This window comes from Phyllobates terribilis, unplaced genomic scaffold (genome assembly GCF_046119375.1).
Source record: "Phyllobates terribilis strain yellow unplaced genomic scaffold, ASM4611937v1 Scaffold_2__4_contigs__length_985480577, whole genome shotgun sequence".
Classification (NCBI taxonomy): Eukaryota; Metazoa; Chordata; class Amphibia; order Anura; family Dendrobatidae; genus Phyllobates; species Phyllobates terribilis.
Window position 1 is genome coordinate 12071888 of NW_027362762.1, and position 144179 is coordinate 12216066.

Sequence of the window (144179 nt, forward strand, 5' to 3'; positions counted from 1 at the left end):
CGATGCAGAAATGAAGCAGAAAATTTCTGCAGCATTTCTGCATCTCTCTGGCAGATTGTACATGCGTTTTTCCTGCAGAATACATGCGGATCCACATGCGGATTCACATGCGTTTCCGCTTGCAGATTGACAAGCGCTTTCCAGGCGATAGCATCACTTGGAAAGTGCTTGACAACTAGGTCACACTGTATAAATCCATGCAAACAGCATATATAGTGTGACCGTAAAAATTAAAACAAATAAAGCTATACTCACCCCCGAGGCCCCGGCGTGGCTGCAGCGCTGCTTCCTGTCTGGTTCCCGGCTGCCGGCATATCGCGAGACAGAGCGGTGAAGGGCCTGCGGTCACATGACTGTGACTTCACCGAAGGTCCTTCAGCGATGTCGGCATGCAGAGAAAAGCCGCCGGACAGGTGAATATAACTTTATTTGTTATTTTATTCTTTTTTTACAGGTACAATGGTACCCAGGTCTGGATGAGAGTCTCCTCTCCTCCAGAACTGGGTACCATCCGCACATAGAGACGCATAGAAGCCGCTTGTACAAATGTACAGTCGCGGTTTCTATGCGTTTCAATGCAAGTCAATGGCGGGAGTTCCGCTGCGCTACCGCAAAATTAAATGACATGCTGCGGATTTTTGTACGCAGCATAAACGCTGCTGAAAAATCCGCAGCATGTGAATAGAACATGGGGAATCCCCTTGGGGACCATGGGGTGCGGATTACCTAGCGTTTCACAAGCGTTTCCAGCATAAACGCTTGAAAAACGCTACGTGGGCACACAGCCTTAGAGTGGCCTCACATAAAAAAACACAGAAACCCAAACAACCCCACCCTGAGAGAAGCCTACCCCACCATACAACGAAATTACAAATCCATCCTCAGAAAGAAAAAGAAAAACCACATTTCCACCAAACTCCAAGATGACCTTGAAGACAACAGCTTTTGAGAACTATGGAACCACCTACGATCCAACCGGAAAAGCAACAACCTCCACATCCAGAGCGGCAACATCTGGCTCCAGTACTTCAAGGACCTTTACAAAGACTTCCCAAGTGAAGACCTGAACCCGGCGCAAATAGTGATTGTGAACAAACTGAAGGATATGGAGGAAAAATTCAAAGGCGTCCAAAACCCTCTAAACACACTAATTACATTGCCAGAAATAACAGAAAGGATCACACTGATAAAAGGTAAAAAAGCCAGCGGCCCAGATGGGATCCTCCCCGACATGCTGAAATACAGCCCGCCAGACATTCAGGCTGCGATAACAAAACTATTCAATATTGTACTGCAGGCTGGCTATTTCCCCAAAAACTGGAACCAAGGACTCTTAACCCGGAGACACAAGAACGGGGACAAGTACAACCCAGCAAACTACCGGGGAATGTGTGTCAGCAGAAACCTGGGGAAACTCTTCAACGGCGTCCTGAACAAGAGGATCCTCACCTAACACAACGTCCTCAGCAAAAGCCAAGCAGCCTTCATCCCAAACCACCGCACCACTGACCACATCTACAGCCTCATCAAGAAGCACGTCCACCACACAAAGCATGGGAGGATCTATGTCTGCTTTGTGGACTTCAAGAAGGCATTCGACTCAGTGTGGCACCCAGGACTATTCCGAAAACTGCTGGTGAGCAGAATAGGAGGCAAAACATATGATGTCATTCGAAGCTCCTACACTTAGGACAGCTGCAGCGTGAGGGTAAATGGAAGGACGATGGCCTATTTCCAACGGAGCCGAGGAGTGCGACAGGGCTGCAGCCTCAGTCCAACGCTCTTCAACATTTACATCAACCAGCTGGCGGTGGCTCTGGAGTCTTCCTCAGCACTAGGGCTCACCCTCCATGACACAGAGGTGACATTTCCACTCTATGCTGATGACCTCGTGCTGTTATCACCAACTTAAAAAGGCCTCCAAGATAATCTGAAAATCCTAGAGACCTTCAGCACCACATGGGCACTGCCAATCAACCGGAAGAAAACTAATATCATGGTATTCCAAAAAAGAAAGCAGAAACCAGCAGGCCATCCCCCCTTCATAATAGACAACTGTCCACTTACAGAAACCAACAAGGTTACCTACCTGGGCCTAGAATTCAGCCAATCAGGGAGCTTTAAGCAAGTCATACAGTTGCTGAAAGACAAGGCGTGCAAAGCCTTCTATGCCGTCAGAAGACGTCTGCACCATCTCAAGGCTCCTGTAACCGTGTGGCTAACAATCTTTGATACCATCATTGCCCCAATCCTCCTGTACAGCAGCGAAGAATGGGGTCCAGTCTAATACCTAAACTGGTCAAAGTGGGACGCTGGACCAACAGAAATATTCTACCTAGAGTTCTGCAAACACCTCCTCCAAGTCCATCGGAGCACATCAAACAGCGCCTGCCGAGCAGAGCTGGGCAGATTCCCGCTAAACCTTGTGATCCAGAAGACGCTATCATTCAAGGCTCATCTACAAAGTAGTAGTCTCAGCTCCTACCATCACAAAGCCTTCCTACACCAGGAAGCCCCAGGAGAACGAATCCCCCCAACACAAATCACTCCCAACAAGCCTGCCAAGCCACCAACCTACATGGCCTTACAAAAGGCGAGATCCGGAAGATGGCACACAAAGGCAAAGAGGAATATCTCAGCGTCTGGAGGAACGACATTAACAAATCACAGAAACTGACGATATACCAGAACCTACACAGGGAATACAAACTGGCCCCATATCTAGAGAAACTCACAAACCCCAAAGAGCGACAGATCCTGAGCCGGTACAGACTGAGCGCCCCACGGCCTACTCATCGAATCCGGGCAGCACCGCAGAACTACATGCCCTGAGAGCGCAGACTCTGCCAGCAGCAGAGGCCCACTTCTTGCTGAGGTGTCCCAAATACTCCACAGTGAGGGACACTCACTTCATGAGACTGTCAGATCTCCTCCCAAACTTCACCTCCATGGAGGAGGAAGAGAAACTGCCTATACTACTGGGGGAAGAGGAAAGTGCAGCGGCCATAGCAGCGCAATATGTCAGTGCCTGCCACAGACTAAGAGGAGCCTGATATGTCATGGACTCAGAGCTAGAGAGAGAGAAAAGAGAAGAGCGAGAGAGAGAGAAAAGAGAAGAGCGAGAGAGAGAGAAAAGAGAAGAGCGAGAGAAGAGCGAGAGAAGAGCGAGAGAAGAGCGAGAGAAGAGCGAGAGAAGAGCGAGAGAAGAGCGAGAGAAGAGCGAGAGAAGAGCGAGAGAAGAGCGAGAGAAGAGCGAGAGAAGAGCGAGAGAAGAGCGAGAGAAGAGCGAGAGAAGAGCGAGAGAAGAGCGAGAGAAGAGCGAGAGAAGAGCGAGAAGAGCTAGAGAGAAGCGAGAGAAGCGCTAGAGAGAAGCGAGAGAGAGAGAGAAGCGAGAGAGAGAGAGAAGAGAGAGAGAGAGAGAAGAGCGAGAGAGAGAGAAGAGCGAGAGAGAGAGAGAAGAGCGAGAGAGAGAGAGAAGAGCGAGAGAGAGAGAGAAGAGCGAGAGAGAGAGAGAAGAGCGAGAGAGAGAGAGAAGAGCGAGAGAGAGAGAGAAGAGCGAGAGAGAGAGAGAAGAGCGAGAGAGAGAGAGAAGAGCGAGAGAGAAGAGCGAGAGAGAAGAGCGAGAGAGAGAGAGAAGAGCGAGAGAGAGAGAGAAGAGCGAGAGAGAAGAGCGAGAGAGAGAGAGAAGAGCGAGAGAGAGAGAGAAGAGCGAGAGAGAGAGAGAAGAGCGAGAGAGAGAGAGAAGAGCGAGAGAGAGAGAGAAGAGCGAGAGAGAGAGAAGAGCGAGAGAGAGAGAGAGAAGAGCGAGAGAGAGAGAGAGAAGAGCGAGAGAGAGAGAGAGAAGAGCGAGATAGAGAGAGAGAAGAGCGAGAGAGAGAGAGAAGAGCGAGAGAGAGAGAGAAGAGCGAGAGAGAGAGAGAAGAGCGAGAGAGAGAAGAGCGAGAGAGAGAAGAGCGAGAGAGAGAAGAGCGAGAGAGAGAAGAGCGAGAGAGAGAGCGAGAGAGAGAAGAGCGAGAGAGAGAAGAGCGAGAGAGAGAAGAGCGAGAGAGAGAAGAGCGAGAGAGAGAAGAGCGAGAGAGAGAAGAGCGAGAGAGAGAAGAGCGAGAGAGAGAAGAGCGAGAGAGAGAAGAGCGAGAGAGAGAAGAGCGAGAGAGAGAAGAGCGAGAGAGAAGAGCGAGAGAGAAGAGCGAGAGAGAAGAGCGAGAGAGAAGAGCGAGAGAGAAGAGCGAGAGAGAAGAGCGAGAGAGAAGAGCGAGAGAGAAGAGAGAGAAGAGCGAGAAGAGAGAGAAGAGCGAGAGAGAGAGAGAAGAGCGAGAGAGAGAGAGAAGAGCGAGAGAGAGAGAGAAGAGCGAGAGAGAGAGAGAAGAGCGAGAGAGAGAGAAGAGCGAGAGAGAGAGAGAAGAGCGAGAGAGAGAGAGAAGAGCGAGAGAGAGAGAGAAGAGCGAGAGAGAGAGAGAAGAGCGAGAGAGAGAGAAGAGCGAGAGAGAGAGAGAGAAGAGCGAGAGAGAGAGAGAGAAGAGCGAGAGAGAGAGAAGAGCGAGAGAGAGAGAGAGAAGAGCGAGAGAGAGAGAGAGAGAGAGAAGAGCGAGAGAGAGAGAGAAGAGCGAGAGAGAGAGAGAAGAGCGAGAGAGAGAGAGAAGAGCGAGAGAGAGAGAGAGAAGAGCGAGAGAGAGAGAGAAGAGCGAGAGAGAGAGAAGAGCGAGAGAGAGAGAAGAGCGAGAGAGAGAGAGAAGAGAGCGAGAGAGAGAGAGAAGAGCGAGAGAGAGAAGAGCGAGAGAGAGAAGAGCGAGAGAGAGAAGAGCGAGAGAGAGAAGAGCGAGAGAGAGAAGAGCGAGAGCGAGAGAGAAGAGCGAGAGCGAGAGAGAAGAGCGAGAGCGAGAGAGAAGAGCGAGAGCGAGAGAGAAGAGCGAGAGCGAGAGAGAAAAGCGAGAGCGAGAGAGAAGAGCGAGAGCGAGAGAGAAGAGCGAGAGCGAGAGAGAAGAGCGAGAGCGAGAGAGAAGAGCGAGAGAGAAGAGAGAAGAGCGAGAGCGAGAGAGAAGAGCGAGAGAGAAGAGAGAAGAGCGAGAGAGAGAGAGAAGAGCGAGAGAGAGAGAGAAGAGCGAGAGAGAGAGAGAAGAGCGAGAGAGAGAGAGAAGAGCGAGAGAGAGAGAGAAGAGCGAGAGAGAGAGAGAAGAGCGAGAGAGAGAGAGAAGAGCGAGAGAGAGAAAAGAGAAGAGCGAGAGAGAAAAGAGAAGAGCGAGAGAGAAAAGAGAAGAGCGAGAGAGAAAAGAGAAGAGCGAGAGAGAAAAGAGAAGAGCGAGAGAGAAAAGAGAAGAGCGAGAGAGAAAAGAGAAGAGCGAGAGAGAAAAGAGAAGAGCGAGAGAGAAAAGAGAAGAGCGAGAGAGAAAAGAGAAGAGCGAGAGAGAAAAGAGAAGAGCGAGAGAGAAAAGAGAAGAGCGAGAGAGAAAAGAGAAGAGCGAGAGAGAAAAGAGAAGAGCGAGAGAGAAAAGAGAAGAGCGAGAGAGAAAAGAGAAGAGCGAGAGAGAAAAGAGAAGAGCGAGAGAGAAAAGAGAAGAGCGAGAGAGAAAAGAGAAGAGCGAGAGAGAAAAGAGAAGAGCGAGAGAGAAAAGAGAAGAGCGAGAGAGAAAAGAGAAGAGCGAGAGAGAAAAGAGAAGAGCGAGAGAGAAAAGAGAAGAGCGAGAGAGAAAAGAGAAGAGCGAGAGAGAAAAGAGAAGAGCGAGAGAGAAAAGAGAAGAGCGAGAGAGAAAAGAGAAGAGCGAGAGAGAAAAGAGAAGAGCGAGAGAGAAAAGAGAAGAGCGAGAGAGAAAAGAGAAGAGCGAGAGAGAAAAGAGAAGAGCGAGAGAGAAAAGAGAAGAGCGAGAGAGAAAAGAGAAGAGCGAGAGAGAAAAGAGAAGAGCGAGAGAGAAAAGAGAAGAGCGAGAGAGAAAAGAGAAGAGCGCGAGAGAAATGAGAAGAGCGCGAGAGAAAAGAGAAGAGCGCGAGAGAAAAGAGAAGAGCGCGAGAGAAAAGAGAAGAGCGCGAGAGAAAAGAGAAGAGCGCGAGAGAAAGAAGAGAAAGAAAGAGAAGAGCGAGAGAGAAAGAGAAGAGCGAGAGAGAAAGAGAAGAGCGAGAGAGAAAGAGAAGAGCGAGAGAGAAAGAGAAGAGCGAGAGAGAAAAGAGAAGAGCGAGAGAGAAAAGAGAAGAGCGAGAGAGAAGAGAAGAGCGAGAGAGAAAAGAGAAGAGCGAGAGAGAAAAAAGAGCGAGAGAGAAAAGAGAAGAGCGAGAGAGAAAAGAGAAGAGCGAGAGAGAAAAGAGAAGAGCGAGAGAGAAAAGAGAAGAGCGAGAGAGAAAAGAGAAGAGCGAGAGAGAAAAGAGAAGAGCGAGAGAGAAAAGAGAAGAGCGAGAGAGAAAAGAGAAGAGCGAGAGAGAAAAGAGAAGAGCGAGAGAGAAAAGAGAAGAGCGAGAGAGAAAAGAGAAGAGCGAGAGAGAAAAGAGAAGAGCGAGAGAGAAAAGAGAAGAGCGAGAGAGAAAAGAGAAGAGCGAGAGAGAAAAGAGAAGAGCGAGAGAGAAATGAGAAGAGCGCGAGAGAAATGAGAAGAGCGCGAGAGAAAAGAGAAGAGCGCGAGAGAAAAGAGAAGAGCGCGAGAGAAAAGAGAAGAGCGCGAGAGAAAGAAGAGAAAGAAAGAGAAGAGCGAGAGAGAAAGAGAAGAGCGAGAGAGAAAGAGAAGAGCGAGAGAGAAAGAGAAGAGCGAGAGAGAAAGAGAAGAGCGAGAGAGAAAGAGAAGAGCGAGAGAGAAAGAGAAGAGCGAGAGAGAAAGAGAAGAGCGAGAGAGAAGGAAGAGCGAGAGGTGCTTGCTCTCTCGTGCGCTCTCTGAGAGAGGCACGCGCGCGCACCCTCTCACGTGCGCCCTCCCACTCGAACGCTCTCTGAGAGAGAGGAACCGGGCGTGGGAAAAAAGGAAGAAGAGTTGAGCGTGGAGAGGACAGGAGTCTGACAGCGGCTGTCTTAGAACTCAGGAATGGTGGCTCAGCCTGTGTATGAGGGACTCGGCTGTTGACCAAAGGATAGTTTGGCTGACAGCGATATAATGTGGGAGGCGTAACAAGACAATTAACCTTGAATGGTCGTCCACTACTAGGACAGCCCCTTCTTAATCTAAATGTTCAGCCCTGATAAAATAAACAAACCTATACTCCCCTCCCGTGCCGGCTCCGTTCCAGCGGTGTCGGCACTCGCAATCCTGGAGCTGTGATGCGGTCGAATGACAAGTGATGTCCAGCGCCCAATCAGCACTGGCATCACTGTACAAACTGAACATCAAGCGGATTTCTGGGCTGCAGCCGATCCCAGATTTCCTCTTCATGTTCATTTCCACAGGAGACAGTGACGCCAGCGCTGATTGGGCACCGGGCATCACGTGTCATTCCACCGCATCACTGCCCTGGGACCGCGAGTGCAGACACCGCTGGAACAGAACCAGCACCAGAGGGGAACACACAAATATAATTGGGTAAATTTAGACACATTAATTTTTGAGCTGCTTCACGCGGAGCCGCTCTCTGTTCACACATATTGGATTTCATGTACATTTTGCAACTAAGTCTTTGTGCAATCTACATCCCCTTCACATACAAATTCCACATGTGTGAACATACACGTTTTGACGGCCTCCTTCACAGGAGGTTTCTGGCCTCCCTGAGCTCGTCTTAAGACACTCGCATTATGCTTGGACAACTATACCACCCCTCTGGTTCACTTTAACAGGCTTATACCTAAATATTAAAGCGCACCTGTCAGCAGGATTGTGCTCAGTAAACCACAGTGTAATGTCGCCCACCTGACGGTGTAAGTAAAATGATACCTTTGTTGAGGAAATCCGTCCAGTGGTTCTTTTTTTTCAGTTCTGCCATAATGATATGCCTGTGCTCTGGGGCGGGACCTTAGGGAGAGGCAGTAGCTGGTGCTCTCATTATGTATTCCTGCCTCTGACAGGTCACTGTGCTTTCAGTCACCTGTCTACTATTTTTAATATTGCCTTTGTAATTTCTCTGCTAAAGTGAAATTTACATCCCCAAAAATGGCCACCGACGCCTGCACATGAGCATCTTTCAGTTGCTGAGAGATGCTACTGCGTACACCATTTTGCTGTTGGAAAAATAATTGCGCCGTGCATGCGCAGTAGCATCTCTCGGCAATCGCCGAGAGATGCTACTGCGCATGCGCGGCGCCATAATGCTGCACCCAAACTCTTTTTCTAAAAGCAAAATGTCGGCAACCGTTTTGGGACATGTAAATTTCACATTGGCAGAGAAATTACAAAGGAAATATTTAAAATAGTAGGCAGGTGACTGAAAGCACAGTAACCTGTGAGAAGCCAGAGATAGGAATACATAAGGAGAGCACCAGTTGCAGCCCCTCCCTAAAGTCCCGCCCCAGAGCACAGGCATATCATTACGGCATAACTGAAAACATAAGACTATAAAAGAACCACTGGACGGATTTCATCAACAAAGGTATCATTTTACTCGGTGTAATGTCGCCCACTTGACAGTGTATGTGGTTTACTAAGCACAATCCTGCTGACAGGTGCGCTTTAATCCATCACTATAAAAGAGGTGATTACCTGATCGCTCACTGCTGGGACCCTACTGATCCAGGGATCAGGGATCTACAGAGTCCAAGAGGCAATGAACAAAGGGAGTTGTGCACATACTGTGTCCAGGGATCGGTTCAGGTCTCTGGTGATCAGCAGAGATGTAAAATACAAAAAACATCTGAATCCAGCCAGAAAATGAATTATTGCATAGCTGTCACAGTGCACGGAGGATACGCCTGGGCAGCACCCTCTCCTGTATTAGGACAACTGCCCTGTTGCTAATACTTCTAGTCATGTACACGACCAGCAATATTGGGCATGTGGAGCCCTCTTGTGGAAATGTAAGGATAAAGCAGAGAACATTACAGCACAGCGGTTGTTATAACTCCACTCTTGTTTCATATACAGGCTCCATTAACTTAAAACTTTACAAGGAATTAAACAAGTAAAATATTTTACAACCGAGGAAGACAGCGCAGACTATAAAATTATAAAAGCGTACAATCCACTACGAGGCAGGTGTAAATGAAATATAAAATGGTGGATGGCAGTATACTGCGGGTATATACAAGGATCTATCCAGATGGTGGCCAGAAGTCGTGTCAGACTTACCAGCACCTGCATAATGATATTACTGGAGCTTATCAACCACCTGGACCTCTAGATTGCCCTTGGCTCTCTTTAAAATGTCATGAGTCATGGCCAACTGGTCCAGAATGAGTTTCTCAATGTCCTCCTTCATCTGATTCTCGGAGAAGACTCTCTTGACCATGCCTGACAACAACTTCTCTTGCTCTACAACCCTCTTGCGAAGTTGGGTGATCTCGAGGTTTGCTTCTTCTTCCTGGTGGATGTTGTATGGGCTGTGAATCTGTAAGGGTAAGGACACTCTCCACAACAGCTTTAGTAAACATCCTGCTTCCTCCAGAGATTGCTTCGTTCTTGTAAGCTTCTCAAAAAATATATTCTCAAAGTGCTCGGTCATATTGACAACTGCAGTCTGGATTCCAAGGTCAACGAAGGTCTCCATCTCCTGTAAGACGTTCCTTGCTTCCAAAATTTGCTTTCGTAAAGCATTGTAGTCTTCGACTAATCCTAGCACGTGACAGCCATGTCTGTCTGCCCACATTCTGTGTCCGGGAACCAAGCGTGATGGGGTATACAGCAAGCTGTCGACAGATTGGTCACTGTAAGCGTCCTCCTCCCCGTAGACGGCATCACTCAGTTTGTACTCCAACTCTTTCAGCCACTCGACAGTCTGAGTAATCTGCTCCTGAAATCCCAGAGTGGCGTTAGAGTCCAAGGTGCTGGCTGGGAATAGGTTCTCAAAGGCTTTCAGAATGTTGTAGAAATTCTTGGAACATATAACACTCAGGTTGTGACTCTCCTTGATTTTCTGCCTCTGAAGAGACAGCTCTCTCGCCTGAGACTGCACTAACAGATCGTACTTTGAAAGTGAAGTGGTCTCTTCAAACGACCTCCTGGAGGAGGACACTTTTGTGAACTTGGAAGATGGGTGCATAGTGGAAGCTCTTGTGGAGTTTAAAGTAGGCAGTGAAATAATTCCTCTGTTGTTGGCACACTCTGTACAGTGACTGTCATGATGGCAGCGCAGTGCAGCTGCATTCTGACTATTTACACTGGGCCTGCAGACTTCATCACCAAAATCTGACGTGGCATCGACTTCGATGACATTGACGGAATTAGTTGCTGTTTTATCTAACAAGGATTGTTCAGAAATATCGTCATCGGCGTCTGAACCGTGAAGCTTCAGAGAGTCGTCGCTGCTGTCCATCGACCTTTTTTCAGCTAGAAGCTTCTCAATCTCTATTTGTGCGGTTTTTAATTGATCTGAAAGCCGGTAATTTTCCGCCTGTAGCTCATCATTCAGAGACTGGTCTGTGGGCTCCACCTGGTCTATGAGGGAATAAGATGAACTAGTAAAGGTGGTATGTCTTCTTGAGTTTGCTGTAAGTATCTCAATCTTCATTTGTGCTTGTCTTAGCTGTTCGGAGAGCAGGAGATTCTCTGCTTGTAGCTCTTTCTGTAAATCTGTCGACTGTATCTGCTCATTCTTGGAGTTACCAACGTGAAGTTCAGAGGCCTTATGCCTTAACAGTTCTTCACCGGCTTTCAGAGTCTCAATCTCCCTTTGGGCTTGTTGTAAGTGTTCAGCTAGCCTGTCATTTTCCAGCTGTAGCTTTTGCTGTAAAGCTCGGTGTGTAGACTCCATATGCACCATACTTGACCATGATGAACCATGTACAGGGTCCGTCTGCTTTACTGTGTCTTTACGACCTTTAAGTGTCTCGATCTCCATTTGTGCTTGTTTTAGCTGTTCAGAGAGAAGGTGATTCTCAGCCTGACGATCCTGCTCTGTACACGCTCTCTGCTCTCTAACAGAACTTGATATATCAGGTGCAGAGTCCTTGTGTTTCATGGAGTCTTCACTTGCTGTAGACGTCTGTGCTGGCTGGAGCTGGTCAGAGAGCCGGTGAGTCTCGGCCTGCAGATCCTGCTCTGTACACGCTCTCTGCGCTCTAACAGAACTTGATATATCAGGTGCAGAGTCCTTGCGTTTCAGTGAGTCTTCACTTGCTGTAGACGTGTGTGCTGGCTGGAGCTGGTCAGAGAGCCGGTGAGTCTCGGCCTGCAGATCCTGCTCTGTACACGCTCTCTGCTCTCTAACAGAACTTGATATATCAGGTGCAGAGTCCTTGTGTTTCATGGAGTCTTCACTTGCTGTAGACGTCTGTGCTGGCTGGAGCTGGTCAGAGAGCCGGTGAGTCTCGGCCTGCAGATCCTGCTCTGTACACGCTCTCTGCGCTCTAACAGAACTTGATATATCAGATGCAGAGTCCTTGCGTTTCAGTGAGTCTTCACTTGCTGTAGACGTGTGTGCTGGGTGGAGCTGGTCAGAGAGCCGGTGAGTCTTGGCCTGCAGATCCTGCTCTGTACACGCTCTCTGCGCTCTAACAGAACTTGATATATCAGGTGCAGAGTCCTTGTGTTTCATGGAGTCTTCACTTGCTGTAGACGTCTGTGCTGTCTGGAGCGGTGCGGACAGCCGTTGTTTTTCTGCCTCTAGCTCTTTCTGTAAGGCTTGTTCTGAGGACTTTCTCTGCTTATCCTTCAAGGTACACAAGTCATGTTGAGAAGCCTTAATTTTCGCAAATTCTTCACCAGCTTTGAATGCCTCGATCTCTATTTGTGCTCGTTTTAGCTGCTCAGAGAGTTGGGAATTCTCTGGCTTTAGCTCTTCTAAGGTTTGTTCTGCAGACTCTGTGTGCTTGGTGTTATTCAGGTCGGAGTCCTTATATTTTATATTTGTAGCCATGATCTCACTTTCTGCTTGTATTAACTCTTCTACAGTCTTGCAATAATCCAGCTCCTTCTGTGCAGTTTGTTCGTTGGGACACCTCTGCTCTTGGTCTGCTTTATTTTGGTCAGGTATGTGGCTCTCAAGCACCAAGTCTCTGTTTTCTTTATGCGAGTCTTCTCCCATCTCAGCACATTTTACCTTCTCGAGGAGCCCATTTTCTATCTGTAGTTCCTTCTCAAAACAACAGTGATTATTTTCTTTGGCAGCATCAGTCCTGAGCTTTGTATTCAGGGAAGACTTTAACAGGACGGGAAGTCTGGACTTCTTGGCATTTCCATGCATTTCATAGGTGTTGTGACTTAGCATCTGGTGAGGCCTCTGTGATGGCACATTATGTTCTTCTAGTGTAAATGACAGCTCTGCTGCAGCATCATGGAGAAGGATGCATCTGTCAGAGAAGGCCTTAGACTCAGTCTGGGTAGCAGCAGAGACGGTATTTTGTATTTTTCTGGTTGGTTTGGCATCGTTCCTAGTGGCTTCTTGTATTGTGACCCTCTCACTGAATGACGGGTCTAAGTTATGGTCTTGCTGAGGTTTCCGATTTCCCCCAGCTGAATCACGAACGTCACTTTGTGTTTGGGTTCCAGCTTCTTCCCTGAACACTTCTTCAGATTCACCGATGTCCACATTTTTAAAGATGGATGCTCGATGAGGGCCACCAGCAAAGAAATACTCATTTTCATCTAGGTGATCAAGGCAAATGCTTAAGTATGAGGTCTGATCTCCAAGAAATGATATGCTGTCATCTCCCTTGTATTTGGCCATGACTTGGGCCTCCATCACCTTGCGGAGTTCCTGGTTCGCCTGAATACTCTCCTCCAGCCACCTACGTAACATAGCAATGGATTCCAGCTCTTTCTGGAGCCCTCCTGACTCTCTCTCGTACTTCAGCACCCGACTATACATGTCTTGCTCAGCATGGAGTGTGAAAATCAGTTTCTTGTAATCGGGATGAATATTTTCTTTGAGACTTTGGAGGTGGGTGGCTTCTTGTGCTTTTGATAACACCACATTCAGGTTTCCAATCTCGCTCTGGAGTTTCTCGTTCTCTTTGGTTTTCCTTTTCAGGGCCAATGTGAGGCCTTGTATAGCTTTATCTCTCTTCAAGGAGTTTTTCTCTTCGGCTTTTTTGGCTTCTAACTTCTGCTGCAGCTCGTTGATCAAATTGTCCATCTCTTTAATCTTTTGCTGCCACACGTTGACGTTCTCATCTGACTTACATACTGGATCAGCAGGTTCTGGTAACGTTTCGGCACGGCTCTCCTGTTGGAGGCGGCTTATGTTCTGTGTTGCATCCTTGGCATCATGCGGTATCAAGGAGGCAATTTGCTTCTCCAGCTGGGCTATGAGGGCATCTTTGGAGTGCACGGTGTCATTTAGGCATTGTATAATCCAGTCTCTCTCCTCCAGGATGGCCACGCTCTTGGTGTACTGCTCATTCACAGCCAGCAGTCGCTCCTCAGCACTGAACCTCTGCATCCGCTCCTGGTCGAGCAGCATGCACATCTTCTCCAGCTCAGCCTTCTCATGTGCCATTTCAGCTTGCAGTAGCTGGACTTTATGGTTGTGGGCGTCTGCCATGTCTTGAAGGTGTTTGAGGTTCTCCTCACGTAAGCGCTGGACGGCCAGGTCGCGCTCCCCGGACAGACTCTCCATGGCTTTGGAGGCACGGACCAGCAGGTTGTGCTTCTCCTGGAAGTCGTGCTTCAGGCTCTCCACCTCCACCTTCAGCTCGATGTTCATGCGGTGGAGCTCGTCGTTGCTGGTATCGCAGCGCCGCTGCACCTGCTCCTCCAGGAAGTAGATCCGCAGCTTCAGGTTGAAGTTATCTTTCTTCAGCTCTGTGATCTGTTTCTCGAAGTCTTTCATGGTGTGAGCCCGGTCCACCGACAGCCGCTCGTAGCCCGAGATCGGGTGGGGGGCAGCCTCATGTATGGGGGGCGTAGCTTGCTCATAACCAGACAAGGCGTGCCAGGCCCTCTCGTATCCGCCCCGGGTGCTCTCCTCCCTGAGGGACATCAGACCATCTCTGTAGGACCCCAGGGCATTCTCTCGCCTGCCCCTCACAGCGACATGTCTCTCTGACAGCTGCCTGTTAGTGCCCGGTTGATGTCTCGACACTTGCTGCCACTTGCTGCCCGGGGGATGTCTCTCCGATAGCTGCCACTCATTGCTCAGGTGATGTATCTCGGACATTTGCCAGTCTCTGCTGTCTCCCCCTGTCTCAGTTATGAGGGGAGCTCTCTTCAGTGATGGAGAGTCTCTTTCGCAGTCTCTCTCTGGTGGCGGACAGTCTCTCTCTTTAGCTCTATCGGGTGGCGGACAGTCTCTCTCTTTAGCTCTATCCGGTGGCGGACAGTCTCTCTCTTTAGCTCTATCAGGTGGCGGACAGTCTCTCTCTTTAGCTCTATCGGGTGGCGGACAGTCTCTCTCTTTAGCTCTATCCGGTGGCGGACAGTCTCTCTCTTTAGCTCTATCAGGTGGCGGACAGTCTCTCTCTTTAGCTCTATCGGGTGGCGGACAGTCTCTCTCTTTAGCTCTATCGGGTGGCGGACAGTCTCTCTCTTTAGCTCTCTCGGGTGGCGGACAGTCTCTCTCTTTAGCTCTCTCTGATGGAGGACTGTCTCTCTCTTTAGCTCTCTCGGCTGGCGGACAGTCTCTCTCGTTACCTCTCTCGGCTGGCGGACAGTCTCTCTCGTTACCTCTCTCGGCTGGCGGACAGTCTCTCTCTTTAGCTCTCTCTGATGGAGGACAGTCTCTCTCTTTAGCTCTCTCTGATGGAGGACTGTCTCTCTCGTTACCTCTCTCGGGTGGCGGACTGTCTCTCTCGTTACCGCTCTCTGGCGGACAGTCTCTCCGGCCGGCTCTCTCGGGTGGCGGACAGTCTCTCTCTTTAGCTTTCTCTGATGGAGGACAGTCTCTTTCTTTAGCTCTCTCGGCTGGCGGAGAGTCTCTCTCGTTACCGCTCTCGGCTGGCGGACAGTCTCTCTGGCCGTCACTCCGGTACTGACGTCTCTCGGTCACGGAGCTGCGGCCACTGCTTTCCGCAGCTTCTCGGGCGGCGGTGACCTCCATTCTGCCCGGCCGGCGCTGTGTGTGACTGGATCTTACTAACGGTCGCAGCGGGAGCGTTTCAAACCGCCGCCATCTTGTGTGACGAGCACGTACTAACTGCCCTAGTAAACGTGCGCATCTCACCAGCTGCTGCGCATGCGCTGACGACTACGAAGGCGCGCACGTGAGTACGGTGTACGGAATGTATATTGTACAGAACAGTCGCTGTGCATTACACGCATGCGCAGTAGAGCACGATAACTGACAGGATCGCGGCGAATAGGACGGAGCTCCAATGCTGAGGAGACCAGAGGGGGGAGAGGCTGAGGAGACCTGAGGGGGGAGGGGCTGAGGAGACCTGAGGGGGGAGGGGCTGAGGAGACCTGAGGGGGGAGGGGCTGAGGAGACCTGAGGGGGGAGGGGCTGAGGAGACCTGAGGGGGGAGGGGCTGAGGAGACCTGAGGAGGGAGGGGCTGAGGAGACCTGAGGGGGGAGAGGCTGAGGAGACCTGAGGGGGGAGAGGCTGAGGAGACCTGAGGGGGGAGAGGCTGAGGAGACCTGAGGGAGGAGAGGCTGAGGAGACCTGAGGGGGGAGGGGCTGAGGAGACCTGAGGGGGAGGGGCTGAGGAGACCTGAGGGGGGAGAGGCTGAGGAGACCTGAGGGAGGAGAGGCTGAGGAGACCTGAGGGGGGAGAGGCTGAGGAGACCTGAGGGGGAGGGGCTGAGGAGACCTGAGGGGGGAGAGGCTGAGGAGACCTGAGGGGGGAGGGGCTGAGGAGACCTGAGGGGGGAGAGGCTGAGGAGACCTGAGGGGGGAGGGGCTGAGGAGACCTGAGGGGGAGGGGCTGAGGAGACCTGAGGGGGGAGAGGCTGAGGAGACCTGAGGGGGGAGGGGCTGAGGAGACCTGAGGGGGGAGAGGCTGAGGAGACCTGAGGAGGGAGAGGCTGAGGAGACCTGAGGGGGGAGGGGCTGAGGAGACCTGAGGGGGGAGAGGCTGAGGAGACCTGAGGGAGGAGAGGCTGAGGAGACCTGAGGGAGGAGAGGCTGAGGAGACCTGAGGGAGGAGGGGCTGAGGGGGGAGAGGCTGAGGAGACCTGAGGGGGGAGAGGCTGAGGAGACCTGAGGGGGGAGAGGCTGAGGAGACCTGAGGAGGGAGAGGCTGAGGAGACCTGAGGGGGGAGGGGCTGAGGAGGGAGAGGCTGAGGAGACCTGAGGGGGGAGAGGCTGAGGAGACCTGAGGGAGGAGAGGCTGAGGAGACCTGAGGGGGGAGAGGCTGAGGAGACCTGAGGAGGGAGAGGCTGAGGAGACCTGAGGGGGGAGGGGCTGAGGAGACCTGAGGGGAGAGAGGCTGAGGAGACCTGAGGGGGAGGGGCTGAGGAGACCTGAGGGGGGAGGGGCTGAGGAGACCTGAGGGGGGAGAGGCTGAGGAGACCTGAGGGTGGAGGGGCTGAGGAGACCTGAGGGGGGAGAGGCTGAGGAGACCTGAGGGGGAAGGGGCTGAGGAGACCTGAGGGAGGAGAAGCTGAGGAGACCTGAGGAGGAGAGGCTGAGGAGACCTGAGGGGGGAGAGGCTGAGGAGACCTGAGGGGGGAGAAGCTGAGGAGACCTGAGGGGGGAGGGGCTGAGGAGACCTGAGTGGGGAGAGGCTGAGGAGACCTGAGGGGGGAGGGGCTGAGGAGACCTGAGGGGGGAGAGGCTGAGGGGGGAGAGGCTGAGGAGACCTGAGGGGGGAGAGGCTGAGGAGACCTGAGGGAGGAGAGGCTGAGGAGACCTGAGGGGGGAGGGGCTGAGGAGACCTGAGGGGGAGGGGCTGAGGAGACCTGAGGGGGGAGAGGCTGAGGAGACCTGAGGGAGGAGAGGCTGAGGAGACCTGAGGGGGGAGAGGCTGAGGAGACCTGAGGGGGAGGGGCTGAGGAGACCTGAGGGGGGAGAGGCTGAGGAGACCTGAGGGGGGAGGGGCTGAGGAGACCTGAGGGGGGAGAGGCTGAGGAGACCTGAGGGGGGAGGGGCTGAGGAGACCTGAGGGGGAGGGGCTGAGGAGACCTGAGGGGGGAGAGGCTGAGGAGACCTGAGGGGGGAGGGGCTGAGGAGACCTGAGGGGGGAGAGGCTGAGGAGACCTGAGGAGGGAGAGGCTGAGGAGACCTGAGGGGGGAGGGGCTGAGGAGACCTGAGGGGGGAGAGGCTGAGGAGACCTGAGGGAGGAGAGGCTGAGGAGACCTGAGGGAGGAGAGGCTGAGGAGACCTGAGGGAGGAGGGGCTGAGGAGACCTGAGGGGGGAGAGGCTGAGGAGACCTGAGGGGGGAGAGGCTGAGGAGACCTGAGGGGGGAGAGGCTGAGGAGACCTGAGGAGGGAGAGGCTGAGGAGACCTGAGGGGGGAGGGGCTGAGGAGGGAGAGGCTGAGGAGACCTGAGGGGGGAGAGGCTGAGGAGACCTGAGGGAGGAGAGGCTGAGGAGACCTGAGGGGGGAGAGGCTGAGGAGACCTGAGGAGGGAGAGGCTGAGGAGACCTGAGGGGGGAGGGGCTGAGGAGACCTGAGGGGAGAGAGGCTGAGGAGACCTGAGGGGGAGGGGCTGAGGAGACCTGAGGGGGGAGGGGCTGAGGAGACCTGAGGGGGGAGAGGCTGAGGAGACCTGAGGGTGGAGGGGCTGAGGAGACCTGAGGGGGGAGAGGCTGAGGAGACCTGAGGGGGAAGGGGCTGAGGAGACCTGAGGGAGGAGAAGCTGAGGAGACCTGAGGAGGAGAGGCTGAGGAGACCTGAGGGGGGAGAGGCTGAGGAGACCTGAGGGGGGAGAAGCTGAGGAGACCTGAGGGGGGAGGGGCTGAGGAGACCTGAGTGGGGAGAGGCTGAGGAGACCTGAGGGGGGAGGGGCTGAGGAGACCTGAGGGGGGAGAGGCTGAGGGGGGAGAGGCTGAGGAGACCTGAGGGGGGAGGGGCTGAGGAGACCTGAGGAGGGAGAGGCTGAGGAGACCTGAGGGGGGAGGGGCTGAGGAGACCTGAGGGGGGAGAGGCTGAGGAGACCTGAGGGGGGAGGGGCTGAGGAGACCAGAGGGGGGAGAGGCTGAGGAGACCTGAGGAGGGAGAGGCTGAGGAGACCTGAGGGGGGAGGGGCTGAGGAGACCTGAGGGGGGAGAGGCTGAGGAGACCTGAGGGGGGAGGGGCTGAGGAGACCTGAGGGGGGAGAGGCTGAGGAGACCTGAGGGGGGAGAGGCTGAGGAGACCTGAGGGGGGAGAGGCTGAGGAGACCTGAGGAGGAGAGGCTGAGGAGACCTGAGGGGGGAGAGGCTGAGGAGACCTGAGGGGGGAGAGGCTGAGGAGACCTGAGGGGGGAGAGGCTGAGGAGACCTGAGGAGGAGAGGCTGAGGAGACCTGAGGGGGGAGAGGCTGAGGAGACCTGAGGAGGAGAGGCTGAGGAGACCTGAGGGGGGAGGGGCTGAGGAGACCTGAGGGGGGAGAGGCTGAGGAGGAGAGGCTGAGGAGACCTGAGGGGGGAGACGCTGAGGAGACCTGAGGAGGAGAGGCTGAGGAGACCTGAGGGGGGAGGGGCTGAGGAGACCTGAGGGGGGAGAGGCTGAGGAGACCTGAGGGGGGAGGGGCTGAGGAGACCTGAGGGGGGAGAGGCTGAGGAGGAGAGGCTGAGGAGACCTGAGGGGGGAGAGGCTGAGGAGACCTGAGGGGGGAGAGGCTGAGGAGACCTGAGGAGGAGAGGCTGAGGAGACCTGAGGGGGGAGAGGCTGAGGAGACCTGAGGGGGGGGAGGGGCTGAGGAGACCTGAGGGGGGAGAGGCTGAGGAGACCTGAGGGGGGAGAGGCTGAGGAGACCTGAGGGGGGAGAGGCTGAGGAGACCTGAGGAGGAGAGGCTGAGGAGACCTGAGGGGGGAGAGGCTGAGGAGACCTGAGGGGGGGAGGGGCTGAGGAGACCTGAGGGAGGAGAAGCTGAGGAGACCTGAGGGAGGAGAGGCTGAGGGGGGAGGGGCTGAGGAGACCTGAGGGGGGAGAGGCTGAGGAGACCTGAGGGGGAAGGGGCTGAGGAGACCTGAGGGAGGAGAAGCTGAGGAGACCTGAGGAGGAGAGGCTGAGGAGACCTGAGGGGGGAGAGGCTGAGGAGACCTGAGGGGGGAGAAGCTGAGGAGACCTGAGGGGGGAGGGGCTGAGGAGACCTGAGTGGGGAGAGGCTGAGGAGACCTGAGGGGGGAGGGGCTGAGGAGACCTGAGGGGGGAGAGGCTGAGGAGACCTGAGGGGGGAGAGGCTGAGGAGACCTGAGGGGGGAGGGGCTGAGGAGACCTGAGGAGGGAGAGGCTGAGGAGACCTGAGGGGGGAGGGGCTGAGGAGACCAGAGGGGGGAGAGGCTGAGGAGACCTGAGGAGGGAGAGGCTGAGGAGACCTGAGGGGGGAGGGGCTGAGGAGACCTGAGGGGGGAGAGGCTGAGGAGACCTGAGGGGGGAGGGGCTGAGGAGACCTGAGGGGGGAGAGGCTGAGGAGACCTGAGGGGGGAGAGGCTGAGGAGACCTGAGGGGGGAGAGGCTGAGGAGACCTGAGGAGGAGAGGCTGAGGAGACCTGAGGGGGGAGAGGCTGAGGAGACCTGAGGGGGGAGAGGCTGAGGAGACCTGAGGGGGGAGAGGCTGAGGAGACCTGAGGAGGAGAGGCTGAGGAGACCTGAGGGGGGAGAGGCTGAGGAGACCTGAGGAGGAGAGGCTGAGGAGACCTGAGGGGGGAGGGGCTGAGGAGACCTGAGGGGGGAGAGGCTGAGGAGGAGAGGCTGAGGAGACCTGAGGGGGGAGACGCTGAGGAGACCTGAGGAGGAGAGGCTGAGGAGACCTGAGGGGGGAGGGGCTGAGGGGGGAGAGGCTGAGGAGACCTGAGGGGGGAGGGGCTGAGGAGACCTGAGGGGGGAGAGGCTGAGGAGGAGAGGCTGAGGAGACCTGAGGGGGGAGAGGCTGAGGAGACCTGAGGGGGGAGAGGCTGAGGAAACCTGAGGAGGAGAGGCTGAGGAGACCTGAGGGGGGAGAGGCTGAGGAGACCTGAGGGGGGGGAGGGGCTGAGGAGACCTGAGGGGGGAGAGGCTGAGGAGACCTGAGGGGGGAGAGGCTGAGGAGACCTGAGGGGGGAGAGGCTGAGGAGACCTGAGGAGGAGAGGCTGAGGAGACCTGAGGGGGGAGAGGCTGAGGAGACCTGAGGGGGGAGGGGCTGAGGAGACCTGAGGGAGGAGAAGCTGAGGAGACCTGAGGGAGGAGAGGCTGAGGGGGGAGGGGCTGAGGAGACCTGAGGGGGGAGAGGCTGAGGAGACCTGAGGGGGAGGGGCTGAGGAGACCTGAGGGGGGAGAGGCTGAGGGGGGAGGGGCTGAGGAGACCTGAGGGGGGAGGGGCTGAGGAGACCTGAGGGAGGAGAAGCTGAGGAGACCTGAGGGGGGAGAGGCTGAGGAGACCTGAGGGGGAGAGGCTGAGGAGACCTGAGGGGGGAGGGGCTGAGGAGACCTGAGGGGGGAGAGGCTGAGGAGACCTGAGGGGGGAGGGGCTGAGGAGACCTGAGGGGGGAGAGGCTGAGGAGACCTGAGGGGGGAGAGGCTGAGGAGACCTGAGGGGGGAGGGGCTGAGGAGACCTGAGGGGGGAGAGGCTGAGGAGACCTCAGGGGGGGGGGGCTGAGGAGACCTGAGGGGGGGGCTGAGGAGACCCGAGGGGGGAGAAGCTGAGGAGACCTGAGGGGGAGGGGCTGAGGAGACCTGAGGGGGGGAGGGGCTGAGGAGACCTGAGGGAGGAGAAGCTGAGGAGACCTGAGGGAGGAGAGGCTGAGGAGACCTGAGGGGGGAGGGGCTGAGGAGACCTGAGGGGGGAGGGGCTGAGGAGACCTGAGGGAGAAGAAGCTGAGGAGACCTGAGGGAGGAGAGGCTGAGGGGGGAGAGGCTGAGGAGACCTGAGGGGGGAGGGGCTGAGGAGACCTGAGGGAGGAGAGGCTGAGGAGACCTGAGGGGGAGAGGCTGAGGAGACCTGAGGGGGGGGGCTGAGGAGACCTGAGGGAGGAGAGGCTGAGGAGACCTGAGGGTGGAGGGGCTGAGGAGACCTGAGGGGGAGGGGCTGAGGAGACCTGAGGGGGGAGAGGCTGAGGAGACCTGAGGGAGGAGAGGCTGAGGAGACCTGAGGGGGAGAGGCTGAGGAGACCTGAGGGGGAGAGGCTGAGGAGACCTGAGGGGGGGGGCTGAGGAGACCTGAGGGAGGAGAAGCTGAGGAGACCTGAGGGGGGAGGGGCTGAGGAGACCTGAGGGGGGAGAGGCTGAGGAGACCTGAGGGGGGAGGGGCTGAGGAGACCTGAGGGAGGAGAGGCTGAGGAGACCTGAGGGGGGAGGGGCTGAGGAGACCTGAGGGGGGAGAGGCTGAGGAGGCCTGAGGGGGGAGAGGCTGAGGAGACCTGAGGGCGGAGAGGCTGAGGAGACCTGAGGGGGGAGAGGCTGAGGAGACCTGAGGGGGGAGAGGCTGAGGAGACCTGAGGGAGGAGAGGCTGAGGAGACCTGAGGGGGAGAGGCTGAGGAGACCTGAGGGGGAGAGGCTGAGGAGACCTGAGGGGGGAGGGGCTGAGGAGACCTGAGGGAGGAGAGGCTGAGGAGACCTGAGGGAGGAGAGGCTGAGGAGACCTGAGGGGGGAGGGGCTGAGGAGACCTGAGGGAGGAGAGGCTGAGGAGACCTGAGGGGGGAGGGGCTGAGGAGACCTGAGGGGGGAGGGGCTGAGGAGACCTGAGGGGGGAGAGGCTGAGGAGACCTGAGGGGGGAGAGGCTGAGGAGACCTGAGGGGGGAGAGGCTGAGGAGGCCTGAGGGGGGAGAGGCTGAGGAGACCTGAGGGCGGAGAGGCTGAGGAGACCTGAGGGGGGAGAGGCTGAGGAGACCTGAGGGGGGAGAGGCTGAGGAGACCTGAGGGAGGAGAGGCTGAGGAGACCTGAGGGGGAGAGGCTGAGGAGACCTGAGGGGGAGAGGCTGAGGAGACCTGAGGGGGGAGGGGCTGAGGAGACCTGAGGGAGGAGAGGCTGAGGAGACCTGAGGGAGGAGAGGCTGAGGAGACCTGAGGGGGGAGGGGCTGAGGAGACCTGAGGGAGGAGAGGCTGAGGAGACCTGAGGGGGGAGGGGCTGAGGAGACCTGAGGGGGGAGGGGCTGAGGAGACCTGAGGGGGGGGAGGCTGAGGAGACCTGAGGGGGGAGAGGCTGAGGAGACCTGAGGGGGGAGAGGCTGAGGAGGCCTGAGGGGGGAGAGGCTGAGGAGACCTGAGGGCGGAGAGGCTGAGGAGACCTGAGGGGGGAGAGGCTGAGGAGACCTGAGGGGGGAGAGGCTGAGGAGACCTGAGGGAGGAGAGGCTGAGGAGACCTGAGGGGGAGAGGCTGAGGAGACCTGAGGGGGAGAGGCTGAGGAGACCTGAGGGGGGAGGGGCTGAGGAGACCTGAGGGGGGAGAGGCTGAGGAGACCTGAGGGAGGAGAGGCTGAGGAGACCTGAGGGGGGAGGGGCTGAGGAGACCTGAGGGAGGAGAGGCTGAGGAGACCTGAGGGGGGGGGAGGGCTGAGGAGACCGGAGGGGGAGAGGCTGAGGAGACCTGAGGGAGGAGAGGCTGAGGAGACCTGAGGGGGGGGGGCTGAGGAGACCTGAGGGGGGAGAGGCTGAGGAGACCTGAGGGGGGAGGGGCTGAGGAGACCTGAGGGGGGAGAGGCTGAGGAGACCTGAGGGGGGAGAGGCTGAGGAGACCTGAGGGGGGAGGGGCTGAGGAGACCTGAGGGGGGAGAGGCTGAGGAGACCTGAGGGGGGAGAGGCTGAGGAGACCTGAGGGGGGAGAGGCTGAGGAGGCCTGAGGGGGGAGAGGCTGAGGAGACCTGAGGGGGGAGAGGCTGAGGAGACCTGAGGGGGGAGAGGCTGAGGAGACCTGAGGGCGGAGAGGCTGAGGAGACCTGAGGGGGGGGGGGGGCTGAGGAGACCGGAGGGGGAGAGGCTGAGGAGACCTGAGGGGGGGGGGGGCTGAGGAGACCGGAGGGGGAGAGGCTGAGGCTGCTTACATGGCGGAGGGAGCTGGCAGAGGGTGTCCAGAAAGCTGTGTCAATACCTGGAGGGCAGGGACAGGAGCTGAATTTTCAGGGAGAAGAATAGTATAAACAATGGCCTGGTAATAAAGAGGCGTCACAGTATTATGTAGGGTGTGGTGCGGTTCCTTGGCCACAGGAGGGAGCTGATCACTCCTCCTGGATATGGCATATTGGCCTGTACTGTTAGACTGCGTGACAATACCGGTGCCAGCTGCGCTGGTATCTCAGGTTGTACAGGGCTTGTGCCACACAGAGCTTCTACTCATGACGTCGCCTTCATCATCAGCTGCCCAAGGAATTCATAGGGCACCACCTGATGACTGAAGTAGAAGGAGACGGTCCATGGGGAGATGTGATGTTATTTGTTACGGATCCGGGTGTTGGAACCTCTGTGCTGCGGTGCTAGGAGGGACCAGAGGGGCGTAACTAGGTATCAACTCGGACTGCCCAAGGCCGTACGGCGGCTCAATCGACTCCGTGACCAGGGAAGGACCGAGCAGAGGGATCAGGTGCTACTCTGGGGACCGACCTTGTATGAGAGCAGGTGACTCCCACGGGTCAGAAGGCTGGGACTGACCGTTACAGCAGATGAGCACGGCAGGCAGGCTGACGGGTGATCCGGGCAGACGGACTGGCAGGCACGGCAGGAAACAAGCAGGAGCCTCCAGGTAGGCGGGCTGGTAGGCACGGCAGGAAACAGGCAGGTGCTTCCAGGTAAGCAAGCGGACAGAGCCCATAGACAGACTGGCGGACTCGACTGTAGACAGACTGTCGGGCTGGAGAGTAGACAAGCAGGCGGGCTGGACTTGTAGTCTGGCTGGCGGGCTGGACTGGTAGTCAGGCTAGCAGCGGGACCTGAGGGCTGAAGCAGAGTATCACACACAAAGCTGCAACCTTTCACGGGCACCTCCATATTGGAGGAGGTGCTTTTTATAGGGGAAGTCCTCCGGCCTTTGGCCGGGGACTTTTTAGGACGACGCACGTGGCCCTTTTAAGAGGGAGGGCGCGCATGCCCTAAGCACAGAGCCGGGGAGGCTGTGTGCACCAGCAGCAGCTGCAGGGAGGCCAGAAGACGCCGGAGCAGGACCGCGGCCGTTAGGGGCACGGCGTCTCTGCCGGGCAGGTTGCAGAGACGCCGATGCTACATTATTATTATTAATTTATATAGCGGCACAGATTCCATGGTGCTGTACATGAGATGGGGTTACATACCAAATACAGATATCACTTAGGCTGTGTGCCCACTATTAGACTGTGTGCCCCCTATTAGGCTGTGTGCCCCCCTATTAGGCTGTGTGCCCCCTATTAGGCTGTTTGCCCCCTATTAGGCTGTGTGCCCCCCTATTAGGCTGTGTGCCCACTATACGTTTTTTAAAAGTCTCCGCAGCAGCAATTCCGCCGCAGAAACGCTGCGGAAATGTCTGCTGCGAATTATCATTGCGGAAAAATCCGCAGCACTATCAATTATTTTGCGGAAACGCAGCGTTTTCGCCGCCATTGACTTTCATTGGAACGCATGGAATCCGCATCACTGCATCTGTACATGGGGATATTAAGCAATTCAATGTGCAGATGGTACCTGGGTCTGGAGGACAAGAGACTCTCCTCCAGACCCAGGTACCATAGTACCTGTAAAAAAAAGAATAAAATAAAAAATATACATTATACTCACCTTCTGATGGCCCCCGGTCTCCATAGCGATGCGTCCTGGTTTTCCGGCAGCTCGCGATGGTCTAAAAGGACCTTCCATGATGTCATTTAGTCATGTGACGGGTTACGTGACCGCTGACATCGGCGGGTCCTTTTACACAACCGCGAGACCCCGGGGAGACCGAACGCATCGTACAGGAGACCAGGGGCCATCGGAAGGTGAGTGTAAAGTTTTGTTTTTGTTTGTTTTTTTACCATTTTTATTCTTTTTTTTAACTAGCTTGGTCACACTATACAGTACAGACCAAAAGTTTGGACACACCTTCTGATTTAAAGATTTTTCTGTATTTTCATGACTATGAAAATTGTACATTCACACTGAAGGCATCAAAACTATGAATTACCACATGTGGAATTATATACTTAACAAAAAAGTGTGAAACAACCAAAAATATGTCTTATATTCTAGGTTCTTCACAGTAGCCACCTTTTGCTTTGATGACTGCTTTGCACACTCTTGGCATTCTCTTGATGAGCTTCAAGAGGTAGTCACCGGAAATGGTCTTCACTTCACAGGTGTGCCCTGTCAGGTTTAATAAGTGGGATTTCTTGCCTTATAAATGGGGTTGGGACCATCAGTTGTGTTGTGCAGAAGTCAGGTGGATACACAGCTGATAGTCCTACTGAATAGACTGTTAGAATTTGTATTATGGCAAGAAAAAAGCAGCTAAGTAAAGAAAAACGAGTGGCCATCATTACTTTAAGACATGAAGGTCAGTCCGAAAAATTGGGAAAACTTTGAAAGTGTCCCCAAGTGCAGTTGCAAAAACCATCAAGCGCTACAAAGAAACTGGCTCACATGAGGACCGCCCCAGGAAAGGAAGACCAAGAGTCACCTCTGCTTCTGAGGATAAGTTTATCCGAGTCACCAGCCTCAGAAATCGCAGGTTAACAGCAGCTCAGATTAGAGACCAGGTCAATGCCACACAGAGTTCTAGCAGCAGACACATCTCTACAACAACTGTTAAGAGGAGACTTTGTGCAGCAGGCCTTCATGGTAAAATAGCTGCTAGGAAACCACTGCTAAGGACAGGCAACAAGCAGAAGAGACTTGTTTGGGCTAAAGAACACAAGGAATGGACATTAGACCAGTGGAAATCTGTGCTTTGGTCTGATGAGTCCAAATTTGAGATCTATGGTTCCAACCACCGTGTCTTTGTGCGACGCAGAAAAGGTGAACGGATGGACTCTACATGCCTGGTTCCCACCGTGAAGCATGGAGGAGGAGGTGTGATGATGTGGGGGGCTTTGCTGGTGACACTGTTGGGGATTTATTCAAAATTGAAGACATACTGAACCAGCATGGCTACCACAGCATCTTGCAGCGGCATGCTATTCCATCCGGCTTGCGTTTAGTTGGACCAGCATTTATTTTTCAATAGGACAATGACCCCAAACACCTCCAGGCTGTGTAAGGGCTATTTGACCAAGAGGGAGAGTGATGGGGGGCTACACCAGATGACCTGGCCTCCACAGTCACCAGACCTGAACCCAGTCGAGATGGTTTGGGGTGAGCTGGACCGCAGAGTGAAGGCAAAAGGGCCAACAAGTGCTAAGCATCTCTGGGAACTCCTTCAAGATTGTTGGAAGACCATTTCCGGTGACTACCTCTTGAAGCTCATCAAGAGAATGCCAAGAGTGTGCAAAGCAGTCATCAAGGCAAAAGGTGGCTACTGTGAAGACCCTAGAATATAAGACATATTTTCAGTTGTTTCACACTTTTTTGTTAAGTATATAATTCCACATGTGTTAATTCATAGTTTTGATGCCTTCAGTGTGAATGTACAATTTTCAGTCATGAAAATACAGAAAAATCTTTAAATGAGAAGGTGTGTCCAAACTTTTGGTCTGTACTGTATATGCCGGTTGCATGGATTTATATAGTGTGACCAAGTTGTCAAGCACTTTCCAAGTGATGCTAAAATCGCTTGTCAACCCGCATGCGGAAATGCATGTGAAGAACGCTTCACTTCTGCTTGTCCCTGGCAGGAAAAACACATGTACAATCCGCATGTACAATCCGCATGTACTGTACAATCCGCATGTGTTTTTTCTGCCAGGGAGATGCAGAAACGCTCAGGAAAAATCCAGAGCATTTCTGCATCGTGGGCACATAGCCTTACAATAAACAAACTAACAATGATAGACTGGTACGGAGGGAAGAGGACCCTGCCCTTGCGGGCTTACATTCTACAGGATGGGGAAGGAGACAGTAGGTGGGGGGTTGCAGCAGCTCTGGTGTTGGTGAGGCGCAGGTCCGGTGGTGTTGAGGAGGCAGTGGGGTCATGGCAGGCTGTAATCTTTCTTGAAGAGATGGGTTTTCATGTTCCGTCTGAAGAATCCAAATGTGGCGGATAATTGGGCGTGTTGAGGCACAGAATTCCAGAAGATGGGGGATATTCTGGAGAGGGAAGGGGTGAGGAGCGAATAAGTGTGGAGGAGAGAAGGTGGTCTTGGGAGGACCGGAGATTACGTGAGTTAATATATCGGGAGATTAGTTCAGAGATGTACGGAGGAGAGAGGTTATGGATGGCTTTGTAGGTCAGTGTTAGTAGTTTGAACTGGATACGCTGGGGGAATGGGAGCCAGTGAAGGGATTTGCAGAGGGGGGTAGTGGAGGAGTTGGAGGAGAGAGATTAATTAGTTGGGCTGCAAAGTTAAGAACGGATTGGAGAGGTGCGAGAGTGTTAGCAGGTAGGCCACAGAGGAGGATGGTGCAGTAGTCTAGGCAGGAGATGATGAGGGCATGCACAAGCATTTGGTAGATGAGGAAAGGACGGATTCTGAAAATATTTTTGAGCTGGAGGCGACAAGATGTGGAAAGAGCATGGATGTGGGGTTTGAAGGACAGAGCAGAGTCGAGGGTTACTCCGAGGCAGCAGATTGCCTTTACAGCGGAAAGTGTGATGTCATTTATTGTGAGAAGGATCAGGTCGGGAAGATATGCGAGATGGGGGAAAGATGATGAGTTCAGTTTTTTCCACATTGAGCTTGAGGAAGCGAGAGGAGAAGGAGGAGGATATGGCTGCTAGACATGCTGGGATTCTGGACAGCAGAGAGGTGACATCTAGGCCAGAGAGGTAGATCTGAGTGTAGGGCAGCACGGTGGCTTAGTGGTTAGCACTGTTGCCTTGCAGCACTTGGGTCCTGGGTTCAAATCCCACCAAGGGCAACTTCTGCAAGGAGTTTGTATACGGAATTTGGATTGTGAGCCCCATTGGGGACAGTGCTGATAATGTGTCAGAATTGTAAAGTGCTGCGGAATATGTTGGCGTTATATAAATAAAAAGATTATTATTCTCAGTTTATAGGTGATACTGGAAGCCATGTGAATTTATGAGTTGTCCCAGGCAAAGGGTATAGATGGAGAAGAGTAGGGATCCTAAGACACAGTTTAGGGACTCCCAACAGAGAGAGGAGGGGATGAGGAGATAGTGTTTGAGTGAGACGCTAAATGTGCGGTTGGAAAGGTATGAGGAGATCCAGGATAGGGCAAGGACTTTGATGCCAAAGGAAGAGAGGATCTGTAGTAGGAGGCATAGAAGGAGTATAGATAATTGTCTGTTAACTTTGGCTGTAAGTAGGTCGTTAGTACTTTTGGTCAGGGCAGTTTCAGTGGAATGATGGGGATGGAAATCAGATTGTAGGTTGTTGAAGAGCAAGTTAGATGAGAGTTGGGAAAAAAGTTTAGCGTGCACATGTTGCTCAAGGAGTTTAGAAGCAAATGGGAGCAGAGATATGGGGCGATAGCTTGACATAGCGGTCAGGTCAAGGGATGTCTTTTGGAGGATGGGCGTGATTGTGGCATGTTTGAAAGCAGAAGGGAAGGTACCAGAGGTTGAAGAGGTGGGTTAGTGCCGGGATAAGTATGGTAGTGAGGTTGGGGAGGAGGTCAACTCTGTCATGCATGAGAGGAGCGACCGCATAAATAGCTGATGTGAGAGTGGCATTGTAGAAAGCAGTGGTGCTGTCTGTGTTGTGGAGTGAAGATATGGATGTCAGTGGTAGAACAGAGTCAGACAGTGTGTGAGTGTCTAGATGTGCGAGGTTTCTACGGGGGTGTGCTAGTTGATGGACGTGGGTGACAGGAGAGGAGGACAGGGATGAGAAAGTGAGTAGATAGTGGTCAGATCAGGGAGGAGGTTGTGAAGTTAGATAGGGAGCAGAGACGGGTGAAGATAAGGTTTAATGTATGTCCGTCTGTGTGGGTGGCTGACGAGGACCACTGAGTAAGTCCAAAAGATGAAGTAAGTGGCAAGAGTTTGAAGGCTGGTGACTGGTGGGTTTCAATGGGGATGTTGAAGTCGCCCATGATGATGGTGGGAATGTCAGCAGAGAGAAAGTAAAGAAGGCAGGAGGACTATTGGTCAATAAATGCAGTGACTGGGCCTGGAGGTCGGTATATGACAGCCACTTGGAGGTTGGAGGGAGAGTAGATAGGACAGTGTGGACTTCAAAATAAGGGAGAATAAGGGAGGGTAGAGGTGGGATTGGGTTAAAGGTACAGTTATTAAAAAGGGGAAGACCCACTCCTCCACCATGTGTGAGAACATCCTTTACTAAGTAGTTACCTTACAGTAGCCAGACTAAGGGAGCAGCAGATGGCCGAATAGATCGGACCGCAATGCTCGGACTGGCCATGGCTCTCCCGACCCAAGAGAAACGGCTGCATGGAAATATATGAAGCTATCCCTCTCGGGTGGGGAGACCCACCGGTCAGTCTGTACACTGTGGTCCAATTGCGGTCCAATTTATACTGCCATCTGACTGCGCCGTAATGATGTAACTGAACTTAGTAAAGTGTGCGTCACCACTGGTTTAGCTCAAAACATGAGCTCATGTGATAACCAACCAGATCTCTACTTTCACAGTTAGACATATGCGTAGCTGGGTCTCGGAAGTTATCACCTAAACAGGATAGTCTTCTGATGAGAAGGTTTGAAGAAAATCCACATGTAAAATCACCGCATTTATCTATATAAGCAGGCAAACTGTGTGAGGGTTTGTAGTGCTAAGATGTTAATGGCCATCAGGAATCCATATCGGTAGCCTGTCTTTAAAGAACCCTTTAAGATATTTTACAGTAACAGTTCAGCTTCTTACCCTTGTACTATCTCTAATTTTCCCAACACCTGGACCGCATAGCTCTATTATCAATGTTTAGTGAGAACGATGCATGTTTATATTCGTTAGCAATATTTGGTGAGCATATGCTGTGTTTATAGAATGGTAAAACATCCTGTACCAGGAGCCTTTGGCATGTTTCATCTCCGGTGATATATTTGATATATTTGTTCGGTGTTAATTGACATCTAAAGAGCTGGCCCCTCAGAAGAAAGATACTATATCGAACAAACAGAACCTGTCAAAATTTGTGTAACATTTGGTTACGCACACATTTGTTTTCAAACAAGATATAAGCGAGTGAAGTTTTCAGCTAAGACAGAAGCCTGTTGACCTGTGGACTAAAAGGGGACGCCCTGACGTCGCAGTGTGGATTCATCCCAGGACTTCAAGAATTATGACAGCAAGTGTGTGAGATGCAGAATTCTCAGACGTAGCACAATGCCAGAACAGGCTGCTTATGGATACATGTGATGGATATCAACATGTCACAGAAAAAGCAGCCATACGAGTAGCACGGTACAAATATAAAAAGAGACGTGGTAAAGTGAATAAGAAAAAGGTCGCTTTGGCCATAGTCAAAGCTGGGGTTTGGTGGGATCCCGATCAGTGGGATGGCGATGTGTGGGATTCCACTGATTCTGATCAGAAGGATGAGTGCTTTAATGAGGAAAGAGAGGTTAATTCCCCTACTGACTCAGTGAAAGCACATCCCATACATCGCAGGCGGATCATAGATACCCCTGCAGGTGCACAACAGAGAGATGTGTTGGAGGATTATATTCAGCAAGAACTTAATGATCTTCATGATCGTTTTTCTCAAAAAGTCAATGAATCATTGATTACTTGGGCGCTAAGACTGTGGGGGATAGGGGCCCATGGAGTACAAGTGGGTGCAGTAGATGGTCCCAAGTTTGTGCAAGTGAGTCATGAACCTGTAGTGAAGGAAGCGTTCCGGACACTGCGGATTCGGTCGCAACATTCGACTTGCAGTATGCTGGATGTTGTGGCTATGGTGTGGCGTCCCTGAGGGTTCAGTCGCCACAGGGGTACTGCACTTCAGGTAGAGGTGTGGTATCTCCTCTTCCGGGTAAGGATGGAGCACTTCTCAAGACCCTACTTCACCACCCAACACTACACCACTCCTGTCCTGTAGTGGGGCCTAAATGCACCAGGGTGCTGCCCCGGCCTGGGATAGAGGAGATGGGGGGAACCAAAGATAGGGGGAACCATGTAGTGGGTGAGGGTGGAGGACACACTTTTAGGATGCACTAATAGCATCATATTTAACTAACGGCCATGTTAGGTTCATGGTCCTTTGATTGTGATCTTCATCACTGAACGTGGCTTTCTGTTAGAACCTGCAGCTGATTGGAGATACACGGTCTTCGTGCTCTGGCCTTGAGACGAGGAGCGGGTCTGAGTTAACCGCTGTCTCTGCCCGGTCAAGGTCCCTACCTAAGAAGGCCTGGAGGGGAGCGGAGGAGACAAGCTCCACAGGCAAAAGGATCCCTGGGGGATATGGACGGAGCGGCATACGCCACCTGTATTTCTTCACTCTGGCCTAGCCAGAGGGACTCCTGCTGCAAGAGGGGTGACCGGCCCCCGATATCTGACTGTGTACTTCACTTCACTGTTGGAAAGCCCGGCGGCTTAGTGGATCCTGGAGGGGGACACAAGTGAGGGACAAAGAGAGGAACACACCAACGGGGTCTTGACAGGTGCTCCTGATCTATCTGGAAAGTGCTGGACCCCCTTCCTGGTGGCCGCAGCACGCCGCGAGGAGCAGAGGGAAGCTTTGCGGCTAAAGTTCATCTTAATGTGAGTAAAAACCCTGGATGACTTCACACCTCGCTTCAGCCTGTTATTTATTGCGCGGCACTTCTCCCACCATCCTTCCTCACACTGCCCTGTGGGGAGCTGTCCCATCTTAGCTGTCAGCAACACCGGCCTCAGTGGACTGAGACAGCGCTGGTGTCCATCACCGGAAACCGTAGGTGGTGTAGTCGGAAAATTACCACTCAACCCTGAAAGCCCATTACATCTTTTATGTGACCGCCCTGGGCAGGGACCGGGTCTGGGCCACGACTGCAACCCCCCCAACATCTGACCCGGCTCCGAGTAACCCCACTTCCCAGGGTGAGGGCTGAGAGCGTCACAACTTGGTGTAGTCGGCAGGATTGCGTGCCCGCAGCAACGGAAGAAGTTACCCCCATTGCTACTGGGTACTGTGCGCCTTTTCACTAAAAGACTGTCGTTTTACACTTTACGTGGCACCGCCCAAGAAGAACGGACGCCATTATGTGCAAAAAGGACAGCGACTCCGCATCTCCCATCGTGGGCCAGGCTTCCCCATGGCGCCAAAAGTGCAGACCGCCCCCTTCAGCAGAGACAGACCGCAAGGTAATGTCCGTCAAAGCGGATGGGATTTCCCTGGGAGAGCCCGTCAGCCAGCCGGCCTGGAGCCGCCCTGAAAAGAGGAGGAGACGAAAGCAACAACAAGGTGTGGCCGCAACAATCCAAGACACACCACACCCGGCAGCGAGGATGGACGCAGCGGAGGAGAAACCCTCCGATGCTGGCCCACGAGCTGCTACCCCGCACGGTGTAACGGGAATCCACTTGACCCCGGAGGAGGCCGAGTTCCTCCGTGGAGAGGCACAGGACTTGACCCAGAGGGTCGCAGAGGCTCAACGACACGCCGCCGCAGATTGGCGGGGAGAGGTGCTCAGCAAAATCCGGGCCCGCCGCTAGGGCTCTGCAGCCCTAACTACGAGGATCGCAACCCAGGCAGAGGAAACCCCGGAGGCTGCGTGCAGCCCAGGATCGGGTAAGAAGCAAACCCCTGTCCTGAGCGCCGGGCCCATGGAGGCCCTTCTGGATCTGATGCCAGCACTCCTGTCCCTGGGCGCTGTCGTGTGGGAGCAGCTCCTAGCTCGGGAGCCGGAGGCCCAAGTATCTGCCACCGGCGGAGGTCTGCTATGCCTCCCGACTCCCGGACTACAACCCGCCTTCAAAGAGGAGACCATCAGCCCCAACCCGGACTGGTTCGCACCAGCAGAGGACCTGCAGCAACCCCTCCTGATGCCACTACCCGAGCCCCCGCTCGCCTGCCCGGCAGCGGAAGAGATGGCCTGGGATAACCAGGGGGCGACCTAATAGGCTTCCCTCAGGAGACCCGAGCTGAAGCGCAGAGGAGGAAGGAGTTCTGTAATAGGGAGCGCCTCCAACTTAATAAGGAGCGGCGTGACAGGAGAGTCCGCTGCGAGCGTCTAGAAGTGCGCTCCAAAGCTGCAAAGTCAAGGGCCCGCCAGGAGGAGGCCGCCCGTCCGAGCCCCCGGGAGGAAGGGCTGATAGTCCGCTTCCACCAGGAGGCGGGATGGGGCTTCATACGGGGTCCCCAGTTTGAGCAGGACGTCTTCGTCAGCCGGCGGGACGTCGAGCCACAATTGAAGAAGGGACACCCTGGTCGGAACCTCTACCCGGGTGATCTGGTGACATACACCCGCCACCACGGGGTGCGTGGTTGGTACGCCCTGGACGTCCACAGGATGTTTCATGGTGAGACCCCCATGCGCCTGCCACAAGAGGACCGGTCAGGCTCCGTAGGGAAAAACGAGCCTTTTCCCAAGTAGAGATACCTGGACTGAGCGCCCCCGGAGGCTGTACCTTACAGTTAAATTGTTTTTGTTTATGTTCAATAATGTTTCCCTCCCGGTATAAAGAGACAGACTCTTCTACTTCTTGTATATAGTTATGCATCTATTTAGGTTCTCCCTATTGGTTTTATACAAAACCGCATCTACTACTACCTCAGACCTCAGAAGCAAAACCTGTCTGCAGTGGCTCTTCCAGAGGTCCACCTCAGGATCTCCATGCCCTGCAGCCACCCCAGGCCCTACGTTGAGGGTTTGGGACAGGTCTCTCATGCTGCTGAACTGACACTTTCCTACAATGCTTTTCTACAGTACTGTCTACATGCATAATGTCTCTTTACTATTTTTCTACATTTATACTATGTATTTTATGCAACGTTTAAAGTGTCCTTACCTCCCATAAAGGGAAGATCGTTTTATTGTTATTGTTATACAAAAATTTGAAATGTCTGTACCACTTTTTACTCTTTTGCAGCCCGTAGACATGCTGTGTTTCACCAGGGGGGAATGTGGCGCCAGTGAGGGTTCAGTCGCCACAGGGGTACTGCACCTCAGCTAGAGGTGTGGTATCTCCTCTTCCGGGTAAGGATGGAGCACTTCGCAGGACCCTACTTCACCACCCAACACTACACCACTCCTGTCCTGTAGTGGGGCCTAAATGCACCAGGGTGCTGCCCCGGCCCGGGATAGAGGAGATAGGGGGAACCATGTAGTGGGTGAGGGTGGAGGACACACTTTTAGGATGCACTAATAGCATCATATTTAACTAACGACCATGTTAGGTTCATGGTCCTTTGATTGTGATCTTCATCACTGAACGTGGCTTACTGATAGAACCTGCAGCTGATTGGAGATACACGGTCCTCGTGCTCTGGCCTTGAGACAAGGAGCGAGTCTGAGTTAACCGCTGTCTCTACCCGGTCAAGGTCCCTACCTAAGAAGGCCTGGAGGGGAGTAGAGGAGACAGGCTCCACAGGCAAAAGGATCCCTGGGGGATACGGATGGAGCGGCATACGCCACCTGTATTTCTTCACTCTGGCCTAGCCAGAGGGATTCCTGCTGCAAGAGGGGTGACCGGCCCCCGATATCTGACTGTGTACTTCACGTCACTGTTGGAAAGCCCGGCGGCTTAGTGGATCCCGGAGGGGGACACAAGTGAGGGAGAAGGAGAGGAACATGTGACGCCTCTTCTCGGAAGCCCTCTTCTTTACCCTGGGAGATGGGGGACTCGGAGTCGGGTCCTATGATGGAGAGATGGGGTGCAGCCGTGGCGCGGACCCGACCCGTTCTCAGGGCCGTCACATTAAAAAGGATGGTGTGGGCTTATCCGGGTTGAGTGGCTGAATTACAACTACGCCACCTGTGGCACCTGGTGAAGGCCACCAGCACCGCTGCAGTCCGCTGAGGCATGGTGGTATGGCGGCCATAGTTATTACTACTCCCCACAGGCAGAGCAAGGCCTCAGGGCAGAGGGACAGGAGGACAGGGGTAGTAGTAGAGGACTACGGGTGCCGCGTCGTGCGGTGTAGCGCAGAATAAACAGTCCGGAGGCCATAGGGGTGAACTTCCAAGGCTTTACTCACATTAGAGATGGCAGAAGGAAGGCGACTCCCTGCTCCCCGCAGAGTCCTGCGGTCACCAGGGACGAGGGTCCGACTACCTCCGAGCAAGTCCAGCATTCGATCAGGACCCCGCACCAGAGTGTTCCTGAACTACAGACCGTTTCCCTTCCTGTCTGTGTGTGTAGATAGGCCGGGTCTCCCTCTGAACTCCTCTCAGAACAAGGGCACGGGTGGCAGCTCCGCTCCTTCTGATAACCGGTGGGATCCTCAGGGCCTTCTTGGTCGTGGTCCTTGACCGGGTTGAGACATTCCTCGTCTGCAACCTGCCCGTCGTCCCCAGGCCGGGGTACGAGGGCTGTGTCCCCATCCGCTGCAGGTCCATACAGGATCCACGCTCAGGGAGGGAGATCACAATCCAAAGACCAGCGAAAAGACCACGAACCAAAATGGCTTTTTATTAAATATGAATTGTAAAGTGTCACTAAACTGTGAGTCCTCCACCCTCACCCACTAACTGGTTCCCCTAACTCTTGGTTCCCCAGTCTCCCTGTAACCAGGAGGGCAGCACCTAATGCATTCTAGCCCCCTCTGGTGGAGAAATGTGGTGTTGGATCCCGACCATCACACTGTTCTTACCTCAGAGGAGGAACACTACACTCCATTAAAGAAGTGCTGCATCCCTGTGGCGGTCGAACCCTCAGGGGCGCCACAAACACACCAACGGGGTCTTGACAGGTGCTCCTGATCTATCTGGAAAGTGCTGGACTCCCTTCCTGGTGGCCGCAGTACGCCGCGAGGAGCATAGGGGAAGCTTTGCGACTAAAGTTCATCTTAATGTGAGTAAAAACCCTGGATGACTTCACACCCCGCCTCAGCCTGTTATTTACTGCGCGGCACTGCACCTACCATCCTTCCTCATACTGCCCTGAGGCCCGCTCCACCTGCGGGGAGCCGTCCCATCTTAGCTGTCCGTAACACCGGCCTCAGTGGACTGAAACAGCGCTGGTGTCCATCACCGGAAACCGTAGGTGGCGTAGTCGGAAAATTACCACTCAACCCTGAAAGCCCATTAAATCTTTTATGTGACCGCCCTGGTTCCGGGCCACGACTGCAACCCCCCCAACATCTGACCCGGCTCAGAGTAACCCCACTTCCCAGGGTGAGGGCTGAGAGCGTCACAATGGCATTACAGCGTAAATATCCATCTGAAGCAGATTGGCCCCCTAATGAGAAGCCATGGTTTACATTAAATGATTGTTCCCAGAGGTTGAAGGAAGAAGTCCTGAAAAATGCTATTTCTGCACGGACCTATGATGACTACATAGCCGTCCTTGTTAGTGTGTCTGTCAGAAATCGCGTAATCAGGGCTGCTCCCCCAGCTTATAAACATATAATGATGACCCTGATGGTAAACCAGACTGGGAAGACTATCTCCAACACCATAGAGGCAATTCGGCAATTGGGAGATTGGGGCCCCAGGAATAGTTGTAATTTTGTTTCCGGAGAGCAGCGTAGAGAATCTAAAAACTATAACAATGGCTCCCGCACATCGCACAAGGATATATTTATTCCCTTGTTGAAAGATGGGGTTCCCAAAGAGGAAATTGATGGGATTGGTACTGATGAAATGTGGAAATGATACTAAAAGCGAGGTCTTCATAAGAAATCAGGAATTTCACAAAATAAAAAGGTGACAGTGGAAGGTTCTGGATCCCCACAGCGTGGGCGTAGTCGGACATGGAGAGAGAGCGGGCCCACTCCCTCTTCGTCCCCAGTGAAACCCACAACGCCGAGGTTCGAGGATCTTTACGCTGAAGTAAAATCTCTGTGGCACGAGGTCAGAACACAGCGACAGGGGCTGACTTTTTCTCCCAGAGAGGTTTCCCAGTCAGAGGGAGACACGAGCGATTGACTTCTTGGCCGAGCCCTCCACATGGATAGACGCCCTCATGTAAATTTGGTCATTAATTGGCAAAATAAGAATAGGCAATGTGTGAAAGCCCTGGTGGATACAGGGGGGACGGAGGCCAGCCTGATCTATGGTAATCAGGGCTGTATTTGCCCTTAGGCACTTGTAGGCACGTGCCTAGGGCGCCGGAATTCGGGGAGGGCGGTGCCTGAGCGTGGTTTTTTTTTTTTGGTTCGTGCCCCGAGCTGGCCGGGTGGCTCCGCCCCCTCACCCCACCAGCGTCCGCATCGGAGCCACACCCCGCATCGGGCCCCCACTGTCTACAGCAGGAGCTTCACTGATAATAGCATTGTCAGTGAAGCTTCTGATGTAGAAACTGGTTGAGGACCTGTAGTGACATCACGATCATGCGACTTGTCATGTGACCGTGATGTCACCTCAGGGCTTGCAGTCTGGAGAGCTTCAGGACCTTTGCTGAGGGCCTTGCATTGAAAGAGGAGCGTGCTCCTGTCCTCCTGCACAGAGGGGGAGGGGGAGCCAGAGACCGGCATCTACCAACCTGAGCTGCCAGATAACTCTGTGTCCACCTGTGTGCTGTGCTGCTCCTGCAGTGTAAAGCAGTGTGTGTATGTGAGGTGTGTGCGCTGTGTGCTGTCTGAGAGATATCTGTATGTGTTTATATGAACATGTGTTGTCCTGCATACATGTGCTATGTCTAATGTGTGTATCTACTGAGCATTAGTTGTTCAGCGCGTGTGTGCATTGTACGTGTGTGCCTTGTGTGTGTGCATTGTGCATGTGTACCCTGTACGTGTGTGCCGTGTGTGTGCCTTGTACGTGTGTGTGTGTATTGTGTACTTGTGTGTGTGACGCGCCCCCTGGGCCGTGTGTGTAGGGGAAATACCCGGAGCCGGGTCTCTGTATAAAGCTGGGGGTTGTAGTCTCCGTGGCAGCGACCCGGTCCCGTGGCTCAGGGTGGTCAAACCAGTGGCAGTCTACTTATGTGGTTTTTATGATTAAATGTCCGACTACGCCACCCGTGGATTGCGATCACTGAGAACCGCCGCTGCGGGGCAGACCGCTGAGGCTGGTGTTGTGTGCGCAGCAGAGGGTAGTATAACTCCCCACGGGAGGAGTATAGCCTCAGGGCAGCGTGTGTTGATGGTGAGGGTTGTGGTGCATGGGCGCAGCAGAAATGACTCAGAGTCTGTGCAGTGCAGTTCAGGGTCTTTACTGTTGGTAATGAAGAAGGCCCTGCCGGGAGTACTGGCTAACATTAGAGGCCTGGTCAGTCTGTGAGCGAACAAGAGTTCCCCTGGCCAGGTGGAGGTGTAGGCCTTCCTGTCTGACTGCACTATTCCTGGCTACCTTGCTGTAGTCATGTAGTAGCCCACGTCCCTGAGTGTACCGTGTGGTGCTCACCCGTATGGCTGGTGACTTGGGGCCTTTGGTGCCTTCCTTTCCTCGATGGCGGTGCTGGTCCCTTACGTGTGACTGAGCCTCCGGGCTTCTATGGCCAGAGGACCTGAAATCCCCTGCCAGGTGGTTTCTGCTGCTGGATGTGGATATCCTCACAGCCTCAGACTCTGGTGTCCGGTTCTCTTTGGCCAGGACGACCTCTGCTAGCTCCAGTCCCTGGCCTTCAGCTCCTGGCTCCTACAGAGCTCCTTGCTGCTGCTCTGCCCCTTCTCTGGAACTAGACTTCTCTGACTCACTAACCCCGCCCCAAACCCAGTTTATAATGGGCAGGTTCCTCCCCTCCCTGGACTGGGGCAGGAGGTGTGGCATACAATAATGCTCCTGACCAGGAAAACCCATGCTCGCTCTCAGACATGGTATTTCTACCACTGTGGCAACCAGACCCCTGGGGTGCCACATGTGCCTTGTACGTGTATGCCGTGTGTGTGCCTTGTACGTGTGTGTGTGTGCCTTGTATGTGTGTGTGCATTGTACGTGTGTGTGCGCCATGTGTGCCTTGTACTTGTGTGCCATGTGTGCCTTGTACTTGTGTGCCATGTGTGCCTTGTACTTGTGTGTGTGTGCCTTGTACTTGTGTGCCATGTGTGCCTTGTACTTGTGTGCCATGTGTGCCTTGTACTTGTGTGCCATGTGTGCCTTGTACTTGTGTGCCATGTGTGCCGTGTACGTACGTGTTTAAATATGTATGTTTATATATTTTATTGCATTATTCTGACTTGTATATATGTAGATGGCCAGATATAGACACAGTGGCATTATGTGACACACAGTGTGTGTAACTTCCACACTTCTAAATCCTGACTGCACAGACGAGAGCTCATAGGTGTAAACATATCGGCATCATCCAACCAACGAGCACAATCCTGTCCATTCATTGGGTGATTGGATTGTTTATGGAAGAACAAACCTCCTTGTTCTCCGCAGCACATTGCCCGGTGTAAGCTGCAGATCTGCTGCTGATAATATGATACTGTATGGGGACAGATTGATCATTCTGTCTCCATCATTCTTCCTCAGCCGCCGGTGTAAAGAGGCCGGGAAAAACTGTAGAACGACTTCAGTGTTGTCAATCGCGCTCGTTTAATGGCCTGTGCACAGAGCATGTAAATACAACCAAAATCTTTGAGTGTGATGGTGCAATATGTGAGCATTTGTGGCCCCACTTTAAACTTTTGCCTAGGGCCCCACTTTATCTAAAACCGGCCCTGCCTCTCCCATCATTCCCCCTCTGCGTTTGACGCAGCAGCGCGATGACGTCACTTCATCGCGGGTCAGACAGTGGAGCTGAGAGACTGAAGCAGCGGGGGAGCAAGGAGCGGTGAGTGTGTATTTATTTAAATGTGGTGCCCATATTACTGGAGGACTGTGGCCGCACTATGCCCTATGGGGCCGCATTATACTGTATGGAGGACCATGGGGGCTGCAATATATTGTGTGGAGGACTATGAGGAGTGCAATATACTATATGGAGGACCATGGGGTGAATTTCATTGCATGGAGGACCATGGGGAGTGTATTTTATTGCATGGAGGATTATGGTGGGCGCATTATACTATATGGAGGATTATGGTGGGCGCATTATACTATATGGAGGAATATGGGGGTGCATTATACTATATGGAGGATTATGGGGGGGGGGCATTATACTACATGCAACGCTATGTGGGGCCATTATAATATTTGAAGGGTTATGTGGGACCATTATACTGTGTGAAAGGAATTATACAGTATGAAGGTTTGTGTGGGGCCCATCTTACTGTTTGGAGGACTAGTGCGGGCCATTACAATGTACGTAGGCCCTTTAATGTGCATGGAGGGCTGTGTGGGAGTCACAGTCGGGGGATCATACTGTGTTGGGGTCACCATACTTTGCCTTGGGAGTTGAGGTGGGGTACAGTAGGGTCATTATACTGTGCATGTGGAGGAATTCACTATGGGGGCACTTTTGTTGACATCATACTTTATGGGGCAATGAAAGAGGAATCTAGGACTTCAGCAGGAGGGAAATTACTATGTAAAGGCTGGAAAGTTGTGAGATTTGCTCTTCTGTGACCCTGACAATTATTTAATTTTTGTTTTTTTCTTTTTTCGGAGGGGGGGGGCCCAATTGGAACTTCTGCTATGGGGCCCCATGATTTCTATGTACGCCCCTGCCGGGCACTTGAAGTTCCCGCGGAGACCTGGGCAGCACATCGCTGGCGGCGGCACATCTCAGCAGGCAGCGCCGGTAATTGTGTCCTGTTGTGATGTGCCATTGCGCCAACACTGCCACCTGGGCCTTGGTGTCGGTGCATGATGCTGGCTGAGGAGCTGCCGCTTCTGCAGACAGTCTGCTCTGCAGCATAATTGATGATGGCGGGCGGCAGGCGGCGAGGCGGGCGGCGGGATCATAGTTTAGGCGCAGACGCGCAGTCAGCAGCTGCCGCCGGTACTGTGTTCTGTGCTGTTCACAGACAGTACAGCCAGCGGGCAGCAGTGCCAGCCTGACAGAGCCCAGACTGCCTGAGTCTCTGACTAGTCTGTGACTGTTGTCACTGGTCAGACATGATGGCAGGCAGCAGCAGGGAGGGACACAGTGGGGTCTGAATCCCAGACATGGGCTGCATCAGGCACTGCAGCATAGCATATGGGCCATATGCCATGCTGCAGTGCCTGCTGCAGCCCAGTTCTGTGTGGGCCGCTCCCACCCCACCCCCACCCCCATATGCAATGCTGCAGCCCTGTGGTCTGTGTGGGCCGCTCCCATCCACCCCACCCCTATATGCAATGCTGCAGCCCTGTGGTCTGTGTGGGCCACTCCCACCCCCATATGCAATGCTGCAGCCCTGTGGTCTGTGTGGGCCGCTCCCATCCCCCCCACCCCCATATGCAATGCTGCAGCCCTGTGGTCTGTGTGGGCCTCTCCCATCCCCCCCCACCCCCATATACAATGCTGCAGCCCTGTGGTCTGTGTGGGCCTCTCCCATCCCCCCCACCCCTATATGCAATGCTGCAGCCCTGTGGTCTGTGTGGGCCTCTCCCATCCCCCCCCCCCATATGCAATGCTGCAGCCCTGTGGTCTGTGTGGGCCGCTCCCACCCCCCCCACCCCCATATGCAATGCTGCAGCCCTGTGGTCTGTGTGGGCCTCTCCCACCCCCCCCCCACCCCCATATACAATGCTGCAGCCCTGTGGTCTGTGTGGGCCTCTCCCACCCCCCCCACCCCCATATACAATGCTGCAGCCCTGTGGTCTGTGTGGGCCTCTCCCATCCCCCCCACCGCCATATACAATGCTGCAGCCCTGTGGTCTGTGTGGGCCTCTCCCATCCCCCCCCACCCCCATATGCAATGCTGCAGCCCTGTGGTCTGTGTGGGCCGCCCCATCCCCCCACCGCCATATGCAATGCTGCAGCCCTGTGGTCTGTGTGGGCCGCTCCCATCCACCCCACCCCTATATGCAATGCTGCAGCCCTGTGGTCTGTGTGGGCCACTCCCCCCCACCCCCATATGCAATGCTGCAGCCCTGTGGTCTGTGTGGGCCTCTCCCATCCCCCCCATATGCAATGCTGCAGCCCTGTGGTCTGTGTGGGCTGCTCCCATCCCCCCCACCCCCATATGCAATGCTGCAGCCCTGTGGTCTGTGTGGGCCTCTCCCATCCCCCCCCCACCCCCATATACAATGCTGCAGCCCTGTGGTCTGTGTGGGCCTCTCCCACCCCCCCCCCACCCCCATATACAATGCTGCAGCCCTGTGGTCTGTGTGGGCCTCTCCCATCCCCCCCCACCCCCATATACAATGCTGCAGCCCTGTGGTCTGTGTGGGCCTCTCCCATCCCCCCCCCACCCCCATATGCAATGCTGCAGCCCTGTGGTCTGTGTGGGCCGCCCCATCCCCCCACCCCCATATGCAATGCTGCAGCCCTGTGGTCTGTGTGGGCCGCTCCCATCCACCCCACCCCTATATGCAATGCTGCAGCCCTGTGGTCTGTGTGGGCCACTCCCCCCCCCACCCCCATATGCAATGCTGCAGCCCTGTGGTCTGTGTGGGCCTCTCCCATCCCCCCCATATGCAATGCTGCAGCCCTGTGGTCTGTGTGGGCCGCTCCCATCCCCCCCACCCCCATATGCAATGCTGCAGCCCTGTGGTCTGTGTGGGCCTCTCCCACCCCCCCCACCCCCATATACAATGCTGCAGCCCTGTGGTCTGTGTGGGCTGCTCCCATCCCCCCCACCCCCATATACAATGCTGCAGCCCTGTGGTCTGTGTGGGCCTCTCCCATCCCCCCCCACCCCTATATGCAATGCTGCAGCCCTGTGGTCTGTGTGGGCCACTCCCCCCTCACCCTCATATGCAATGCTGCAGCCCTGTGGTCTATGTGGGCCTCTCCCATCCCCCCCATATGCAATGCTGCAGCCCTGTGGTCTGTGTGGGCCGCTCCCTTCCCCCCCACCCCCATATGCAATGCTGCAGCCCTGTGGTCTGTGTGGGCCTCTCCCACCCCCCCACCCCCATATACAATGCTGCAGCCCTGTGGTCTGTGTGGGCCTCTCCCACCCCCCCCCACCCCCATATACAATGCTGCAGCCCTGTGGTCTGTGTGGGCCTCTCCCATCCCCCCCACCCCCATATACAATGCTGCAGCCCTGTGGTCTGTGTGGGCCTCTCCCACCCCCATATACAATGCTGCAGCCCTGTGGTCTGTGTGGGCCGCTCCCATCCCCCCCACCCCCATATACAATGCTGCAGCCCTGTGGTCTGTGTGGGCCTCTCCCACCCCCCCCACCCCTATATGCAATGCTGCAGCCCTGTGGTCTGTGTGGGCCACTCCCCCCCCACCCCCATATGCAATGCTGCAGCCCTGTGGTCTGTGTGGGCCTCTCCCATCCCCCCCCATATGCAATGCTGCAGCCCTGTGGTCTGTGTGGGCCGCTCCCATCCCCCCACCCCCATATGCAATGCTGCAGCCCTGTGGTCTGTGTGGGCCGCTCCCCCCCCCACCCCCATATGCAATGCTGCAGCCCTGTGGTCTGTGTGGGCCGCTCCCATCCCCCCCACCCCCATATGCAATGCTGCAGCCCTGTGGTCTGTGTGGGCCTCTCCCACCCCCCCCCACCCCCATATACAATGCTGCAGCCCTGTGGTCTGTGTGGGCCTCTCCCATCCCCCCCCACCCCTATATGCAATGCTGCAGCCCTGTGGTCTGTGTGGGCCACTCCCCCCCACCCCCATATGCAATGCCGCAGCCCTGTGGTCTATGTGGGCCTCTCCCATCCCCCCCACCCCCATATGCAATGCTGCAGCCCTGTGGCAGTTTGTCTGCAGGAATTTACCCCTACAAACCTTTTATATGTGCTATATGGAATGGGGGGGGAAGCTACATGAAACTTGGGGAAACGGCCCCGATGGGGGGGAAGATATTGGATGCGAGGGGGGCACGACGTGGGGGGGACATGATGGGGGGTGAGGGTGGGCGTGACCGGAGGGGGCGACCACTGACAGTGCCTAGGGCAGCAGAAACTCCAAATACGGCCCTGATGGTAATCCAAAACAATTTAAAGGAAGGAAAGTAATAATCATAGGATTAGGGGGCAAAGAAATAGAAGCAGTACAAACTAAAGTATCATTAAAAATAGGGAATTTGCCTACAGCAATGTACAAAGTGATGATTGTCCCTATTCCAGAGTAGATAATTGGCATTGATATACTGAAAGGGATGACATTACAGTTACCGGATGGTAAGTATCAGTTTGGGGTACCTCCCGCAGTAACGACTGGACCATCCCAGCTGTCATATATTGAAGCGGCTCCGGTGATGACTGGGAAAGTCACAATGCCTCCTGTAGAACTTCCTCCAAGCTCAAAGGTGATCAGTATGAAACAATACAGAATCCCGGGGGGGATAAGGAGATCAGTGAGACAATTCAGGAACTGTTGGATGTTGGTGTACTTGGGCCTGTGACCACTGAATGGAACAATCCCATCTGGCCAGTGAGAAAGAGCGATGGTTCATGGAGAATGACTGTGGATTATAGGGAACAAACCCACACCTCCCCTCACAATCGCAGTACCTGATACCATCACCTTGATTGAACAAATACAGAGACACAAAGGAACCTGGTATGGAGTGATAGATTTGGCTAACGCTTTCTTCTCCATACCAATTGACAAGAAATACATGGATCAGTTTGCTTTCACATGGAAAGGAAGAGCATATACATTCACATGTCTTCCCCAAGGGTGGATACACAGTCCAACCATTTGTCACCGGGTAGTGGGAGAACACTCGGATGAGTTTGTCCTTCCATCACACATGCAGATATCTCATTACATTGATGATATTATGGTGCAGGGAGAAACAGGAGAGTAAGTGGCCCAGCAGTTAAACGCACAGATTGAACATAGGAGGAGTAAAGGATGGAAATCAGTCTCAATAAAGTGCAGGGACCTGCACAAACGGTGAAGTTCCTTGGTATCCAATGGAACAAAGGACACAGAGAAATGACAACAAAGGCTAGGCAGAAGATTCTTCACTTTGCTCTTCCTAGAGACAAAGTGCAAACACAACAGTTCATTGGACTTTTTGGGTTTTGGAGACAGCACATTCCATACCTTGACCAAATACTCATGACTAGCCCAGGGGAATGAGGATGACTCGGTACCCGGGCCTTTAGCCTGGCCTTGTAGGGATGTCGCGGTGGTCGGCTCCCGGGCCCGTACCCTGGGGTCGCTCCTTAAAAAGGGGTGGATAATTTTTTAAGTTTATAAAAGAGTTCGTGATGCCACCTGTGGCTTCTGGTGAGAATCACCAGCACTGCGCAGTCCACTGAGGCTGGTGATATGGTAGCTCGATGGTATAGCTCCCCACAGGTGGAGCTGGGCCTCAGGGCAGTGTATGACGGGGAATGCCGGACAGGCGAGACCGAGCCGGGTCAGAGCAAGAACAGGGACAGACACGATAGTCACTTCAGTACCTTTTACTGATGGAAATTCAGGCACGTCCCGGAGCACTGTAGTGTGAAGGGTGCATGTCCGGATCCTCCCCAATGAGCGGGTTTTGGGCCTCCTGTTTCTTGCCTCTGCATAGTAAGTTTCTGACCTGCCTGGAGCTAGGCCTAACTTTGTCTCTGTCCTGCGCTGGCTGACCTGGTGGTAGGGCCTTCTCTTGGAGTGCACGCTCCCGACTTACGGGGCCTATGTTGCTCCTGGCTCTGTTACGTATCAGCTCTTTAGCGATCCTGGGACTTGTAGTTCTCCAGGGATTCCGGTTTATCTTACTGGGTCGTGGAGATCCCGGTAAGCTTCGGACCCGGTGTCCGGTAACTGCTTCGGGGTGAGCCAATTAAGCTCCTCTGCCCCCTATGTACTAACTCTCCTCTTGCCTTCGGCCTACTCGGGCCCTCACTAGGCTACTCACACTAACGGCTGCTTGCCGCGCTTCACCGATCTTATGGCGCCGGCACACCTAAAGCTCACCTCTCTGAGCTACCACTGAGTCTCGACTGTGCTCCACCGCAGACTAACCTCTCAGGCTTCTACTGCAGGAACTCTCTCAACAGGTTTGCTCTCTGTTAATTCCAGTCTAGACTAACTGCTGCCTGGCTCCACCTTTCCTATTTATCTATCTCTAATGGGCTCCCTCTGGTGGTCTGAGGTGGAAGGTGGAGATGTGTGAATGGTTATGGGGGCCTCTTGTGGAGGAATCCATCAATGCACCCTTCTAGGATCTGTGATACCAAGCACAGCTGGGCGTCACACTCACACCCCTCTACAAGGTAAAAAGGAAAAAGTATCCGTTTGAATGGGGTGAGGAGCAACAAATGGCGTTTGAATGAGCAAAAGAAGTAGTGGATTTGTGGCCGGTGTTGGAAGATGAAGCCGTGGAACTAAATGTGTCAGTACAGGAACAATATGCTAATTGGAGTTTGTGGCAAAAACAGGGAAGGAACAAAGTACCCTTAGGGTTTTGGAATAGAAAATTACCTGAAGCGGCTCAGCGTTATACGCCCTTTGAATGTCAGCTATTTGCATGTTACTGGGCATTAATTGACACAGAGCAATTAACAATAGGACATGAGGTAACAATCAGACCAGAGATCCCAATCATGCCGTGGATACGCAGCACTCCAAAAACCCATCGCATAGGGCATGCCCAGGAATCATCAGTAATAAAATGGAAATGGTATATTCAGGACCGGGCAAAACCAGGAGTGAGTGGGGTTACATCTGTGGTGCCCCTGAGGGTTCGGTCGCCACAGAGGTACTGCATCTCACCCAGAGGTGTGGTATCTCACTCTCAGGTAAGGAAGGAGTATGGCTCAGGACCCTGACACCTGCATCCAAAACATACCTGCAGCAGGGGCAGGGCGAGATTGCTCCTAAGGGAGAGCACAGTTCCGGATCCCTAGCTGGGAGGAGGAGCTATGTAGTGGGTGTGGGTGGAGGAAGTAGCTTAGGGGAGCACATGAGAGGAAGGTATAAATAGGGAAGCCATCATGAAAGAGCAGTTCACTCAGAGGAGAAGTGAAAGGAGCAGAGGCTCTGTAGGAGCTCTGCTCGGGAGGAGGGCCTCGTGAGAGGCCCAGGACTGAAGGAGAAGGAGAGAGGAGCAGGAAGGGCTCCAGGAACGAGAAAGGGACCCCAGGGGTACGGGCAGTGCTGGAGGCCACCCGTACGCCCGAATCCACCAGGAGGTGGAGGGGTCAGGCCACACAGAGGGGACCGGTCCCTCAACTAGCGGAGGACTTAATGACTCAACTAGAAACCAGAGGCTGCAGTATTTCAAGTCCTGCAGCCAACAGTCCATATCAGTCTCACCAAGAAGGTAGCCATAGAGGACCCAGGGGACGGAACAGATGTCGCCCAACAAGGCCCGCGGGTACCACATTGGGACACTAGGTATGAGGTGCAGGGAGACGGCCAGAGAGAGAACACACAGAAGGGGGTCCCGCTAAGCACTCCAGAGTTATCTGAGGGTTGCCCGAACCTCTCCGAGTAAGCGCAGCACGACAAGGGAAGTTACACTGGTACCTATAACTTGGACTGCAAGAACCGTGAGTAAAGACCCTTAGGACTGCACTCCACCGTCTCTGTGATTATTATCTGCGCCATCACCCCTGCACTACAACGCCCAGCATCACTTATAACATCTACACTGCCCTGGAGCTAAGCTCTACCTGTGGAGAGCCACACCAGCTTTGCTGCACTAACATCAGCTCCAGAGGACTGCTCCGCAGCGGCGGCTCCATATAGCCGCATACCACAGGTGGCGTCACGAACTTTGTACATAAGAACTCTATAAATCCCCTTTTTACTGACCGCCTTGGGTCACCGACCGGGTCACCGCCACTGTGACATCTCCCCTAGCAACGACCGGCCCAGCACCGAGTACCCCACGGCCCATGGGGCTCGTCACGTCATTGCATGAGAAAATAGCTAAAGTTCCTATAGGACTTCAGCAGCAAGAATTACAAAGGTCACATAAGAAATCACCGGTAATATGGGGGGTTCCTTTTGAACTATTGAGTCCTGAACAGCAAAAACATGCTTGGTTTACTGATGGGTCTGCCAGATATGAGGGTAATAATCGAGTGTGGAAAGCGGTGAGGTATCAGCCAGCCAGCAACAGGATGCTAGTTACCACTGGTGAGGGAAAGGGTAGCCAGTATGCAGAACTTTATGCAATCTACAGTGTCTTGAGACAGGAGTCACTGAGTGAATGTCATCTGTATACAGATTCATGGTCTGTGGCGAATGGGTTGACCACCGGGTTACCAACTTGGGCTCAGAAGGACTGGAAAGTATACAGCAAATATGTGTGGGGGAAAGAACTGTGGCATAAAGATGTTTGGGCAATTGTGCAAAGAATATCAACATATCCAAGCCCTTTCCAATTCCTGCCGACTCCAACTCAAAAATATCTCCCGGATCCACACATTCCTCAACCACGAATCTGCAAAAACACTAGTGCACGCCCTCATTATCTCCCGCCTTGACTACTGCAATCTCCTGCTCTGTGGCCTCCCCTCTAACACTCTCGCACCCCCCAATATATCCTAAACTCTGCTGCCCGACTAATCCACCTGTCCCCCCGCTATTCCCCGGCCTCTTCTCTCTGTCAATCTCTCCACTGGCTCCCATTGCTCAGAGACTCCAGTTCAAAACCCTAACCCTGGCATACAAAGCCATTCACAACCCGTCTCCTCCATACATCTGTGACCTAGTCTCCCGGTACTTACCTACACGCAACCTCCGATCCTCACAAGATCTCCTTCTCTACTCCCCTCTTATCTCCTCCTCCCACAACCGTATACAAGATTTCTCCCGTGCTTCCCCCCTACTCTGGAACTCTCTACCCCAACACATCAGACTCTCGCCTACCGTGGAAACCTTCAAAAGGAACCTGAAGACCCACCTCTTCCGACAAGCCTACAACCTGCAGTAACCACTGATCCACCACACCGCTGCACGACCAGCTCTACCCTCACCTACTGTATCCTCACCCATCCCTTGTAGATTGTGAGCCCTCGCGGGCAGGGTCCTCGCTTCTCCTGTACCAGCCGCTGTCACATTGTGTTCAAGATTATTGTAATTGTTCTTGTATTATACCCCTTTTTCACATGTAAAGTGCCTTGGAATAAATGGCGCTATAATAATAAATAATAATAATAATAATAATAATAAAGAATTAAAGTGACTGTATTTCATGTTGATGCTTCAGATAACCTCGAAAGACTCTTCAATTCAATAGCGGATGAACATTCCAAAATATCAGTTGCTGATGCCAGTGAGGAGCTGGACTCAGCTGAGAAGCTACTTGGATTGGCTCAATGGACACATCAGAAATGCGGACATCTTGGAGAGAAAGCTACTTATCAATGGGCACAAACCAGAGGAGCGCCCCTCAGGTTAGAGGTAATCAAGGAAACAATTATGAAATGTCCAGTGTGTCAACATTTACAGCAGAGACCTATTCCCCATGTGGTTAGGGGCCCTGGACAAACTTGGCAGGTGGATTATATTGGTCCTCTTCCACTAGATGGAGGATGTGTGTGTGTATGCATGGCTGTGGATACATACTCAGGGTACATGATGGCTTGTCCGTGTAAGGCGGCCAATGCCAACAGTACCATCAATGGAACAATGGAAACCATACTATTATACTACGGAATTCCGAACAGATTCGGAGTGACCATGGTAGTCACTTCAGGAACAAGAAGGCTGCGGAAGTTTGCTCAGAACATAACATTGAGTGGATCCTTCATATCCCATATCATCCCCAAGCCACAGGATTGGTGGAGCGCATGAATGGGTTATTGAAAGAACAAAGAAATTGGGAGATGGAACTTACAAAGGGTGGAGAAAACATTTAAATGAAGAACTTAATATTCTTAACAACAGACCAATTGGAGAACAGGAAACACCATTAATGAGGATGATTACCCCCAATTTACAGATATTGCCCTTAAAAGCTTCTACCACAGAACAGACAGTCCTCTATTGGAGCCAGGAGCTGTAGGACCCTATAGGGCCACAGCTGCAGGATTAGATCTACAGTCCCATGAGGGAATCAGATTAGAGAGAGGAGTTGTAAAGGCAATCAAAACTGCTATGGGATTACAAACGCCTCCTGAGCATTCCGGTCTCATAGCTCCAAGGTCAGGTTTAGCCTTAAAGGGAGTTCAAGCGATGGGAGGAGTGATAGATCAGGACTATCAAGGTGAAATTAAGGTACTCCTGCTGATAGGGTAACTCAACTGTTGATTGTGTCTGTGACGGGAGCTAGTTACCCCATCCGCAGATGTCCAATCTTCTTCTGCAGGCCCCTGACATGGAAAGGCTTTTCTTACACTGGGATATATAAAATATGACTATCGCACAGTGTCTCCAAGATGGACTTAACTTTTATTCTCACAAGCAGGTTTTATAGAGAATCACACAGGCTATTTTTAGCACCCATTGTTCTCACCAGATAATACCCACAGTAGGCTCCCAGACAGCAGTTATGCAACAACCCATTAATCAGCACATTGTCTGTTTGCCACTGCTAAGTGAGCACAGGAAGGTGGGGGCCAAGAGTGCTTCAGTCACATCACAGAATGTCCAACAATATGCGATCCGCAATATTCACCCCACTTTATGTCCCATTAGCTGCATAGGCACTACGACAACCCCCATGTGGCAAAATCTTGGAGTACGGGTTGATCCGTCACAGTGTCCATCCAGAAAATGAAGGTGATCAAGGGAACAGCCCCCACAGTAACAACTGTCAAAGGAGATAAAGCTTTTGGTTCTACTCATTCTTTAAATGATGGTGCAAAGATTTGGGTAAAACAAGTTGGGGATAAAGGTCCCCCAGAGCCTGCAGAAGTGATTGCTAGAGGGGCAGACAATGTGATAATAGTGATGAAACCAGGAGAGGAAAAATGGGAACATGTTCCAGCAGACTGGTGTTATCTCAGAGAATAGTCTGTTCTTTCTTTTTAGTGTCCAATTCAAATATGGAGATGGTGGCTGATCGGTGTTATGTGGCGCCCTGCTGCGCACTGGTGCCACAGAACCCAGTAGGGTGCATGGATGGACTTCTCCACAAGAGGCCCTCACACATTCACACACCTCCACCCTACCACCTCACACCACCAGAGGGAGCCCGTTAGGGATATAAATATGGAGGGTGGAGCCAGGCAGTCAGTTAGTTGTTGAGACAGAGTGAGAAGTCAGGTCAGAGAGTGTGCTCAGAGAGAGAGCAGCACTCAGGCTGCTGTGTGAGGCAAGTTCAGGCCTACAGGGCGCTGCTGCCGTAGTGAGGGCCCTGAGTGTGGCCGACGGCAAAGAAGAAAGGAGAGAGGAGTCGAGGGGGCAGAGGAGCGTACCAGGCTCACCCCGAACCATACACCGGACACCGGGTCCGCGCCTACAGGGACCCTTTATACCCAGTAGGGACCACCGGATACCTGGATGACTACAAGTCCCAGGTCGACTAACGCTGACTATTGTACCAGGGCTAGGAGTCACGGAGGCCCCAGCGTCCAGGGAGAGTGATCTCAAAGAGTAGGCCCTACCACCAGGTCAGCAGGTGCAAGAGAGAGAGACAGTAGCAAAGCCAGGCCTAGCTCCAGGCAGGTCAGAAGTTTAGCAAGTGGAAGCAACGGATCAGGAGGCCCTATACCCACTCACTGGGGAGAGTCCAGAAGTTCACCCTGCGTACCAAGTACCCTGGACCATACCTGTATCTCCACCAGTAAAGGTACCGAAGTGAACCCCCGTTCTTCCTGAACCGTCCTGGCCGTCTCTCACCTGTACCACCATCCATTACCCCTCGCTGCCCTGAGGCCCGCTCCACCTGTGGGGAGCCGTTCCATCATAAGCTGCCCTACCATCTGCCTCAGAGGACTGCTCCACAGCGGCGGCCCCCTTTAGCAGCATTCCACAGGTGGGGTCACGAACACTTTACAAATCCCCTATAAATAATTCCCCTTTTGGGTGACCGCCCTGGGCCACGGACCGGGCCAGCCACTGTGATATCCCCCACCGGCACCCAGAGACCTGGCTGCTGAGTACCCCACGGCCCTGGGGGCGCGTCAGTTACAGCCATGGACCTTTTGGTCTCTGTCACTACCCAACCGCTGTATCAACAAAGAGAAGAAGTGCAAGTCAAAGAAAATGTGGCATTGTGGAAAATTAATCAGAACCTATGAAGTTACTTGGCACAATTGATGAACACGAGCCATTTTTGTATGACAAAAACTACTACCGCTACCAATATACTAGAGACTTGTATGGAAGCTATACCAACCCCCTTACAACTGTGGACAAAACTGATAGGGGGGTTTGTCCAAGATGAGGAGATTGAAGAAGGAGATGTGATCCAGAATTATACCTACAACCCGTATTATACTTGTATAATCTGTACTGGAGAGAACTCCCTTACTGAAGACATGATAACTATAAAGACTCAAAATATGGCATCTGCTGAGTTATGTTATCAAATGACTTGTAATTAAAATAAAATGGGTAAATGTCAGCAAATAAAATAGAAGGTAACAAAAGGCCCAATGAAGATAATATCGTGTGCGGTTCACGTTCAGATAAAAGTTGCAAGAGAACGAGGAAGGGAAAAAACATGAAGTGTAACAAAGCAGTAATTGACGCGCCCCCTGGGCCGTGGGGATACCCGGAGCCGGGCCTTGTAGAAGCTGGGGGTAGTAGTCACCGTGGCGGCGACCCGGTGTGTGACCTAGGGCGGTCAAACCAGGGTAGTCTATGTGTATCTGGTTTAAATAGTCCAACTACGCCACCTGTGGATTGCGGTCATTGGTAGCCGCCACTGCGGAGCAGTCCACTGAAGCTGATGATATATGCAGCTGACGCGCCCCCTGGGCCGTATGTGTGGGGGGATACCCGGAACCGGACCCATTGCGGATGCTGGGGGTTGTAGTCCTTGTGTGGCGGGGACCCGGTCCCGTGGCTCAGGGTGGTCAACCCAAATGGCAGTCTATTTATAGGGTTTTGTGATTAAATGTCCGACTACGCCACCCGTGGATTGCGGTCAGAGTGAACCGCCGCTGCAGGGCAGACCGCTGAGGCTGGTGTTGTGGGTGCAGCAGAGGGTAGTATAATTCCCCACGGGAGGAGTATAGCCTCTGGGCTGTAAATAGAGATGTTGGTGGTGATGGTGCGTGGGAGCAGCAGTAACCACACGGAGTCTGTCATGCAATTCAGGGTCTTTACTGTTGGTGGTATTAAGGGACCCGTCCGGAATACAGGTTAACAATGGAGGCCTGGTCAGTCTGAGAGCAACTGGGAAATCCCGCTGGTCAGGGGGAATTTATAGGCCTACCTTACTGACTTCACTCTTTCTTGGCTATCCCGCTATAGTGTGGTGGTAGCCCACGTCTCTGAGTGTACCGTGTTGTTCTCGCCCGTATGACTGGCGACTCGGGCCTTCCGTACTTCTCACCCCTCCGGGGCAGTGGTGGTCCCTCTCGTGTGGCAGAGCCTCCGGGCTTCCTTGGGCCAGAGGACTTGAAGTCCCCTGCGTGGTGGTTTTCTGCTGCTGGGCTTATAACCCTCACAGCCTCGGACTCCAGTGTCCGGCTTTGTAAGTCTCTAGCCAGGATGAGCTCTGCTAGCTCCCCTCCTGGTCTCGTGTTCCTCCTCTGCCTACAGGTACTCCTCAGCCTGCTGCTGACCTGTCCCTATCTGCAACTTCACTGGAGCCTGGTCTGGAACTTCTCTCACTAACCCCGCCCCAGATCCAGTTTATAAAGGGCAGGTTTCTCCCCTCCCTGGACTGAGGCAGGAGGTGCTGCATGCTAATTGTCCCAAACCAGGGAACCTCCCACCTGCTCTCAGACATGACATTGCTGCCACTGTGGCGACCAGACCTGGGGTGCCACACAGCAAGATAGTGTAACTCCCCACAGGAAGAGTGTAGCTTCAGGGCAGCATGAGTGGATGATGGTGGTGATAGTACCTGGATCAGTAATGATGACACGGAGTCTTTGCAGTGCAGTCCCAGGGTTTTTACTGGTGGCAATTATATAGGCCTCAACGGGAGTACTTGCTAGGGATGAGGGCCTGGTCAGTCTGGGAGCAATCCTAGAATTCCCCTGGCCAGGTGGAGTTGTAGGCCTGCTGTTCTGACTGTACTCTTTTGGCTATCCCGCTTATAGTCGTGTTGTAGCCCACGTCCCTGAGTGTGACGTGCTGTGCTCACCCGTATGGCTGGCGACTCGGATCCCGTGTATTCCTCGCTCCTCTGTGGCGGTACTGGTCCTTTCGTGTGGCTGAGCCTTCGGGCTTCTGGGGGCCAGGAGACCTGCAATCTCCTGCCTTGCGGTATCTGCTGCTGGGCTTGAAGGGTCCCACAGCCTCGGACTCTGGTGTCCGGTTCTCTGTATCTACTCTGGCCAGGACGAGCTCTGCACAGCTCCAGTCCCTGGCTTCTTACTCCTGTGTCTTGCTAGACTCCTGACACTGTCTAGACTCTGACTAAACTCAACTGGCTAACCCCGCCTCCAGACCCAGTTATATAGGGCAGGATCCTCCCCTTTTCTGGTCTGGAGCAGGAGGTGTTGCATGTAGTGTGTTCCCTGACCAGGAAACTCCTGTTTTGCTCCCAGACATGGTATTACTACCACTGTGGCAACCAGACCCCTGGGGTGCCACAGATCGCACGTTACAATTACAGGAGGTGATCACACGTTACAATTGGGGAGGTGATCGCATGTTACCATAGGAAGGGAATCGCACGTTACAATCAGGTGGTGATCACACGTTACAATCAGGAGGAGATCACACGTTACAATCGGGGAGGAGATCGCATGTTACAATCGGGGAGGAGATCGCACGTTACAATCGGGGAGGGGATCACATGTTACAATCGGGGAGGAGATCGCACGTTACAATCTAGGAGATAATCACACGTTACAATCGGGAGGGGATCGCACGTTACAATCCAGGAGAGGATCGCATGTTACAATCGAGGAGGTGATCGGATGTTACAATCGGGGAGGAGATCGTCCGTTACAATAGGGGAGGGGATGGCATGTTACACTCGGGGAGGAGATCGCCCGTTACAATCGGGGAGGGGATTGCATGTTACAATCGGGGAGGAGATCGCCCGTTACAATCGGGGAGGGGATTGCATGTTACAATCGAGGAGGTGATTGCATGTTACAATCGGGGAGGAGATCGCCCGTTACAATCGGGGAGGGGATTGCATGTTACAATCGGGGAGGAGATCGCCCGTTACAATCGGGGAGGGGATTGCATGTTACAATCGGGGAGGTGATCACACGTTACAATCGGGGAGGTGATCACACGTTACAATTGGGGAGGGGATCGCATGTTACAATCGGGGAGGAGATCGCATGTTACAATCGGGGAGGGGATCGCACGTTACAATCGGGGAGGTGATCACATGTTACAATCGGGGAGGGGATTGCATGTTACAATCGGGGAGGGGATCGCACATTACAATCGGGGAGGGGATCGCACATTACAATCGGGGAGGGGATTGCATGTTACAATCGGGGAGGAGATCGCCCGTTACAATCGGGGAGGGGATTGCATGTTACAATCGGGGAGGTGATCACACGTTACAATCGGGGAGGCGATCACATGTTACAATCGGGGAGGTGATCACACGTTACAATCGGGGAGGGGATCACACGTTACAATCGGGAAGGGGATCACATGTTACAATCGGGGAGGGGATCACATGTTACAATTGGGGAGGGGATTGCATGTTACAATCGCGGAGGAGATCGCATGTTACAATCGGGGAGGGGATCGCACGTTACAATCGGGGAGGTGATCACATGTTACAATCGGGGAGGGGATTGCATGTTACAATCGGGGAGGTGATCACATGTTACAATCGGGGAGGGGATCCCACGTTACAATCGGGGAGGGGATCCCACGTTACAATCTCCTTTTTGTGCTGTTACAGATTGGATACATTTAAGAAGGAAATTGTTGGTATTCTCGGCCTCCTGTTCACACCTTACTTTGATATTGGGAGTTGCCGGTGACAATAATATACGACACGTTCAAGACACGAATAAGGAGGAGAAAAAAGGAGAAAAAATGTCAGAAACCATTCCCCTGAGGCTCGAGAAAACCCGTCAGCTTCATCCAGGAAACGTAGAGGATGTTTTCCTCGCTCGTCTTCCGTGACGACAGACAGAAGGAATCGGGAGGTTTTGCGCCCGTAGACCTGAGTCTCATCGGCTTTATGGAAGACTCCGGCGTTTGCTGCCATTTCTTTTTCTCCGGTGGATTCGGTCTGTGGAGATAATGGCTCGTGCGCCCTGCGCCATCGCAGAACATTGCTCTGAGTGCTGTCTGTTCTTTTACAGCTACAGACCAGAAATACCCCAGTGTGAACGAGCCCTAATGATGAATGCCCCCTTGTATATATTCCAAAGTGCTGGGGTGTGTTCACACCTAGCGGATGTGATGCAGTTAAATTGTATTAAATCCACATATGAAAAGCTGTTTTTTTGCACAACGCGGTGACTGACGTCTGCATTTCATGGAGCATAAAAAACACTGAAAAAATGTGTAAGGCCACAGCCCCACTATCAGTATAAGGCCACGGCCCCACTATCAGTATAAGGCCACGGCCCCACTATCAGTATAAGGCCACGGCCCCACTATCAGTATAAGGCCACGGCCCCACTATCAGTATAAGGCCACGGCCCCACTATCAGTATAAGGCCACGGCCCCGCTATCAGTATAAGGCCACGGCCCCACTATCAGTATAAGGCCACGGCCCCACTATCAGTGTAAGGCCACGGCCCCACTATCAGTATAAGGCCACGGCCCCACTATCAGTATAAGGCCACGGCCCCACTATCAGTGTAAGGCCACGGCCCCACTATCAGTATAAGGCCACGGCCCCACTATCAGTATAAGGCCACGGCCCCGCTATCAGTATAAGGCCGCGGTCCCGCTATCAGTATAAGGCCACGGCCCCACTATCAGTATAAGACCACGGCCCCACTATCAGTATAAGGCCACGGCCCCGCTATCAGTATAAGGCCACGGCCCCGCTATCAGTATAAGGCCGCGGTCCCGCTATCAGTATAAGGCCACGGCCCCTCTATCAGTATAAGGCCTCGGCCCCACTATCGGTATAAGGCCACGGCCCCACTATCAGTATAAGGCCACGGCCCCACTATCAGTATAAGGCCACGGCCCCGCTATCAGTATAAGGCCGCAGCCCTTCTATCAGTATAAGGCCACGGCCCCACTATCAGTATAAGGCCACGGCCCCGCTATCAGTATAAGGCCGCGGCCCTTCTATCAGTATAAGGCCACGGCCCCACTATCGGTATAAGGCCACGGCCCCACTATAAGTATAAGGCCACGGCCCCACTATCAGTATAAGGCCACGGCCCCGCTATCGGTATAAGGCCGCGGCCCCGCTATCAGTATAAGTCCGCGGCCCCGCTATCAGTATAAGGCCACGGCCCCACTATCAGTATAAGGCCACGGCCCCACTATCAGTATAAGGCCACGGCCCCACTATCAGTATAAGGCCACGGCCCCGCTATCAGTATAAGGCCGCGGCCCTTCTATCAGTATAAGGCCGCGGCCCTTCTATCAGTATAAGGCCACGGCCCCACTATCAGTATAAGGCCACGGCCCCGCTATCAGTATAAGGCCGCGGCCCTTCTATCAGCATAAGGCCACGGCCCCACTATCAATATAAGGCCACGGCCCCGCTATCAGTATAAGGCCGCGGCCCTTCTATCAGTATAAGGCCGCGGCCCTTCTATCAGTATAAGGCCACGGCCCCACTATCAGTATAAGGCCATGGCCCCGCTATCAGTATAAGGCCGCGGCCCTTCTATCAGTATAAGGCCACGGCCCCACTATCAGTATAAGGCCACGGCCCCGCTATCAGTATAAGGCCGCGGCCCTTCTATCAGTATAAGGCCACGGCCCCACTATAAGTATAAGGCCACGGCCCCACTATCAGTATAAGGCCACGGCCCCGCTATCGGTATAAGGCCGCGGCCCCGCTATCAGTATAAGTCCGCGGCCCCGCTATCAGTATAAGGCCACGGCCCCACTATCAGTATAAGGCCACGGCCCCACTATCAGTATAAGGCCACGGCCCCACTATCAGTATAAGGCCACGGCCCCACTATCAGTATAAGGTCACGGCCCCACTATCAGTATCCGGTCAGTATCCGGTCAGTGTTTGTTCTCAGGAGTGGGTGATAAATGCTGAATTGGTGACTTGTTTCTATTCTACCTTTTCTCTGATTGTTCCTCACCTGGTTTTGGTTCCCACTCCTGAGAACAAATACTGAGCGAACACTGACCGAATACTGATCAAATACTGACCGAATACTGACCAGATACTGATAGTGGGGCCGTGGCCTTATACTGATAGTGGGGCCGTGGCGTTATACTGATAGTGGGGCCGTGGCGTTATACTGATAGTGGGGCCGTGGCCTAAACATCATTATTTTCTAGGAAATCATTTACCATAAAGACAATGAAAAAAAAAAGGCCAAAAATGGTTTCTATTTATTCATTAATTCATTATATAATATAAAAAATCCCGCAGCTATCTGGAATTGCCGTCTTCATACCCTCCCAAATCATCAAAACCGGCGTCTTGTGCCCCCGCCCTGATGGCGGACGCCCTGGAGGAAGACGCGTTACACGTGTGTAGACATCGGCTCCTCTTCATGAATTTGGCGCATCCTCCGGCCGCCGCGGGCCGACGCCAGACATCTTCCTTCGCTCAGGATCCGGAGCTCATCTCTGGGGTAATCGAGGCCGTTCTTGTGGCAGAAATGACGAGGAGTTTCTCGGCTGAGCTCATTCATGCCGCTCCCTGATAACATCTAACCACTTTTCAAAAAGATGGCGGAGCTGGCCGGGAGTGGCGTAAAAACGCCAAAAGTCACAACATTTTTGCACAACTTTCCTACTATTGTATGCAGACAAGTCTCATAATTGGTGGTTAAGGGGTTAACATTAGAGAATCTGCTGCAGACAGTGTGTGTCCTCTCCTCCCCGCCCGCCTGTCTGTCCAGGCTGGAGGTCATTAGACCCTATAAAGCCTTCTCTTCCCTGCCTGGGATTGGTTTCCAGTCCAGGCCACAGAGAGGTGAGGAGTCAGCTGTGCTTTGGTGGTGGTGGGAGCTGTGCTTGGTGGGGGGGCTGTTATCATTGTACAGATTGTCGGTGTTTCTATTGTTCTTATACTGGTGTTCAGGCTGTGGACGCAGATCCCTTATCTTTACCATTTTTTTTACGGTTTCTGCTTGTGGAGAAGTTGTCTCCAGAAAGTAGTTGGGTTATTACCTGGGATGAGGCTGTCCTGGTGTAGCATTGAACAATATTGAAATTTTAGTAAAAATACATATTGTCCTCCCTCTGTAGAGCAGCTCGGAGTAACGCAGTCTCCATTCTGTGCTGCCGTCTGTCCTCCTGGTGAATAGTAGAGTTGTAGTATTAGATGTATAAAGCTCAGCACGAGGTCTGCTGTATCACATTCAGCCATCAGTGGTCTGTCCTGGGTTTACACTCTCTCATCTCTGTAGTTACACAGGACTGGGCAGATGAACGTGCACACATTGCTAGACAGTGAGAGCCGTGATTACTAGACCTGCTGGGGATTCTGGAAGCTTTGTGAGCAGATGACTACTCTATAGACCTCAATGGGCTTGAGAATAGTGGCTGGGGTGTTGGGCTATGTGCACATGGTGTGTTTTTGATGCAGTAAATCTGTGTGGAATTGGCCCCCCAAAAAATGCACTGCAAACCTTATCCCAGCATTTTCTATGAGATTTTGTAAGATCTGTGCACCTGATCAGGAGTTTTCCTTACAGAATTTCATGTGCGTTAAAAGAAGCAGCGCGTCCACTCTCTTTATGGATTTGCCTGCACTTTTCCTATACAATGCACTGTAAAAAAACACTGGTAAATCCTCAGGCAAAAAAATGCTGCAGAATTCGACCTTGTAGAAATGCTGCAGAAACTTGTGCAAGCAAATACTGCTGGTGTGCACATGGCCTGATGAGTGAACTGGTCACCTGGCAGGTAACTGCTGCATGTGCTGGAGGCCGAGCGCCATGGAAACCAACTGTGCACTATAGAAAAAGAATCTCTCATTGCAGGAGAATGACCATAACTAGAAAAGCAAGTCCATAGCAAATGTCTAAAGCAATTTAATCACTTAAGAACCCGCCTTAAAGATCACGAGATGTAAGCTTAGAGATGGTGTCGGCTTCTCTTCACTTAATTAGATTTTACATACAGGAGGAAAAATATCAGTTTGAATAACTGTTTTCTTGAGTTGAATAACTTCTTTATTTTCTTATAATGGCGCTGTTCCACAGGGGCGTTACTATAATGGGTGCAGAGGTCGCACGCACGCCCGCACCTTGGAATCTAAGGGGCCCAGAACGTCTCTTGGCCCATATGGGAAAGAAGCAATACTAATAAAGATCTGAGATAATTGTGGGGTGGGGGGCTCACCGGAGGTTTTGCATTAAGGTCCACCAGCTTAAAGTTACACCACTGGTGTTTTATCCTTGTAGACCATGTCTGACTCCGGCCTTATGACTTTTCTATCCAAACAAGCTCATTGACCATTCTGAAGGGTCTCTGCCGGCTATAACACGCCAGGAAAGTTCTTCTAAGAGCTGAACTGTGCATAATCTTTAATGAAGCCCAATGCACAAAAAAAAAACCCTCAGAGGACGTCTATTTCCTTAAATATTAGACCTTCATGTAACAGAATTCTGACTGCCGCTCTCGGGGTGATGGTGAGATGATGGGATTCCTGCCACGTCGGTGGATCGGCTGCTTTGTTGTCTTCCCATTAGTTTTAATGACTTCTTATGATCTGTCCTCCTGGAGGACTTGGACCGTATATGAGGCTCTCCTTCCAGTGACCTCCAGTGTTTATGTACAGGAGAGGGGTCATCCACCGACGACATGGGGCGCTACAAGGTGACGGTGGCCACAGGAAATGATTTGCTCTCTGGGACCATTGATGCCATCTCCATCAGCCTTATTGGGGAGAAAGGAGAGAGTGTGAAGATTAAGCTGGCTTACTTGTGGCTCCAAGGAACGGTGAGTAGTCTTGTATTACCCTATGTGTGTATAGGTGGGCTTCCGGTCTAACACTTCTCTTGGTAAACATGGATCATATTCCAGGGCCCCTGGTGACTTCATAAAGATTTTCTTGGTGTTGGTACTGGCCCCGACCTTCATAAAATTGTCACTTTGCATTTCTTTTAGCTTTGGCTATATTCCTCTTGGAGGGGTTGTCTATCTTCAGAAAACTCCTCCTCGAGTATGTGTTAATATAAACTACCTGTGAACACGCTTCTGGTTTCCAGGTGCTCAGATCCTTGGTTTGGAGGCTTTACTTCTGGAGCTGAGGGAGGATTTCTTGTCTCAGATGTTAAGGAGGCTGGCTCATCTCAGAACCCTCTTTTCTGAATCCACTCATCAATTTAATAATCAGACTGGCTTGGCCATTTGTGAGATACTTGGCCAACACGACGCCGTAAATGCTTTCTGCACAGGGCTGAAGTAGCTTCCAAACCCTGGACCAAGGTTGACTGGAGATTGTTTAAAAACATTTATCAGCACAAATATAAGGAATTTTCTAGATGTGGGAGGAAGTTACCAGGGAAGGGCTTTAGCTGGCCGCATGTGTCTCTAACTTTCAGGGTTAGGGAATGTGTGCAAAGAGTAGCTGGCTATGTCTATAGAATCAGGAGCTGTTGGGTGTCCACATTAGCCAGTTGACCATGCTATCCCAGGCTGATGTAGATGCTCAATATCGGGGTCATGTCATATGCACATGAAGACTAGATGACTCCACAAACGGATCAGTTGTCTAAAGCCAGTGACCCTTGTGGGATTTATCCTAATGTGGGTCCATGTTTTCTGCCCATCCAGGTGTGTGACTTTGATGTGACTATTAAGGAGGATGTTGGGGCGCTGCTTTCTGTGCGACTCTACAAAGAGACTCACGTGTTCCCAGTTGAGGATGCCTGGTACGGCCGATATGTCCATGTCACCTCCCCCGATGGGAAGCTTGACCACTTTCCTATATACCGGTGGATCTCTGGCCAGACCAATGTGGTAATCCCTCATGGCATAGGTGTGTAATCCTGGTTAGGTAGGACAATACATAATATAAACCTAATTCTCTAATGGGTGGCTCCATCCTGAGACCATATCATGAGCCATAGTCAAACTTCCTGACTTGCTGTGTTGATCCAGAGGGGAAAAACCATAGAATTAAGGCTAAATCAGAGTAAACCTCTGAAAATTGTCCAATTCTGCCAGCTAGTGTGGGCGTTGAGGTGTCCATGCACATAAGTATGGAGCTTGGACACCGTCCCTGCAGGAGGCGCTGCTTAGTGTGACCTGTTTGTGTTTCAGGCAGGATATTATCCTCCAGCAATGTCTGCATTCATCATAGGACAGAAGAGCTGGCGAAGAACAGAGAAGCTTACAAGTAAGTGACGCCATGTACGCCTAACAGCAGGCTGGCTATGGACTATGGGGGTAGCCCAAGAACATGACTGATTCTGATGTTTGATATGCAGGTGGAAGGTGTACGCTCCCGGTTCCCCATACTGCATGGATGCAGACAGCGGTTATGATCTACCAATGAACGAGCAATACTCCACACAAAAGGAAAGCAGCTTCCAGATCACAAAGATCATGGCGTAGGTCTTCAGTGACTCCCAGAACCACTACCTGCACCTTATCCAGCATGTAGCATTGCATGACGGACAGGTGGTCTGCAAGCTTCCATCGCTGGTCATGCATGTATAACATGAGGTCAATCTAAGGATTGTTTTGGTGGAGGGTCCAGGCTGTGTCTGCTCCTTACATGGGATCTATGGTGGCCTCCACTGATCCTTGAGACCCTGATATAAAGGCTTCATGTTGTCACCATCTGGTTTAGTGTCTAATGAAGCCTGAGCCCATTCCCTGGCTGTAGATGGCCGCTCTGGAGAGTGTTTATGACATTGTGAACGATGTCAGACTCTTATATTTTCCTGTCTTGAACCTTTACTGTTTTCTTGTACCCCTGCACTGGAAACATTATTAACTGTCTGTTTTCTTACAGAGGACTGGAAGTAGGAATAAAAGGTTTCACAAAATGCACCGATTCCTGGAGGAACTTAGAAGACATCAAGACCGTGTTTTACTTCAACAGAACCAAAACTTCAGGTGCTCCCCACCCCGAACTCCCTGCTCCTATCCTGGTTTTCTCATTGTATTATCTTAGGTTTATGGGGTTCATAAACCGGAGTCTTGACTTTGCTGCCTCAAGCATACTTTTTATTCATCTTGGACTGTAGCTTGCTCACATCTAGTGACTCGCCCAGGGGGATATGGGGGACTCGGTACCTGGGCCTTTACCTTCTTTGTAGGATGTCACGGCAGTCGGCTCCCGGGCCCGTACCCTGGGGCCACTCTTTAAAAGGGGTTCTGTTAACAGTTTTGTCTCGTGACGCCACCTGTGGTTCCTGGTAATGGGTACCAACGCTGCTGCAGACCTCCGGGGGTGATGGGATGGCAGCTGTGATGTTTCTGCTCCCCACAGGCGCAGCGGGCCCCCAGGGCAGGGTTGATGGAAGGGATGCAGGTGGCCCAGCTGGGCCAGGGAAGAATAACAGACACTCACCCAGGGGATTCGCTTCAGTACCTTTACTGGTGTAGACGGCAGGTACGGTCCAGGGTACTTGATAGGAAGGGTGCACTTCAGGACTCTCCCCAGTGAGTGGGTATAAGGCCTCCTGATCTGTTTCTTCCCCTCTGACGCTTCTGACCAGCCTGAAACTAGGCCTAGCTTCTGTACTTTCCCTCTCCTCACCTGCATGCTTGGTGGTAGTAACTTTCTTATGGACGCTGGGGCCTTCGTGGTTCCTAGTTCTTTAAATGATTTGTAGCTTCAGGTTGATCAGGGGTTTAGAATCCTCCTGGTGTACCGGCTATTCCTACTGGGCCTAGAGGACCCTGTAGGTGTGGACCCGGTGTCCAGCTTGTGTTCTGGGGTGAGCCTAAGATGTTCCTCTGGCCCCGCTCTAGGCCCCCAGGGCTTCAGCACGTGCTTTAGGTCCTGGCTGGCCCTCAGCACAGCAGCTCACATGCTGCTTCTTCACTGATCTCTGTGCCAGCACACACACTGACTGCCTAACTCCACCCTCCAGTATATATACCCCTAACAGGCTCCCTCTGGTGGTATGAGGTGGAAGGGTGGAGGTGTCTGTTTGTAGTGAGGGCCTCTTGTGGAGAAGTTCATCCATGCACCCTTTTTGGGTTCTGTGGTACCGGTGTGTAGCAGGGTGCCGCACTAGCAACAAAAATGCCCACCCTCCTCCCAATCCTCTACAAAACGACACTTCAGCTGCAAAAACTTCAGATCTTTGCTGTAACACTGGAGTTTCACGCCTTAATGGGTCTTCTAAGACCAGAAAAAACTGGGCTTGTGGAAGGCATAAAGGCTTCTTGCCCTAGAAGTTCCCTTCCTTGTGAGTGTTTCATCTCACTCTGGTCACCTGGGTGGTTAAGAACACCAGTCACAAAGTAAACTGGTGGAAATACAGTAATAATGGGGTATTTATGGGTAACTGGTCTTTTTGGTATTTTGCGCCTTGTTTGATCACGTCATGTAATACTGGTAGGAAGATGGTCATCCTGATTCCCCTCCTTTTTTTGATCACTCTTTCTCTCCTCTCCCAGATGAGGTCTCCAGGATCTGGAATGAGGACTCCTTCTTTGGTTACCAGTATCTGAATGGAGTTAACCCAATGCTGATAAAGAAATGCACCCGACTACCGGAGAACTTCCCGGTCAGTAGCAGCATGGTGGCCGCCTCCCTGGGGACCTCCACTGACCTTGAGAAAGAGCTGCAGGTGAGGGGCTGATCACCAAGCGTAATGGCTCTGTAGCTTACAATGAGTCTCCCACTGTGAACTCCATTATTGCCACTGATCTTGCAGAACGGGAATATCTTCTTAATCGACTACAAGATCCTCCAGGGAGTTCCTCCTAATGCGTCAATCAACAAAAAGCCGCAATACCTGACTGCCCCCCTGTGTCTGCTGTGGAAGGACCTCCAGGACCAGCTAGTCCCCATCGCTATTCAGGTAATGGCCACTAACACCAACCTTGCCTCCTAGGGTTACTTTCAGCCTAATTCTTGGCCTCGTACACACCTGACAGTCCTTCACGTCCTTCCAGCACTGTTACTTGTATCTTTGCTCACCTCTCGGCTAGTAAACGCGATGCTAGACGGCCATGCTACTGGGGTAACTTGGTAAATGGCAAGTACAGAAAAATAACTTGGCGCTCAAATGTAGAATAAAGTTCTGCTCTTATGAATTCATTTGTACCTTGAACATTTTCGGTCGTAAAATTAGACCTTCATCAGAAACTCGTGCAACTGAGGTAGGAGAAGGATACAGGAGCTTCAGTTAGGAGGAGGATCCTGGTGATCATTCCAAGTGGCACATGGAGAGTGTATGATCTCACAGACCCTTGATCGCCTCCATGGGGAGCGGGTGGGACCTGAGTGCTGTTCTACAGGAAAGATGGCGCCTATGAGCGCGACGTGCGTCTCTGTAGGGAGCGCTCCCTACAAATGAAGGCAGAACTTTATTCTACATCTGAGTGCCATGTTATCTTTCTGTACTACATATGGGCTGGTCGCTCTACTTGTGCACCAAGAACAGTTATCACAACAGTGCCATAGATTTCTCATTGGTAAATGGCAAGATCCTCAACTCTGCCACATGTTAGATTTGCAAAATGTGACCTGGTTGCAATAACTCGATCACTGGGATGGATAGAAACATTTAATTATATTTTTTCGTGACACTTTATACTTTGTTAATGGTAAATTTCGGTTACGATTTTTATAAATAAATGCAAAATGTATCCGATGTTACAATCTTCTAAATGACCGGTGTTCAAACTTAACAAAATGATCCCTTTTAATCCAGATCATCAGCACCCAATAGTTACTAAATCACATTCCCCTCATGTCAGCTTTATCATAGACCTCCAGGGTCCGCGTGTCCATCCCCCTGTATATACTATATACCCCTGTACATAGAGTCCTAGAATGCTATAGTTGGAGGGGACATCCTGGGTCCTCGTGTCCATCCCCCTGTATATACTATATACCCCTGTACATAGAGACCTAGAATGCTATAGTTGGAGGGGACATCCTGGGTCCTCGTGTCCATCCCCCTGTATATACTATATACCCCTGTACATGGAGTCCTAGAATGCTATAGTTGGAGGGGTCCGCGTGTCCAACCCCTGGCTCAATGCAGGATCCTCTAAACCATCTCGGACAGATGTCTGTCCAGCCTCTGAAGACTTCCATTGAAGGAGACCTCACTACCTCTCGTGGCAGCCTGTTCCACTCATTGATCCCTCACTGTCAGAAAGTGTCTTCTAATATCTAATCTGTATCTTCTCCCTTTCAGTTTCATTCATTGCTTCTAGTATTTGTGCAAATGAGAATAAGGATGATGCACTGACAGGCCTTTAGAGATTTGTACATAGCTATTAAGTCTCCTCTTACTCTTCTTTACAAGCTAAACATTCCCAGGTCTTTCCTTGTAGGACATAGTTTACAGTCCGCTCACCATTCTGGTTGCTTTTCTCTGAACTTGCTCCACTGTTTTGGTGTGATCTAGACGGTATGCTTCTCTTAATACATCCCAGAACACTTTTTTGCCTTTTTCCGGCTGCTGCATCACACTGTTGACTCATGTTCAGTCTGTGATCTATTAGTATACCTGAGTCTTTCACACCTGCTGTTTCTTGGTTCTATTCCTCTTGTTCTGTAGATGGAATTTGTTTTTCTTGCCCAGATGTAGAATCTTTCATTTCTCCCTGTTAAATACCATTGTTCAAGCTTCTCTAGATCCTTCTGAATCATGTCTCTATTGTTAGCTATCCCTCCTAGCTTTGAATTGTCTGTAGATGTGATTAGTTTACCTTCAGTTCCCTTATCTAGATCATTTATAAAAATGTTGCACAACGCTGGGGCCAGGACAGAGCCTTGTGGTCCCCACTTGAAACACTCTGCCAATTGGTTGCACAACCATTAATGACCACTGAGTAGAATCACTGATCCAGTTATGAACCCACCTAACCATAGCCTTGTCAGTCCCATACTTGGTCATAGTATGAGATGCTTTGCTGAAGTCGAGATATAGCATCTACTGCATTTCTGATCCACCCAGTCAGTGATTCCATCATAGAAGGAAAGTAGATTAGTCTGACATGACTTGTTTGCTACAAACCTATGCTGGCTCTGGTGAATTACTGTATTCTTATCAATGTACTTGCTTACATGATTGAGAATTTGTTCAAATATCTTTCCTGATCTAGAAGTAAGGCTCACTGGCCTGTAATTCCTTGGTATAGAAATGCTCACTGGCCTGTCACTTCCTGGCTCCATCTTTCCATCTTTGAAGATGGAGACTACATTTGCCCTTCTTGAGCTTTAGCTGCTCTCCTCCTTTCCCTTGCATGCTTTAAAGCTTTCTAAATGAGGTCCATCTCCTGCTTCCATTACAGTTGGGTCAGACTCCAGGAGAACAGATGCCAATCTTCTTGCCCAGTGACAATGAGTGGGACTGGACCTTGGCCAAGATCTGGGTTCGCAGTGCCGACTTCCAGGTCCACCAGATGGTTTATCATCTGCTCCACACCCATCTCTTTACTGAAGTGTTCAATGTAGCCACTCACCGGCAGCTGCCTGATAACCATCCAGTGTACAAGGTGAGGTCTCCACCCGACTGATGCATGCTCTCCATCTGACATCTTGCTCATGATTTGAGCAGAATTTCATTGGTTCTATGACTCTGATCTTTGAAAACCAATATAGTCTTAATCTGTACAAATTCAGCTGAATCAATTCGTAGCATCCACCCTCACCCATTAGTGGTCACTTCTGTGTGACTATTGCATCATGTTGATGGGAAACATCTGTTGCTTAATCATTTTATTCCTTTGTTACCATCTGTATTGAACCAAGAATTTGACTCTCTACAACCTCCACTTTCTTCCTCTTCTCCCACAGCTTATTATTCCTCATCTACGCTACACGCTGAACATCAATACTCTTGCCAGAAATGTCCTCATTGCTCCTGGAGGGGTCTTTGATCAAGTAAGTCCATGATGTTTGACGCGCCCCTGGGCCTTCATTGCGCGGCATCGCGCGCACGGGGGAGGGCTTACCCGGAGCCGGATCCGATGGGAGTAGTAGTCTCGTGGCGGTGACCCGGTCCGTGCCCAGGGAGTCAAACTGTGTGGCTGAGTATTAGCAGTAGATGTTGGACGACTACGCCACCCGTTGAATGCAGCTATGGAGCTGCCGCTGCAGGGCAGACCGCTGAGGCCGGTGATAGGATTGTGCAGCGTAGATGGTATAACCCCCAACGGGAGGGGTATGGCCTCAGGGCAACAGATGTAGATGACAGTGGTGGTGATGGTGAAGCAAGGAAGCTCAGAGACGTGTGGTGTAGTTTCAAGGCTTTTACTCACAGGTGTTGCTCCGGTCACTTCGGCCAAGAGTGACCACCCAAGCCGTGCTGCGTCCACCAGGTGCGGGACTCGGCCAACTCCCGGGCAGTTCCAGAGCGTGGTCCTGAGCTCCCCTCTCTTCCTTCCTACTGGCCGTTCTCACCAGGGACCCACCTATGTCCGGCTCCCTCGGGCCTTTTGGTGGCGAAACCTGTCCCGGCTTCCCTGACCCTATTCGTGGTCTGCCTTCCTGGTGGATATGGCGAGGGGTCGCGCCAAAACTTGTCCACGACCTCCGGTTCCTGGCTAAGGATGATTAGCCTCTACCAGCTTGGGATCCGGTACCCTTTTCTGCCAACCCTTCACCCTTCTGGTTTACTTCTGGGATCTCAGGGTTCCCTCTTGTCTTGTGTCTCTGGGCCTCTCTTCCTCCTTTTCTCCACTACAGGCCTGGCCCTGGAGCTGGGCCCAGCCGGAGCCACAGCTCCCTGTCAGCCCTCCTGGCTGAACTCTCTCTCAGAACTCACCCTGTCTCTAGATGGTGCCCACCATATATACTCCCTCTGTGTGAGCCCAGGTGACTAGCACCCAATGGGCTCCTACCTCTATGCCCAGAGCCCCTCCCCTATCTGCCCCTACACTACTGGGATGTTCCTCCCCCCTCCCCACTCCAGCCAGGGACAGACGCTGTCGTACCTGCACAACTATTTAGTGGGAGTACCGTTGTTCTGTCCCCCGGAAATGGGGTGAGTGTAGTGCATGCAGCTATCTGAGCTCAGTCCCACACTCCATCCTTACCCGGGAGTGGAATACCACACCTCTGGTTTGAGGTGCAATACCCCTGTAGCAGCAGAATCCTCGGGGTGCTACATTCCCCCCTGGTAAACCACAGCACGTCCTCGGGCTGGAAAAGTGTAAAACATACCAAAACTTACAAACTTTTTTTTTTTTTTTTTTAAAACATACACTAACAGGTAAAACATTATAAAACATTATCAGCAAATATAACATGACAGGTAACTTCTTATATATTATTCTAGCAGTATAAACTTTTGATATAAAACTTTTCCATAATAAACGTTCTTGATCCCTGGCCACCGTGCAACTTGTGACCAGGTAAAGTGCCACAATCACTGATAGAAAAACAGTTCTCCTATAAAACCGGTAGGGGGCGCCTTAAGAAGCGCAACTATTTACAGGATATGGCCGCTCTCAGTCCTCGGCCAGTGGGGATAAGGAATGGCTGCTCACAGTCCTCAGCCTGTGGGGATAAGGAATGGCTGCTCACAGTCCTCAGCCTGTGGGGATAGGGGCACACGGGGAACAATTCACACTAGTCCCGACGGGGAACACACTTTAATTAGCAGTATGACAAATACCCCTACGGGTAACTATATACAGCTTCAGTTTATGCTACTTCCCTTCAGCAGCAGTGTCCTCTCCTTGTCTCCTCCTGAGGGTAGTCTTCAAACCCATCCGGGTCCTCTTGATCTTCCTCATACCGCAGCTCTTCCTCCGTCAACCGGTGCACGTGAAGGGCGTACGGTCCTTTGGCGCACTGATGCCGGGTGAAGGTGACCTCATCACCCAGGTAAAGGTCACGTCCGCGGTGTCCCTCTGGCAGATGGCTCTCGACATCCCTGCGGGTGACACAGACGTCGCCGGGGGTTCTGTGATCCCGGATAAAGCCCCAACCGTGCTCCAGTTGAAACTTTATTACAGTCCCGGTAGTGCGGGGACCGTGGGCCGCACGGGGGTTTCGTCGGGTCCGGCGTTTCTGCTCCGCGCTTTGAACCTGCAGCCGCTCCTCGCGGACCCGCCTCTCTCGCCGTTCTCTGAAGACCTCCAGTTGTTGTTGGCAGCACTCCACACGCTGGGCTGCGGCCGCCCGGGTCTCCTGGGTGAACCCCATGAGATTTTCACCGGTGGGGTCCCATGCGAACTGAGCCTCCTCCAACGGGAGCGGGACGATTTTGGCGGGCGCTGGAGCCGGGATCAGGGGCTCACACAGGGGCTGTTCCCTCCGGAGTCGGGGGTTAATGTACTCCGGGGGCCACTCAAAGGGCTGCCCATCCGGGCAGGTATGCTGCGCAAACAGATCTTCACCCAGGGGCAGCACTGTGGAGGTCGAGGGCGCGGTGGGGGCATCGGCGCCCATATTCACCAGGCCTTGCGACCAGGCCGGTGGCACTCTGAAGGTGAAGGGCACTTTAGAGACAGCAGCGCCCGGGGGTACTCGGCCTTGCGACCAGGCCGGTGGCGTTTCCTGCTTGGCCGCGCTCAGGGTTGAGGCACGTGACGTCACAGGGGGCGTGGCCGCGGCTCCTGCCGCTTGAGGCCTAGTTTGGAGCGGTGGCGGTGCAGCATCGGACACGGTAAGGGGGATTTTGGGCTCTGCGACGGGGAGCTGGGGCAGGCTCACGGCTACTAGGCCTGGGGTGGTGACGTCCCCTTTACCTGCTTCCATCTCTTCAGCTCCTTCCACAGCGTCGTCTCCGGCCTTCGTCCCTCCTGCACCATCCTCAGAGGCAGACAGACTCCTCATCCCGGGTGGCGTCCTTTGCTGGCGGGTTCCAGCCTGCAGGGCCATTTCTCTGCTCCTCGGCCAGCACTTCTTGCTGCACTCGGGCCATCTTCCGAGCCAAGCCCTCCAGCGTGGTCCGTGCATGCTCCCTTTCTCTGGGAAGCTGTGCCAGGATCTCCACCAGGCCTTCTGGGGTGGCGGCCTGCAACAGGCTCCTGACCAGAGGGTCGGTGCTGCCTGACTCTCCCTCCATCTCCGGGTGCGATCTCTCTAGACTCCTCCAGGCTGCACCCATGCTCTCTCTTTTGTTCTGGATCCGCCCATACTGAGGGTGGTCCCGGGGCAACTTGGTGATTGTGAGTCCCAGGGGCAGTCCTCTCACGCTGATGGACATTTCTATCATTGCAGTCTCTGCTGGTGGGGGCGGTTTCCGCTTTTGGCGCCATTCCTGGACCTGGCCCACGATGGGAGGCGGCCTCTTGCCACCCTCTGGCACGCCCATAATGGAGTCCGCTCTGCCAGGGCGGGAAATCGTCTCAGATGGTGGGAATCGTCTCCTTATGGCGGGAAACTCTGTGGATGGCGGGAAAAGGCTGCAGATGGCGGGCAAACGGCGGGAAACTATCCGAGATGGCGTCCGATGGCGGGGACCCTCCGGAATTGGCGGGAGACTCCTTTTTACGGTAGATATAAACTTTTCTTCAGGCACGCAGTACCCGGTAGTTGCAGGCACGAAATCCTGCCGACTACGCCAAAGTTGACGCGCCCCTGGGCCTTCATTGCGCGGCATCGCGCGCACGGGGGAGGGCTTACCCGGAGCCGGATCCGATGGGAGTAGTAGTCTCGTGGCGGTGACCCGGTCCGTGCCCAGGGAGTCAAACTGTGTGGCTGAGTATTAGCAGTAGATGTTGGACGACTACGCCACCCGTTGAATGCAGCTATGGAGCTGCCGCTGCAGGGCAGACCGCTGAGGCCGGTGATAGGATTGTGCAGCGTAGATGGTATAACCCCCAATGGGAGGGGTATGGCCTCAGGGCAACAGATGTAGATGACAGTGGTGGTGAAGCAAGGAAGCTCAGACGTGTGGTGTAGTTTCAAGGCTTTTACTCACAGGTGTTGCTCCGGTCACTTCGGCCAAGAGTGACCACCCAAGCCGTGCTGCGTCCACCAGGTGCGGGACTCGGCCAACTCCCGGGCAGTTCCAGAGCGTGGTCCTGAGCTCCCCTCTCTTCCTTCCTACTGGCCGTCCTCACCAGGGACCCACCTATGTCCGGCTCCCTCGGGCCTTTTGGTGGCGAAACCTGTCCCGGCTTCCCTGACCCTATTCGTGGTCTGCCTTCCTGGTGGATATGGCGAGGGGTCGCGCCAAAACTTGTCCACGACCTCCGGTTCCTGGCTAAGGATGATTAGCCTCTACCAGCTTGGGATCCGGTACCCTTTTCTGCCAACCCTTCACCCTTCTGGTTTACTTCTGGGATCTCAGGGTTCCCTCTTGTCTTGTGTCTCTGGGCCTCTCTTCCTCCTTTTCTCCACTACAGGCCTGGCCCTGGAGCTGGGCCCAGCCGGAGCCACAGCTCCCTGTCAGCCCTCCTGGCTGAACTCTCTCTCAGAACTCACCCTGTCTCTAGATGGTGCCCACCATATATACTCCCTCTGTGTGAGCCCAGGTGACTAGCACCCAATGGGCTCCTACCTCTATGCCCAGAGCCCCTCCCCTATCTGCCCCTACACTACTGGGATGTTCCTCCCCCCTCCCCACTCCAGCCAGGGACAGACGCTGTCGTACCTGCACAACTATTTAGTGGGAGTACCGTTGTTCTGTCCCCCGGAAATGGGGTGAGTGTAGTGCATGCAGCTATCTGAGCTCAGTCCCACACTCCATCCTTACCCGGGAGTGGAATACCACACCTCTGGTTTGAGGTGCAATACCCCTGTAGCAGCCGAATCCTCGGGGTGCTACATGTTGACCTACAAACTGTGGGGTGGGAGCTGGACTGTGACAACCTGCTGGACAGGAGAAGAATGCTGTCACTAGTAATGGCTGTTGCTGTAAAAGTGCATGTGTCTTTATGGGGTGTCCTAAACTGATATCAGACATCTGCCCTGAGATCAAAGCAAAAAAACCTCCATTATTGTAGGTTGGGATAAGGGTAGCTCACTAGACGAGCGTCCCTAAAGATGGGTGGTAAACTCTGGAAGGAGTCCTCACTCCCTCATGGCTTGTGTAGCTGAGTAACGTAACACTTCAATAGTGGACCGGACCTCCATGAGGGACCACATCTAACCCTGAGGATATAGGCTTGTACAAGTAGCTGTCCAGCTTGTATTCACGTTCCTTCTGGTTTGGCCTCTGGATATCGTTGCTTGTGTCTGGTCTGGTGAATCTGCTTTTAGATTGTCAATGGTTTCATCTATGGTTGCTTCTTTCTACTTGGTGTTGGCCAACAATTTTTCTCTCTGCGTGTGCGTACACCCTCCTCGCCCAATGCTCCTAATCTGAGCAAACCTGTGCAGAATCTACTCGTGCTGTAGGATGGACAGTCTTTCTGGAAGATGCCTCATAGCTCTCTGGATCTGTTAGGCTGTAGATATTAATATGGGTTTGGAAGCTTTTAGTTTCAGTAGAATAATAAATTGAATAGGCCTGTGCATCCCCATCAGCACCTTCAGTAATTATCACTAGCTAAGATGAATACACTTTAGGAGGACTGGGGTAATATATAACCAGGTAAGTAATCCATGAAGTAAATGTCAAATAAGATCAAATGGTCCTAATCTGAGATGATCAAAGCTCTAATGCCTTGTTAATGATTTTATAGAGCCAGCGGCCCAAGCCCTAAATAGTATAAGAACTGGACCAGTCTGTGGTCCGCTTTATATGGCCGTTTGACTGCACCCTTAGTGATACTGGCCTCGTACACACCAGTCATGGTGATCAAAATGTGATCCACTCCATTTGAGGCGAGTGGCTCTCCTCCATTTTTACCAGGAAATTCTATTGAATGTCTTTAATGCTCAGGGGTATTGCCAGACCCAGGAGCACAATGACCCCCAAGATGTAGAAATTAAAATGACCTCCTTGCCTTGCTCACTGTCCAGTCATCTGTCACATCTCCAGCCCCATGTTCTCTAGTCTAGGACTTCCAGCTGCATGTGTGGCGCGCCTGAGGGTTCAGTTGCCACAGAGGTACTGCACCTCACCCAGAGGTGTGGGGTCTCCCTTCTCTCAGGTAAGGATGGAGTACTGCCCAGGACCCCAACACCTGCACTCAACACTACACTACTCTAGGCCGGCTGGAAGGGCAAGATGCACTGCTGCGCTGCTGAGCCCGGTCCCTGGCTGGAGTGGGGGGAACCATGTAGTGGGTGTGGGTGGAGGATGCAGAATAGGGGAGCACTTGAAGAGATGCGTATATATTTTATTTAGAGTAGCGGTATGAAGGGAGAGAGTGAGAGGATGGAAGGGAGCAGATGCTCTTCAGGAGGCAGGCTCGGCCTGTCATGCCCAAGACTGAGAGGAGTGGGAGGAAGGCTCCAGGAACTGAAGGGATCCCAGGGGGTACGGTGAGTGCAGGACGGCACCCGTATGCCCAAATCTGCCAGGCAGTAGAGGGATCAGGCCGCAAGAAGGGAACCGGCTCCTGGACTAGCCGAGTTACTTTAGGTCTCAGCTAGAAAACCGGAGGCTTTTGCATTTGCCACATTAGCATCTAAGCCGCCGAGAAGGGCACCAAGCAAGGTCCGGGAACTCCAAGTTGCCCAGAGGGATCTCAAGATACCTGATCGGGACTTTGTGGCGAGGCGGAGGGCAGGAGGGAGAGACCCAGCGCGGGAAGTCCGCTAAGAAACGAACGTACAGAGAGGGGTCCCGTTAAGTGCTCTTGAGATACTTGAGGGAGTGCTGAACCCCTGTGTGGTGAACGCAGTGTGACGTGGGAGACGGTCACCTGTATATTGCCACCTGAGGAACCTAAATAACTGAGTAAACTCAGATGACTGCACCCTACTGTTTGTCAGTTATTTCTACCACGCTACCGCTCCTGCACTACAACACCCAGCATCACCATCTGCACCTACACTGCCCTGGAGCTGTGCTCTGCCTGTGAAGAGCCGCATCAACCAAGCTGCCCTAACATCTGCTCCAGAGGACCTGCTCCGCAGTGCTGGTACCCATTACCGGGAACCACAGGTGGCGTCACGAGACAAAACCGTTTATCATCCCTTCAAGCAACAACCCCTTTTTAAGTGACTCCAGGGTACGGGCCCGGGAGCCGACCGCCGTGACATCCAAAGAAGGCAAAGGCCCGGCTACAGAGTCCCCCATATCCCCCTGGGCAATTCACATGTAGGCCCCAAAACATCTGCAGTGACCTCTATGGCTGATGTGAGTTTGAGGACCAGGTGAGAAATGGCTGGGGAGCTGGAAAGGTGTGAGGATGTATGTAAAATGTATTCCTCCCCCTGTGGTGGTCCCGCTTAACTGTTTGCATGCTGTCACACGCCTGTGGATTGGTTGGCCTATTTATGACTGAACCTTCAGGCCGGCACACTGGTTAAGATCACAACTTCAGGTTCCTCTAGAAACCTTGGTGGCCCATTCTGTGTTCGCAGGTGTTCAGTCTTCACTTTGCTCAGAAGCATAACGCAAGTTCTTCCTTGAGGTCTAGCGGCGCCATCATTACCTCATTATTCCGTCTCTTGCTTGTAGTTGGTTTTGGGAAGTCTTTCTGTAGATTAACCTGTACATGATCAGATCTAAATGAGTGTTTTTTTTCTTTGGCATAAACTGATGGAGATCTACCTCTCATCTCCTTGACGCCATCCTGAGTCTATGTAGGTGACCCAATCATGGGCAGAGCCTGGGAACTGCATCGGACACTTGGGCCCTGGGTTATTTCTATAAACTCGGGGCCACCTGCTGTATATTGACCTGATCTCAATAGGATTTATGAGATTGTGAAGCTTTCATGTCCCACCTTCTTTCCGTTTCATCTAGAATACGGCGCTCTGTACAAACTCTATACATGTATTACTGGAGAAGGCAATGCAGGAGGTGACGTACAGCGGCCTCTGTCTGCCTGACGACATCCAGGCCCGAGGATTGGAGTCCATTCCCAATTACTACTACAGAGATGATGGGCAGATGATCTGGGAGGCGTTGGAGAGGTGACGTGTTCATGACCATGTCCACTCTGGATGGGAATCTGCTTCTCTTGGGGCCTTATATACTAGCGGTCTTTGAAACTTTCCTAGCAATTGTCTAAGGGGTAAGGTTTCTCCTGGTGAACGGTGGCACGCCAGTATGAGGAGACTTAAACATCTGCAGATTTAATGTCCCAAGAGGAACATTCAAAACTGTCTCCAGAGAGCAAGAGAACTTGAAACTCTAGGGCCACCTGTTGAAAGCAGCGATCCTACAAGTCATTATCAACCCTTTATCCCAAGTAACATTTCAAGCCTTGTTAAAGGCCAAATCAGAATCTCAATCTTTAGACCCCATTCCTGGGTATTACCCCCTCATCAGTACAAAATGAGAAATGATTTGACTGATCTAAAGGGTAAGGTTTCTCCTTGGGAGTTTGTGTTCTCTCCCACTTGGGTCTAGACAAAGTTTCGTACTAAGCCCACCGGCAAGAATGACAACCGTGGTTAATACTGTACCTGCATGATGGGACCATATTGTGCCAGGTGTATAGTGGCGTCATGTCATCTATAGGATCAAGGAGAGCCTGGAGATGAATTGCTGATCTAATCTTCATCTCTTCTCTCCTTCCAGCTTTGTATCCGGCATTGTGCAGTATTATTATAAGAGTGACGAGGCTGTGAGGACAGATCCAGAACTGCAGGCCTGGGTGGCCGAGATCTACGAGAAGGGCTTCCTGAAACGTGACTCCTCAGGTACGACCATCGTAATGTCACAGGACTTCACTCGGTTGTATCTTCCCTTCATTGTCCACTGCTGTACATGGATGACGACAGCGACACCTTCTCAGGTCAAGGAGACCTCAGACCTGACTGTAGATGTTACTGAACTACAAGACCTGACGATGCTTGAAGGGGCTTATAGATTATCCAGGGCTTTTCCCTATGGGGCAACGCGCTGATCAGCAGGCTGTGACCCTGACTCTAGTGATGTCCGGTGTCTGTAACGTGTAGACAAACATGGAATTGCTGACAATGTGAACCTACATCAATGACGACAGGCGTTGTCTATATTGCAGTTTCCATAGCTGCACAGTTCCTACCTGATCTGAATGAGCAGCTGCACAGTGCCATCAGGGCTGGAGCAGAGCATTAAGGAAATGGTCAGGGGTTGGCAGCACCATGCAACCAATGTCCTTTTTAAATTTATTTTGCCTTTAGGAATATTGTGTAGCAAACATGACTATAGCTGTCCAAGATGACACGTGCTGCACACTAAAATGGCTGTAAAACGTCCTCCTGGATCCAGACAGCTCAGCACCGTGCACGGCTTACACTGGCTGCAGATGTGTCGGCCAGGATAACGGTCTCCATATATACCGCCTGAGGCTGCGGAGGCCAGTGACTGGCTGTATATATCGTAGCCTGGATGCCCCATGTGTGAACAGTGGTATTGGCAGCATGGCTGGAGCCAGAAGGGCGTTGGCTCACACTCCATATATTGCTGCAGCTTCCTTATATTAGGACCATGTCATGAGCTTGTGTAGCACCCTGAGGATTCGGCTGCTACAGGGGTATTGCACCTCAACCCAGAGGTGTGATATTCCACTCCCGGGTAAGGATGGAGAGTGGAACTGAGCTCGGTAGGCTGCATGCACTACACACATCCCATTTCCGAGGAACAGGCCGACGGTACTCCCACTTAGAAATGTGCAGGTACGACCGAGTCTGTTCCTGGCTGGAGTGGGAGGGGGGTGGTACATCCCAAGTAGTGTAGGGGCAGATAGGGGGAGCAGCCTGGGTAAAGATAGGAGCTCATTGGGTGCTGGTCACCTGAGCTCACACACAGAGGGTGTATATAAGGTGGGCACCAACTAAGATCAGGGTCAGATGCAGAGGACAAGTCAGATGCAGAGAGTCAGTCAGCTGCAGAGAACAAGTCAGGAGCAGAGGAGAGAAGAAAGACCCAGAGTGAGAGAGGAGAAAAGAGAGAGACCCAGAGCACAGAAGAGAAGGACTCTGAGATCCCAACTAAAAGCACCGGGTGAAGAGTCGGCATCAGGGTACCGGAACCCAAGCTGGTGGGGGTAAAAACATTCCCCAGCCAGAGACCGGAGACCGTGGGCAGCGTCTGCCACGGTCACCCATCACATCCACCCCGAAGGCACACCACATGAAGGGTCAGGGAACCCAGGGCCAAGGGTGTCCCAACAGAAGGCCCGAGGGAGCTGGACCTAGGTGGATTACTGGTGGGGACGGCCAGAGAACGGGACAGAAAGAGAGCTCAGGGCCACGCTCCGGACTTGTTTGGGGGTTGGCTGGATCCAGGACCTGGTGGACGCAGCACGGCTCGGGTGGTCACTAGCAGCTGGAGTGACCAGTACAACATCTGCAGTAAGTAAACACCCTTAACTGCACAACCCGACTCTGTCTTCACTGCCGTCTGCACTACACCACCACAACCCCCATCCTCTGCGCCTGTCCCCTCTGAGGCTATACCCCTCCCGTTGGGGGTTATCCCACCAAGCTGCGCACCCACCATCAGCCTCAGCGGACCCTGCTGCAGCGGCGGCCACAGTGACCGCATCACAACGGGTGGCGTAGTCGACACAAGAGAACTCTTAATAACATCTGTAGGACTGCCACATAACACTGAGCTTGACGCCCTGGGCACGGGCCGGGTCACAGCCGCTCGGAGACTACAACCCCCCATCTGATCCGGTGCCGGGTATTCCCCTCAAAAAGGAATATGTCCCAGGGGGCGCGTCACTTGCACCCTCTCGTTATATTAATATTATGTGGAAATGCATTAAACAATTGCTACCACCAGACCGAGAGAAACCATCATTATACATGGACCCGGCAAGCTGCATCTCCAATGGCCGATCCCTCTCTCTCCATAACATAAGCTGCTGAGGGGTCTGGAGGGGCTCTCTCATACAGGAGAGCTTGGCCAAGCAGAGGACTCCTTCCGATGACAGTCGCTGTCTCTCCAGACTTCCTCAGGGTTCCAGCTTTTCTGCAGTCTCTTCCCTTCTGGCTCCACTGAGCTGTCTCTATAGTGAACAGTCATTACAAGAGTGTAAAAGGGTTCAGCACCTAAATGCTGAGGGCAAGTGAAGGGAAGAGACCTGTACCCGTATTCTATGGATCAGGTCGGCCATTCTATAGCAACTGGTGGACCTGGCCTCCTCTGCTCTCCTGAATATAAATCTCACTTACTCTAACACTAACTTCTTGCCCATTCCTTCCTCCACCAGGAATCCCATCATCCCTGGAGACTGTGTCCTCGCTGGTAAAATACCTGACCATGGTGGTCTTCAGATGCTCTGCTCAGCACGCAGCGGTCAATAGTGGTCAGGTGAGTGGAGAAATATTCCCGCATGAGTGAAATCCGCTCTTTCCTTTTGAACTCCAAATATTAAAGTGGTCTTGGGGGAAATCTGACAATACGACCTTGAGGGAGTACAAATGCTGATTTCTGGTGCATTTCTATACTATCACTAACCAAAAAACTTTACGATAGATGTAACCAATAGGAAATTACTTTCTTAAACAAATATTAAATGTCCCCGTCCCCCCCCCCCCCCCTCAGTGTTAACTAATCACTGAGACAAGATGGGGTCTGTTCTCGCATGATGCTCGGTTTTCTGGTGTCCTGTAGGGTGCCCCCCTCAAGGCTCTTGTTCCACCAGACTCCATTGGTGGCTTTCTGCTCATACATGCAGGTTACTAACCCTCAACAACACCCTACTCCTTCACTGCAAGCATCATTGATCAGATGCGGCTGACACTGGACATACTGAGCTTTCTGATTCTTTGGATACTGTCCCATATATCGTGGAAACAGACTAATGATCCCTCTGCGACAGGTCATTGCAGCCAATGACTTGGGTGATTAGCCACACAGGTGACAAAGCTTTGCCTATCTGACAATGGCCTTGTTCGTTTTTCCTCTGCAGTTTGACTTCTATTCCTGGATGCCCAATGGACCAACATCTATGAAGAGCCCCCCTCCCACAGCCAAAGGGACCACCACATTACAGACTATCCTGGATTCCCTGCCTGATGTCAATACAACTGCTATTGGAATAGTTGCTGTGTGGCAGCTGAGTAAGGAGCCCAATGACCGGGTGAGTATCTACCAGCATCTTAAGCAGCCCTCCATGACCGTACCACAGGAGGTTGACTACACACCCTAAAGGTTAAATGCCTCCATTACCCAGCCCTTCCTGTCCCTGTGGGGCATGAAGGTTGCCTACCTAAGGCCTGGATCAGTGAGTATTGGCAAAGATATAATGCTTGCTGAAGGCCATCATCTTACCTTGTGCATCGAGCGGCTCAGGTCTCCTCGACTCCGGACCTAGCATCTCTCCATTTCCATGAGATGGTTCCTTCTTTTCTGGCTTCGTCAGCATATCCATCGGAGTAGTTGGAGCTACCTCAAAGGATGTAAAGGGAGAAACGTTCTAGTCATCCAATGGCTGAGTAGGAGGGAGAAGTGTATCCTACATGGAGTAGTACACCCATGAATGGATCCTGGAAAGGTCAAAGTATGACTCCCTCCAATCTCCCTACACATAGCATCCCTTCCATCCAAGGTCCTGCAGTAGTTCATATTCTTTAGCTTCTTCTGATGAATGTCACTTCAGTTGTTCCAGATAAAGGACTTGGTCACTATTCCCATCTTTCTAATGAATAAACCAAAATGAACCTGCAGGATGCCAGTGAACTGAAAACCACTCCATCTTGTATCATCTGTAGGTCACAAATGGAGTCCATAACTATTCCATTAATGATGCAAGACTTCATGTCTACAATAGATGCATATTCTCCCATCCCCGTTCTTCCATTCTACTGAATGATGGACCTGCAGGTATTGTAGTACTCACATGTCCAACCCATGTGGACTATATGGGGGCTGAGGAAATTCCAGAGCCTGCTTAACCTAAGCATCATACCCTGACTAGAAGACTCTCTCTTCTCATGGCTCCCGTAAGCTGAGGTCTTCAAAGATCTTTGTCTAAAGTTAAGAATCTGAATTGTACATTTTTGGTGAGGCATCAGTTTCTAGTAATGACGAATGGCGGCAGGAGAAGGTGCTATGGCGGCTCATTGTCTGAGGTCATGTTCCCTAGAAGGATAGAAGTCAATAGCTTGAAGCTGTCTAGGGGTCCTTCAGCTGCAATGTGATTAATACAACAGATGTGATAAAATAAAATGCCCATGTCATGATATTCAGAGCACAGCGCCCATCTGACATCTGGGGGAGCAGGGAGAGGCACAAAACAGAGGTACGGTTATCAGGAGCCAAAAATTCTGGGCAAATGCACATCTGCCTGAGCTAAGAAGATCCAAGGAAAAGTAGACCTGAAGACTTTCTATAGCGCACCCCCTTCCCCCAACCACCTTCTGGATATTAACAAAGTGGATGGTTTTCTCATTTGCCAAAGATCTCAAGTCTGAGACTCTTGGACGGAATAGACATTGCCACTCTGGCACACAAATGGGCCTTCAACTTGGCTTATGCCTCCCACCAAGATCCCACCTCTTGCAAAGATCTAACATAAAGTAGGTGTGGAAGTGAGTGGCCCTAGAGGAGCAATGATAAAGGTGGCGGCTCAGCCTATTAACAGCTTAAAGAAGTTGTCCACTACTTAAGGAACCCACAGCCCAGTATCCCAGGAACGCAGAAGTGAGTCGTCCCCTGCTGCAGCCGGAATGTGACCTCAGCGGGTGTCAGAACCGGCTGCAGTCGGGTGACGTGATACCTGTGAGCGGCCAGTGATGAGGCAAGAAGGACACGGCAAGGTATTTACCAATGTCTTATAATCACTGGGTTAATACGTTAGGGGAACTCTTAAGAAGCAGTGGAGAACTCCTCCTCCTTCAGATCTGCGGTCTACTAGAGTCTTCACTATTAGTGATGAGCGATGCTCGTTTAACCTTTTTTTTGCCAAGCACACCCGGGTGCTTTCCGAGTATCTTCAGCGTGCTCGTATATTAGGTTTGAGTCTGTCTGCATGAGTTATGACTGTTAGACAGCCTCAAAACATGAGGATACCCTAACAAACGGCAATCCCTGCATGTGTTGAGGCTGTCTAACAATCATAAATCCTGCAGGGACTGTAACATAATATATGAGCACGCTGAAGATACTTGGAAAGTGCTCGGCAAAAGGGTTAAACGAGCTCGCTCATCACTATAGACTATCTAGGTCCCATGTCTTTTTCCATCCAAATCCAGGCACTCTGGCAGAATAGCTTCTGAATTCTAAAGGCTAGAGATGTCCGATGTGGCCATTCCTGCTGTTTGGGAGTAAATGACAAAACTACCTTCTGTGAAGCATCGTGAATACAGGGGTAATCTTTGGGGGGGCATCTTGTGGCACAACGAGAGCTCTGGCGGTCCTGGCCTGAGAAGGTGAGCGCTCTCATCAAGCAGCAGCCACATGGTCTCCAGACCTTCTCCAAGCTATTATCTGAGGCTTCTCCTGTGGTGCTGTCATTGAGGCCGACTAGAGGAAATAGAATTGGTCTTACCTGTAATTTGAGTTCTAGGGAAACGCATTATGGAGGTTTCCTATCTAAGTAAATTGCGGCATTGATGCCAGTCTGGTTATTGACTGTTTCCTATCTTGGGGTGGGATTACCACTCTATGGAGGGCTTCCTAGAAACCCAATTGTAATGTAGGGTTTGTCTTACTGATATTCTCCTCACTTTGTGTTCTCTTCTTAGAGACCTCTTGGCCGTTACCCTGACGAGCACTTTATTGAGGAAACTCCTCAGAAATTCATTCGAGAATTCCAGGAGAAACTTGCTGAGATATCCATGTCAATTAATGAGATGGACCAGAGCCGACGCGTGTCCTACCTGTACCTGGACCCCAAGGAGATTGAGAACAGCGTCTCCATTTAACATCAAGGCTTCATCTTTACCTCCATTGTAGCCTGGACTCTCCGGCCCTTTTGTCCTTGTGTGGTAAAGCACTGGGGATGATTGTAGACACGAACTGGAAAATAAAATATTCAATTTACAGCAAATGTTGTTCCCGTGTGATCTCTACTTGCAATTGTGAACAATTATAGGAGGCACTCGCCAAAATTATCTTCCCGCAGACTTTCTTCCTCCCACAAAAATAATCTGGAAGGATTCGAACCCATGACCTCCCCATTCTAGCGCCCTGATGCTCATAACCTTCTGTATGTTTAAGGGAAAACTGCAATGGCTTTAATATGTGACTCTTGGGATGTCCCTTACTGAACAGTTCAGGGACTGTTGACCTAGCTTGTGTAGTTTTTGTACTGTCTTAAGAAGCTGTTCACATGAGGCAGCACAATTCATCAAGGTGTCTGCCAAAATTCTGGGGTAAAATACCTTGAAACGTCAGCTGTTTCCACCACTCCTGGCCTGATCCTCCGACTGTAAATATGCTGGGGCATGACCACATACAGCTGATTCATGGCTTATGCCCTGACTGGAGTAACCTTTCTGGCAGTGGCAGATGCATCAGATTCGGTCACCGGCTCACACCTCTTAATGACTTGTCCACTATTGTAAGATGCCCCAGATTAAGATCGGTGTACAAAATGTCAGACTTAATGAATTGGAGCCTTGATCCACAACAATGAAATGACCCTCCCCGCCACAGATGACTGGCTGAGGGATGATGGAGAGACCACCCTTGGGCCTCATTCAGACATCAGTTCTTGGTGGCTTTCATGGATGGAACATGTCCCATTGTAATCTAGATCCATCTCTGACTTATTGAGGAGCTTTCCGATGGTCGAGGCAGAAATTATTCTAGGGGGGAGAAGGCAGTTAAACTGGTTTGGGGCTATAGGGTGAGTGACTCCCAGGGAGACCTCGGCTGGGTGCAGACCCCTCTGTTGTAGAATAGCACTCTGGGGTTGGTCTTCAGGAAGACTCCGCTGGCCGGTCATGAATAAAAGAATAATACATTCAAAGATCTAAAGATCAAATAATTTATTGTCTTTTATACATATACACCCCGAAAGCACCACTCGTCTTCTGGTATCTTCAAAGGTTTTTTCCGCTGCTCCCATCATTCTCCAGCAAAGTGACCTGTCCAGAGAGCCAGTGTTTCATGGAGCTGCGCGGAGGTTCCTTTACAAGTCTGAGCCTCGTTCTCCTGTCGTGGACTCGCCTTGCGCCCATGTGAGGTACCTTCCGGATAGTCAGAACCTGCACTCACAAGATGGAGCAGGGGGACTGGAGTGGCGCTGAAAAAAACCCCTGAAGACTCTGGAGGGTGAGTGCGTGACTGGGGTATTAGATATAAAGCGCCACTCCAGCGCTGGAAAACACCACTGGAGTGGTGCTGCAATCAATGACCCTCACCCCAATTGGACTTTTCAACACATTTTGGCTGTAATGTGCGCAGCTCTTGATATTCACTGTCATATGGCTGCTAAGGCCGCTGTTTCTTTGCCCGGTTATAAGCATAAAGGCAGCGTCATTAAAAGCTCTGACTGCAGACTTGTGACTCCTCATGACTCGCCCAGGGGATGGGGACGACTCGGTACCCGGGCCTTTGGCTGGTTTGGGGATGTCGCGGTGGTCGGCTCCCGGGCCTGTTCCCTGGGGTCACTCTTGAAAAAGGATTGGAACTTGGATAGAAATAAAAATAAAGTAAATGGTTTGTGACGCCACCTGTGGTACCTGGTAAGGATTACCAGCACTGCTGCAGACCTCCAGGGGGTGATGGGATGGCAGCTGGGATGTTTATGCTCCCCACAGGTGGAGCGGGCCCCCGGGGCAGTGTGGAGTTTGGGGGGTAGTGATGCTGGGACTTGTAGTGCCGAGGGAGAGAAGGCGCAGCTGAAATAACTGACGGAGGCAGTGCAGTCATCCAAGTTTTTACACAGTTCTTATGTAAGTTCCTCAGGTACATCGCGGGTGTCGGCCTCCCACGTCACGCTGCGTTCACTAGACCCGGGGTTCAGCTTCTCCTCAGGTAGGTTAGGAGCACCTGACGGAACCCCGCTTTCTCGTGTTCCTCTCTAGACCGTCTTCACGCTGGGTCTTCTCCCTCCTGCCCTGCGCTTCCCCACTCAGTCCCGCTCGGGTGCTCTGAAGTCCCTCTGGGCAACCTGGAGTTCCCGGACCTGCTTGACCCTAACGGTGACTAAGGTGAGGTTGTGGCAACTGCACCATAAAAGTGAGAAGCCTCTGGTTTTTCCAGCCGAGACCTGGAGTAACAAGGCTGGTCCAGGGGCCGGTCCCCTTCTTGCGGCCTGATCTCTCTGACCCCTGGCAGATTTGGGGAGTACGGGTGCCGTCCTGCACTCGCCGTTCCCCCTGGGATCCCTTCTATAGAACGGAGCCTACTCCCTGCTCCCCTCCTGGGCCTCTATCACTAGGCCCTACTTGTGGAGCAGAGCTCCTAACGACACTCTGCTCCCTGACTGTTCTCACTGACTAATCTTCTTCTGTCCTGCTACCCTAAGATGGCTTCCCTTTATATACCTCCTATTATGGTGCTCCCCTACTCTACTTCCTCCACCCACACCCACTACTGGTTCCCCCTACCTTTGGTTCCCCCCCACTCCAGCCAGGGTCAAGGCTCAGCAGAAACACTGCATCTTGCCCCTCCTGCTGGTCTGGAGTAGTGAGAGAAGGAGATGACGCGCCCCCTGGGACATATTCCTTTTTGAGGGGAATACCCGGCACCGGATCAGATGGGGGATTGTAGTCTCCGAGCGGCTGTGACCCGGCCCGTGCCCAGGGCGTCAAGCTCAGTGTTATGTGGCAGTCCTACAGATGTTATTAAGAGTTCTTTTGTGTCGACTACGCCACCCGTTGTGATGCGGTCACTGTGGCCGCCGCTGCAGCAGGGTCCGCTGAGGCTGATGGTGGGTGCGCAGCTTGGTGGGATAACCCCCAACGGGAGGGGTATAGCCTCAGAGGGGACAGGTGCAGAGGATGGGGGTTGTGGTGGTGTAGTGCAGACGGCAGTGAAGACAGAGTCGGGTTGTGCAGTTAAGGGTGTTTACTTACTGCAGATGTTGTGCTGGTCACTCCAGCTTCGAGTGACCACCCGAGCCGTGCTGCGTCCACCAGGTCCTGGATCCAGCCAACCCCCAAACAAGTCCGGAGCGTGTCCCTGAGCTCTCTTTCTGTCCCGTTCTCTGGCCGTCCCCACCAGTGATCCACCTAGGTCCAGCTCCCTCGGGCCTTCTGTTGGGACACCCTTGGCCCTGGGTTCCCTGACCCTTCATGTGGTGTGCCTTCGGGGTGGATGTGATGGGTGACCGTGGCAAACGCTGCCCACGGTCTCCGGTCTCTGGCTGGGGAATGTTTTTACCCCCACCAGCTTGGGTTCCGGTACCCTGATGCCGACTCTTCACCCGGGGATTTTAGTTGGGATCTCGGAGTCCTTCTCTTCTGTGCTCTGGGTCTCCCTCTTTTCTCCTCTCTCTCTCTGGGTCTTTCTTCTCTCCTCTGCTCCTGACTTGTTCTCTGCAACTGACTTGTTCTCTGCATCTGACCCTGTTCTTAGTTGGTGCCCACCTTATATACACCCTCTATGTGTGAGCTCAGGTGACCAGCACCCAATGAGCTCCTATCTTTACCCAGGCTGCTCCCCCTATCTGCCCCTACACTACTTGGGATGTACCACCCCCCTCCCACTCCAGCCAGGAACAGACTCGGTCGTACCTGCACATTTCTAAGTGGGAGTACCGTCGGTCTGCTCCTCGGAAATGGGATGTGTGTAGTGCATGCAGCCTACCGAGCTCAGTTCCACACTCCTTCCTTACCCGGGAGTGGAATATCACACCTCTGGGTTGAGGTGCAATACCCCTGTAGCAGCCGAATCCTCAGGGTGCTACATTCCCCCCTGGTAAATCACAGCACGTCCCCGGGCTGTAAGACATAAACAACACCAAAACATACAAATTTTTTTCATATCAACAACATCGTATAAACATATAAAATAACATACATTAGCAGCAAAACATTCTTTCTTATAAAACATTCTCGTCGCCTCTGGCTCCTCCTCCGGTCACTGTGCAACGTGTGACCGGGTAAAGTGCGACAGTCTCTCTGGAAAACTGGTTTTCCTATAAAACCAGTAGGGGGCGCTTTAGGAAGCGCAACTATATACAGGGGAAGTTGGCCGCTCTCAGTCCTCGGCCAGGTAAAGGGAAGGGAATGGCTGCTCACAGTCCTCAGCCTGCGGGATTAAGGGGTTAACGGGTAAACAGTTCACTCAGCTGGTCCCAACGGGGACTATATATATGTATCAACAGTTTCTTTGGTACCCGGTCGGGTAACTATTTACATCCACTGCTCTGCCGCACTCAACGGCGTCTTCCTCCTGCTCTTTGCTTTTAGCTGGTTGTAACTTCAGACCCGTCCGGGTCCTCTTGCTCCTCCTCCCCGCACTGCAACTCCTCCTCCGTCAGGCGGTGTACGTGGAGGGCGTAAGGTCCTTTGGCACACTTGTGCCGGGTAAAGGTGACCTCGTCTCTGATGTAGAGGTCACGACCTCTGTGCCCCTCCGGCAGATGGGACTCCACGTCTCTGCGCGTGACAAAGACGTCGCCGGGGGTGTTGTTGTCTCGAATGAAGCCCCACCCATGCTGCTGGTTGAACTTGATCACTGTCCCGATGGTGCGGGGACAATGCGCTGCACGGGGGTCCCTCCTGGTCCGGCTCTTCTGCTCGGCGCTCCTTATTTGGGCCTGTTGTTCCCGGACCCGCCTCTCTCTCCGCTCCCTTGCGAACTCTTCGAGCTGCTGTCGGCAACACTCAGCGCGCTCTGCTGCAGCCGCCCTAGTTTCCTGAGTGAACCCCATTAGATCTTCTCCGGTGGGGTCCCACTCAAACTGTGCTTCCGCTAGCGGGGGCGAGATCCGTGCCACGGGCTTCGGAGCCGGAATCAGGGGTTCATCCAGGGGTCTTAGTCTCTGCTGCCGTTCCAGCTCATGGTATTCTTCGGGCCAGATGAAGGGCCGCCCGTCCGGCCATGTGAGCTGGCTGAACAAGTCCTCCCCCAGGTGTGGCACCCTTGGTTTTACGGGCGCGGGCGCGGTGGTGGTGGCGCCCGGGTTGCCCAGGCCTTGCGGCCAGGCCTGGGGCACCTGGAAGGTGAAGGGCACCGTTAGGACGGCGGCGCCCTGGGCTACCTGGCCTTGCGGCCAGGCCGGAGGCTCCGCGGAGGTAGGGGGCGCTGTTGGTGATGCGGCGCCCGGGGGTACTAGGCCTTGCGACCAGGCTGGTGGTATTTCCTGCTTTGTCACGCTCCGGGTCGAGGCGCGTGACGTCACAGGGGTCGCTGCGGCGGCTTCCGGTCGGGGCCTAGTCCATAGCGGTGACATGGCGGCTACGGGCACAGCAGTGGGACTTTCGGGCTCTGCGACGGGGAGCTGGGGCAGGTGGGCGGTTTCCCGGCTTGGGGTATAGGCGTCCCCTTTACCTGCCTCCATGCGTTCGGCTCCCTTCTCGGCGCCGTCTTCAGCCTTTGGTCCTCCCGCGCCATCCTCAGAGGCGGTCTCCTTCCTCATCTCGGCTGGCGTGCTCCGGGTCTTGGTTTGCTGGGCCATCTCCCGGCTCCACTCCGCCAATATCTCGCGCTGTACCCGGGCCATCCTCCGTGCGAGGCCCTCCAGGGCAGTCTGTGCACACTCCCGGTCTCGGGGGAGCTGTGCAAGGACCTCCACTAGGCCTAGTGGGGTCGTGGTGTCCAGCAGGCTCCTGACCAACGGGTCGGTGCTGCTCTGCTCTTCTTCCAGCAGGCTCCTGGCCAGCGGGCCGGTGCTGCTCTGCTCTCTGGACATCTCCGGGTGAGCTTCTCTGCTACTCTTCGTTAGACCTCTTGCCTCCGGGTGCGCTCGCTCCAGACTGCTCCAGGCGGCACCCATCTTCGTTCTTTTCTTTCGTCTCCACCCACTTCGAGGGCGGTCCCGGGGCAACTCGGTGACTGTCAGCTCCAGGGGTAGTTCTTTCACGCTGACAGACACCTCTAGCATCACAGTCTCTGTTGGTGGGGGCGGTTTCCACTTTTGGCGCCATTTTCTGTCCTGGCCCACGATGGGAGGCGGCCTCCTGCCCTCCTTTGGCACGCCCATAATGGCGTCCGCTGCTCTTCCAAGGCGGGAAATCTTCGGATTTGGCGGGAAGCGTCGCCCAGTGGCGGGAAACTCTGCAGATGGCGGGAACAAGCTGGAAATGGCGGACAATCGGCGGGAAACGACCTGTGATGGGGTCCGATGGCGTGGACCCTCCGGAACCGGCGGGAGACTTCTTTCTGAGGTAAACTTGCACTTTTCTTCAGGCACGCAGTACCCGGGTGTTGCGGGCACGTAATCCTGCCGACTACGCCAAAGTTGACGCGCCCCCTGGGACATATTCCTTTTTGAGGGGAATACCCGGCACCGGATCAGATGGGGGGTTGTAGTCTCCGAGCGGCTGTGACCCGGCCCGTGCCCAGGGCGTCAAGCTCAGTGTTATGTGGCAGTCCTACAGATGTTATTAAGAGTTCTTTTGTGTCGACTACGCCACCCGTTGTGATGCGGTCACTGTGGCCGCCGCTGCAGCAGGGTCCGCTGAGGCTGATGGTGGGTGCGCAGCTTGGTGGGATAACCCCCAACGGGAGGGGTATAGCCTCAGAGGGGACAGGTGCAGAGGATGGGGGTTGTGGTGGTGTAGTGCAGACGGCAGTGAAGACAGAGTCGGGTTGTGCAGTTAAGGGTGTTTACTTACTGCAGATGTTGTGCTGGTCACTCCAGCTTCGAGTGACCACCCGAGCCGTGCTGCGTCCACCAGGTCCTGGATCCAGCCAACCCCCAAACAAGTCCGGAGCGTGGCCCTGAGCTCTCTTTCTGTCCCGTTCTCTGGCCGTCCCCACCAGTGATCCACCTAGGTCCAGCTCCCTCGGGCCTTCTGTTGGGACACCCTTGGCCCTGGGTTCCCTGACCCTTCATGTGGTGTGCCTTCGGGGTGGATGTGATGGGTGACCGTGGCAAACGCTGCCCACGGTCTCCGGTCTCTGGCTGGGGAATGTTTTTACCCCCACCAGCTTGGGTTCCGGTACCCTGATGCCGACTCTTCACCCGGGGATTTTAGTTGGGATCTCGGAGTCCTTCTCTTCTGTGCTCTGGGTCTCCCTCTTTTCTCCTCTCTCTCTCTGGGTCTTTCTTCTCTCCTCTGCTCCTGACTTGTTCTCTGCAACTGACTTGTTCTCTGCATCTGACCCTGTTCTTAGTTGGTGCCCACCTTATATACACCCTCTATGTGTGAGCTCAGGTGACCAGCACCCAATGAGCTCCTATCTTTACCCAGGCTGCTCCCCCTATCTGCCCCTACACTACTTGGGATGTACCACCCCCCTCCCACTCCAGCCAGGAACAGACTCGGTCGTACCTGCACATTTCTAAGTGGGAGTACCGTCGGTCTGCTCCTCGGAAATGGGATGTGTGTAGTGCATGCAGCCTACCGAGCTCAGCTCCACACTCCATCCTCACCCGGGAGTGGAATATCACACCTCTGGGTTGAGGTGCAATACCCCTGTAGCAGCCGAATCCTCAGGGTGCTACAGAGACACCACACCTCTGGTTGAGGTGCAGTACCTCTGTGGCGACTGAACACTCAGGGGCGCCACACGCATCGTACGAGCTGAGAGGATTCTCCGGTGTCAGTGACTGGCACGGTGGTCACCAACAGCAAGTATGTGCCATGCCCGCTTCTGGCCAGAATCCAACGTCCGTGTCCTAAGTGGACAGTTTGATTTCACAGAAGTTTCATTTACTTGGAGTTATATTCTGTGGTTTGTGTTCCCTTTATTATTTTTTTGAGCTGTGTATTTAATCTGGGACTTCTGACAGCTATGATCCACCAAGGAGGAGGTCGCGATAATTCGTAGGAAAATCTAGAGAATTATTGGACAGTCTTCATACAATTATTTCAGCAAAATACTGAATGTGCCCGGTCCGTCCATTAGATGCCGTCAACCAGTCTTTTCGCCGTATCCTGAATGCATCTTGCTTTGTATCCGCTCTTTAGCCGCCACCTGAGCTCAGTGTACAGGAATATTACATGGAATGGCAGCAGCACATTGTTTCCCCAGTAGAAGTAATACAGAATCATTTATAACAATTCCCCTTTTGATGGTGACAGATTAACTGGAATCATCAAAATAAAGAAATCATCAATGGGATCTTCTTCATTCTTCTTCGGCAATGTGATATAATCTCCATAAAATATCAGATTATTGTAATAAGTATCATATAATGTGAGTTCATGTGATGGTCGCCGTGACTGATATTATAGAAGATCCGTGATTCTGCTTCCCTAGATCTAAAGCTCCGGACCCCCGTCTTCTCCATCACCGGCGTAAACTCCTTCTCTGGATGAAAACTCTATGAAATGATTGATATTGTACAGCCCATAATGGTCTTCTTTATTGTTCAGTCCATTATAATATGTTGATGGAAAAGTAAAGTCCATGTATGACCTGTGATATCGGGGCAGCGTCAGATTACAGACCTGGACTTAGTTGGATTGCTTTGTATTTTCCTCGAGGACTCCAGCACCGGCCTCCAGCACCGGCCTCCAGCACCGGTCTCCAGCACCGGCCTGATGTCACTCTGGGACAGTTGTTGTGATGTCTTTGGGCAGCATTGCGAGGGTTACCTACGATATGTCCCTGCTTTCTATAGCACCATAATCTCAGAACAGTCCGTCAGTCCTCACTGCACAGAACACAGCAGGGTTGTAGCTTCCTGACATTACTTTATAGGTCACCAAACCATGACTGAAGCCTCCTCGCAGGAGATAGGAAACCACAGGAACCGGAAGAACCTGATAACACCGTCCATCTACTGGAGACCTTGCCCTCTGCAGTCCTGGTGGTCAGTGGTGGAATGATTGGACCTGGCACGGTCCATTATTACTCTGCATTTATAGACTCGTTACCTTTGGGACTTCTGTACTTTTTACTTTTTTTCTCGGCTATTTTGAAAATCACTTGAAATTAAAAATATGAAAAGTCTTTATTACACATTGAATGATCTTTTCTCATGAATGTGGAATCTTGATGGAAGTCTTCTTCCCTAACTCCGCGCCAAAATCGGTAATTATCTCCTGACCTATAATCTCACGGCTGCCATAGCAATCAGTGATACCACGTAACCATCAGAGTATTCCGATCACTGGGGCTGAGAAGAAGAAGAAGCCGTCGGTTTTTGTCTTTCATGTGAATGAACATTCTTGTGTCATTGTAATATTCTTCATCTTTATTACTGAAATGTTAATAATTGAATATATTAAACCTGATAATACCAAAAAATGTATAAGCATAAAGCAGAATGAATGATTCAGTCAGACTGCTGAGTTACTGGTGTGAGGATCAGATCGCAATCCTCGGACTGGCCGGCTGCTCTCCTGGCATGCAGCTGTCGTGCTCAGGTCCGAGGACTGCGATGTGATCCTCGGGCGAGTAACTCGTCACCCATCTCTCCTGTGTTTGATGAGTGAAAGACTTGTATCAGCTGTTTGTGTCCTATCAGAATCTAAGTGCAGCAGAGTAAGAGCCACGTGCGTGGTCCTGCCACATCTCTCTTGGAGATATATATATATATATATATATATATATATATATATATATATATATATATATATATATATATATATATATATATATATATATATATATATATATATATATATTAGTACAGACCAAAAGTTTGGACACACCTTCTCATTTAAAGATTTTTCTGTATTTTCATCACTATGAAAATTGTACATTCACACTGAAGGCATCAAAACTATGAATTACCACATGTGGAATTATATACTTAACAAAAAAGTGTGAAACAACTGAAAATATGTCTTATATTCTAGGGTCTTCACAGTAGCCACCTTTTGCTTTGATGACTGCTTTGCGCACTCTGTCTGTGCTCCCTCCTCTCTCCCATCAAGGGAAATTATAGTGATTATAGAGGAAATAGTAAGAGAGGATATGATAATAGAGGATATAGTAATGGAGGATATAGTAATGGAGGATATGGTAATGGAGGATATGGTAATGGAGGATATAATAAAAGAGGATATGGTAATAGAGGATATAGTAATAGAGGATGTAGTAATAGAGTATATAGTAATAGAGGATATGGTAATAGAGGATATGGTAATAGAGGATATAGTAATAGAGGATGTAGTAATAGAGGATATAGTAATAGAGGATGTAGTAATAGAGGATGTAGTAATAGAGGATGTAGTAATAGAGGATGTAGTAATAGAGGATGTAGTAATAGAGGATATGGTAATAGAGGATATGGTAATAGAGGATATGGTAATAGAGGATATAGTAATAGAGGATATGGTAATAGAGGATATAGTAATAGAGGATATAGTAATAGAGGATATGGTAATATAGGATATGGTAATAAAGGATATGGTAATAGAAGATGTAGTAATAGAGGATATGGTAATAGAGGATATGGTAATAGATGATATAGTAATAGAGGATATGGTAATAGAGGATATGGTAATAGAGGATATAGTAATAGAGGATATGGTAATAGAGGATATGGTAATAGAAGATAAGGCAATAGAGGATATGGTAATAGAGGATGTAGTAATAGAGGATATGGTAATAGAAGATGTAGTAATAGAGGATATGGTAATAGAGGATATGGTAATAGAGAATATTGTAATAGATGATATAGTAATAGAGGATATAGTAATAGAGGATATGATAATAGAGGATATGGTAATAGAGGATATGGTAATAGAGGATATAGTAATAGAGGATATAGTAATAGAGGATGTAGTAATAGAGGATGTAGTAATAGAGGATGTGGTAATTGAGGATGTGGTAATTGAGGATATGGTAATAGAGGATATAGTAATAGAGGATGTAGTAATAGAGGATGTAGTAATAGAGGATGTAGTAATAGAGGATGTGGTAATAGAGGATATGGTAATAGAGGATATAGTAATAGAGGATATGGTAATAGAGGATATAGTAATAGAGGATATAGTAATAGAGGATATGGTAATATAGGATATGGTAATAAAGGATATGGTAATAGAAGATGTAGTAATAGAGGATATGGTAATAGAGGATATGGTAATAGAGGATATAGTAATAGAGGATATGGTAATAGAGGATATGGTAATAGAGGATATGGTAATAGAGGATATAGTAATAGAGGATATGGTAATAGAGGATATGGTAATAGAAGATAAGGCAATAGAGGATATGGTAATAGAGGATATGGTAATAGAGGATATAGTAATAGAGGATATAGTAATAGAGGATATGGTAATAAAAGATGTAGTAACAGAGGATATGGTAATAGAGGATATAGTAATAGAGGATATAGTAATAGAGGATATAGTAATAGAGGATATGGTAATAGAGGATATAGTAATAGAGGATATAGTAATAGAGGATATAGTAATAGAGGATATGGTAATAAAGGATATGGTAATAGAAGATGCAGTAATAGAGGATATGGTAATAGATGATATAGTAATAGAGGATATGGTAATAGAGGATATGGTAATAGAGGATATAGTAATAGATGATATAGTAATAGAGGATATAGTAATAGAGGATATGGTAATAGAGGATATGGTAATAGAGGATATAGTAATAGAGGATATGGTAATAGAAGATAAGGCAATAGAGGATATGGTAATAGAGGATATAGTAATAGAGGATATGGTAACAGAAGATGTAGTAATAGAGGATATGGTAATAGAAGATGTAGTAATAGAGGATATGGTAATAGAGGATATGGTAATAGAGAATATTGTAATATATGATATAGTAATAGAGGATATAGTAATAGAGGATATGGTAATAGAGGATATAGTAATAGAGGATATGGTAATAGAGGATATGGTAATAGAGGATATGGTAATAGAGGATGTAGTAATAGAGGATGTAGTAATAGAGGATATGGTAATAGAGGATATGGTAATAGAGGATATGGTAATAGAGGATGTAGTAATAGAGGATGTAGTAATAGAGGATATGGTAATAGAGGATATAGTAATAGAGGATATAGTAATAGAGGATATAGTAATAGAGGATGTAGTAATAGAGGATGTGGTAATAGAGGATATGGTAATAGAGGATATAGTAATAGAGGATGTAGTAATAGAGGATGTGGTAATAGAGGATATGGTAATAGAGGATATGGTAATAGAGGATATGGTAATAGAGGATATAGTAATAGAGGATATGGTAATATAGGATATGGTAATAAAGGATATGGTAATAGAAGATGTAGTAATATAGGATATGGTAATAAAGGATATGGTAATAGAAGATGTAGTAATAGAGGATATGGTAATAGAGGATATGGTAATAGATGATATGGTAATAGAGGATATGGTAATAGAGGATATAGTAATAGAGGATATAGTAATAGAGGATATGGTAATAGAAGATAAGGCAATAGAGGATATGATAATAGAGGATATGGTAATAGAGGATATAGTAATAGAGGATATGGTAATAGAGGATATGGTAATAGAGGATATGGTAATAGAGGATATAGTAATAGAGGATATAGTAATAGAGGATATGGTAATAAAAGATGTAGTAACAGAGGATATGGTAATAGAGGATATGGTAATAGAGAATATTGTAATAGATGATATAGTAATAGAGGATATTGTAATAGAGGATATAGTAATAGAGGATATGGTAATAGAAGATGTAGTAATAGAGGATATGATAATAGAGGATATGGTAATAGAGGATATAGTAATAGAGGATATAGTAATAGAGGATATGGTAATAGAAGATAAGGCAATAGAGGATATGGTAATAGAGGATGTAGTAATAGAGGATATGGTAAGCAAGGATATGGTAATAGAGGATATGGTAATAGAAGATGTAGTAATAGAGGATATGGTAATAGAGGATATGGTAATAGAGAATATGGTAATAGAGAATATTGTAAAAGAGGATATAGTAATAGAGGATATGATAATAGAGGATATGGTAATAGAGGATATAGTAATAGAGGATATGATAATAGAGGATATGATAATAGAGGATATGGTAATAGAGGATATGGTAATAGAGGATATAGTAATAGAGGATATAGTAATAGAGGATATGGTAATAAAAGATGTAGTAACAGAGGATATGGTAATAGAGGATATAGTAATAGAGGATATAGTAATAGAGGATATTGTAATAGAGGATATAGTAATAGAGGATATGGTAATAGAAGATGTAGTAATAGAGGATATGGTAATAGAAGATAAGGCAATAGAGGATATGGTAATAGAGGATATAGTAATAGAGGATATGGTAATAGAGGATGCAGTAATAGAGGATATGGTAAGCGAGGATATGGTAATAGAGGATATGGTAATAGAAGATGTAGTAATAGAGGATATGGTAATAGAAGATATGGTAATAGAGGATATGGTAATAGAGAATATTGTAATAGATTATATAGTAATAGGGGATATGATAATAGAGGATATGGTAATAGAGGATATAGTAATAGAGGATATAGTAATAGAGGATATGGTAATAGAGGATGTAGTAATAGAGGATATGGTAAGCGAGGATATAGTAATAGACAATATGGTAATAGAGGATATGGTAATAGAGGATATAGTAATAGAGGATATGGTAATAGAGGATATAGTAATAGAGGATATGGTTATAGAGGATATAGTAATAGAGGATATGGTAATAGAGGATATGGTAATAGAGGATGTAGCAATAGAGGATATGGTAATAGAAGATAAGGCAATAGAGGATATGGTAATAGAGGATGTAGTAATAGAGGATATGGTAAGCAAGGATATGGTAATAGAGGATATAGTAATAGAGGATATAGTAATAGAGGATATGGTAATAGAGGATATAGTAATAGAGGATATGGTTATAGAGGATATAGTAATAGAGGATATGGTAATAGAGGATATGGTAATAGAGGATGTAGCAATAGAGGATATGGTAAGCGAGGATATGGTAATAGAGGATATGGTAGTAGAAGATGTAGTAATAGAGGATATGGTAATAGAGGATATGGTAATAGAGAATATTGTAATAGATGATATAGTAATAGAGGATATAGTAATAGAGGATATAGTAATAGAGGATATAGTAATAGAGGATATGGTAATAGAGGATGCAGTAATAGAGGATATGGTAAGCGAGGATATAGTAATAGACAATATGGTAATAGAGGATATGGTTATAGAGGATATAGTAATAGAGGATATGGTAATAGAGGATATAGTAATAGAGGATATGGTTATAGAGGATATTGTAATAGAGGATATGGTAATAGAGGATATGGTAATAGAGGATATAGTAATAGAGGATATGATAATAGAGGATATGATAATAGAGGATATAGTAATAGAGGATATAGTAATAGAGGATATGGTAATAGAGGATATGGTAATAGAGGATGTAGTAATAGAGGATATGGTAAGCGAGGATATAGTAATAGACAATATGGTAATAGAGGATATGGTAATAGAGGATATAGTAATAGAGGATATGGTTATAGAGGATATAGTAATAGAGGATATGGTAATAGAGAATATTGTAATAGATGATATAGTAATAGAGGATATAGTAATAGAGGATATGATAATAGAGGATATGGTAATAGAGGATATAGTAATAGAGGATATGGTAATAGAGGATATAGTAATAGACAATATGGTAATAGAGGATATGGTAATAGAGGATATGGTAATAGAGGATATAGTAATAGAGGATATGGTAATAGAGGATATGGTAATAGAGGATATGGTAATAGAGGATAGGATATGGTAATAGAGGATATGGTAATAGAAGATAAGGCAATAGAGGATATGATAATAGAGGATATGGTAATAGAGGATGTGGTAATAGAGGATATGGTAATAGAGGATGTAGTAATAGAGGATATAGTAATAGAGGATAAAGTAATAGAGGATATGGTAATAGAAGATGTAGTAATAGAAGATGTAGTAATAGAGGATGTAGTAATAGAGGATATGGTTATAGAGGATATAGTAATAGAGGATATGGTTATAGAGGATATAGTAATAGAGGATATAGTAATAGAGGATATAGTAATAGAGGATATGGTTATAGAGGATATAGTAATAGAGGATATGGTAATATAGGATATAGTAATAGAGGATATGGTTATAGAGGATATAGTAATAGAGGATATGGTTATAGAGGATGTAGTAATAGAGGATATGGTAATAGAGGATATGGTAATAGAGGATATAGTAATAGAGGACATAGTATTAGAGGATATGGTAATAGAGGATATAGTAAAAGAGGATATAGTAAAAGAGGATATGGTAATAGAGGATAGGATATGGTAATAGAGGATATAGTAATAGAGGATATGGTTATAGAGGATGTAGTAATAGAGGATATGGTAATAGAGGATATGGTAATAGAGGATGTAGTAATAGAGGATATGGTAAGCGAGGATATAGTAATAGACAATATGGTAATAGAGGATATGGTAATAGAGGATATAGTAATAGAGGATATGGTAATAGAGGATATAGTAATAGAGGATATGGTTATAGAGGATATAGTAATAGAGGATATGGTAATAGAGGATATGGTAATAGAGGATATAGTAATAGAGGATAGGATATGGTAATAGAGGATATAGTAATAGAGGATATGGTTATAGAGGATATAGTAATAGAGGATAAGGCAATAGAGGATATGGTAATAGAGGATATAGTAATAGAGGATAGGATATGGTAATAGAGGATATAGTAATAGAGGATATGGTTATAGAGGATGTAGTAATAGAGGATATGGTTATAGAGGATGTAGTAATAGAGGATATGGTAATAGAGGATGTAGTAATAGAGGATATGGTAAGCGAGGATATAGTAATAGACAATATGGTAATAGAGGATATGGTAATAGAGGATATGGTAATAGAGGATATAGTAATAGAGGATATGGTTATAGAGGATATAGTAATAGAGGATATAGTAATAGAGGATATGGTAATAGAGGATATAGTAATAGAGGATATGGTAATAAATGATAAGGTAATAGAGAATAAGGTAATAGAGAATATAGTAATAGAGGATATGGTAATAGAGGATATGGTAATAGAGGATGTAGTAATAGAGGATATGGTAATAGAGGATATAGTAATAGAGGATATAGTAATAGAGGATATGGTAATAGAGGATATGGTAATAGAGGATATAGTAATAGAGGATATGGTAATAGAAGATAAGGAAATAGAGGATGTGGTAATAGAGGATGTAGTAATAGAGGATATGGTAATAGAGGATATGGTAATAGAGGATGTAGTAATAGAGGATATAGTAATAGAGGATATAGTAATAGAGGATATGGTTATAGAGGATATAGTAATAAAGGATATAGTAATAGAGGATATGGTAATAGAGGATATAGTAATAGAGGATGTAGTAATAGAGGATATAGTAATAGAGGATATGGTTATAGAGGATATAGTAATAGAGGATATGGTAATAGAGGATATAGTAATAGAGGATATGGTTATAGAGGATATAGTAAGAGAGGATATGGTTATAGAGGATGTAGTAATAGAGGATATGGTAATAGAGGATATAGTAATAGAGGATATGGTAATAGAGGATATAGTAATAGAGGATATGGTAATAGAGGATGTAGTAATAGAGGATAAGGCAATAGAGGATATGGTAATAGAGGATATAGTAATAGAGGATATAGTAATAGAGGATATGGTAATAGAGGATATAGTATTAGAGGATATGGTAATAGAGGATATGGTAATAGAGGATATAGTATTAGAGGATATGGTAATAGAGGATAAGGCAATAGAGGATATGGTAATAGAGGATATAGTAATAGAGGATAGGATATGGTAATAGAGGATATAGTAATAGAGGATATGGTTATAGAGGATTCCAAAAAATGACGCCAATGTTCAAACGCGAGTTTAATAGCCAGCAACTCCTGATTACCAGCATCATAATTCAGTTAGGTTTCCGAATTTTTTTTCGAAAAAAAGGCACAAGGATGTACTCCACCCTTGTTCTCTTGAGACAAAACTGCTCCGACCCCCACCGATGAAGCATTGACCTCAACCAAAAAAGGCTTGGTCTCATCAGGCTGCATAAGGATGGGGGCAGAACTGAACCTCTCTTTGAGATACACAAAAGCTTCAATGGCCTCAGTAGTCCACTGGACCGTATTCGCACCTTTCCTGGTGAGATCGGTCAGCGGCTTAACAATTACAGAAAAATTCTTAATGAATTTTCTGTAATAATTGGCAAAACCCAAAAACCTCTGTATCGATTTCAAACCAATAGGCCTAGGCCTTTCCTGCACCGCCTGAACCTTCACCGGATCCATCTCAAAACCCTCGCTGGAGATAATGTAACCCAAAAAACTAATTCTCTGTACAGCGAACTCACATTTCTCCAGCTTAGCAAAGAGTGAATTATGACTCAATAACTGCAAAACTTCACGTACGCTCCGCCAATGGGACTCTAGATCTGGTGAGTAAATCAAAATGTCATCCAAATACACAACCACATTCTTACCAATCAAAGGTCTCAGGATGTCATTAATAAGGTCCTGAAAAAACGCAGGTGCATTGGTAAGACCAAAAGGCATCACCAGATTCTCAAAATGACCTACCGGAGTGTTAAAAGCAGTCTTCCATTCATCACCCTCCTTCACACGTAACAAATTGTATGCCCCCCGGAGATCAATCTTAGAGAACCAGTTGGCGCCCACTAACTGGTTAAACAAGTCAGGAATTAACGGCAATGGGTAGGAATTGCGTACGTAATCTTATTAATTTCACGAAAATCCAGACATTACGTAAACCGCTGTCCTTTTTTTTAACAAAGAAGAATCCAACTGCCACAGGCGACTTAGAAGGTCTAATGTGACCAGCAGCCAAGCTAGTCTGTATGTATTCCTCCAAGGCCTTTCTCTCAGGGATAGTCAGATTAAATAAGCGACTCTTGGGAAGAGTAGCTCCAGGAACAAACTCAATGGAGCAATCATAATCCCTATGAGGAGGTAAAACTTGCGACTCCTCCTCCGAAAAAACCCTCCAAAAATCTGAATAGGTACAGGTAATTCCCCTTTTTCCACTGCCGCAATGCGACCATTACAACATTTATCATAGCACTTCAGACTCCAAGACTTAATCTCATTAGTAGACCAGTCCAGCAAAGGATTGTGCAGTTTTAACCAAGGCAATCCTAGAACAACCAGAGAGGGTAAATTATCTAATACAACCAAGTCCAAAATTTCTTGGTGAACTCCATTGATAGTGAGAGGAAATGCAGCAACCTTGTGAGTAATACATTTCAAGGGAGTGTTATCAATTGCAACCACAGAAATAGGTGATGACAAAGGTTTGGATTTCAATTTAAGGTTTTCCAAAAACCCTTTATCAATCACATTAAGTGTTGAACCACAATCCACAAGCACCTGAAATTCAATCAAATCTCCCTGCAGAGTAGTACTCCCAGAAAGAAACACTCCTGCAGAGCGTAAACAAGCTATACGGGCGTAACTGACCTTTTATTTTTCTTTACTTAAACGAAGCTCACAATACTTAATCAAATGGTCAGCTTTACCACAATAAAGACACAATCCCTCGGTAAACCTCCGGTCTCTTTCCTGAGAGCGGAGTGACATCGCCCCAACCTCCATCGGTTCTCCGCCGTCAGAGCGGATTTTCTGGGGACTAGGACCTGATGTTACAGGAGTCTTTACTTTATTAACCCTGGACCTCAGTCTCCTGTCCACACGAACAGCTAACTGCATAGCTTCCTGCAGAGTCTCAGGTGGAGGGAATGCAATTAGCAAATCCTTAACCCTTTCACTCAGACCAGCAAGAAATAAACATCTTAGCGCAGAATCATTCCATTTAACTTCTGAAGCCCATCTCCTGAAGTGTGTGCAATAATTTTCAACATCATCTGACCCCTGATTCAAACGTTTAAGTTCTGATTCAGCAGATGAGATTCGATCAGGATCGTCATATAATAGCCCCATAGCAGAAAAAAATTCTTCAGCAGAACTTAAACACGGATCATTAGGCTGGAGAGAAAAGGCCCAACCCTGTGGTTCTTTGCGCAAAAGTGACATAATAAAACCAATGCGCTGTGATTCATTCCCAGAGGATCTTGGTCTCAAACGAAAATATAACAAACAAGCATTTTTAAAGGAAAAATTAATATTGCTTTTACCATAAAAAAAATCAGGCAGTCCTACCTTGGGTTCAACAAAATGCGCTCCAGGACAGCTACTCACGTGTTGCTGAAGCTCGGCCACCTCCAGAGACAATTTCCATCCAGGCATTGAGCCAACTCCTGGATGGAAACTATACTGATCCCCGAATTTCTTTCCTTTTAGGTTTTTTTTTGGGGCTGGACTTACTGTTATGATCTGCAACAAAACTAGGGAAAGCTGTCCCTACAGTAAGATTAAGCTGAATCCCTACGATGTAGCGGGCTGCCTGTTCCTTGTGAACAGACCCGCCTTAGTCCTCTGCTAGTCTGAACGAAGACCTATAGAGTTAAGAGAGGGGTCCCTAACAGAACTAAGGACTGGAACAAAAATGGGACACCTCCTAAACAGAAGTAGATGCAGAGCACAAAAGACAAACAGACAAAACGTACTAGAGGTCCCAGAGGACCAAGCGAACTAGACAGAGATAGGCAGCAAAGCACCTGGCTAGAGAGACAGTCAAACACTGAAGTCCAGCAAAGCCAGAAGGGCGGAGCTGGAATAAATAGGGAGATGGTCATGTGACCGCAAAACACAAGATAGCAAAAACTAACAGGAGGGTTCTAACAATGAGTGGGCATGGATGTCTGAGATTTGTGCCCTCCTCCAAAACTTTGAGGACTCCACCAAGATGGTGAGCGGCAATGACGCCATAATTAGCATCACCATCCTGCTTCTCTGTCTACTGAAACGTTCTCTGCTCACAATTAAAGAGGAGGTGTTGCAGGCGGAGCAAGGAACTGTACAGGGTGATGCTACCAAGCCCAGCCTCATCTCATCTCAACGCAGATTGGGTGATAATGAGGAGGAGGAGGAAGAGAACATAGACAGTCATACTCTTGGTGAGATCATGGAAGTCTTGGCTGTTGGCAGTCTGGCACACAAGGTCGACTTTATATTCCCTTGCCTTTACCGTGAGCATCGTGTTGTACGCATTTTGGGCATTACAGAGAACTGGCACGGCACGAGAGAATTCTTGGAGATGGAGGTGTGAGGTTCTGATTAAGGAGGATGTCTGAATTGTATTCTGTAGTGATTGTTTAACCTAACCCGTGTAACGACTGGCACAGGGTAGAGGCGTCGGTGAAGCGGTTGATAGAAATACGACCCTGGCTGCTGCATTCAGAAGGGATTGGAGAGGAGACAGTTTGTTTAGAGGGAGACCGATTAGAAGAGAGTTGCAGTAGTGAATAAGAGTGACAGTAAGAGTTTTTGCAGTATCAAAGGTGAGAAAAGATCGAATTCTGGAGAAGTTTTTAAGGTGCAGGTGATATTGTAGCACCCTGAGGATTCGGCTGCTACAGGGGTATTGCACCTCAACCCAGAGGTGTGGTATTCCACTCCCGGGTAAGGATGGAGTGTGGAACTGAGCTCAGTCAGCTGCATGCACTACACACATCCCATTTCCGGAGGGCAGACCAACGGTACTCCCACTTAGAAATGTGCAGGTACGACCGAGTCTGTCCTTGGCTGGAGTGGGAGGGGGGTGGTACATCCCAGTAGTGTAGGGGCAGATAGGGGGAGCAGCCTGGGTAAAGTTAGGAGCTCATTGGGTGCTGGTCACCTGAGCTCACACATAGAGGGAGTATATAAGGTGGGCACCATCTAAGATCAGGGTCAGTCTGAGAGAAGTCAGTCAGTAAGTCTTTGCAGAGCAGTGGAAGAGAGTAGAAGAGCAGAGCAGCCCCAGCCCAAGAGTGAGAGAGGAGAGCAAGAAAGACCCAGAGGGGGAGAAAGAAGGAACTCTGAGACCCCAAATACAACCACAGGGTGAAGAGTTGGCAACAGGGTACCGGATCCCAAACTGGTGGGGGCTACAGCATACCTCAGCCAGAGACCGGAGGCCGTGGGCAGCATCTGCCACGGCCACCCACCATATCCACCCGGAAGGCAGACCACGCGTAGGGTCAGGGGACCCAGAGTCAAGGGTTACCAACAGAAGGCCCGAGGGAGCCGGACATAGGTGGATCCCTGGTGGGGAAGGCCAGAGACGAGGACAGGACAGAACGGGAGCTCAGAACCACGCTCCAGAACTACTTGGGGGTTGGCCGAGTCCAGGACCTGGTGGACGCAGCACGGCTCGGGTGGTCACTCAAGGCCGGAGTGACCGGAACATCTGCAGTAAGTAAAGAACCCTGAACTGCACAACCCGACTCTGACTCTCATTACCATCTTCCCTGCACTTCCACAACCACCATCCTCTGCACCTGACCCCCTGAGGCTATACCCCTCCCGTTGGGGGTTATACTACCTAAGCTGCACAAACACCATCAGCCTCAGCGGACCCTGCTGCAGCGGCGGCCGTAGTGACCGCAATTCAACGGGTGGCGTAGTCAACATAAAGAACTTTAGTAACATCAGTAAGGACTGCCACACACTGAGTTTGACACCCTGGGCACGGACCGGGTCACAGCCACTCGGAGACTACAACCCCCATCTGATCCGGCTCCGGGTATTCCCCTAAAGAATATGGCCCAGGGGGCGCGTTAACTTTGGCGTAGTCGGCAGGATCTCGTGCCCGCAACACCCGGGTACTGCGTGCCTGAAGAAAAGAACAAGTTTACCTCAAAAAGAAGTCTCCCGCCGGTCCCGGAGGGTCCCCGCCATCGGACTCCATCACAGATCGATTCCCGCCGGTTGTCCGCCATTAACAGCTTTTTCCCGCCATTTGCAGAGTTTCCCGCCACTGGGAGACGATTCCTGCCATTTCCAAAGGTTTCCCGCCTTGTCAGAGCGGACGCCATTATGGGCGTGCCAGAGGGTGGCAAGAGGCCGCCTCCCATCGTGGGCCAGGACCGAACATGGCGCCAAAAGTGGAAACCGCCCCCACCAACAGAGACTGTGATGCTAGAGGTGTCTGTCAGCGTGAAAGAACTGCCCCTGGAGCTGACAATCACCAAGTGGCCCCGGGACCGCCCTCGAAGTGGGAGGACTGAGAACAAGAGAGCAAAGATGGGTGTCGCCTGGAGCAGTCTGGAGAGAGCGCACCCGGAGACAAGAAGCCTGGAGCAGAGTCCAGAAAGAGCCTACCCGGAGATGGAGGGAGAGCCAGGCAGCACCGACCCAGTGGTCAGGAGCCTGATGCGGGCCGCCACTCCAGGCAGCACCGACCCAGTGGTCAGGAGCCTGTTGCCGGTCGCCACTCCAGAAGGCCTGCTGGAGACAACGGGAGGAGAGCAGAGCAGCACCGACCCGTTGGTCAGGAGCCTGCTAGAAGCAACGACCCCACTAGGCTTAGTGGAGGTCTTGGCACAGCTCCCCCGAGATCGGGAGTGTGCACAGACTGCGCTGGAGGGCCTCGCACGGAGGATGGCCCGGGTGCAGCGAGAGACGTTAGCGGAGTGGAGCCGAGAGATGGCCCAGCAGACAAGAACCCGTCAGCGGAGCACGCCACCCGAGACGAGGAGACAGACCGCCTCTGAGGATGGCGCAGGAGGACTGAAGGCCAGAGACGGCGCCGAGAAGGGAGCCGAACGAAAGGAGGCAGGTAAAGGGGACGTCTCTACCCCAAACCGGGAAACCGCGTACCTGCCCCAGCTCCCCGTCGCAGAGCCCGAAGTACCCCCTGCCGTGCCCGTAACCGCAACGTCACCGCCACAGACTAGGCCTCAACCGGAAGCCGCAGCCGCGACCCCTGTGACGTCACACGCCTCGACCCCGAGCGTGACCAAGCAGGAAGTACCACCAGCCTGGTCGCAAGGCCTAGTACCCCCGGGCGCCGCAATACCAACAGCGCCCCCTACCTCCGCGGAGCCACCGGCCTGGTCGCAGGGCCAAGTAGCCCAGGGCGCCGCCGTCCTTACGGTGCCCTTCACTTTCCAGGTGCCCCAGGCCTGGCCGCAAGGCCTGGGCAACCCGGGCGCCACCACCACCGCGCCCATAAAACCAAGAGTGCCGCATCTGGGAGAAGATCTGTTCGCCCAACACACATGGCCGGACGGGCAGCCCTTTGTCTGGCCCAGGGAGTACTACGAACAAGAGCTCCAAAAGAGGGCAAGGCCTATGTGTGAGCCCCTGATCCCGGCTCCGAAGCCCGTAAAAAGGACCTCGCCCCCGCTAGAGGAGGCACAGTTTGAGTGGGACCCCACCGGAGAAGATCTCATGGGGTTCACTCAGGAGACCCGGGCAGCCGCAGCGGAGCATGCAGAGTGCTGCCGGCAGCAGCTTGAGGTCTTTGAGAGGGAGCGGAGAGAGAGGCGGGTCCGGGAACAACAAGCCCAAATAAAGAGCGCGGAGCAGAAGAGCCGGGCCAGGAGGAGTCCCCGTGCAGCTCATGGTCCCCCTTCCACCGGGACTGTGATCAAGTTTAATATGCAGCACGGGTGGGGCTTCATCCGAGATCACCGCACCCCAGGCGACGTCTTCGTGACAAGAAGAGACGTTGAGTCCCACCTACCGGAGGGACACAGAGGTCGTGACCTTTATATAGGGGACGAGGTCACCTTCACCCGGCACAAGTGTGCCAAAGGACCCTACGCCCTCAATGTGCATCGCCTGACGGAGGAGGAGCTGCGGTGTGAGGAGGAGCAAGAGGACCCGGACGGGTCTGAAGCTAAAGTTAATCACAAAGAAAGAGCAGGAGGACGTCGTCGTTGAGTACAGCAGAGTAGAAGCTGTATATAGTTGCCCGTCGGGGCACAGTGAACCGTTGCTGCTAATATAGTCCCCGTTGGGACCAGAGAACTGAACTGTTAACCCGTGTGTCCCTAACCCCACTGACTGAGGACTGAGAGCGGTCATCCCTTTCCTAATACCTGGCCGAGGACTGAGAGCGGCCATATCCCTTGTATATAGTTGCGCTTCCTAAAGCGCCCCCTACCGGTTTTATAGGAAACCGTGTTTCTTCAAGAGACTGTCGCACTTTACCCGGTCACAAGTTGCACCGTGACCGGAGGAACCAGAAGATAAGAAAGTTTATATGAAAAGTTTATGCTGATATATATATGATGTTTTATATGTTAATGTTTATAAAAAAAAATGTGTATGTTTTGGATGTTTTATATCTTACAGCCCGAGGACGTGCTGTGATTTACCAGGGGGGAATGTAGCACCCTGAGGATTCGGCTGCTACAGGGGTATTGCACCTCAACCCAGAGGTGTGGTATTCCACTCCCGGGTAAGGATGGAGTGTGGAACTGAGCTCAGTCAGCTGCATGCACTACACACATCCCATTTCCGGAGGGCAGACCAACGGTACTCCCACTTAGAAATGTGCAGGTACGACCGAGTCTGTCCTTGGCTGGAGTGGGAGGGGGGTGGTACATCCCAGTAGTGTAGGGGCAGATAGGGGGAGCAGCCTGGGTAAAGTTAGGAGCTCATTGGGTGCTGGTCACCTGAGCTCACACATAGAGGGAGTATATAAGGTGGGCACCATCTAAGATCAGGGTCAGTCTGAGAGAAGTCAGTCAGTAAGTCTTTGCAGAGCAGTGGAAGAGAGTAGAAGAGCAGAGCAGCCCCAGCCCAAGAGTGAGAGAGGAGAGCAAGAAAGACCCAGAGGGGGAGAAAGAAGGAACTCTGAGACCCCAAATACAACCACAGGGTGAAGAGTTGGCAACAGGGTACCGGATCCCAAACTGGTGGGGGCTACAGCATACCTCAGCCAGAGACCGGAGGCCGTGGGCAGCATCTGCCATGGCCACCCACCATATCCACCCGGAAGGCAGACCACGCGTAGGGTCAGGGGACCCAGAGTCAAGGGTTACCAACAGAAGGCCCGAGGGAGCCGGACATAGGTGGATCCCTGGTGGGGAAGGCCAGAGACGAGGACAGGACAGAACGGGAGCTCAGAACCACGCTCCAGAACTACTTGGGGGTTGGCCGAGTCCAGGACCTGGTGGACGCAGCACGGCTCGGGTGGTCACTCAAGGCCGGAGTGACCGGAACATCTGCAGTAAGTAAAGAACCCTGAACTGCACAACCCGACTCTGACTCTCATTACCATCTTCCCTGCACTTCCACAACCACCATCCTCTGCACCTGACCCCCTGAGGCTATACCCCTCCCGTTGGGGGTTATACTACCTAAGCTGCACAAACACCATCAGCCTCAGCGGACCCTGCTGCAGCGGCGGCCGTAGTGACCGCAATTCAACGGGTGGCGTAGTCAACATAAAGAACTTTAGTAACATCAGTAAGGACTGCCACACACTGAGTTTGACACCCTGGGCACGGACCGGGTCACAGCCACTCGGAGACTACAACCCCCATCTGATCCGGCTCCGGGTATTCCCCTAAAGAATATGGCCCAGGGGGCGCGTCAATATGAGCGAGTGAGTGATTTTCCACATTGAATAAAGGAAAGTTGTGTTTCAAATATGACTCTAAGAGAGCAGGCATGCCGAGTGGGAGATATGGTGGCAGCACCTAAAGGAAATTGCAGATATAGGTAGGTTAGTAGAGGGAGGAAACCGAAGGAGTTCATTTTTAAAGATATTAAGTTCAGGTTCTTGTGGAAGATTAAGATAAAAAAATTTTTTGCCCTGGCCCCTGATATCTGGGGCTATGTCTACAAATATCTGTAATTATTACAGCAGCAGACAGGACGTTCAATGGACCCTCCTGTGCTGTATCATACACTGCAATCTGCCACATACACTGCCTGCCTAGCACTGATTATATGCAGCTGGATTAGTCCTCAGAAGGACTGTTAGTTCAGATGGATATATGTATATATAAACATATACAGTATATATATGTTGTGGAATACCTATACTAACAGGACGTTCAATGGACCCTCTTGCACTATATGCACTGCTGTCTGCCACATACCCTGCCTACTTGCCTGCCTAACTCCTGCTATCACCACTGAATATATGCAGCTGGATTAGTCCTCAGAAGAACTGTTAGTTCAGATGGATATATATATATCTGTTGTGGAATACCTATACTAACTATAGGTGCATCTCACAAAATTAGAATATCATCAAAAAGTTCATTTATTTCAGTTCTTCAATACAAAAAGTGAAACTCATATATGATATAGAGTCATTACAAACAGAGTGATCTATTTCAAGTGTTTATTTCTGTTAATGTTGATGATTATAGAAACAGAAAAAACTGACGGCACTTCTAATACAAGAATTACCGTTGCAGAGTGCTTCTTTATTTGTTAATGTTGATGATTATGGCTTACAGCCAATGAAAACACAAAAGTCATTATATCAGTAAACTAATAAAATTAACAAAAAACACCTGCAAATGCTTCCTAATCATTTACAAAGGTCCCATAGTCTGTTTCAGTAGGCTCCACAATCATGGGAAAGACTGCTGACTTGACAGATGTCCAGAAGGCAGTCATTGACACACTCCACAAGGTCCCAGAGTTCCACTTTTCATTTGGAAATCAAGTCTGGACGAAGCGTGGAGAGGCCACAATCCAAGCTGCTGGAGGTCTAGTGTGAAGTCTCCACCATCAGTGATGGTTTGGGGGGCCATGTCATCTGCTGGTGGAGGTCCACTGTGTTTTATCAAGACCAAAGTCAGCGCAGCCGTCTACCAGGACATTTTACAGCACTTCATGCTTCCCTCTGCCGACAAGCTTTTTGGAGATGGAAATTTCATTCTCCAGCAGGACTTGGCCCCTGTCCACACGGCCAAAAGTACCAATACCTGGTTTACACACAACAGTATCACTGTGCTTGATTGGCAGCAAACTCGCCCGACCTTAACCCCATAGAGAATCTATTATAGAGAATCTATGGGGTATTGTCAAGAGGAAGATGAGACCCCAGACCCAACAATGCAGACGAGCTGAAGGCGGCTATCAAAGCCACCTGGGCTTCCATAACACCTCAGCAGAGCCACAGGCTGATCACCTCCATGCCACAGGCGATTCCCTCCATGCCACAGGCTGATCACCTTCATGCCACATTGCCGCATTGATGCAGTAATTGTAGAAAAAGGAGCCGACCAAGTATTGAGGCATTTACTGAACATACATTTCAGATTTTAAAATCATTTTTCAAGCTGTTGTTATAAAGTATTCTAATTTACTGAGATAATGACTTTTGTGTTTTCATTGACTGTAAGCCATAATCATCAACATTAACAGAATTAAACAGAAATAGATCACTATGTGTGTAATGACTCTATAGAATATATGAGTTTCACAGTTTGTATTGAAGAACTGAAATAAATTTACTTTTTGATGATATTCTAATTTTGTGAGATGCACCTGTATAAACAAGCAAGTCTCTCCCTGACGCAGCAGCAGCTCTCCCTACTCTGCCTGTTTCCGGGGTAGACTGTAATGAGAATAGCGGCGCCAGGTCTTATATAGACCTGATGACGCTCTGTGGCTAGCCAATCACTGTAATGCCACAACCAACATGGCTACGGCATCACAGTGCATGGCAGGCCATCCCTGCATGTTCATTGGCTCTCTAAAGAGCACCAAACATGCAGGGAGGGGACCCGAGTTCCCGCCCGAGCAACCCAGGTGAGTACCTAACAGTGGCTAGCATGTTCACTCACTAGTGAACAGCACATTGTAGTGACTGGTACGTTGTAGTGCCCAGTACGTTGTAGTGACCAGTACATTGTGGTGACCAGTGCCTTGTGCCCAGCTCATTCTTTTGGAGACATGCGGGCTCTCATTACTACAGAAATGCCAAACATGTGGATGCTAAATGTGGTTTAGGCACATTGTGAGCCTCAGAAGGGAGGGGGGTATTTGGGCGCACAGAATTTGCTGAATTTCTTTTGGGGGATAAGGAGCCATTTCACTTTTCCAGAGCCTTTGTATTATCAGTAATGTGGAAGCCCTTATATTTCTGTTAACAGATGACGGACTTTTTTTGTGGATTGAGTTGAAGCTTTTGTTAGGAACATTTTACATAATATTTTGGATCACAATTATCTGGCGCTCTATGTGACTCTAATGACATGACTCAGATAAAACCCCCTAGGGATCCATTCACTATAGCGAGGCAACAGTTACTCTGGACTCCGTCTGGCCTCTGTTCAGCATTGTCCCTCTTTTCAGAAGTGAAGAAAACTGTGGCCAATGGCGCTTTTATGCACGACCTAATAAAAACATGGACTTTCAAAGATTTACACGGAAATCCTGGTGCAAGCGCTCAGCGTAGAGCACAGAATAATTGTGAGCCGAGCCTTACTGCAATCTTTGGGAGGCAGAATGAACAAATCAACAGCAGGTGAAGAATTGGTTTCATTTATTTGTTATGTCATTCCTCGTGTGATGTAAATGATTCGACGACTTTTTTCTTCGGGTCTGTGCTATTACAGCGATACCAGTTTCATATGAGGTTTTTATGTTTGGCAGCTGTCACACACTAAAAGACGCTTTTTATTGCAAAAACTAGTTTTTGCATTACCATATTTTGAGAGCTATAATTTTTCCATATTTCTGCTGACAGAGTCATGTGAGGGCTGATTTTTTGCGGGATGAGTTGATGTTTTTATTGGTACCATTTTCGGTCACATATCATTTTTTGATCACTTTCTATTCTGATTTTTGGGAGCCAGAATGAACAAAAACCAACAATTCAGTATTTTTATTTTTGATGCCGTTCCATGTGTGGTAAAATTGATGAACAGTACGATTACAGCGATACCACAATTATAACTTTTTTATGTTTTGGCGCTTTTACACAATAAAAACTATTTTATAGAAAAAAATATTTTTGCATTGTTTTATTCTGAGAGCTATAACTTTTTATTTTTCTACTTATGGTGCTGTTTGGTGGCTTGATCTTTGCGGGACTAGATGACGTTTTCAGAGAGACCATTATTATCTAGATTCAGCTTTTTCATCACGTTTTATTCCACTTTTTGTTTGGTGTTATGATGATAAAGCATCGTTTTTTGCCTTATTTTTTTTTTACAGTGTTCACTGAAGGTGTTAGCTAGTAGGACAGTTTTCTAGGTACACCAAACGTGTACTTTTATTGTTTTTTTTTTCATAAAAATCTTTATTTCTGGGTACAATACATAATATATATATATATTTTATTATTATTATTTTGTGATTTTTAAAAAAAATATTTTTACAACTTTTTTTTACTTTTTTTATGTTTTACTTTGTCACACGATGGAACTTTCACTTTCTGCAGTCTGATTGCAGTTATACAGCATAGCAATGCACAAGCTTTTATAACCTGTCAGCCCTGTAGAAACAGGTTAGTTAGATCATGCACTGCACATGATCTAACTAACTTGCTAGTGCCTAGTAACCCGGATGTTGTCATGATGACATCGAGTCACCATGGCAATGATCGGGTCCCCGCGAAGTCTTAGGTTGGGCAGAGGGGGCTACCTCCCTCTGTCTGCCTTTTGAATGCTGTGATTGATATTGATCGCAGCATTTAAGGGGTTAAAGTGGTGGAAGCAGCGCAGGCACCACTCCTGGCACTGAGAGCCGAGTGTCAGCTGTCAGAATCAGGTGATCGGGCACACAGCTCCTAGGCACGCAAAATCACCTGAACATGTCCATACGTCCAAGATTGGTAAGTACTTAACGACCTGGACGTATAGATACATCTGTGACACCCCAGGGGTCTGTTTACCACAGTAATAGAAATATTATGTCTGAGAGCATGTGGGAGGTTTCTCTGGTCAGGATCCCTAAGCATGCAACACTGCCCACCCAGACCTGGGAGGGGAGGAATCTGCCCTTATAAACTGGGTCTGGGGCGGGATTAGGTGAGTCAGAGCCTGGAGACAGTTCCAGACACAGGGAAAGTGTCAGCAAGGAGCTCTGTAGGAGCAGGAGCGAGTGCCAGGGGCTGGAAGCTAGATAGCTCGCCCTGGCTGAAGACATTAAGACCGGACACGGAGTCCGAGGCTGTGGGGACATCCAGGTCCAGCAGCAGAATCCAACCGGCAGGGGATTCCATGTCCTCTGGCCAGAGAGGCCCGGAGGCACGGTCACAAGCAAGGGACCAGCACCACCATCGTGAAGCGGAGGCTAACAGAAGGCCCCAAGTCACCGGCCGTACGGGTGAGCACCACACGGTATACTCAGGGACGTGGGCTACTTCTACCCGCACACAGCAAGGTAGCCAGGAAAGAGTGCAGATAGACGGGGAGGCCTACAACTCCACCTGGCCAGGGGAGATCCTGCTAGCTCTCAGACTGACCAGGCTTCTACTGCTAGCCAGTACTCCCGGGAGGGTCTGCTTTATACCATCAGTAAAGACCCTGAACTGCACTGCACGGACTCTGAGTTATTCCTGCTGCGCTCATGCACTGTCACTCCCATCATCCACACTAACTGCCCTGAGGCTATACTCCTCCCATGGGGAGTCATCCCGTTCTTAGCTGCACACACAACACCGGCCTCAGCGGTCTGCCTTGCAGCGGCGGTCCCCACTGACCGCAATCCACGGGTGGCGTAGTTGGACTATTATCTCACTAATAAGACTGCCACTGAATTGACCACCCTGGGCACGGACCGGGTAAGCGCCATGGAGACTACAACCCCCAGCGAGCCGGCTCCGGGTATTCCCCGCACACACGTGCACGCACGACACAGGCCCAGGGGGCGAGTCAACTTTGGCGTAGTCGGCAGGATTCAAACCAACCCGCCCCAACGGGTATTGCATGCCTGAAAAAAAAAAAAAAAGACTTTTGCACTTACCTGAGAGAAGTTTCCCGCCGTCCGGAGTCGTTTCCCGCCATCGGACGCCATCTTGGGTCGTTTCCCGCCATCTTCTGCCGTCTTCCCGCCATCCGCATCCGCTTCCCGCCATCGGACGCCATCTTCGGGACGCCGCACGGGAAGAAGAGGGGCGTGGACGCCAAAAGCGCGCGAGATCCGAAGCTCCACCCCACTCGCTGACGCTGCGCAAGGTCCTGAAAGGGAGAGGGAGCGACGCTGACATCACAGGAGCGCGACGCAAGGTCCTCGACCCCGACGATCGACTGCGGAGCCGCGGCCTACGGAAGAAGAGCATCGCAAGGTAGGCCACGGTCCACTAGGGGGGAAGGAGGATGTCGGATACCGAGGGGAGCTCCACCGCCACACCGGCCGCCAGCGCATCCGCTGCTGCGGTCATACCATTCACCATGCCCTATATCCCGGGGGCAACCTGGCTACCCCAGTACTCAGGGGAGTCACATACCCTAAGTGACTTTAGGGAAAGACTGGATAGCCTCTTCCAGGTATACCCCCTCACGGAAGAGCAAAAAGTGAGCATCCTGGTGGCCCAGTTAATCGGGGCAGCCCAAAGGGAGGTAAAGTCCTGGCCACCTAGGAAGAAGAGGACTGTCAGAGAAATACTAGCCCGGCTGAAAGACACATTTGATACCCGAACCTCAGCCGAAATAAAACTCAGATTTTACGGGTGCAAACAACGGGCACACGAAAGTATAAGAGACTATGCTCTAAACCTACAAGAGGCCCTGAGAGCCATTAAGCAGGCAGACCCTGACAGCGTGGGGAATGAAGACAAGCTGTTGATCGAACAATTTATTGAGGGTCTACTGTGCAATGCCCACCGAACCCAGTTGCGGGCAATGGCCTTACAGGACCCTGACCTGGACTTTGCACAGTTCAAGGACAGAGCCATCCGGGTGCTCCGAGAACCGGCACCAGGTGGCGCTGTGACCCACAGGCGCCCTGCTATCACTTATCACCAGGACGCGGCGCCCTTGTCTGCAGGGCTTGTGGGAGCTGACGCGCAGGTTTTGAACAATAACCCGGCTACAGACCTGCACCATCAGGTCCAAGAGCTGACCAAGAGCGTTGCCACGCTAACCAGAACTGTGCAGTCTTTACAGGTCTCTTCTCCAGGAAAGATGCAGCTGGCATCCGGACCGGAGGACGTCCCGTGGCGCCGGCTAAGGAGGACCCCACCGGCCAGAGGAAGACCCAGCAACCGATACAACGAGGACGGACAACCCATCTGCCGCCGCTGCAATCAACCCGGACATATGGCAAGGTACTGTCATTTAAACGGGCACAACCTGGGGTAGAGGGCCAACCCCCAGGCATAAGATCATCAGGCCCATCGAACTGGCGTGATAAATACGTAGGGGGACGTCCGGTCTTGCCTGTGGTACTGGATGGCATTCCTATGAGTGCCCTACTAGACACTGGGTCACAGGTGACTACCATACCGTACGTGCTCTTCAAGCGGTACTGGAATGACTCGGACATAACCCGCTACGCAGATGACGACCTGAGCATTATCGCCAGTAATGGTCAGCCCGTGCCACAGATAGGATTTAAAGAGGTGACCATCAAGGTCGGTAAGGTTGAACTGCCGGCACAAGGACTGATCATTGTGGACATTGACCGTCGAGAGAGTCACCCAAAAATAACCCTAGGTACTAACGTAATCGAAAACTGTCTTGCAGAGGTGATTCTCATTTTACAGCAGGTTGCCAAGAACGCCAGTTCCAGCCAGCAGCGTGTCCTCCAAAAAGAGACCCGGGCACTGATGAAACGGCAACAGGTGGAACTATCTGGTGGTGAGATTGGTAGCGTGAGAATGTGTGACCCGTTCCCTATTGCCATGCCCCCGAAAAGTGAGATGATGATTTGGTGCTGGGCAGTTATTGGTCTAAGAGGTAGAGACTACCAAGCAATGGTAGAACCCGTCTACTCAGACAGTAGGCCCACCATTTTGACAGCACGGGGGGTGGTCGATGTACGCCATGGGAGGGTGCCCGTCCGCATCATAAATATCGGGGAGAGAGAAGTATACCTGCCCCGGTATGCCACGCTAGCCAAATTGTTCACCATCAACCAGAACTCTGTACAGGCCGTGGAACCCTTGCCTCCATCTCAACCAGAGGAAGGTAACGGCTCTAAGAAACCAATGGAGGACTGGTGTCAGCAACTGCATTTGGGTACTGACTCCACTTCCTCACACCAAAAACAGGGAGTCTATCGGGTGGTTCAAGAGTACGAGAGAGTGTTTAGTAAACACCTGCTGGACTTTGGGCGAGTAAAGGGGGTAGAACATCACATCCCCACGGGAGACCATCCTCCCATAAAGGAGAGATACCAACGTGTACCCCCTGCACACTATCAACACGCCAAGGGGATGCTAAAAGACATGAAGGAGGCTGGGGTAATTAGGGACAGCTGTAGCCCCTGGGCAGCTCCACTAGTCCTAGTGAAAAAGAAAGACAACACCATGAGAATGTGTGTAGACTACAGGAAGGTCAACCGTATCACACACAAAGATGCGTACCCGTTACCAAGGATAGAAGAGTCCTTAGCTGCATTAAAATCTGCTAACTTCTTCTCTACTTTGGATCTCACTAGCGGGTACTGGCAGGTTCCTGTAGCAGAGGCGGACCGGGAGAAGACCGCATTCACCACCCCGATGGGACTCAGCGAATTTAACTGTATGCCGTTCGGGCTCTGCAACGCACCAGGAACCTTCCAACGGTTGATGGAATGCTGTCTGGGACACCGGAACTTCGAGACGGTCCTATTATACCTGGACGATGTCATCGTCTATTCCAAGACCTATGAGGACCATCTGGAACACCTGGCAGAAGTGTTTGAAGCCCTGGCAAACTATGGCCTAAAGGTAAAACCCTCGAAGTGTCATCTACTGAAGCCAAAGGTACAGTACCTGGGACACGTGGTGATTGCTGACGGAGTGGCTCCCGACCCTGACAAGATCACCGTGATTAAGGACTGGCCAAGACCATCCAGCATAAAGGAAGTGCGGCAGTTCCTCGGGTTGGTAGGCTACTACCGAAGATTCATTCCCGGTTTTACCAAGAAGGCAGCTCCTATGCAGGACCTCCTGATAGGCCAGTCCAGGAAGGCCAAAAACCAGAAGCCACCCTTCAGATGGGAAAAGCTGGAAGAGGAGTAATTCTGCCAGCTGAAGATGGCCCTCACGGGGGATGAAATCCTGGCATACCCTGATTACAGCCAGCCCTTTATCCTCCACACGGACGCAAGCAACATCGGGCTAGGAGCCATACTGTCCCAGATCCAGCAGGGGAGAGAACGGGTAATTGCTTACGCCAGCCGAAAACTGCGACCCACGGAAAGAAACCCTGAGAATTACATCTCGTTCAAGCTAGAGTTACTGGCAGTGGTGTGGGCATTAACCGAACGCTTCAAGCATTACCTTGCCTCTTCCAGGTTCACCGTGTACACGGACAACAACCCATTGACACACCTGGACACTGCAAGACTGGGTGCCCTGGAGCAGAGATGGATGGCCCGCCTGTCCAATTATGAGTCCACGATCAAATACCGGGCAGGACGCTCCAATACCAACGCGGACGCCCTGTCCAGGATGCCAAACCTACTGGACGGAGGGGAAGATCCAGAAGAACTGGAAGGGGTCGAACTCCCTGCGTTCCACCGTCATGGGATTACCCAGTATTCCCACCATGTGAGGGGCCAGCGATCCGCTAAGTTCAACCCCTTACCCCACTACAACTGGGCGGAGACGCAAGACAGTGACCCCGCAGTCCGTCGGGTGAAGGAGATGCTGACCCAGGCTGACGCCCGCCTGGACCCAGATGCTCCGGAAGAGACCAAGCAATTGTGGACGGAAAAAAGCAGACTGTTTATCTACAAGGAGAAGTTGAGCCGCAGAATGGTCAATTCCCGGACACATGAACTGATCTGGCAGGTTGTGGTACCGAGACGGGACGCAGCTATGGTGCTGGAGGCCTACCACAATGGGGCAGGGCACTTCGGATGGAAGAAGCTGGAGTTCCTGCTGCGTGAACGGTTCTACTGGATAGGCATGAGAGGAGCCATTGAGAGATGGTGTAGAGACTGTGGCCCGTGCAATCTAAGAAGGAGGGACCGTGCCAGCCAGAGGACTCCCCTGCAGCCCATCCTCACCAGGCAGCCGCTGGAACTGGTCGCTCTGGACCATGTTAAACTGGCTCCAAGCAGAAGCGGGTATGTCTACGCCCTAACCATCGTGGATCACTACTCCCGATTCCTAGTGGTGGTCCCCGTCAAAGACTTGACGGCTCAGACAGCAGCCAGAGCCTTCCAGCTGCACTTCTGCCGCCCACACGGGTACCCGGACCAAGTGCTGATGGACCAAGGACCAGCCTTCGAAGCGGAGGTCTTCCAGGAGTTCTGCAACCTGTATGGCTGCAAGAAGATAAGAACAACGCCCTATCACCCCCAAACCAATGGACTCTGCGAGAAGATGAACCAGGTGGTGATAGATCTGCTAAAAACATTGCCCCGGGAAGAACGCAGTCTGTGGCCTGAGAAACTGCCCGATCTGGTGGACCTTTATAACCACATCCCGGTAGGTTCCACCAACTGTACCTCGGCTTACCTAATGTGAGCAAGACCTGGTAAGCTGCCTGTTGACCTGGATATGGGAGTCCTGACACCCGAGGACACCTCGCCAGAGGCAGACTGGGATACAGAACAGCAGCAGCAGTACCAGAAAGTACAGGAGAGCGTCGAGCGAAGTCTCTGTCAATCAAGAGAAAGGCAGGAGAGGACTTATAACCAACATGCTCCCGCTGTTCCCCTGGTACCTGGAGAGCAGGTCTTGAAAAGAAAAAGGCGGCTCCATAAGTTGGACGACCAGTGGGAAAAGGACCCGTACACCGTACTGCCCTCAAGCCACAATAATCCAAAGGTGTACGTCATCAGCAAGGATGGAGGAGAGACCACAGCCACTGTCTCCAGAGACCACCTGAAAAAGTGCCCCGAGAAGTTGCAAAGCACGGATGAAGATCAGGAAGATCCTCAACCCGTAGAGGAGAAGGAGGAAATGATCAGCACCGTACTCTGAGACTTTCCCCAGTCCTGGACACAAGTAAACAACGCTATCGTGGTGCCCGTCCTCACCTTTCTCCAGCCAGCCCCTCAAGTGCCTACAGAAGACCAGGTAGAGCTGGAAGAGCAGCCGGCCCAGGAGGCAGAAGAATCCACACCAGCAGCGCAGGAGGATCAACCCTTTGCTAGTAGTGAGCCTGCCGTGCCCCTAGTGAGCCAAAGAGTACGCAGACAGCTTCCCAGCTTACCCATAACACCTCCTACACCCTGTAGCGCAGGACCAGTTAGTGAGCTCCGTAGGTCCACTAGAGTCACTAGAGGTCAGATGCCCGCTCGCTGGAGAATATAAAGTAATGCACTGTAAATTTACCTGTTTCTTGAAAATGTTTATGGTTTTTGTTGTTGCCTGTTATTAATTATGTTTCTCAGTTACCCTGCAGATTTCTATGGACTAACAGGTTATGGACCCTGGATAACCGGAACAATTCTTGTAGATAGTTGCACATCGTGCCTCTTGCGAAGACTTCCGTGGAAGAGAAAACCTGTCTGGCGTGGCCTCCTTGCGGTCCAAAGTAGCTAGCTTCAGCCTTGCAGCCACGCCCAAGGCCAACGCAAGGGGTTTTCTTTGGACAGGTCCCCTACCTCGCTTAAAACTTCACCTTGGGTGATATGGACACCCGGTTACGGAAACGTCATGACCACAAAATGTACTTTTGCATGTTGTCTTGTTATTGTTATACCCTGCATTTATGTTTCTTTAAAAATATGTTTAGTCCCGGAGTACTAAATTTTACTAGGGGGGAATGTGGCACCCCAGGGGTCTGGTTACCACAGTAATAGAAATATTATGTCTGAGAGCAAGTGGGAGGTTTCTCTGGTCAGGAGCCCTAAGCATGCAACACTGCCCGCCCAGACCTGGGAGGGGAGGAATCTGCCCTTATAAACTGGGTCTGGGGCGGGATTAGGTGAGTCAGAGCCTGGAGACAGTTCCAGACACAGGGAAAGTGTCAGCAAGGAGCTCTGTAGGAGCAGGAGCGAGTGCCAGGGGCTGGAAGACTCTGAGTTATTCCTGCTGTGCTCGTGCACCATCACTCCCATCATCCACACTAACTGCCCTGAGGCTATACTCCTCCCGTGGGGAGTCATCCCGTTCTTAGCTGCACACACAACACCGGCCTCAGCGGTCTGCCTTGCAGCGGCGGTCCCCACTGACCGCAATCCACGGGTGGCGTAGTCGGACTATTATCTCACTAGTAAGACTGCCACTGAATTGACCACCCTGGGCACGGACCGGGTTAGCGCCACGGAGACTACAACCCCTAGCGAGCCGGCTCCGGGTATTCCCCGCACACACGTGCACGCACGACACAGGCCCAGGGGGCGCGTCACATCCAAGGCTGTGAAGGGATTAAATGAGTTCTTAGGCTATATTACACAGAGCTGCTGAATAAGGTGAATAGTAACTCCTACAACTTGTATCCATACTGCCATATAATGGGTGCAGGCGATGTACATCTGGCCTGGGCCTGGGCATTTTTTAGTCTGCCTGCGGTTTCCTGACTGCCTCCTCTTGCCTGCCTGTGGTTTTCTGACATCCTTCACCTGCTTGTCTGCTGTCTGCTGATGTCCTCTGCCTGCCTGCGGTTTCTGACATCCTCCACCTGCCTGCGATTTCCTGATGTCCTCTGCCTGCCTGCGGTTTCCTGATGTCCTCCACCTGCCTGTGTTTTTTTTCTGACATCCTTCGCCTGCTTGTCTGCTGTCTCCTGATGTCCTCCACCTGCCTGCGATTTCCTGATGTTCTCCACCTGCCTGCGATTTCCTGATGTCCTCCACCTGCCTGCGATTTCCTGATGTCCTCCACCTGCCTGCCTGTGGTTTCCACCTATCTACCTACTGTTTCCAGACCCTCTACTCACCAACATGCCGCACTGATGCCCGTGGCCCATGTGCCCATGTGGACCTTGGGCTTATAGGATCCACCTCACCCAGTGAGCCCCTTGAAGTGCTTATCTTGTGGATAGGTGCCTTTTTAAGAGCTGCTGAATTTCGTGCACTTTGTTGGATGTGATGTAGCCAGGATATCATCGATAATTCAATAATTAATAATTCAATAGCATAGGGTAAGGAGAATTGGTGTCAATATCTTCGGATAAATAGGAGGCTCTGTTGCATGAAGATGCTGTGGTGGTTGGAGATTCTGTTGAATTTTGGCTGGGGCATTCCAAAAAGGAGCAGAAGATGGCTAAAGACTCATTTTGGGTGCGTTGAGAAGGGTCCATTATATGTCCATTGGCTTGCTTTTAATGATATTTGGGTTTAGGAAGGGCACATACAGGCGCATTATTAACACATAGGGATAGTTCTTTTTGTCCCGGTATCAGTTTTCAGTGGTGATTGAGAAATTTGGGGTGAGAGTCAGATTCTCCCCTCATTCATTTCGATATGGGGCCACAGCTGAGGCTGAGCTATGAGGCCTGCATACTGAAGTGTAACCGAAAATAGGCAGGTGGGAGTTTAGGAGATACAAGCTATAGGTGTGTATACCTCCTGGCTGCCCTCTGGTACAGCTGCCATTTCTGGCCCTAAACTGCTAAGCATGTCCTTGACTGACCTGTCCTAACTCTCCACCATGCTGCTCATGCCGCAGCCACTGCACCGCCATGCTAGCCACACACCTCCTGACTGCCCACTGTGCTTCATAGTGCTTGACTGTACTACTGATACTGGGGAATGTACCCTCATGTGGTTTTACTCTCAAGAAACAGTTCTGAAAATAGCGCTAATATTTAAAATGGCTTTTTTTCATACTCAAAATAGTGCCACTGTTATGTCTCCAGAAATAAGAGGATAATTTTTGGATAAAAAACGTATAAATCCAGCAAAGGATCCAATAAAAAATCCTTCTTCATTTAACATCCATTGCAATGAATAAGGACGTCAGTCAGAAACGTGTCTGCGGTTATTGATATTGATGGATTTTAATGGACTTTAAATAAAGAATCATTTTTTATTGGACCCTTTGCTGGATTTACACGTTTTCTTCATGGTGGAACCTTGCAATACTACAAGATCATCCGGGCAATATGGATCCATTTATTCATGGGTGAGCTGATTTTCTGTGGACCCCGACGGGTCTCACAATACTTTCTCTATAATTTTTGGATGACTTGATAAAAAACCTTTGTAATTACCAAATGATTTTGTGACTAGCAAACCAATTGCAGATCACAAAAAAAGGATATTCTTTTCACTTCTGGTTGAGAGGCCATTTTTTTATTCACAATTAAAGCGGTACAGTACACCTGTTTTGTTTCCCTGTTAAACAGATAATATTTGGACGGCTCTTAAAAAAACTATCACTTCTTCATTTAGCAAAGTACAAAGCCACCCAAACACGGATAATTATTACAGTCAACCACGTGAAAATGCCACGGCTACTTCCGTGTGCACCACCTGTCTATAAACTGCAGCAATGCATGCATTGGCCATCCCCACCAAGAAAAAATGGATAATTTTTAGACTGCTTACACAATTTAGGTAACATAAAATGTCTGATACTGCAGTGTGTTGTCGTTTTTACACACCTTTTCCAACCCTAGCTAGAGTTATCGTTAGGCCAAGGTGCATGGTCAGATATAGGGCTAGTGATAGAGCTAGGTTATTAGATCTACATCTGATTAGCTTTAGGCTGAGGTTAGGTCTAGGTCAGATTGTCATTGACAGACAATTTGGTCAAAATAATAATAGTAATAATAAGCTAAGAACTTATAACTATAGTCTTTTTGACAGTATTGCAATACCTAATTCACATGCAAAACCGGATTAGTTGTTATTAGGACCCTCAGCATTTGAACAGTCACTACACAATGTATGGAGGTGTGCTGTTCCAGCTCTGTACGCTGAATGAATTCTGCTACCAGGGACCTGCTAACATCTGATCTCTAGGGGTATCTGTCGTCTGACCCCAACTGCTCTGAAATCAATTCTTTTGTCTTATATGTCATCAATATCCTCGCTCCTGGACCATCTATTTTAGGCCTTAAAGTACAGAGGCAGAATAATAAAGACAGAGCAGGATCATTCTCCGTAGATGTCTATCGCCAAAACATCTGTATCTGGCAGACATGAGTGGATCAGGTAATATTACAATAAGACTGTTTGTGCGGATTTTCTCAGGAAATTTGATTCAAGAAGTTATTTTCAGAGAATTTAATATCCTTGAGAACATAATAAACTTAATTTGTAAAAAGATAAAATACTTAGACTCCCCTCACCGCTCACCTCTCCAGACTGTCCCACCTCACCGTCACCCATCTGGTCCTCATTGCATCTTCACATCTCATTGAATTCCTTGGGCCTTCCATGTTGGGCCCGGACTTTCTGGTCAGATGAGTTTCGGGAAGGATTCATCAGACCAAGCTCGTGCCAAGAGTCACGAGGTTATGCCATGTACCATGACTTTGTGTGCATGCACTGAAGACTCCAGGGGATTCAACGTGAGATGCAACGAGAACCAGACAGGTTGTGGCGAGGAGCGGAGGGGCTGGAGAGGTGAGCAGTAAGGTGAGAATTTTTTTACATTTTGATGGCCTTTTATGTTTCTGCAAAATAACCGGCCGTCCATTTTGCTGAATCCGCATGGGAGCAAATTACAAAAAATCTGCATTTTGGTGAATATTGATTTTTTGTAAATTTAAAGCAGAATTCCACTCTAATTTATTTGCTCATCTCTAGTCTATGGGTACAATTTGGAAAAGTGGAAAACTTATAGCTACCTACTATCAGCATAAAAACAAAATAAGAGTTTTTTTATAATCTTTATTTTAAGTTCCTATAAATTTGGGAAATCTGAAGTTTTCGCCATCCAGGATGTTCAGTGCATGGCTACGTGTCTTCATTTTGTAGGTTTCATTAGGTTTATTTAGACTTCTATTGATGGATATTTCACAATGAAGTCTCGTAAAATATTACTTCCACTCTTTTCACTTTTTCATAGATTAAGTTACTGCGTGTTCCAACTTTGACAACTTTAGCAGTTGCGATGCTTTTCCACTTGGTGCCCAGGATGTCCGTGGCACGGTTACTTGCCTCCTGCACCTTTGGATTATAGAATTGAGTAATGAGTCTCCTCAAACCCTTAAACACGTCACATAAATCCATTGGGTAGAGTTCTTCATAGGGTAAAGCATCTCTTATCATTGTGAGGTGTTTCAGAACAGCCTCTACATCGTCTACCATATACAGCATTTCAGTACAGTGGATCATCATCTGCACCAGAAGGGCAGGTTCTTTTTGCCCGAGTTGTTCGTATATTTTGCAGGACTTTTCGCCATCAGCACATAACAGCTCTTCTACGTTGTTACATCCGATGTAAGGCAGACAATGCAACAAGGCTGCAATACCGGATGCCCTAACCTGCTGGTCTGTGCTGTGTAACGATATCAGTAAGTCAGGCAGGCATCTCCTGACGTGTCCGCTGAAGCCTCTCTTGTTCCGGTTGCAGTTCTGGGCGAGATCTGCAAATAATGAAGTGGAGTATGTCCAGATCACAAGGTTCTGTTCGTTTAGGTAGTCAGCACAAAGACTAACAATCCTCCCAAATATCCTGCCAAGTTTTGATTTTTTCAGCAGGGTAACAAACTTTGACAGGGCTTGTAAGCTTTAGATGACCACTTTTAGCTTCCGATGACCAGATAATTTTCTGTAAAGGCAGTCATAGATGACGTCTTTCAGTTGATGCACTTGTCTTGGTGCTCCTTTACAGGCATTTCCTAAAGCTTCTACAGCAAGACAGACCTCAAGCTCGTCCGAGCTGTCCATCTTTGAAGCCATTGATAAGATTAAATCTTTTGCCATATTCCCTTCCAGGAGCTCAGGATGGAGTAGGAGCTCCGAGAAGAACATGACACTGATGAGTTTGCTTGTTCTGACAGCAGATCTCATTGCTATAAGCAGGTAATGGATGACCTTTCTTCTTTCCTCATCAGTTAAGACAGATGTAATATAACGACACATCGCAGTCTGGGTTGTGTCTGTGCCATGGAGGACATCAGACTCTTCCAGATGGTTTGTGAACCCATAGCTAGGGTGCAGAAGATGGTAACAAAAACCAAAGCTTTCAGATGGTCCGGCTTGGTATTGTGTAGGGGAAATCAAGTGATCCACGGTCAGTATATTCTGCGCTGCACTTTTCTCTTTCCGAACTCCCATGGTTTTGGTGGAAATGAGATCCAATGTTTTCAGCGCGCTGCTCTGTGGATGTTCCTCATCGATTTCCAAGCGCTCCATGACTTCTTCGGAGCGGTATACGGCAATGTTAGCCAGGAGCGTCATAGCTGCACCAGTTATTCCCTGATGTTCCTCACTCTCTGCTTCCAGCATGTGGTGATAGGTCTCATCAATCAGCTCGTTATCCAGAAAGTTGTCAGCGTCCGCTCTGGCAGATGTTACGGTTGACAAGAACAGGAGGGCATTCACCAAATCCTGTCCATCCAGATGGTGCAGATGTTCTATCAGCACGCTGGTCATGGTCTTCATTTCTCCAGGCTCATATGATGTGACAATGCCTGGAATAGTGTCCTCCAGGAGCGGGACAGCGAGCAGCTCCAACGAGGCCAACAGGTCTTTATAGTGATGGCTGGACGCCATGCTGGAATGCTTCATCATATAATCAGAGGAAATCTGCCAAGAATGGAATATGGTATTAGAGGAAACGTCATGTAAATTGTCAATGGAATTAATACCCATTATAATTACAATTATTTATGCAATATAAATGCAAATGATATTTCACATCACAGGTGTTGTCGTTTTTCGACTCAAATTTCAGAAATTTCTTCCATTGATGTGTAATGGTGTAAGGAATAGTGATGATCGAGCGCTAAACTGCTGGAGTGTTCGTTACCGCTAACGAGCAGGTCGGACGCTCGCCCATCACTAGTTCTAGCAAAGAAAAGGACATTTATCAAGAATGATGAGGATGTAAAGTAGACATGTGCAGGGGTGTACATAGATATCATGGGACCCCATAGCAAAAGTCTGAATGGGCCCTTACACCATCCCCCCAAAAAAGGAAAAAACTAAAATAATCAACAGATGCTCTTAAATCCAGGCATGTATTAGTTATAGGCCCAACATTGTGTAAGTCAGAGATTGTCCGGAAATAGAAGCAATGTACATTGTAGAGATAGGATTGGATTTTTTTTCTCATTTGAATAAAATAAAACACTTACATCCAACAAGATATGTTAGACCTAAACCAAATAATTTTCATCTTTAGGCCACGTTCACACATTCAGTATTTGGTCAGTATTTTACAGCAGTAAGAAATACCTAAATGGGCAATCAAACAACAAACAGTCGGCCAACATTTAGCGGATTGATAGTCAATAAATGCCGCAAGTTGTCAGATGCAATCCTGGCCTCACTCAGTGGTCGGTGCCAACAGCCGGGGTCCGGCCGCCCCCACTTATCTAATTAGTGTAAGGAAGAAGGACCCCGGAGCCCAGCACCTCCGCCATTATACTCACTGGAAAGATGTCCGGCTCTCTGCTGTGTCCTGTACACACTGAAGGTCTCTTCTCAGTCTATGCACGGTGGTGACTGACGTCCCCTCGGTGGTCCTTGACCAGACAGAGTCAGGAGGAAGATCTGAAGGAGATGAAACATATTGATGCCATAATACACCGTGCTATAATACATCGTGCCATAATACATCGTGCCATAATACATCGTGCCATAATACATCGTGCCATAATACATCGTGCTATAATACATCGTGCCATAATACACCGTGCTATAATACATCGTGCCATAATACACCGTGCCATAATACACCATGCTATAATACATCGTGCTATAATACATCGTGCCATAATACATCGTGCCATAATACATCGTGCCATAATACATCGTGCCATAATACACCGTGCCATAATACACCGTGCTATAATACATCGTGCTATAATACATCGTGCCATAATACATCGTGCCATAATACATCGTGCCATAATACATCGTGCCATAATACACCGTGCTATAATACATCGTGCCATAATACACCGTGCCATAATACACCGTGCTATAATACATCGTGCTATAATACATCGTGCTATAATACATCGTGCCATAATACATCGTGCCATAATACATCGTGCCATAATACACCGTGCCATAATACACCGTGCTATAATACATCGTGCTATAATACATCGTGCTATAATACATCGTGCCATAATACATCGTGCCATAATACATAGTGGTATAATACATCGTGCTATAATACATAGTGGTATAATACATCGTGTCATAATACATCGTGCCATAATACATCGTGCCATAATACATCGTGCTATAATACATCGTGCTATAATACACCGTGCTATAATACACCGTGCTATAATACACCGTGCTATAATACATCGTGCCATAATACACCGTGCTATAATACATCGTGCCATAATACACCGTGCTATAATACATCGTGCCATAATACATCGTGCCATAATACATAGTGGTATAATACATCGTGCCATAATACATCGTGCTATAATACATCGTGCTATAATACATCGTGCCATAATACATCGTGCCATAATACATAGTGGTATAATACACCGTGCCATAATACATAGTGGTATAATACACCGTGCTATAATACATCGTGCCATAATACATCGTGCCATAATACATAGTGGTATAATACATCGTGCCATAATACATCGTGCCATAATACATCGTGCCATAATACACCGTGCTATAATACACCGTGCTATAATACATCGTGCCATAATACATCGTGCCATAATACATAGTGGTATAATACATCGTGCCATAATACATCGTGCCATAATACATCGTGCCATAATACACCGTGCTATAATACATCGTGCCATAATACATCGTGCCATAATACATAGTGGTATAATACATCGTGCCATAATACATCGTGCCATAATACACCGTGCCATAATACATCGTGCCATAATACATCGTGCCATAATACACCGTGCCATAATACATAGTGGTATAATACATCGTGCCATAATACACCGTGCTATAATACATCGTGCCATAATACATAGTGGTATAATACATCGTGCCATAATACACCGTGCTATAATACATCGTGCCATAATACATCGTGCCATAATACACCGTGCCATAATACACCGTGCTATAATACATCGTGCCATAATACATAGTGGTATAATACATCGTGCCATAATACATCGTGCTATAATACATCGTGCCATAATACATCGTGCCATAATACATCGTGCCATAATACACCGTGCTATAATACATCGTGCCATAATACACCGTGCTATAATACATCGTGCTATAATACATCGTGCCATAATACATCGTGCTATAATACATCGTGCTATAATACATCGTGCCATAATACATCGTGCCATAATACATCGTGCTATAATACATCGTGCCATAATACATAGTGGTATAATACATCGTGCCATAATACATCGTGCTATAATACATCGTGCTATAATACATCGTGCTATAATACATCGTGCTATAATACATCGTGCCATAATACATCGTGCCATAGTACATCGTGCTATAATACATCGTGCTATAATACATCGTGCCATAATACATCGTGCTATAATACATCGTGCTATAATACACCGTGCCATAATACATCGTGCTATAATACATCGTGCTATAATACATCGTGCCATAATACATAGTGGTATAATACATCGTGCTATAATACATCGTGCCATAATACACCGTGCTATAATACATCGTGCCATAATACATCGTGCCATAATACATCGTGCTATAATACATCGTGCTATAATACATCGTGCCATAATACATCGTGCTATAATACATCGTGCTATAATACACCGTGCCATAATACATCGTGCTATAATACATCGTGCTATAATACATCGTGCCATAATACATAGTGGTATAATACATCGTGCTATAATACATCGTGCCATAATACACCGTGCTATAATACATCGTGCCATAATACACCGTGCTATAATACATCGTGCCATAATACATCGTGCCATAATACATCGTGCTATAATACATCGTGCCATAATACATCGTGCTATAATACATAGTGGTATAATACATCGTGCCATAATACATCGTGCTATAATACATCGTGCCATAATACATCGTGCCATAATACATCGTGCCATAATACATCGTGCCATAATACACCGTGCTATAATACATCGTGCCATAATACATCGTGCCATAATACACCGTGCTATAATACATCGTGCCATAATACATCGTGCCATAATACACCGTGCTATAATACACCGTGCTATAATACATCGTGCCATAATACATCGTGCCATAATACACCGTGCTATAATACACCGTGCTATAATACACCGTGCTATAATACACCGTGCTATAATACATCGTGCCATAATACACCGTGCTATAATACACCGTGCTATAATACATCGTGCCATAATACACCGTGCTATAATACATCGTGCCATAATACATTGTGCTATAATACATCGTGCTATAATACATCGTGCCATAATACATCGTGCTATAATACATCGTGCCATAATACATCGTGCCATAATACACCGTGCCATAATACATCGTGCTATAATACATAGTGGTATAATACATCGTGCTATAATACATCGTGCCATAATACACCGTGCTATAATACATCGTGCCATAATACATCGTGCTATAATACATCGTGCTATAATACATCGTGCTATAATACATCGTGCCATAATACATCGTGCTATAATACATCGTGCCATAATACACCGTGCTATAATACATCGTGCCATAATACATCGTGCTATAATACATCGTGCTATAATACATCGTGCTATAATACATCGTGCTATAATACACCGTGCTATAATACATCGTGCCATAATACACCGTGCTATAATACATCGTGCTATAATACACCGTGCTATAATACACCGTGCCATAATACATCGTGCTATAATACATAGTGGTATAATACACCGTGCTATAATACATCGTGCTATAATACACCGTGCTATAATACATCGTGCTATAATACATCGTGCTATAATACACCGTGCTATAATACATCGTGCTATAATACATCGTGCCATAATACATCGTGCTATAATACACCGTGCTATAATACACCGTGCCATAATACATCGTGCTATAATACATAGTGGTATAATACATCGTGCCATAATACATCGTGCTATAATACATAGTGGTATAATACATCGTGCCATAATACATCGTGCTATAATACATCGTGCTATAATACACCGTGCTATAATACATCGTGCCATAATACATCGTGCTATAATACATCGTGCTATAATACATCGTGCTATAATACACCGTGCTATAATACATCGTGCCATAATACACCGTGCCATAATACATCGTGCTATAATACATAGTGGTATAATACACCGTGCCATAATACATCGTGCTATAATACATAGTGGTATAATACATCGTGCCATAATACATCGTGCTATAATACATCGTGCTATAATACACCGTGCTATAATACATCGTGCCATAATACACCGTGCCATAATACATCGTGCTATAATACATAGTGGTATAATACATCGTGCCATAATACACCGTGCTATAATACATCGTGCCATAATACATCGTGCTATAATACATCGTGCTATAATACATCGTGCTATAATACATCGTGCCATAATACATAGTGGTATAATACATCGTGCCATAATACACCGTGCTATAATACATCGTGCCATAATACATCGTGCTATAATACATCGTGCTATAATACATCGTGCTATAATACATCGTGCCATAATACATCGTGCTATAATACATCGTGCTATAATACATAGTGGTATAATACATCGTGCTATAATACATCGTGCCATAATACATCGTGCCATAATACATCGTGCCATAATACATAGTGGTATAATACATCGTGCTATAATACATCGTGCCATAATACATCGTGCCATAATACATCGTGCTATAATACATCGTGCCATAATACATCGTGCCATAATACATCGTGCTATAATACATCGTGCCATAATACATCGTGCCATAATACATCGTGCCATAATACATAGTGGTATAATACACCGTGCTATAATACATCGTGCTATAATACATAGTGCTATAATACATCGTGCCATAATACATCGTGCCATAATACATCGTGCCATAATACATAGTGGTATAATACACCGTGCTATAATACATCGTGCTATAATACATCGTGCTATAATACATCGTGCCATAATACATCGTGCCATAATACATCGTGCTATAATACATCGTGCTATAATACATCGTGCCATAATACATCGTGCCATAATACATCGTGCCATAATACATAGTGGTATAATACACCGTGCTATAATACATCGTGCTATAATACATCGTGCCATAATACATCGTGCTATAATACATCGTGCTATAATACATCGTGCTATAATACATCGTGCTATAATACATCGTGCCATAATACATCGTGCTATAATACATCGTGCCATAATACATCGTGCCATAATACACCGTGCTATAATACATCGTGCTATAATACATCGTGCCATAATACATAGTGGTATAATACATCGTGCCATAATACACCGTGCTATAATACATCGTGCCATAATACATCGTGCCATAATACACCGTGCTATAATACACCGTGCTATAATACATCGTGCCATAATACATCGTGCCATAATACATCGTGCCATAATACACCGTGCTATAATACATCGTGCCATAATACATCGTGCCATAATACACCGTGCTATAATACATCGTGCTATAATACATCGTGCCATAATACATCGTGCCATAATACATCGTGCCATAATACACCGTGCTATAATACATCGTGCCATAATACATCGTGCCATAATACACCGTGCTATAATACACCGTGCTATAATACATCGTGCTATAATACATCGTGCCATAATACATCGTGCTATAATACATCGTGCCATAATACACCGTGCTATAATACATAGTGGTATAATACATCGTGCTATAATACATCGTGCCATAATACATCGTGCCATAATACATCGTGCTATAATACATCGTGCCATAATACATCGTGCTATAATACCTTGGGCAGCTTGCCATGCCCCCATAAAAATTAGATCGCCGGCTGTCCATTATTGTTACTATTATTTATTTCTAAAGTGAAGCTGTTACCTCTCCATTACTAACCCCGGGGGATGATGTCAGCTCTCATAAAACAGCTGAAATCAACCCCAAAACTATTACCCCACTTGCCAACACACCAGGACCAGTGGGAAAAGCCGAGGCTAAGCGCTAGTATTGGGCGTCTAATGGATGGACCATTTCTGTGTCGGCTGAGAACTGGTGCTCCTAATCTGGGGGGGGTCAATATCCATGGCCCCTACGCAGCTTATTGCAGCTGTTTGTTTAGTAAAAATAGGGGGGACCCCCACATGAATTTTTTTGGGTCCCCCTTTTTGCTAACCAGTAAAGGCTAAGCAAACAGCTGTGAGCTGTAATTAATAGGTTGGGAACCTTTATGGCTATTGGCCTCTTCCCAGAACATTAACATCAACCCCGTAGCTGTCTGCTTTCCCTCAGCTGGTTAGGAAAATAAGGGGGACCCCAGGCTGTTTTTTATTACATTTATTTGTTTAATACGCAGGACACTCAGATGGTGGGTGCTGATTCCAACTCTCATCAGCGTCACCTGATCTCACTGATTGCAGGGAGACCAGGCAATAATGATGAGAGTCATAGTTAGCGATATTCCCAGGCGGCATGTGCTGACCACAAATTTCATCAGCGTCGCCTGGCCTTGCAGGTCGCAGGGACACCAGGCGACAATGATGAGAGCTGGATTCAGCACCCGGTGATTGGGAACAATGCTAACTGTACTGCTTTCCCAGATGCTGATATGTGTCACACTGATGGTGCAGATGGATTTATGATCGCTGTGACTTCGGCAGCATGAATCAGGTGACAGGTTCCCTTTAAAGCACCAGTAAATGGGTTGTCTGATTTTAAGGTAGGAGTCTGCAGTCACTCTATGTGAGAGCAAACTTATGAATCCTCACATTACACACACTGCGCGCTGTGCGGATTCTCCGGTGCCGAAAGCAGGTGGTCATGTGCCTGCAAGTATGCGACTTGTATATCCCACATACCGACTAGACAGTATCTGACCTCGCTCAGTACACTTGCACTAAGCGAGGCTGTGGCCATCTAGTCGGCATGTGACCACATGTATGCAAATCACATAATTGTAGTCACGCGCCCGCCGCCCGAGAATCATAGAGTGACTGCAGACTTGTAGATTAAGACTGGACAAGCCCTTTAATTCCAGAGAGCTGTACATGTGAAGAGGGTTCACATTATATAAAGTACCGAAAAAGCTGGATGTACCTGTGATATTAATTCCCACCCCTCGTAACTAGCTGATGGCACATTTTACACATTTTCACCCCCTTCCCCATGTAAATGACTGGTTGCACATCCCCCGCCCCCTTGTTAATGGCTGGATGCACTTTTTGCACATTATCCTCCTCCCACCTTATAATGTGCATCTATTTATCTCCCCTCCACATGTAACCAGATGGGGGCACATTTTGTATTATTGCCCCCTTCCATTGAACATGTGGTAAATGTTCTTTATTAACTATTTGTGTGCTATGACTAATGGTTTAAGGACATAAAAATTAAAATTTCGGAAAATTATGACCAATAAATAAAATGGGAAAATAAGAAAGTCATGTCTCTTTAAAAAAAGTGGAGGAAAAAATGAAAATGGAAAAACAAAAATTGGCCTCCATCAATTTTTTTCTTTTTTTGCATATGAGAAACAATTGATGACACCTGGAGGGTAAAAATGACCATTCTGCCCGAAAACGGATGAAAAACAGACGAAAAAATGGCTGTCAGCTTCCCATAGATCAGAATACATGAAAAATAATGATGGGGGAAAACATCTAGTTTTATAGCTAACAGCAGAGAATAGACTTACCTCCAAATGGAGAAGACTCCTCAGTCAATGATCTTCAGAAAAATCCAGAAATAATCTGCTAATCCGCAAGTGATTCACAAGTAATTCACTAATCCACAAGTAGAAGATCTAGGTAAGTGCTATCAAGAGACAGACAAATACCAAGTCTGACCTCTAGGAGACGGGGCGGAGTGTTTAAAGGTTCCGCTCTATTGTGACATCACTCACCTGTGTGACATCACTGTCAGCTTCCATATAAGGTAAGTGATGATGTCACAATGCAGCGTAATAACCAATCATTTTCTCTCACTACCTGCCCCTTATAAGGCAGCTGATGATGATGGGGGCACAAAGAGGGATGGATGAAGTAAAATCCTGGCCGTTCTCCAGGTAATAGATGACAGCCGGTGGTTACAGAGGTTTCCTGAGCTTCTCCTGTTTCCAGTTCTCTTCATATGGACATTATATCACATTTCATCTTTTTCTGACAGTTTCCTTTATCTTCTCATTCTGTGTAGAAAGATGCATTGAGATCTATAATCTAGTGCTCAGGAGAACGTCTTCAAACATTTGGTGGCGTCATTGGATTTTCTCACATTTCCACTGATAGGGGGCAGTGTTCTGGGAATGGTGTCATCATCTGATTCCAGGCTGACCATCACCAGTGTAAGAGGGTGACCAGGATGTGGTCATGCACCTTGTCTGTATGTGTACATATAATGTCATGTCCTGTTTGCAATATGAAAAGGTTTTATGATTAATTGCCCTACATGTTAGTAGAGGGTAGTGTAGGAAAGGGTAAAGGAGTTTGGGAGCTGCTGAGTGTTGGAGGAGCAGATTCAGTGGATCAGAGAGCAGGATCCTGGTTGCAGTCAGTTCCTGGGAGAAAGAGAAAGATGTAAGACAGGTACAGTTGGTGGTCCAGGGGGCACCTTTGGCACAAGTTGTCCAGCAGAGAAGAACCTGTACTCAGATAATCTGAATAGACGTTTCCGTACGTTCGGGACCTACGGTCCATAGGATTCACAGTGAGTTGTGTCTCCACAAGCCTTCAGAGAAGGGGAAGCCGGACGGGAAACAGTCCGTACAGGGACTCTTACTACTGCAAGGGTCTTATAGACTAAGAGTGTTCACTATGAAAGGGACAAATGGACACTGAACATCTCTACGTGCGGTGTGTCGAACGGTGACCCTGGTGGAGTCGGTATGCAATGTAATGTGCTGTATGAAGATATTTACCAATGTTCTAGTAAAGCTCTTTATTATAAAATGGAACAGAACTCCTTAAATGTGTGTGCGGCCGTTCCTAAGATGAGAAGACTGAAGACGGCAGAGATCTATGATCCAGATGTGAGTGTTCTGCACCACACACACAACATGGGAAAATGTGTACTTTTATCTTTGTCAGGGGACCAGGGTATGGGAACACATCAGCCTCTGGCCATAACTACCACCCTGAGTCCCTTACAACCAGGACCACTTGTCCTCATACCGGCTATTAGTTGGGGGATAGACTTTGTCAGAGGGGCATTTCCATGATGAGAAGTGATGACATATTGCTGGTGGCCGGGGTAGGACTCGGACCTCTGCGACCAGGGCCAGCTCAGCTCCAGCTTTATTCCGGCTCTTGGATTCTTGTTCGGCTCTTTTGGCTTTTGAGTTTTGCTTCTTGCCTTCTTCCATTATTTCTCCTTTTTCCTTCTTGTTTTCCCAGAGTTCATACTTTTTTATTCTTTGGTTGATAGAATTGTCCATGATTCTCCATAAAGAGCCGGTGGTATAAGAGGAGAATAATATGTATGAGATGAACTTCAGGAAAGGACAGACGACCACAAATAGGAACAAAAATAACAATTAGAGTAAAAGACAGGATTGAAACACTGAAAAGTAAAAGTAATTGCTTCACTAAGATGATGGGGGGCTAATGTGTCCAGAGTCACCGTCCATCTACAATCACGCTGCTTTATATCCACCTCTCTAATGTTACAGTAAATGGTATCACTTCGTGTAACCATGAAGGATTTGGGATTTACCCCCATGGTGCATCCTAAAATGTTATGGGATTGTCTGACCTGCTCTAATACCTCCTACATGTTCCCGTGTGAGGACTTTTCGTTCTCCAGATGTCAGGCCCATATGTTTGGACAATCACATGTAGCAGTAAATCACATTAGAAGTATTACAAATGATTTACTGATTGATTTGAAATTGGCACAAACTATCCAGAGATTTAATTGAGGTGTTGCATCAGAAATTGCAGCCCAGGTAACGGCCATTAGGGGGACCACAAGAGTTAAAAGCATTCAGTAATGCAGGGGGGACATATCGCCGGTGCAGCTGCATCAGGGTCCAGGGGTGGAGGGTGGCCCACCAACACCAGCGACTACTCCCACTAGATGTAGGTCCGGGGATGCACATTCAGCTGAAATGTATTGTGATGCAGAGGCCCGCCGGCTCCCCACACTGCAATACACACCGGCCAGTCAGAGACCGGCAGCTGACATTGGCACCTGTCACTGGGGTCTATTACTCCAGGAAAGGGACTAGGATGGGGCACATTACATCAGGATGTGGCAGATTACCCAGTAAGGGGCACATTAAACCAGGAAGGGGACTAAGATGGAGCACATTACCCCAGGAATGGGCACATTATCCCAAGAAGGTGCCCAGGATGGGACACATTATACCAGGATGGGACACATTACCACAATAAAGGGACAAAGAGGGGGCACATTAATCCGAGGAAGGGGCTCAGGATGTGACACATTACCAATGATAGGGCAGATTACCCCAGGATGAAGCACATTATCCTAGGAAGGAGACCAACATGGGGCCCATTATCCCAAGAAGGTGCCAGTGTGGCACCCCAGGAGTCCGGTTGCCACATTGGTATTGCCTCCCTCACAGGGGGTGATGCCATGCCTAGAAGCAAGGAGGGGTCCCCTGATCAGGTATACCAGCATCCAACACTTTCCTGGCTCCAGACCAGAAAGGGGAGCTCCTCCCCTTTAAATTGGAACCTGGAGGCGGGGTTAGAAAAAGTTAGTTGAAGGAGAGTTGGAGACAGGAGAGCGACGAGAAAGGACCTGGGGAAGGGAGCTGTGAACAAGCTCGTCCCAGAGAGAAGCACAAGGGAATCAGACACCGGAGTCCGTGGTTGTGCTGGCACTGAGGGCCCGGCAGCTAAATCCGGAGGGCAGGAGACTGCAGGTCTCCTGGCCCCACCAGACACCCGGCGGCTCAGCAGCATCCTAGATCTCAGCGCCGCCACGGAGGAGCGACACCTGAAGAAGGCTCGAGCTGCCTGCCATGCATGTGAGGAATAGACGTTTTGCTCAGGAACGAGGGCCGGAGCATAGCTTTAAGCAGCAGGGCCAAAGAGGATAGCGCAAAGGGAAGTCCTACAACTCCACCTGGCGAGGTGGATTCCCAAATTGCTTCTAGGCCGCCTGGACCTCTACCACCAGCTAGTACCAGTGCCCCGGTCTGCTCTGACAAACCACAAGTAGAGATAGAGGAAACCGCCATTCATTTGTTGTCTGGTTATTATCTGCGCCCTCAGCCCTGCACTACACCGCACCAACAACATCTACCTCCACAATTCATCATATACTACCCTGTAGCTTAGCTCTGCCTGTGGAGAGCGGAACCAACTCTGCTGCATCACCATTGGCTCTAGTGGATCTGCACCGCAGCGGCGGCGCCATATAGCCACATACCACTGGTGGCGTCACAAATACATTCCCCAAAATTGACTTTTGCTTTTCCTTCATTTGACCGCCCAGGGCCATGGACCGGGTCACTGCCACCGTGACTACCCCAGAAAAGGACCGGCCCGGCTACCGAGTACCCTACGGCCCCAGGGGGCGCGTCAACTTGGCGTCACGAACAGGATTCGAAGCCCGGTACAACCGGGTACTGTGTGCCATAGACTTTGCTGAGCTGTATAATCTCGTGATTTGATGTCAGTGGAGGGGAAGCAGGAGGCCCCGATCCGGAACTGCCAGGTAAGCGATCCCTCTCGCCTGCAGAGCAGCATACTGGTACGCCAGCAGAAACCCAGGACCTGGCTGAGGTTCACTAGGGGGGAGGAAGGTGCCAAAAATGGAAAAGGATCCAACTGCGAGGGCGGCCACCGCCACAGTAATGCCTTTATCCATGCCGTATATTCCATGCTCCAGTACTCAGGGGAGTCGCACACCCTGAGCGAATTTGAGGAGAGACTACGCAGTTTGTTCCAAGTGTACCCCCTGTCTGAGGAGCAGAAAGTCAGCATCCTTATAGGCCAGCTAATCGGTGCAGCCCAGAGGGAGGTGAAGTCCTGGCCGGGCAGGGACAAAAGCACTGTTAAGCAAAATCTGGCCAGGTTGAAGGATACCTTTGACACCTGCACAGCAGCAGAGATTAAAATGAAGTTCTACGGGTGCAAACAAAGGGTGCAGGACAGTGTACAGGACTATGCTTTAAACCTGCAGGAGGCGCTGCGGGCCATTAAACAGGTACACCCCGATAGTGTGTGAGATGAGGACAGATTGCTAACCGAACAGTTTATTGAGGGGCTCCTGTCTAACACTCACCGGACACAGCTGCGCATTATGGCTCTGCAAAACCCTGATCTAGACTTTGCACAATTTAAAGACCGGGCCATCCGGGTGCTACGAGAACCAACCCCAGGTGGCACTGCATCTCTCCGGTGCCCAGCTATCACATACCACCAGGAGGTGGCGTCCTTATCCCCGGCACCTGTAGAGGCTGAAGCGCAAACCATAGATAATGACCCCTCTGCAGACCTACGCCTTCAGGTCCAGGAGCTGACCAAGTGTGGCTACACTAACCAAAACCGTGCAGGCCATGCAAATGTCTCCAAAGGAAAGAATTCAGCTGGCTTCCAGTCCAGATGACGTCCCGTGGCAAAGGCAGAGAAGAATTCCACCGACCATAGGGAGAGACACCGATCGCTACGACCAGAACGGACAACCCATCTGCCGCTGCTGTCAAAAGGCGGGGCACCTCGCAAGATTCTGCAATTTAAACGAGCAACCCGAAGTTTACAATTTTCACAGACAATAATCCGCTGACCCACTTGGATCGGCGAAGCTAGGTGCGCTGGAGCAGCGATGGATGGCCCGGCTGTCCAACTACAAGTTTACCATCAAGTATCGGGCGGGGCATAGAAACGCTAATGCTGATGCGCTGTCCAGGATGCCCAACTTGTCAGATAGGGGAGAAGACCCAGAAGATCTGGAGGAGATAGAGCTACCGGCTTTCCATCGTCATGGGGTGACCCAGTGCTCCCACTGTGTGAGGGACAAATGCTCTGCCAACAGAGAGGCCACGTTTAACCCATTGCCTCACCATGGATGGGCAGAAATGCAGAATAGTGACCCGGCTGTCCACCTAGTAAAGAAGTTGCTGACCCAAGCTGACTCGCACCCTGGTCCCGATGCTCCACAGGAGACCCAACAGTTGTGGAAGGATTAGGGCAAACTGTTCATCTACGAGGGAAAGCTGTGTCAGAGGAGCATCAACTCCCGGACATATGAACTGGTCTGGCAGGTGGTAGTCCCGAAGTGGGATGTGCCAATGGTCTTAGAGGCGTACCACGATGGAGCAGGACACTTTGGGTGGAAGAAGTTGGAAGTCCTGCTACGTGAGCGATTCTACTGGGTTGGCATGAGGAAAGCAATCGAGAGATGGTGTTGAGAATGTGGTCCATGATACCTGAGGTGGAAAGACCGTGATAGCCAGAGGGCCATGGACCACATGAAGCTAGCCCCAAGCCGGTCAGGCTATGTCTATGCTCTCACCATAGTAGACCACTACTCCCGATTCCTAGTAGTAGTGCCAGTGAAGGATCAGACGGCTAAGATGCCAGCCAAAGCGATTCAACAACACTTTTGTTGCCCACACGGTTACCCTGAACGAGTGCTTACTGACCAAGGCCCAGACTTTGAAGCAGAAGTGTTTCAAGAATTCTGTAACTTGTTCGGCTGCAATAAAATAGGGACGATGCCATATCATCCCCAGACCAACAGGTTGTGCGAGAAAATGAACCAGGTGGTAATATACCTGTTGAAGACGTTGCCCTTGAAGAATGTAGCCTGTGGCCAGAGAAGTTACCAGATTTGGTAGACCTATTTAACCACATCCCGGTGAACTCCACCAAATGTACACCCGCCTACCTGATGAGGGCAAGACCTGGCAAGCTACCCATTAACACCTGAGGGGACATCACCAGGTGCAGATTGGGATACGGAGTGACAGCAACAATACCACAAGGTGCAAGAATGTGTAGAGAGTAGTTTGTCCCAGGCGAGACAGAGGCAGGAAAGAACTTATAATAAGCATGCACCTTCAGTTCCCTTGTCACCTGGAGAACAGGTACTCAAAAGGAAAAGACGAGTTCACAAATTAGATGATCAGTGGGAGTTTGAGCCATACACCATCTTGCCCTCAAATTTCGACAACACCAAGGTATGCCTCATCAGTAAAGATGGAGGAGAGACTTCGGTGGCAGTCTCAAAAGACCACCTGAAGATATGCCCTGATCAATTGAGACACCAAGAAGAAGACCAAACCAGCCCCCAGCACACAGAAAAGGTGGAAGAGATGGTTCAAACCATCCTTGGAGAATTTCCCTGGTCTTGGACTCAGGTGAATGGGGGGCCTGATAGTATATTAGATTCTCGGGTGGAGGGGGATACCGATGAATATGGGCTAGTAGGATGAGATTTTCTCTTATCTTCCAATAGAAAATGCCTTTTAGTGTCAATTTCCTTATAAATTCATTTAAATCACAGAACAAAGTGAAATTATTAAATGGGACAGCTGGACAGAAAGATAATCCTCGACCTAACAGGGATCGTTCAGCTTCAGAGAGCACACAGCTAGAAATATTAAAGATCCCCCCACAGCCGATAGGGGTTTCTATCTGCAGGAAATTCGTGTCCTGGTTCATTGGCAAGATTTCATTTTCTTTATATTTGGATTGTGTCTTAATTTCGGCATTTGAGCTATTTTTGTTGTTGAGGCCTCGGGGTTTTTCCACTACATCCCCTAAATTTCTTTTTTGTTTTGGACAACGTCCGGGGACCACGTGAAAAAAATGTGTAATTTTCGTTTTATCAGTTTGAGGTACAACTGCATTCTGCGTTTGAGGATTTATCAAGATACTATTGTCATTCAAAATCGGAAATAATTCCAAAGATGTCATTCTGTTCATAGGGGATTTTGTGTGGTTTATATCACTCATTTTAACAGAAGATCTCCCTTGATTTAAAATATTCAGTGTATCCGCTACCGGGATCTGTCCAGATGGCTCCCCAGCAATAGGAGTCTGTATTTCTTTTTTTTAAATTTTTTCGTTATTATATTTTCCTAATTGTAAAGATAGAAACAGTAGGGGAGCTTCTGGTTCCTCTCCTACCCCTTTTCCCCTACCTACAGTACAGACCAAAAGTTTGGACACACCTTCTCATTTAAAGATTTTTCTGTATTTTCATAACTATGAAAATTGTACATTCACACTGAAGGCATCAAAACTATGAACTAACACATGTGGAATTATATACTTAACAAAAAAGTGTGAAACAACACGGAAAATATGTCTTATATTCTAGGTTCTTCACAGTAGCCACCTTTTGCTTTGATGACTGTTTTGCACACTCTTGGCATTCTCTTGATGAGCTTCAGGAGGTAGTCACCGGAAATGGTCTTCCAACAATCTTGAAGGAGTTCCCAGAGATGCTTAGCACTTGTTGGCCCTTTTGCCTTCACTCTGCGGTCCAGCTCACCCCAAACCATCTCGATTGGGTTCAGGTCTGGTGACTGTGGAGGCCAGGTCATCTGGCGTAGCCCCCCATCACTCTCCTTCTTGGTCAAATAGCCCTTACACAGCCTGGAGGTGTGTTTGGTGTCATTGTCCTGTTGAAAAATAAATAATGGTCCAACTAAACGCAATCCAGATGGAATAGCATGCCGCTGCAAGATGCTGTGGTAGCCATGCTGGTTCAGTATGCCTTCAATTTTGAATAAATCCCCAACAGTGTCACCAGCAAAGCCCCCCCACACCATCACACCTCCTCCTCCATGCTTCTCGGTGGGAACCAGGCATGTAGAGTCCATCCGTTCACCTTTTCTGCGTCGCACAAAGACACGGTGGTTGGAACCAAAGATCTCAAATGTGGACTCATCAGACCAAAGCACAGATTTCCACTGGTCTAATGTCCATTCCTTGTGTTCTTTAGCCCAAACAAGTCTCTTCTGCTTGTTGCTTGTCCTTAGCAGTGGTTTCCTACCAGCTATTTTACCATGAAGGCCTGCTGCACAAAGTCTCCTCTTAACAGTTGCTGTAGAGATGTGTCTGCTGCTAGAACTCTGTGTGGCATTGACCTGGTCTCTAATCTGAGCTGCTGTTAACCTGCGATTTCTGAGGCTGGTGACTCAGATAAACTTATCCTCAGAAGCAGAGGTGACTCTTGGTCTTCCTTTCCTGGGGCGGTCCTCATGTGAGCCAGTTTCTTTGTAGCGCTTGATGGTTTTTGCAACTGCACTTTGGGGACACATTCAAAGTTTTCCCAATTTGTCGCACTGACTGACATTCATTTCTTAAAGTAATGATGGCCACTCATTTTTCTTTACTTAGCTGCTTTTTTCTTGCCATAATACAAATTCTAACAGTCTATTCAGTAGGACTATCAGCTGTGTATCCACCAGACTTCTGCACAACACAACTGATGGTCCCAACCCCATTTATAAGGCAAGAAATCCCACTTATTAAACCTGACAGGGCACACCTGTGAAGTGAAAACCATTTCCGGTGACTACCTCTTGAAGCTCATCAACAGAATGCCAAGAGTGTGCAAAGCCGTCATCAAAGCAAAAGGTGGCTACTGTGAAGAACCTAGAATATAAGACATATTTTCAGTTGTTTCACACTTTTTTGTTAAGTATATAATTCCACATGTGGTAATTCATAGTTTTGATGCCTTCAGTGTGAATGTACAATTTGCATAGTCATGAAAATACAGAAAAATCTTTAAATGAGAAGGTGTGTCCAAACTTTTGGTCGGTACTGTATATCTGGTGATTGTAATTTTTATATTCACATATTGTTCTATGTTGTATGTAATTTTTTATAATATAAAATATAGGGTGGTAGATAACAATATATCCTATTAAGTATTATGATTATAGGATTCGCAAGTTCTTATACTGCGAATCCTATTTATGAGAACCCTATATGTTTCATTAGGTAATAATTTATAAAAATCCTGTTTACTCTATTGGGCATAAATGAACTCAAGGGGTTAATATAGAGATATCGCTCTGTATTTAGCCCCGCCCCTCTGAAGTAATTGTATACCTGGTTAAATGTATATAAGGATCATTAGTTTGCTGCTTGTCACACCTGATGAAGGTGGCTGTGTCCACCGAAACGTGTTGTGTATATTAATAAATCAGTCATTTTAATTAATTTTTGCCCTGTTATTGGCGCTCTGGTACCGCTATTCACATTCACTGGTTACCTTTTTGGCATAGTCCTTTATGAACCTCCTGTAGCACCCGACCAGTCCCAGGAATTGCCGTACTTCTTTGATACTTCTCGGTTCAGGCGACTTCTGGATGGCAGTGACCTTCTCCGGTCTGGTGTTATTCCCTCCGAGCTGACTACGTGCCCCAGGTACTGAACCTTCCGTTTGAGCAGGTGGCATTTAGACGGCTTTAATTTCATCCCATACCGGGACAATGCCTCAAATACCTCCGCCAGGTGCTTCAGATGGTCTTCATACGTCCTCGAGTACACGATAACGTCATCCAGGTATAGCAGCACTGTCTCGAAGTTCCGGTGTCCCAAGCAACACTCCATCAGCCTCTGGAACGTCCCGGGGGCGTTGCAGAGCCCAAATGGCATGCTGTTGATCTCGCACAGTCCCATCAGGGTGGTGAAGGCTGTCTTCTCCCGGTCTTCCTCAGCAACAGAGACTTGCCAGTACCCACTAGTGAGATCCAGTGT

The 144179-nt window shown here is 49.8% G+C and overlaps 2 protein-coding genes across 2 annotated transcripts; one reads left to right on the plus strand and one right to left on the minus strand.

Annotated features, from left to right (window-relative positions):
• Positions 1-8952: 8952 nt before the first annotated feature.
• LOC141188752 (uncharacterized) lies at positions 8953-15264 on the minus strand. Its single transcript, XM_073661084.1, has one exon. The coding sequence runs from the start codon at positions 15031-15033 to the stop codon at positions 9208-9210; it is 5826 nt and encodes a 1941-aa protein (XP_073517185.1). The 5' UTR covers positions 15034-15264; the 3' UTR covers positions 8953-9207.
• LOC141188768 (polyunsaturated fatty acid lipoxygenase ALOX15B-like) lies at positions 15140-83240 on the plus strand. Its single transcript, XM_073661085.1, has 16 exons — positions 15140-15196; positions 49211-49404; positions 60942-61102; positions 61940-62144; positions 62429-62504; positions 62596-62718; positions 63126-63229; positions 64745-64917; positions 65005-65151; positions 67601-67804; positions 68106-68192; positions 76069-76238; positions 76849-76970; positions 79475-79575; positions 80177-80347; positions 82953-83240. The coding sequence occupies exons 2-16, from the start codon at positions 49320-49322 to the stop codon at positions 83130-83132; spliced, it is 2109 nt and encodes a 702-aa protein (XP_073517186.1). The 5' UTR covers positions 15140-15196; positions 49211-49319; the 3' UTR covers positions 83133-83240.
• The last annotated feature ends 60939 nt before the right edge of the window (positions 83241-144179 follow it).

What these genes read in the sequence shown, in the direction of transcription:
- LOC141188752 (XM_073661084.1), bottom strand. Translation starts at nt 15,033, where the DNA reads ATGGAGGTCACCGCCGCCCGAGAAGCTGCGGAAAGCAGTGGCCGCAGC.
- LOC141188768 (XM_073661085.1), top strand. Translation starts at nt 49,320, where the DNA reads ATGGACACATCAGAAATGCGGACATCTTGGAGAGAAAGCTACTTATCA. An exon ending in CTGGAGGGGTCTTTGATCAA is followed by an intron (nt 68,193 to 76,068) that starts GTAAGTCCATGA and finishes CGTTTCATCTAG; the next exon opens with AATACGGCGCTCTGTACAAA. An exon ending in GTAAGGAGCCCAATGACCGG is followed by an intron (nt 80,348 to 82,952) that starts GTGAGTATCTAC and finishes TTCTCTTCTTAG; the next exon opens with AGACCTCTTGGCCGTTACCC.